Source organism: Osmerus mordax, chromosome 9 (assembly GCF_038355195.1).
Source record: "Osmerus mordax isolate fOsmMor3 chromosome 9, fOsmMor3.pri, whole genome shotgun sequence".
NCBI lineage: Eukaryota > Metazoa > Chordata > Actinopteri > Osmeriformes > Osmeridae > Osmerus > Osmerus mordax.
This window is the reverse complement of record NC_090058.1, coordinates 12,471,344-12,580,574: the sequence shown is the minus strand read 5'-3', so window position 1 is coordinate 12,580,574 and position 109,231 is coordinate 12,471,344. Positions and strand designations below refer to the sequence as shown.

At 43.3% G+C, this 109,231-nt stretch overlaps 5 protein-coding genes across 7 annotated transcripts in view; 3 read left to right on the top strand and 2 right to left on the bottom strand.

Annotated features, from left to right (window-relative positions):
• The first annotated feature begins 836 nt into the window (after window positions 1-836).
• Window positions 837-2,947, top strand: lingo2b (leucine rich repeat and Ig domain containing 2b). The gene is made up of 2 exons (XM_067243561.1): window positions 837-890; window positions 1,037-2,947. The coding sequence occupies exon 2, from the start codon at window positions 1,109-1,111 to the stop codon at window positions 2,945-2,947; it is 1,839 nt and encodes a 612-aa protein (XP_067099662.1). The 5' UTR covers window positions 837-890; window positions 1,037-1,108.
• Window positions 2,948-7,515: 4,568 nt separating this feature from the next.
• Window positions 7,516-14,670, top strand: c9orf72 (C9orf72-SMCR8 complex subunit). Of its 3 annotated transcripts, none has more exons than XM_067243025.1 (10): window positions 7,516-7,608; window positions 8,027-8,573; window positions 9,166-9,261; window positions 9,480-9,544; window positions 9,797-9,869; window positions 10,760-10,876; window positions 11,611-11,846; window positions 12,151-12,208; window positions 12,526-12,635; window positions 13,420-14,670. In XM_067243025.1, the coding sequence occupies exons 2-10, from the start codon at window positions 8,127-8,129 to the stop codon at window positions 13,604-13,606; spliced, it is 1,389 nt and encodes a 462-aa protein (XP_067099126.1). In that variant the 5' UTR covers window positions 7,516-7,608; window positions 8,027-8,126; the 3' UTR covers window positions 13,607-14,670. The 3 variants fall into 3 exon arrangements, with proteins under 3 accessions (XP_067099126.1, XP_067099128.1, XP_067099127.1); XM_067243027.1 differs by having other exon boundaries at window positions 7,520-7,608; window positions 8,038-8,573; XM_067243026.1 differs by having other exon boundaries at window positions 7,527-7,608; window positions 8,012-8,573.
• Window positions 14,671-15,676: 1,006 nt separating this feature from the next.
• On the top strand, window positions 15,677-69,691 carry kiaa1109 (KIAA1109 ortholog). Its single transcript, XM_067242682.1, has 91 exons — window positions 15,677-15,755; window positions 17,758-17,815; window positions 18,668-18,797; window positions 19,573-19,689; window positions 21,284-21,362; window positions 21,501-21,565; window positions 21,783-21,957; window positions 22,106-22,187; window positions 22,649-22,842; window positions 23,411-23,490; window positions 24,130-24,277; window positions 24,423-24,579; window positions 24,900-24,978; window positions 25,289-25,380; window positions 25,552-25,669; window positions 26,261-26,416; window positions 26,748-26,845; window positions 27,064-27,248; window positions 27,354-27,460; window positions 28,118-28,344; window positions 28,626-28,844; window positions 29,084-29,221; window positions 29,785-29,961; window positions 31,667-31,795; window positions 32,283-32,402; window positions 32,524-32,867; window positions 33,549-33,802; window positions 33,926-34,172; window positions 34,358-34,849; window positions 35,140-35,413; window positions 35,776-35,913; window positions 36,065-36,135; window positions 36,319-36,489; window positions 36,694-36,814; window positions 36,970-37,119; window positions 37,548-37,675; window positions 37,882-38,084; window positions 38,400-38,597; window positions 38,791-39,002; window positions 39,347-39,498; window positions 40,195-40,345; window positions 40,431-40,583; window positions 40,888-41,128; window positions 41,337-41,485; window positions 41,670-41,895; window positions 42,428-42,589; window positions 42,765-42,949; window positions 43,561-43,736; window positions 44,251-44,833; window positions 44,978-45,176; window positions 45,709-45,972; window positions 46,265-46,358; window positions 47,669-47,875; window positions 48,082-48,317; window positions 48,589-48,833; window positions 49,963-50,068; window positions 50,473-50,570; window positions 50,774-50,956; window positions 51,132-51,300; window positions 51,520-51,731; window positions 52,250-52,333; window positions 53,147-53,345; window positions 53,537-53,596; window positions 53,782-54,008; window positions 54,193-54,381; window positions 55,246-55,376; window positions 55,638-55,761; window positions 55,864-55,979; window positions 56,269-56,359; window positions 57,021-57,080; window positions 59,141-59,418; window positions 59,610-59,825; window positions 60,009-60,186; window positions 60,344-60,524; window positions 60,708-60,869; window positions 60,989-61,128; window positions 61,352-61,550; window positions 61,884-62,087; window positions 62,528-62,704; window positions 62,861-62,998; window positions 63,494-63,730; window positions 63,961-64,114; window positions 64,345-64,502; window positions 64,813-65,002; window positions 65,230-65,447; window positions 65,651-65,902; window positions 66,171-66,374; window positions 66,581-66,775; window positions 67,054-67,188; window positions 67,888-68,053; window positions 68,833-69,691. The coding sequence occupies exons 3-91, from the start codon at window positions 18,698-18,700 to the stop codon at window positions 69,047-69,049; spliced, it is 15,516 nt and encodes a 5,171-aa protein (XP_067098783.1). The 5' UTR covers window positions 15,677-15,755; window positions 17,758-17,815; window positions 18,668-18,697; the 3' UTR covers window positions 69,050-69,691.
• A 10,493-nt stretch (window positions 69,692-80,184) lies between these two features.
• ism2a (isthmin 2a) lies at window positions 80,185-100,695 on the bottom strand. The gene is made up of 6 exons (XM_067243752.1): window positions 100,576-100,695; window positions 92,356-92,604; window positions 88,049-88,340; window positions 83,312-83,449; window positions 82,034-82,102; window positions 80,185-80,702 (listed from the first exon to the last, which is right to left on the bottom strand). The coding sequence occupies exons 1-6, from the start codon at window positions 100,693-100,695 to the stop codon at window positions 80,185-80,187; spliced, it is 1,386 nt and encodes a 461-aa protein (XP_067099853.1).
• A 5,272-nt stretch (window positions 100,696-105,967) lies between these two features.
• Window positions 105,968-109,231, bottom strand: part of sptlc2a (serine palmitoyltransferase, long chain base subunit 2a) — a 19,520-nt gene continuing 16,256 nt past the window's right edge. The window contains exons 11-12 of the mRNA XM_067243749.1: window positions 109,182-109,231; window positions 105,968-108,508 (exon numbers count right to left, since the gene is read on the bottom strand). The exon at window positions 109,182-109,231 is cut by the window's right edge and continues 80 nt beyond it. Of these exons, the coding sequence (XP_067099850.1) occupies window positions 108,407-108,508; window positions 109,182-109,231 (152 nt within the window). The 3' untranslated portion in view covers window positions 105,968-108,406. The remainder of the gene's footprint in view (window positions 108,509-109,181) is intronic.

Here is a 109,231-nt window from a genome sequence, read left to right as displayed (position 1 = left end):
GGAGAAGATGCGCAGAGTAAAGCTCGGGAGTCTCTCAGACTCAGTGGGGTGAGTGCTTTGTGTGTGTGTGTGTGTGTATGAGCATGCGTGTGCATTTGCGTGTCTGTTGGCTGCATCTATTTAGGAAATGTATCACTCACCTTAGCAGCGGAGTAAGGCGTATATCTGTATCCGTGTACAAATCATCTGCTTAAATTGGCAGGATTTTGCAGTTATTTGAATGGATAACAGTCTATTACTACCAGTCCACCAGTTGCTGCAGCTAGTGCTCGGCAGCCACCCAATAACATGCAAATTTAGCATCAACAATGTTTTTTCTTAGGTATGTTTCAAGTTAAGTGTAAGATGTAGTGGCATGATTCAAATAATGTATAGATGTTTAAGTGACTAGCCTATCAAGGACTATGTTTTATCTACTCATTTGAATAATCCAAGCCAATTAACGACCTGTTGCCTGTAGGGGTACTTGATCGTCATCCATTCTGTGTGCAAGGCGTGGCTTTCAGGGTATTAGGATCCCTTGGTTCAATAATCATCCTCTTCCTTCCCTGTCTACCTAGTCACTCCCCCTGTTTACTGACTTTGTTTTACATATCCAGAGGGAATACAACCTTCATTTCTTTTCACCTTGCTGGAATTAGGGTCCATCCTTCTGGCACGGAACCTCTTTTTCGATTAACCTCAAAACACCCCATTGCTCTTCAATCTTTGTACAGATGATAATGATGAGTTTTCATATTTCATAGCTTCTGAAATCAGGCTATTCTATTACATAATGTAATTTAATTCTATTTACATTTCCAGGCATTCTCCAGTCATTGCAGAAGAAGACTATTGAAAGTTTGAAAAAATGGAGGATTGACTAAGGGGGGAAATCAGAGGATGAATAGGTGAATAATTAGGAATAATAAGTTTGAGAAGCATCGAGGGAATGAGTATTTTTTATATCCAAGCTACATAGAACAAATTGTGCTAATTGAACAGGCAATATGTGCTTTTTCACAAATCTCTCTTGGTTTGTCTTATCTCTTTTTAGTGCTCTACCGTGATGGATCTCTGGACAAGTAAGAAGTTGTGTTGTGACGGAGGTCATCGTGGGTAAAAAGTCATGCAACGCTTAGCCCTGTACTGCTGCCATCTTCTTCTGGGTGGGGCTCTGGCCCTTCTGCTGGCCCGCTCCGCCCTGGGTTGCCCTGCCCGCTGTGACTGCTCCCCACAGACTAAGTCTGTCAGCTGCCACCGCAAGCGCCTGCCCACCATCCCTGAAGGCATCCCTATTGAAACCCGTGTCCTGGACTTAAGCAAGAATAAGCTGCGGATCATAACACCAGACAACTTCTCGTCTTTCCTTCACCTGGAGGAACTGAACCTTAGTGACAATCTCATCAGTGTGGTGGAGCCCGGTTCTTTCCGCTGGCAGACGTGTCTGCGCTCACTTACCCTCCGCAGCAACCTCCTGACACTCGTCCCCCCTGGAGTGCTCTCAGGCCTGGGGAATCTCACCACTCTTGACCTCAGCCACAACCGCCTGGTGGTCCTACTGGACCACGGCTTCCAGGACCTGCGTCAGCTAACCTCCCTAGAAGTGGGCGACAACGAGCTTGTCTTTATCTCCCAGCGTGCCTTCAATGGTCTGCTGGGACTGCGAAGCCTGACGCTGGAGCGTTCCAACTTAACCGTGGTGCCCACTGACGCTCTCACGCACCTTCACAACCTGGTGGAGCTCCGCATGTGCCATCTCAGCATTGGTGTCTTCAAACCGTACTCCTTCAAGAGGCTTGTGCGGCTACGCCACCTGGAGATCAGCCACTGGCAATGGTTGGATGCCATTCCGCCTCTCACGCTGCATGGCCTCAACCTCACCACTTTGTTCATCACCAACACCAACCTGTCTGCCTTCCCTGGTCCCGCGCTGCGCAACCTACCCTACCTCACACACCTCAACCTATCATACTGTCGCATCCAATACATTCAGTACGGGGAACTTGGCCAGCTTCCACGATTGCAGGAATTGTATCTGCGGGGAGCCCAGCTGGCCTACATCGATCCCATGGCCTTTCTGGGTCTCAGTGCTCTGCGGGTACTAGACATGTCGCAAAACCAGCTGGATTCTTTTGAGAAGAGTGTATTGGGTTCGCCCGAAAATCTGCGGATGCTAAATCTGGGGAGCAACCCGCTAGTGTGCGACTGCCGTCTCCTGTGGTTACTGAACGAACAAAAGCCACCCTTGCTGCAGCTTGGGGGTGTCCAGCCCGAATGCAGTGCTCCTGAACACCTACGTGGGAAACCCCTGAGGGATCTTAAGGAGCCTCTAATTTCACAATATGTTACCTGCACAAAGCCCAGGATTGGGCCCAACACCACTCAGCTTCTGCTTGCTGACGAGGGGCAGCCCGTCCATCTAACCTGCTTCTCTGAGGGGGCACCACAGCCCTCTGTGGCCTGGGTGACCCCCCACAGACGTTTTGTAACTGCCAGGAACACCGGCAGAGTGATGGTTCTGGCGGACGGAACCCTGGAAATCAAAATGGCGGAGCTGCACGACAGTGGCGTTTATCTATGCATTGCCAGCAATGCGGCGGGCAATGCCACTCTGTCAGCCTCACTGGCAGTGAAAAGCCTGGGTATTAGTGACAGGTCGCTCTACACGAATCGGAGCTCCAACTATCTCACAGACTCCAACAGTACTTGGAGTAACGGAACTGTCTTGTATAATATGACGGTCCCCATAGACCTGAAGACCATCATTATATCTACAGCGATGGGCTGCCTTTCTTTCTTGGGTGTGGTCATCTTCTGCTTCCTGCTCCTGTTTGCCTGGAGCCGTGGTAAAGGTCGGCACAAGAGCAACTTTGACATTGAGTACGTTCCCCGCAAATCAAACGGAGCAGCTGCTGAGGCGACCGAAACGAGTGGACCAAGGAGGGTAAACATGAAAATGATTTGACTTCACATCATGGGGTCAATTCATATGGCAGTGATAGAAGATCCCAGTGCACATATCAATAGAATTAATTTCACAGTATGACACAGTGGATTTGTGAAACTGAAAGTGATGTACCGATATAGTGGATAATGGTGGTGGTGTTTTGACACAGTGGACATGTGAATATAACGTGATCTATGATACTGTGGATGTGTTTATATAAATGATGTTATCATACAAACTGGATATAGTACTATAACCAACTGACATATCAATATGAGAATGCTATGCGGGGCATGTGTTACAGTTGATGATGTTAAGTGACTATGCTGCTGACTTACCTTTGCATCAAGGTGAAGCAGGAGGTCTCGGGAAATGACAGGTAGAAGCTAAGGTGACAGTGGAGCAATCGTCACTACGCCATGCCAGAACTCAGTTGTGTCGAATACCCATCTGAGCAGCAGAATGGAAAGTGTGTGTGTGTTGCCTTTGTTGTAGGAAAGGGCAATCATAAACGATAATAGGGACTAGTCATTTTACAGGTCTTTGTATTTGTGGAAGTCATTGTAACAACAGTATTGTCTGTTGAGTAAAATGGAGTATTATATATGTTTGTAAGCAAATGCAAATCTCTTATAACAGTGTTGAAGAGACCTTCTGTATAACTTTTCTTTCCCTCAACTAGGTTATCACTACCCTTTGAATGATCCTAAGATTAAATAGTATAGGGACTCTTAACCAACTCAAGGAACGTTTACATAGCGAAGGTAAAAACACCAGAAAGCAAGGTTTCCCAGAAACACAAGGCTATCCTCTTGCTGAAGAAACAGTCGCATCCAAAATGTTGGCATTAATTTGGAAAAGCTTGAGAAGATAAAGGATTTATGTTCAACCCATTTTTGATGACATTATCAATCATGGGAAGATTTTCCTGCCAGAAAATCCCTTGATGTAACATAAAAGTATTTTGTCAGTGGCTAGACACAATGGTAAAGATTTACTAGCCAATGTCCTCCTTGGAACAAGAGAAATATAAGCTTATGTGTTGAGTTATGTGTAGGCTTTCTCCCCTCTGTCATATTTCTTTGAACTTAGCATCTCAAGCTGGTATGTCCAGATGCTCACCCAAGACACCAAGGGATTCGGGATATTTAAAGGGATGCTTTGGAACATTGTGTTGAATACTTTTCATTGTTAAAGAAAAAAAAATAAGGGATCAAATTAAGGCAATTATTTGTAGTGCAGAGAAGTGGATGTCAACGTGTGATAAAGTTGTGATACAAAATTACAGGTTGTATACATGTTTTCTTAAAATAAATCTATGGGTATATTTTCAAAAAGACAATAAATTGTAAGTATACAGTATAATGTGCTCATCAACACTGTCAATATTGTTAACATATTGCAAGTTTAAAAAATGGTCTGTGTGTTGTTACTTGGTTATACATTCTGTGATCATAATTTCTTACCTCACCAATATACAAAATGAAACCAACAATTCCGATTGTTACAGCAAAACTGGGATTATAATAATTATCATCATATAATGATGATTATCTGTTAAATTATCATACAGAAACTACAATATATTATTACAAAAGTAAACATATATTTTCAACCCTTCATTAACTTTAATCCTTTGCAATTTCACACAAATGCAGAAACAAAATGTGTACATTGCCCCTGTGATGCTGCCCATCAAAACATCTACAGAAACAAGATGTTTTCCTACACTAATTCTAAAACGTTCACCACACCTATTTTATTGACCTTTTCTTACACTCCAGAAATAGGTTTGAAATCCCTGCATTGAAGCAACTGCAGTAGCGTGGTATAAGTGCATACATTGACAAGGCAGGTAGCGTCGAATGTAAATCTAAACTAAAGAAGGATGGATAGGAAATGGTGGACGGTGGAAACCACCTGGATGTCACAAGGCTTCACAGAGGCCCCCAGATCAGTACTGACAACCAACCTAAATCGTCACAGAAGCCAAGGAACAACTCCCTAAGAATCTCGGAAGAATATAAGAAATATGAAGGAGGGATCCCCTCCTTCAGAGACAGTAATAAAGAACAAAAGCAAACCATGGTTGGAGAAAACGTATCCAAAAGATTAAATAAAATTGCACTAGTAAAAAGCCAGTCAAGCCACACAGTTTTGCGTTGCATAGCATTCGACATTTGGGGAGGATACAGGCAGACTGTATGGAGGAGCTGGGATTGGCGAGAATGGAATCAATAGCACAATATACAGGTACATGGCAACTCGTGATGAGCATGTGTGTCCATGAAAGCGTGTAGCATCTTTTGTCTGACCTTAGGAAACCTGTGCTTAGTGATCTGGAGAGGAAAACGTCGGTAAATAGTTTCATTTAACGCCTGTAATTAAATTGGATGTTCTGGGAAGATCTGTGCTGACAGAATAATTAAATATAATTACAACATAAGAGGAAAGATTCAGAACCTTGTCTTTGGAAGGTTTTAAGGCACTTCCACACAGAAGAAGATGAACAATATCACTGTCGCCATCACTAATGATGTACGCTATAACACAGTATGATGTCCATAGCTCGACATGTAATGAGCCCTCTGAGCTTACCCTGAGCTGCATACGTGTTCATGCACTCCTATAAACTCCCACCCTTCATCTTAGTTCAACTACCACCATTAAAACACGGCTTGTGGCAAGTGTCAGCAAGATGCACACTGTGAAAGATGAAAGCAATAACAATGAAAAAAACATTGTATATCACATTGCCAGTCAGCGCTGTGGTTGATGAGAATGAGGATTAACACACAAGCTCAAAAAGCACTAGAGGCATAGAGGACTAGTGTGACGTCATTACAAAAACGTCTAAACTCTCTTCTTGTGCATGTTAAAAGCAAGATTCTTTTTCTAATTACCTTGGGCTGTGAGACTGTAAGAACCCCTCAGTGTTACATGTAGAGAGAGACAGCAGAGGTAGCCCGAGGCAAGGGGTGTGATATTCACTGGGCTGCAGAGAACTACAATCACATTCAGGATGTCCTCTGGGCTTTGAAACAAACATACCCCAGTAGTGTGTGAATATTAGAGCCCTTAGGCAGCTGAACAATGTGTCTCTATTTAGCTCAACATCACAGTGCAAGTATCTTAAATACTGGAAAATGTATATTTAATTCTTAAGGACAAAGGGTAAGAGAGATGGAGATGAAGATAGAATTAACATAGTGATGATAATGAATTACATTCTATATTGCTGCACTGCAGTTAGTCTCAGAGTGATATGAATGACTATGAATCATTAATTAATGAGTCATTACTTCCTGCAACGTCCTTTTCTGCAGATATTTAATTAAGGGAGAGAAAAAGCTAAACTAAGGTTTGTTTAAGCCTTAAAATGTTTTGAGTATGAGTAAACAGTAATGTATTTGGATGTGACAAAAAAATTATTTTAATAATTTTTCCTGCTTGTTTATGCTTTTTAGATTAGGCAAAACACAGGCACCTTTGTTCATCTTCAAATTCTTCCATGTAAGTACTGAAGACAACATTTTGGGAATGGAAACCTCTACTTTCTAAACACAAACAAGAATACTGCCCTTCCTCTTCTATTTAGTAAAGCTTGCATGCCAGACAACAGTCAAAGAAATGAGACACAAAGCTTGCCCTTTAGCAGATGAAGATGTTATCTTAGCACTTAGTGTGTCTAGAGTGCTAATTAAAGGTAATGAAAGACGACCCTGGAGCCAAACACAATTACAGGCAGAAATAAAAAGTAGCACAATATGATCTATTATTTTAACATTAACCCTAGATTTGCTTTAAGTTTAAAGGAAACACTAGCCAATGTTGTTCTTTTTTCTCGACTTGTGCCCCATTTGAAATCATGCAGAGGACTTTTGGTTATTGTTGAGACCAGTAGGCCTACACATGGTTTATATCTCTTTGAAATTAGTCAGTTGAGCCCTCTTGAGGTACCAAGGCATAATCGACCATCATCACTTGAAGGAAAGGATGTGATTGGTGAGCCTCACCATATGCCCTCTGTCTGTCTAGATTAATCAAGGATTCTAGTATTTCAAGGTACAGCAGTTTTATGTACTCCAATCTTAGAAATCTGGTGCATGTGATGATGGGTGTGTTATGGCATTTTTATAAGGAGAAAAGGAACTAAGAAGGGGTCATGTATAAGAAAGAAAAGTGGGATTAATTTAGCCACAACTCCATGGTCAGTTTAGCATTTTCTTCAGCTGGAAAAGGGCCAGTTAGCTCATAACTTCTCATGATCCATATTAACAACAGTAAAAAACAGGGTGAGTAATGTTTCGTCTTTAGAGAAGAGACTAGATGTGATAGCGTCAACATTTGAACAACACAGAAGGGACAGTTATGTTTCAAACTTGCTTTGAATTCCAAATCTGAGTGCACTGCAATCTTAGTACACGGTTACTTAACTTAAGGCAGATTTTTGAATCAGTCACCATCAACACAGTTTTTTATTTTATTTTGGAGAATAATGACATCATCCTTCAAATGTAGACGTACACTAGAGGGCACTCGTTTAAACATCGGAAGACGACGATGACGTAATGACTAATCAGGAAATGACGGTGGTGCTTTGGAAGAAATGCTAGAGCTAGCTAGCGCTTCAAGATTCACCGTCTTAACAAAAGACAAACAAATATGACAATATTTCAGTAAGTCACTATCAGTCTTGCTTTCCATGTGTATATATGTACATGTGTAGTCAAAAACAACAATTGTTTTAGCCGGCTACGTTGAAATGCAACTTTCTAGAAGGGCTAGCATTATCTTGCTAACTTGTAAGGACAGTCAATAGATTGGCTCATCATAACAAAAGCTTAACGTTACTAGTGTTTGCCACCATTGCTAGACTAATTCAGTGTTCAAACATACCCAGCATATCTGTATTTGGCCAGCTAGCATTAGCTAGTTATATAATATTTTTATTTTGAGAGTCACTGTTACATGTACCCATGTTTAAAATGGTTTACTTGTTATGAGGTCGGATGTATCAACATTATGGAAACATGCCAACAGTGTGGCCTATTGGCAAAAATGACATTTGCCATCTGACAGTTTGCTCTCTGCCAGCTCCAATACAGGTTGAAGAACACCATACATCTGGACATACTACACTCACTTTGACATCCCACTTGTGAAGTATTCCCTTTAGCTCCTCTCCCAAGCAGTCATGTCCTCTGGTTGCCCACCCCAGTCACCAGCTGTGGCCAAAACAGACGTCACCGTAGAGGGTGAATGCCCTCTCCTTGCTGCCACATTTGCCTACTGGGACAACATCCTCGGCCCACGCGTCCGTCACATTTGGGTACCCAGATGTGAGCAATCGCTGTTCTTAAGCGATGGCGAGGTGACCTTCTTAGCCAATCACACGCTGAACGGGGAGATCCTACGCAGCGCGGAGTGCGGGGCCGTTGACGTCAAGTTCTTTGTGCTGGCAGAGAAAGGCGTCATCATCGTGTCACTTATTTTCGATGGTGAACTGAAAGGTGACAAGAACACGTGTGCCTTGTCAATCATCTTGCCACAAGCAGAGTTGGGCTTCTACCTGCCTCTGCACACCGTCTGTGTGGAGAGGCTCAAACACATCATCCGGAAGGGACGCATCTGGATGCAAAAGGTAGATGGCTTAAATAATTCACTTCTGACGGGTTCGTTCAGTTGGGCCAAAATCTCAGTGTGCTGAAACCATATCTAGAATCAAATCTATTGACCAGCAGTGGATGTACTATGATCTGAAGTACTCCAAACTTTATGTTACACTTGGTGAGTCTATTAAGGAGCACTAGTATATATCGGAGTCTAGTGAATCTTTGAAAGTTTCCCTTTTTTTATAATTTGGAACTATAATCCTGGGAACTATGTTGTCGGACTGTTAATCAGTGCTCAACAAGTGAATACATGTAAAAATTATTTAAAAAATTGTCGAGTCCTTTTTCAGGATGCAGGAAGTAAACCTGTTGAGTCCAGCCACAATTATTTATACAGAACTGGCCATGCTAGTGTACCGTCTAACCAACAACTAGTTCAGTGTACGGATTAAAAGGAAATCTGTAACTTCAAGGTAATAGTGTTGTTACCTAACTAGCAGGAAGAAATTGTGCATCAGTGTATTATGATGAATTATGATATTACTCCAAGTTATATTAGTAACATCAAAATGATCAAAGGCTATGTACAGTGAATACAACCAAAATGTCTTCACCGTGTAGGGCTACAACATCATCTCAGTGCTGTCATCAGAGATTGTCCCCATTATGGAGCTACTGTCCTCAATGAAGACACACAGCGTTACTGAGGACATAGATGTAAGCATGCTCTGCAAACCTCATGTCATTCTTTGTAGAACACTTCTTCTTGATATGAACTGCTATTGTTTTGTCTTGAATGAGTCCTTGGACTCATCCCAAGAGATTTAATTAATTGTCAGTGAAACTCTAGCACACTATGTCAGTCGATAGAAGTGTCGACCCAGACTTTTCTGTTGAGAAATTTCAGACATTACTTTTTCTTCTTGTTATGTTAGATTAAAGACACTGTCCTAAATGATGACGACATTGGGGACAGTTGCCATGAGGATTTCCTGCACAAGTAAGCTTTCTGGTTAGCCTGGCATCACCAGACCAATTATCAAATGCGTAGTAGTCTGCAACTTCTCATTGGCAGTGACATGTCATGACATGAAAGCTACTTCTCACAAAGTAGCTCAGCATCCGGCTCTGGTAGATTAGTTTTTGCTGTTGCTGAATTGCTTGATTTATATTAAATCCCAATAAGGTGACCTATGGTGCCTTGGACTGTTATCTGTTGCAAACTGAGTCTGTATGTGCTTGTTGGTTTCAGAGCCATTAGCTCTCACCTCCAAACCTGTGGCTGCTCAATGGTGGTTGGAAGCAACCCGGACAAAGTGAACAAGGTACTGACATAAACACAATGTTATTTGTGATACAAGATTTCATCATAATTTCTTTCACTGTGAGTTGCGCCTAAAGGATACTTGGACGCTGCGTGCTGTGACAAATACCTGCGTAACCAATAGAAATTAGGCCCAAAGGCAAATTGGAGGAAAAGTTGGTGTTGTTTGTGTTTGAAGGCCCTGCATTGTATGACACAAGTTTATGTTTGTACTGAGACTTCAGGAGGAAAGCCTTACGTTTGAACCAAGTAGGTTTATTCTAACAGTCACGTAGCTTTTAGGTAGGCAGTATGTGTAGTAGGGATGCAACAATACAGTCTGCCCACGGTTCAGTAAATACCTTGGTTTTATCCAAGGTTTTCGGTTTGGTTCGGTTCTGCTGGCTTGGCAAATCAGATTTTTGTTTATTGCATACTCTTTCTTTATTTTACTTAAAAGCACACAAAAAAATCTTTAGTACATAGTGACTTGCAGGGGAGACGTTTCCTCTTCTCAGCGGGCAGAGAGAAATAAAACGCACTGAATTATTTAAACGCAAAAAAGCGAAAAATAAACGTAATTCACAAGTGTGTTTTTAACCGTGGATGTCAGAACGGTTCAGTATGATATTGAGAATTGTGGCATCCCTAATGTGTAGTGTTGCCTAAACATTGAGTGTCTCTCAATAGCTCTACACACCTATTAACGCTTCTTAATTGAGAATATATGCACATCGGCAACAACAAGATTGCCTAGTACATGTAGTGACATAGCCCCTGAAGAAAACTGCTATTTTTGTGCTGTCCGCCACGACTTCCCCAAACACGAGTCAGATGTGCGCTGAACCAAGCGGCAAGCGCAGTGCATGTTCTGTCGAAAAACGCCCGAACACGTTCTTGTTTTCTGCCTAGATTGTGCGTACGCTGTGTCTCTTCCTCACCCCTTCTGAGAGGAAGTGTTCCCGTCTGTGCAAGGCTGACTCATCTTTCAAATACGACACTGGGCTGTTTGTCCAGGGCCTCCTCAAGGTACCCACAGTCACCCACATGGATTATTTAGCCTGCAATAGTTCATGAATATGAAATGAAATATTTCTTTGTTCAGTTTTCTTTGTAGGATACAAACGAGTTATTTTTGATCCCTCTCATTTGGGGAATTAAAAGATCAGACGGCGTCAATGGATAAACATGTTATTTGTACCCATATTCATAGGGTGGGGATATTCTTTTCATAAATGAATTATTAGTAATATTATATTTCATTTGTTCTGCTATATCAACTGGACCACTATGAAGGTCCTTATGTGATTGATGTGATCCTTTTGTCCTTTTGGAGTTGACAGTGACATGTGGATTCCATTCAGATAGGTATTGTCTAGATAAGATATTGGTGACAACAAGGACTTTGGTACCGCTAGGACAGCCATGGCCAATCAGGAGTTACTCGTGGCTAATTCTGCTGGTACATAGATTCTAGGATCAGATGGAAATGTGTTGTTGTGACATTGATTGAAATGGTTTAATAATGTTTAAAGTGTTCTTCATATCTTTGTGTAAAATAAAGTGTTTTGTGTGTTCAGTGTTATTAGACTATATAATATTAGACATTAGCAGTTCTTTGTATTACTAACAAATATCGTGCAAAAAAGGATTTACATTTCATTTCTCTATGCCACAGGGTGACAATGAGCTCAATAGGGTATTGTAATAACAAGCTGCTAATGTATGATGATGGTTCCCTCCCTGTTCATTCCGTTCCCCAGGATTCCACCGGCAGCTTTGTTCTCCCCTTCCGCCAGGTGCTGTACTCTCCCTACCCGACAACGCACATCGACGTGGACATCAACACCGTGAAGCAGATGCCCCCATGCCATGAGCACATGTACAACCAGCGCCGCTACATCCGCTCTGAGCTCAGTGCCCTCTGGCGTGCCGTCAGCGAAGAGGAGATCACGCCCGAGGCCTTCATCCACACTGCTGAGACCTTCACCCCGGATCTGTATGCCCTTCTTCTACTCTGAGCAGCTATCGTAGGCAATTCACTAGATACATAGGGGCGATAGACTAATGCGTTCTGCAGAGAAGAGACTGGCGTTGGTCACGTTTTGAGTGAATGAAAGGGAGAAAACAGGACAGAGTAACACGGCGGATATCAATATAGTTTTTTGACGACGTAGTTAAGGCGGCAGGCCTGTGTTACTTAGGCGGCCGCCTTAGCTGCAAAGTACTGCGGGAGACTCTGTATATAAATGTAACGATGTCAATGTAATCAGTCACTTACACTGTGATATTCTCTCTTCTAGAAACATCTTTCAGGATGTCATGCACAAAGACACCCTCGTTAAGTCTTTTATAGATGAGGTAAGAACGTAAGGCCTAAACATAAAGTTGGAGTAGGGAGTCAGATGGCTGAGTGGTGAGGGAGTCGGGCTAGTAATCTGAAGGTTGCCAGTTCGATTCCCGGCCGTGCCAAATGACGTTGTGTCCTTGGGCAAGGCACTTCACCCCACTTGCTTCGAGGGGAATGTCCCTGTACTTACTGTAAGTCGCTCTGGATAAGAGCGTCTGCTAAATGACTAAATGTAAATGTAAATAAAGTTGATATTTTGGTTTAATCACCCCAAAAGATTATCCAGCATGTGTGAGCTTTCCAAGCTAACCAATCTCCTGTTCCCCAGGTGTTCATGCTGAAGCCCGGCCTCTCCCTGCGGAGCACATACTTGGCCCAGTTCTTGCTCCTGCTCCACAGGAAGGCGCTCACGCTGCTTAAATACATCGAGGACGAGACGTGAGTACAGACCCCGCCACTGCTCCTCTCAAGATGAGCTCAGCTAGCTCCGTTTTCAAATACAACGATACGATATAACCATGTGCTGTGGTGATGGCAAGGTTATGTCGAAATGTATTTTGATACATTGATTGCGTAGATGTATGAATGACGGAAGTAGTATGACGGAGTTCTTTAAAAACATATATGCTGCATGGCCAAAGGTATTGGGACGCCTCTTCAAGTTAGTGCTGAATCACTAAACTAAACACAAAGCAAGAAATCTCTGGAGCTTTATGGAATGGGTTTCCATGTTCTATTCCATGTTCCATGGTCAATGTTTCTTGTTCCATGCACAATGCCAAGCTTTGACTGGAAGGATGTATGGATTGCCCATTGGACTGCAAAACAGAGGAAAAGCATTCTCTGTAGTGATAATCATGCACCATCTAGCAGTGGATTTGACAAATGCAAGGAGAAGTCTACATACGAAAAAGCAGTGGGACTGTTTTGTGTCTAAACCTCTTAGTTCCACCGAAATACATTTTTATGCGAAATAAAACATACAAAGTGAGGTCTTGATACAGAACTAATTTGTGCGAGTTTGGTGTGGAAAAACCTGACCGCTTGCACAAAACCCTGACCTCAACCCCAAAACCCTGACCTAAATGTTTTTGCCAAAAAATGTCTTGCATATAAACTGCAGAACCGAGACTGAAGTCATACTGTTTATAGAGACTAACCTTTTTTACTTCTGCAGTGCCCAATATTTCGTTGTTAACCATGACACTGTATGTTCTCACAGGCAAAAGGGAAAGAAGCCATTCCGCTCCTTGCGCAACTTGAAGACAGATCTGGACCTAATGGTAGAGGGTGACCTAAATATCATCATGGCCTTTGCTGAGAAGTTGAGGGCAGGACTGCACTCTTTTGTTTTTGGAAAACCCTTCTACACCAGCGTTCAAGAGCGGGACGCACTCATGAGCTTTTGAACGTTATGGACTTAAGTCTCTTCCTTGCAGAGGTGCATCAAAATTTGAGACAATTGTTGGGTTGTCAACGGTTTCCAAATCCGTTGTTACAAAATGATCAAAGTTGTTCCTACCTTCCCAATGCTTCTCCAGTGTATGTGCTCGACAAGGGATTTAATCAGACACATCTAATACTTTGACAGACACAATATTGTCAAATTTGATTGCTTGCAGTTAAACCTTTTAAGGAGTTTGGGATTGAGAATGAAGTAGAACTTGAATAGAGCTAACAGTAGCCATTGTTTCCCTTTATATGAACAAATGTTTTGGTTATGCTGCAGGTCACGTAGGGACTGTAGTTGATTAGCGATTTCAAATAGGCTTTAAAGACATTAAAACCGACAAACTGTCTGAAAATGTTGCCTTATTTGATTATAGTTTTGAAGAGCCTTTCATACAGCATTCAGCTTACAGAAAAGTTGTTAAGATGCACTGTTGTGGGTTTGATGTGCCACTTTACAAATTGTATTTGAAATAATTTTCTTTCAAAGCACGAGTGTCTTATAATGTGTTTGTCACTTTCTTATGTAATATGTGTATATTTTATGACTGTGCTGTACTGGTCTTTGAGAAAAAAAATACAAAAATAATATTGTGATAGAATTATTGATTCAATAGTTGGAATATTTTACAGGATGTTCACATCCGTGTACAGGCAGTTACTGGCCATCTTCCTGTATTTAATAATAATTTGCTAGTGGTAACTTAATTAACCAAACCAAAAACGGGTCTCACCAGTGTGTCTCCATCAAAGGGGGATGCAAATATTTATGTAGTGTTAAGGGTGTCAGGCACTAGCCCTTGACTGAGAATATGTTCAAGGACAAACTGGACTTGCTGTAGTCTTGAGTTTGAGCATGACTATGTACTGAATGTTATTGTTTTGGTATGTAAATATAATTAAATACTAATTTAACTTATTGGATGTATAGGCATCATGTAATATGCCCTCTCTTGTCTTGCTGTCATTGTCAAAAGAAAATGAAATATGTTGTCATAAAGGATATTCATAAAGCCAATGATTTAAACAAAAAGTAGTTTTCTTTGTGCCAAACAATACATGTGCATTGACACAAGTTTATAGCTAATTTAAGTTTGTGTGTCCGATTACAAAGTTTGCTATAACGTGCTATCATGTTGGAAGTCAAAAGATAAACCTACATTATACTTCACCCATTGTGTTTTGATACTGCTCACAAGTTATATAACACCTTTATTCCATTTAAGGTATCAATGTACTTACAAATTAAAGCATGGAACAAGTAAAAAATGTGATAGAAAAAGGAATAATGGTTAAATGTAAATTTGTTATACTCAGAATAGCCACCTTTTGCTAATATAACAGACAAACACTTGTGGCATTCTTTCTACAATCAATCTAATCAAATATTGATTCGAGACCAGACATGGGACATGCTAAATCTGTTTCAGGCATTCTAAATAGTATGGTTGTATGGGTATCGACATGCACCCTTAGTATGTCCAAGTAGTATGTCAAATGCAGTATGCCAAAAAATACTAGGATGTCCTACTGAATCCTACTGCATGTTGCAGTATGCAAGGCTATGTTGGCACAAAATTATAATAATCAAAAATATTGTATTTGAAGAAAACTTTATGCTTGATTCCTTATTGGTGCACAAATATAACTGTTTCGGAATAGTTAAATAAAGTCAACAGGAGTGCAAACTTTTAATGGTTCAGAGGATGTTTTTACACAGAGGAAGTGTAAACATTGGCATAAAAAACAATCTAATCAAATATTAAAACACTGGAATTGTAAAAAAATATTTTACAGGCCTTTGTTTTGAGAAGTTTGTCTTTAGACAAACTTTGAACAAAATCTGAGACGATGCTGCAAATACTTTCCAGAATTCCGTCTGTTTTGACACAGAATTACCCGATTGGTTAATTTTTGAGCGCTGCGGCCTGCGATAGGAAGAGATGTCAACCATCCAACCAGCAGCTATGTAAATATTGCGGAGAGGAGCAGTAGTTGACAATATAGGTAGAGCTAGCTCGCAAGGCCGATGTATGAAAGAACAAAAGGATAACAACTATTGTGGAATTTGAGGAAAATGAAACCCGATGACACAAATAGTGTGAAAAGGTGTGTATTGGTTGTCATTACTTATGCTTTTACTTCCATAGTAGAAATCAGAAGTCGCTGGGTTTGGCCTCGGTTTATGCTAGTAGTGTAAGCTAGTTAGCTACTGTACAGCTATATATCGTCTGCTACAGTATAGGTCGTCTGCTATTAATCGTTATTTACTGCTTTGCTAAAGCTGTATCTGTATACCTTTTTAATGAGTCAATAGCTTGCTAGTTTTCCTTTTATACTGTAGACTAGCCTAGCTATTTTGTGATTCTTTTTGATGTTACGTCGTCAAGATGACACTGACAGTCAGATGCTGGGAAGGGTTGCACTGTCTGCAGACTGAATGATGCCCTAGTACTGCATCTCAACAATATGTACTCCACAGCTATGACTATTATTGAAAGCAATCTGATTACTACTAGCTAGTGTACGTTTTTTAGTTACTTGCCAACTCCAAGATTATCGTCAGTTGTTCCCAAGGTAAACTTACTGAGCTAGCCCTACTTAAGTAGTAGTGCTAGCTAGCAGTTAGCTCTTAGCAGAGCTGCATACTAGACTGTAATTTAGCAAGTAACTAACAAGCTAACATTATACTTTTGGTATTGGGACTGTAGCGAGATGACTTATTATAAAGATACAGTTGATGGCTAGTATTACGTTTAGTCAGCGTTTCACCATTCGTGCCATTACTTCTAGTAGACGTACCAATGTAGAACTAGCTAAGCTAATGCAGTAGTACTAGAAGTACAGTCCCTCCCAAGCACATTAACGTGTTTTGTCAGACTAGAAGAAACCTCTCCGACACGAATGGAGGCTATTTATGTGTCTTAGGTAAAATGACTTGTTGTCGTTTAACATAATCATTCTTTGAAGTTGTTTGAACAATGCTTTTCAACATAGTTGGTGGTGGTGTTACAATACATTGTAGGCTGTTTATCATTCTATGCCAAGGGGGATTCTGATGAAGACAGTTGCCATTTACTGCCAGACCTGCAGTCATATTCCAGTAGAAAATATATCAGCAGGTCAAAGCACCTTAGTGACTTTGTGTGGGAGATGTTAAGGATACTTGAAGCTCAAAGTCACACTAACTACAGTAGTATTAGGCCTACAGTTGATGTGACAAGATCAGTTTTCTTGACATAAAATCGTTTTTGGTCATCACGAGAGTGCTTTTCAGTTGCTTTGGGATGTCTTCGTTTTTATTCCACCCACTATCCTAAAACACAAGTCCGACAACTGTCTTTCGCTCTGTATTCCCGTCATATCTGGTTTTGCAGGTTTCGGCTACCATCAACTCAAACTAGTCTATCAGGAATAGCTTAGCTTTTAATCTATGCTCGGGATTTATACTTTCTATTAGTCATTACATGGAACACAAAGATTCATACAAATAGGCCTAACCCCCAAATATACAATAGAGATGGTAAAAGTAAACAGAGGCATTGGTGAAACAAGCATGTTAAAGTTACAAATGTTTTTAATTGACTGTGAAACGAACTTGTTTCTTAAAACACTGTCAGTTATTGAACCCAAAGCGGATCTTAGCCTGTCTTGAAGGATAGTAGGCTGTATGCTACATCCCTGTATTTCTCCACCCATTGTGTTTTGAGATTTGCTCATATTTTTTGTGTGTATTGAACACTTCTGGAACTTGAAAGTGTACACACACATATTGACACAGTTCCTCATCAGATATCCACAAGTTTCTCAATAAAGCTCCTGTTCGCCTAAATGCTGTTAGACAATCTTTTTGTTAGTTTTGCCGTACTGACCATAAATAAACTGTAAGCAGGGCTGCCAAGCATTCTTGTTCATGACTAGGCTTGCTGTGTGCATACTTAGGAACTACTCCTGCGTAGTGGCTTTTGTATATCCATCTTGGATGCACATGAATTATGTCAAGTAGCATATACACAGGTAGGCAATTTTATTATTGCATTTTATTATTGGCCTACACATCAAATGTTTTGGCTCAGAACTACATTTTCAACTAATCTTTTCTGGATCACAGTGTAGGCTAAGCAAGTGATATGCTGTTGGGGAGAGCTGAAATGACGAAGGAAAAAAAGGTAATCAAATCGAGCATGCAGTAGGGAAGTACATCTGTCCTTGACTGGCATTGTGTGATGACTTCCATAGATTTTATAACATGAAAAGCATACAAATATAAAGATTGAGGTTTAACAGCTGTAAACAACTGGTCCACCTGAACATTTTGACATTTGAGTCAATAGCTTAAAAATATACTGTGCAGCAGGGAGGTACACAAGTCCTATTGAGAACTTTGAGCTGCCTTACCATAAAAACCAGAGTTGTCGGAAGTCATCGCACACGAGAGAGCATTGTCAAATGAAGTTGCAACAATGTTTGTAGCTCTCTAACTAGGTGGATGAAGAGTAGACCTATCTTCCATTGACTACCATTCATTTTATAGCATGAAAAGTATAAAAGATCGAAAGGTGGGGTTTTTCACAGTAAGAAAACAATGGTGTATTTCCTTTCAACAAACACACAAGTAGAAGTAGCCTATGCAGGATTTTTGCTTTCAGCAAACACTAATAATAAGTATGCAGGATTGCATTAGGGTTGTTGCTTTCAGCAAAGACACTAATTAGCCTAACTGACAAGGCCACAACACACAATGACACATGATCAACAATTAAAATGGCTATTAATGACAAGAGTTGGGGTTTTATTACTATTGAATAATTTAGCTGTTCAGGTTGTGCATTCCCTGATATGATCAATGCCCATTGTTTTTCTCTTTCGTATTGATCTGTCATTCATGCATAAAATCTACTTGTTTAATTAAGCAACAAATAGGCCTACCTGTAAGTTCTGTTGGGCCAGTCAATTGTGGGCACTGGCCAGCCTATCTATTGTGTATCATGAATCTACTAAACTAGTGTTTTTTTCTCCAGTTTTGGGTGTCAGACTGAGCCACTGTAGCAATGGAGGGACAGAAAGCCAATGATAGCACCTTTCCTAGTCTCGATGACTTGGATGACTTCCTCACCAAGCATGATTCCAATTTTGTGTGGCTCCTTGTAGGTAAGTGTCTGCTGTTCAATGTTCCGTAGAAAAAGGTATCGTTTGAGATCTTCTGTAATGTCTTACCTGAAAGTGTTGTTTTCTGAGTGGGGACACATCTATGAGGTGAGAAATAGTGACAAAACTCTGAAAGCTTGAAAGAGAGCATTTGCAAAGCCGTTATGTTGAAATCAGAAGGGGATTTATTCGCAATGAAAGTTTGCACAGACAAGGAATTTGCTTTGGCAGGAAGGTGCATACAATAAACATATAGGGACCTAAAATTTTAATATGTGGACTATCTATACTAAGGGTACATAAACTAGCAGTACTAAGTGGGATTAGAATAGAATTAAATATACAATAAATGATTTGCAAGCTCATAGTATAATGTGGACTGCTTATAATTAAAAGAAGCAAGCTTGTAACTTGACATGTTGACGTGAACATATTTTGAAAATTTAAAAGCATCATTTGTTTACATACGTATTCCAAATTCACTTCCGAGTGTTGATATAGTATTTTTGTGTATTTGCGTAGGAACTCCATATTTCACACTAGAGTTGACTAATGAAGGCTGATTAAATGTGTTAGGCCATGTCCATTTTATCATCATAATGGTGGGCATAGGGTCATGTACACCTATAACCTTAATTAGAGAAAGTGTTATTAGTTGTTGCTGAGAAACATGTACATTTGTCACTCTTAGTCTTATGACAGCGCCATTGAATCACTGAAATATTATTTCCTGCTGTTCCAAAAATATATTGGATTATGTTCTGTCCTTATCTTCTAGCCACCATTCTGTCCTGTGGATGGATCATATATTTAACCTATTACAACTCTCGCAACATTGGCCTCATCTTAACCCTCATCATCAACAGACTGTATAAGGAAGGATACATACACATCGGTAAGTGGGCTCCATTGAACATTGAATAGGACCTGTGGCACCCAATAATATAATAATTTCCTGATGCAATAAACCTTGTACTTAACTTAAAACCCAATAATGTAATACAATTTCCTTACTGATATCGTAAATAATTACCAATAAGTTATTACATTATCAGTAAAATGTTTATAGAAATATTAGTCAAGGGCATTTTATTACATTATTGGTTAAGTGCGAGTTTGCTTACATTTTAAGGCATTTCAAAATTATTTCTGGAAATTACTACATTATTGGGTGCTACAGGACCTAACGTTGTTTCCTGGATGATAAAATGTCTAATATTTAATTCAGTTTGCCAACTCTTCCTCTGTAAGACAACATGCTTTCAGGTGGCTTGAGCCCCACTTGATGTGCTTGGGCAGTCTCAGATCCTTTTTTATTGTGATGCACTGGTGAAGTTTCGTCACTGTGTTAAACTGGTACTCAAGGCCATGCTACACTGATGCAACATTTTGAAACTCGCAGAAGTCTCCAGCTAAAGCTTCATACTGCATTTGGGTGCTCTATGAAGCTCTAGATATGCATTAGATCAGTGGTTCTCAAACCTGTCCTCAAGTACCACCTGTCCTGCATGTTTTAGATGTTTCCCTGCTCCAACACACCTGATTCAAATGCATGTTCGTTACCAGGGCAGGGAAACATCTAAAACATGCAGGACAGGTGGTACTTGAGGACAGGTTTGAGAAACCACTGCATTAGATTATTTGTTAAAATCTTGGGGACTATAGGGCTATACTGTCGGATTTGTCATTAAGCAATAAGTAACGCTTTTAATCCAGTGGACAATGCGTGTCAGGCATTATTTTTTAACATAAGTCAATTTCCTTAATCTTAATCAAAATATTAAATCATGTTTTTAGTCCCAATCGGGGAAAAAACCTTTTTGGTTTCACTAAGCAAACGCAATGCGTTGTGAAATATTAGAAAAATGTTGATGACACCTCAGATTACAAACACCTGTCACGACTGCGGGTTGTCGTGATGAACTATTGAAGGAGACTTGCTGCACCTACCAGGTAGATGGATTATTATTGAGGTCGCACAGATTATATTTTGGGAGCACATTCAATGAACGAAAGAGCATAAAATGAAATGAAAGACGTCAAACAATATATATCGCCCAGCCCTATTGTACAGAGTACTCACAGTATTTGAGGCCCTTTCCTGTTATTGGGTTAAGGTGGGCTCTCACTTGATACAAACTGCTAGGTTCACTTTGAAGCAACATGTGACCAACCATTTCAAACAGATCACTGCTCAAGTCTAATTCAAGGGAGAAACACTTCAAGGTACAATTGATCAAGCTAGTTGCAAAAGCCCCAAAGTGCAGCCAACAAAAACATGCATGGTATCAGCTTATCCTTGTCTCTGTGCCTGTGCTTACCCATTATAAGTAGTTTGTTTCTTTGTTGTTAACTGTGATGCAAGTATTACAATGGAAGTGACTTTTTGTTGAGGTACCTTTTAGCTTCTACCTTGCATTTGTTCAGAAGTGGCACCATCTGTGAAGAGATGATGAACATCTGTCTATCTGTCTTTTTTCTATGTACAGGGTCCTTTTCCTTCTCTGTTCTGTCAGGGAAGGTCATGTTCAGGGATGTGTACTTTATTAATGAAGACATGTCTATCAGGTAACTCCATCCTTCCTTCTGACATGTCAGTTTTCTATTCTACATCAAAGGCCCTGTGCTTTAAGTGCATTTACTTACTTAGCCCCAATATTTTGCATACAAAAATGTTGCCTTACTTTTATTTTGTGTTCTCTCTAGGATACAAGATGGCTTCCTTATTTTTAGCTGGTGGAAAATGTATAACCCCAAACAGAAACAACATGGTGAGTTGGTGAATAGTACAAATATTTTTAAATGTGTGTTTTCATTTTTATCTACTTAGAATGTGGTTTATTAATCGGCTATTGTCTTTTTCCTGCTCCAAACTATATACAAGGCTATATCTGCCTTTCAAAATCGAATAACAGTCGACATCGACAGTCGTCATCCTTGATCACCTCAGCTATATTTGCATGCAATGTTCCCTTCTCTTCTCATTAGATCCCAAAGCAGAAACCAGGCTTTACGTGACGGTGAACGGATTTGAGTTTCACGTCTACAACCGCACAGACCTCTATGCCAGGCTACAGGAGATCTTTGGACTTGAACCCACCCTCAAACCTCCCCAAAAAGACGAGGAAAAGGGAAGGGATGAGCGAGACAAGACCTTGGACAGGTAAAACACCTGCTCATTATTCATTCTACAATGTCAAATTAATTCCATAGCGCATTTCATGAAACGACCGTGCCTCACATTCCAGGGTTGAATATAAGCTTTTCCCCCACAATGTTCATAGAACTCGAATGTTTGCATGACTTTTTAGTATCAACATGAAAGCAGAGACTCCGGACCCGTCATCTTCATGGAGATCCCTTATACCGGTCATAAAAGTCAACATCAGCGCTGTGAGTTCTCATTTCCTACATCCATATTAGGATGCTCTGTGGCACATGCGCTTTAGTATAAGAGGAATCATTTTTGTATTTTTTTGATGCATTTGTATATACATACATACATACATACCTGGGGGGAACAGGGGGGGACAGGGGACACACAACCCCCCCCATCCTGGGAACAATATGATTTGTCCCCCCCAATAAATCACTGTAAACATAAGGACATTTCAATAGTATTAATAATATACATTTAACATATTACAATGTAGGCTATGTGTTACAGCAGTAATATTGGTGTCCCCCTCAGTATTTGCTCTTGAGAAAATGTCATAATTGTCCCCCCCAAAATGTATAACAGATTTTCGCCACTGTATACATACAAATAAATAATAATTATAATTAAATTACTCTGGAATTTGTTGGATTTTAAACACCCAACCTAAATGTTTATATTTGTGGTGATCAACCAGGGTCGGCTTGCGTTTGGGAACCACCACCTCCCCCAGACGTTGTGCATGAACTTTGAGGATGCTTTCCTGACCTATGCCACCAAGCCACCGTCCAGCCACCTCGACCAGTACATGCACATTGTCAAGGGCTCCCTGGAAAACGTCCGTGTCATGCTGGTGCCAAGCCCGCGCTACCTGGGCATGCAGAACGATGAGTGAGTGGAATTCAAAATCTAAAACCAAAGGAGAAGCAATGATCTGTCGTGTATTTGAGTTGGCCGCATAGATTACTGTGTCATCTGCATATAAACGGATATTTGAGGTTTTGCCTGATAATGGGAGTTCATTCGTAAAAATTTAAAAGAGAAAGGGTCTCAAATTAGAGCCTTGCGGAACACTTCTATTAATATCAAGAAGAACAGACTGATGCCCTTCAATAAACACGCTACTTCCCAAGACATGCTTTGAACCAGGGCAGAGCTTTCTGACCAAGTCCAATGATTTTCAACTTTTGTAATATTACATGATGATTTTTTTTACTTTTACAATTTAGTACTACTTGTGTTGTAGGGTAGTAACAATGCCATGGTTCCATGCTAGAACACGGTAAGATGTAAAAGGCAGCCTAAATGCTGTAGCAACACAAAGAAGGGGACGCTGCTAGTTAGTCAGACCTGCTCTGTTTCTTTGTGGCTTGTAAAAAGAAAAGTAAGTCGATATTTGTACATTTTGGAGGAGCTCTTCCCAAAATACCTCTCGTTTTTATTTTTCTTCTCTCCACAGACCACCAAGACTGATGGGAGAAGGGTTTGTGGTCATGCAGTCTAACGATGTGGACATTTACTATTACCAGGATGAACCAGGTAGGACCACATTATGAGCACATGGGTAAGCTCCCGGTTAAGCCTTGCAGCAAGGCTAAGCTCCCCATAGTCATGCTCTGTTTACTTTGAAAGTAATTTACTTGAGGGATTATTTGCACTTTCAGTTGTGTGTGTCGATTATGCTTGCTTTTCGATTGTTTTTGTGGTTGGATTCATTTTGATCATGGTTTATAAAACTTTTTTTTGGACACAATTATCTTCTTTAAAAAAAAAAAATGTTTACTTTCAAAAGCTGTAATGCAACCTTGACCTATATGTGTAATCATCCTTTTTTGTTGACTGAATTTGCTGACGGCCAATAGCTGTGTGTTACTGAAGGGACAGCGTACATTTCACACGCATACCTTATCCCTTGTGCTGCCTTCGGGTCACATGACCCAAAGGTCCATAACGAACCATCGTTGTGTTTACCCAATACAAAAACAAATTAAAATTATTTTCTTTTAACCTTCGCAATGTGGGGGGTCTGAGACAGCCCAACGGTTAAAAGAAAATGCTTCACTTTGTTTTTGTATGCGGTAAAGTTGTCGCAATACGACGGTGGGTCACAATGACTGATGGGTCAGAATGACCTGAAGATAACACAAGGGTTATTACTCAAACTGTAACTGTTTTCAGGCCTTGTCCCTGAGGAGCAGGAAAATGGGGACACAGAGCCATGTGGTGACGGCACCAAACTGCAGGACCTACCTCCATGCTGGGGCCTGGATATCGTCTGTGGCAAAGGAACCGACTTCAACTACGGGCCCTGGGCAGATAGACAAAGGTCTGTGTTCTCAAACTCAAGAGACACACATTCTCCCACGTGTGCACTTTTCAGTGTTTCATTGTTTGTTTAAGACGTTTACATACACAATCCCTAATATGCTATCTCATAATACTGGATTTTGACCATTCTTGTGTTTTACTAGGGATTGTCTGTGGAAGTTTTTCCTTCCAGCAGACTATCAGACAATGAAGGAAACAGAGGTTGCCCAGCCTGGCAAACCCAGACAAATCTTGGCATTCGAGCTACGCATGAACATTATCGCAGATGCCACCATTGACCTACTATTCACCAAAAACAGGGTATCGAATTTACAGCTTTTTCACCATAAACATTTTCTATTCTTTTCCTGTCTCTTAGAACTTTTATTGTCTATTATTTAGTCTGTATAAATTTATTTTCCCCAAAGAGATTATATATATATATATATATATATATATATATATATATATATATATATATATATATATATATATATATATACCGTCCTTTTCATCATGTAATATTATTCAATGCAGAAAGGTATAATATTAATAGAGCTACATACATCAATACATGTAGCTTTATAAGGAAGGCCTCTTTCTCACCTCATACCTACTGTCCTTAAATCTCTTGCATGTAGGAAACCAATGCTATCCACGTGAACGTCGGCGCAGGATCCTATCTGGAAGTCAACATCCCTATGACTGTTGGAGAGGATGGTAAGTGTGACTGTAGGGTGAGAATTAAATAAGTCCTTAAATAAAGTTGGCAAGTCCACACCTGTACTCAATACTGTAGTAACATACTGCTTGTGCACCTAATTTTACACCAGTCACAAGCACCTTTTTTTACTGTAATGGAGAATGAACAACCTACCTGCCAACCTACCATAACTGAGGAGAAAGAATATGACAGTGTTGTGTTTGATATTTTACAGTCCTTGAGGCATCTCTATGGCGCATCAAGTGAAAGCTTTGCAGAGGTTGTGTTGGTTACTGAGCAGCAGAGTTTTCCCTCTACCTTCCCCAGGATACTGTACCGCCATCAAAGGGCAGCTCCTCCATGTAGACACCACCAGTAGCATGCAGTACAGGACCCTGCTGGAGGCTGAGATGCTAGCTGTAAGTGGCAGCTGAGGCAGCTTTATAAGCCGAAATTCAGACTCTTAAAATAAAAAATGTAACATTATACTTTGAATTTTGAACAGGCGACATTCGAATGAGACCTTCATTAATTAAAGGCTATCTTATCAACTCTCTCACTCTCACTCTCTCCCCCCCCCCTCCCCCAAGTTCCATGTGATAGCCAGTTTCCCACGAGTTTGGAACATGCCTCAGTCGTGGCAGTGTGAAATTGAGGTGTACAAAGCCACCTATCACTTCATCTATGCCCAGAAGAACTTCTTTTCAGGTAACAGAAACCATAGTATCCTATACCTAGATTGTATAAAGCTCAGTCACAGTGTTTGAGCTTGTTTTGGTGGTAATTTGTATGCTGTTTCCTAATTGGTAGACTTGAATATGCAATGTGCATCGGATGTTGACAGTTCTCCTCAGGGGCTTTGGTACCTATATTTCTCAGATCACAATTGATATTCTCAAAAGTACTTGTTCAACCTCCTCATCATCATTCAAGCGCTGGGTTTAGTGTAGCATAGTGCAGCCCAACGCTATACAGTGCCAGCTCAACATGACTCAGAGTTCCATCGCAAATCTGACGGCAGATCATATTTAGGGATCTCACCCAAAAAAGCCCAAAAAATGCACAATTATTTTAGTGGATGTACTCCACAAAAATAATCAAAAAAATACAAATTGTGTTGATGCTCCAAAAGATTTTTTTGTATGTTGTGATATTGTGAGTGTGAGATATGTGATTTCAAATGGACGTGTAAACTGCTGCCATGTCCTTAATTACACAGATTGGAGACAACAGGGGCTTCCTAAAGACTAATCAAATGCATGTAGACCTAATTGGTGTTGTCTAACATCCTTATCTCAGACCTGATTCAAGACTGGGCCAGTGACAGCGCTCCAGACATCTACTCCTTTGTACCCTACGCATGGAAATTTAAGATCCTCTTCCATCAGTTTGAGATGATCTGGGCAGCCAACCAACACAACTGGATTGATTGTTCCACCAAACAGCAGGAGAACGGTGAGAGAGTTTATCTAAATAACAGATGCATTTTGCAGTGAATGTACTGTAAATCAATATATGTATTTTTTTATTATATGGTAAGATATTTATTATAAGATTAAAAGTGTAAATAAAGAAAAATGTTGAAATGAAGGGGTCTGAAACCATTTCGATACCAGAACACTTGGAATTAATTGTGGCTCATCCACAGACTGAGGATTGATTTTGAAAGATCAGGGTGAACGGATAAGCATTGCTGATTTGCCGAATCCCTTTCAAAACCACTACTCTACATACAATCAATAGCGGATCCATAGTAAGTAGTAGTGTCCTTGCTCTCCCTTTCCAGTATATCTGGCTGCCTGTGGTGAGACGCTGAACATCGATTTCACGTTGCCTTTCAATGAGTTTGTCCCCACCACCTGCAATACGAGGTTCTGTCTGAGGGTGAGTCATAGCCTTCCTGCTGCTTGATCGAGCATCCGTTGCTTTGCTAATCACGTTCCGGAGCATCGGCAGTGCGTGTTGCTCTGCTACAACACCACGCGCTCTGTCATTTAATTAACCGCACGCTAGTGATCTGTCTGTGCCATCCACGGCTGTTGTGTGACTCGGTGGGTGGGTGACTGCCAATGCATGCGTGTGTATTTTTGTCTTGCCCTCAGGCTGAGGACACAGACCTGCGTCTCTCCCTGCCAGACTGCCACCCCAGCAGGTACCCGCTGCTCACGTTAGCCAAAGAGTACCAGAACAGCAAGATGCCACCTGACATGTGCATGCCCGGGGAGAGCCACGGAGCCCCCCCGCCTAAACTCAACAAGTCACGTTGGAGGAACATAACCCACGCCGAGTGAGTTGGGTCTTTTTACCGGAAGTTGTTGTAGGGGAGCGTAGGGCCGTGTGACATGCACGTGTCTTTGTGCGTGAAACATGGTTTTGTTTCTTCCGTTTCCAGATCTGGATGGATCGACTGTTGGTCTGTTCCTAACTTCCTGCTCATCATTGATTACACCTGGCATCCCATCTACCCCCAGAAGGCTGATGAACAACTGAAACAGTCAAGTAAGCACACCACCTCTAACCGGAGGCATATTATCTAGTATGAACCTAATATACACCAACTTATTTCAATTGCGTTTAGTTGTCCTGATCAGTGATAATCAGTGTAGCAACTGCTATCCATAACCAATGACAATGATCAGGTAAAAAAGGTGAAACCACACACCTGTTATAATTACCGGAAGTGATTGTAACCAAAAACACGTGCAGCTTAATGCTGGATACACACTCAAATATTTTTTTAATCTTTTAAGATTTTCAAAATGTGAGAGACCACAAACATTAGGACAAAGAAATCCTAGACGAATGGTCAGTGTTTACCAGGTATAATGGAAAATAACCACATCTCTGCTACCAGGCACAGTGCAACATTATTATCCAAACTGTACAGTAATATTGCATAGCACAGTGCAGAAACAACAACCCAATATCTGTTTGCAACATCAAACCCCCAAAATGTGCAGAGAAAGGGCAAATTGGCATGTATCACAAGAAGTAATGTAGTTTTAAGTGCAGCTTTCGGTGAAGAGTATCAATAAACTATAGACATAATGGGGCATTCATGTAAATAATTATTTCACACGTACATATTTAAACACAGAAGTATACGTTTCTTGTTTTACACGTCTGTCTGGGTTTCTGCATGCTCTCCTGCTGCAGTATCTGAGATCGAGGAGTCCATGTTGTCGGTTCTGCGCCCCCCGGAGCACGCGTCTTCCCCTCAGCCAGCCCCGTCTCCCTACACGGCTGCCTCGGCCCCCAACAGCAGAGTGCCCATGGACCCTTCGGAGCTACCTCCAGACCGGCTCCACGTGGAGATGGAGATGTCCCCGGACTCCCAGCTCGTCCTGTACGGACCCCTGCTGAGGGCTCTCGTCTCCATCAAGGTACCGTCCTTTTTAGAAAATCGATGAGGGGGGGGGGGGGGGGTCGTGAAAGGTGTGCATTCTGTGAAATGTCGGAGAATGAAAGGTTTTGCGACACCACAGAGATTACGATGGCTTTTTACCGAAATAGGAACAAAGGAGGCTAAAGGCTTGCATATTTCCTTTTGTCACGGCCGTTGTCATGGCTGCCGGGGGAGATTTCCTCAACTCGTTTTTCTCAAGCGTGGAGTTTGAATGATAACTCTAAGTATCCACCCGTCTTCCATTAATCTTCTCCCCAGGAGAACTACTTTGGGGAGGATGACATGTACACCGACTTTGAGGAGGCGGTGTCTAGCCCTGTGGTCTCCCTCTCCACTTCCTCCGGCCTGGGCTGGTCACCGCTGGGCATCGAGGACAGTGACAGGAGAGAGGCGGCTGCCATCCACCCCCTGGCCCTGCGCCCCTGGGACATCACCGTCCTCATTAACCTCTATAAAGTGCACGGGCGTCTGCCCATGGTAAGGCCCCCGTGGAAAATGACTGTTGATGGATCGCTGACATTTACCTCCACTGGAGTACGCAGGCTAGATGCAAGGGAAAAGAATTGCTCTCATAACCGCATTTTTAAAGATATAGAAATAACTATGAACGTGGCCGTTTTTCCATCTAGTTTAGGGAATCGGCAATGCCTGATCATTACCACACAGCTACTGTCTCACAGAGAACCTAATCGGAGGTTACGTTTGTGTCTGTGCAGCACTGTGGCAGCGACGGTCCTGAAGGGCCCTCAGGCTTCCTTGAAAGGCTGTGTTTCGAGATGAAGAAGGGCTACAAGGAGACCATGCTTCAGCTGGTCCTGTCACCGGCACATGTCTTCCTCAGCGACAACTACCAGGTCAGACATCGAAGCGGGCATGAGACATCTTCGCGTGTCATCTTCTTATGAAAGATCGTCAGCCAGTTACACCTTTTTCGGATGGCACGTTATATATTTGGTATGATTTTGTTAGACACACTGATGGCGATTGTACATTGATGTGATGTAGCAGGGTTCTCTTAGTCAGCAGGTTGTTTTGGAGATATGCACAAGGTTGTTGATTTGAAGCGAATGACTAAACCATTGAAGTGCATGACTAAGTAGTACCGGAACCCTGAGCTGAGCTCTGTGGTGCCCCTAGTAATCTCTAATCTCATTCCTCATGGCGAATTACACCCTTCTTTCAATAATGTATTGAGCATTGTTCTTTTCTCTCCCATGGCTGAATGTTATGAAGTAAAACGAAACTGATTAATTTGGATGAGCATGCATCCTTTTTTTGGCCGTAAAATACAATGTTTAAATCAGATTAAGCCTGTAATCCAGAGCCAAGAGACTAGTCGCATAAATCTGTCTGATTTGGAGTGAGTGTCAGTGAGTGAAACAAAGATGATTGACTGCCCTCCCACCTTTGACTTCAGCGGCCCACTGCGGACAGTGTCCTGAGGGACGGCCACCTGAGTCTGTCCGGCCTGCAGATGCGAGCCCACGCCCTGTTCTCAGCCCAGGGTCTGCCTCTGGGCAGCGACACACTGGAGTACGCCTGGCTCATCGACATGCAAGCTGGGGCGCTGACGGGCAGGGTCACCGTACCACAGGTGTGTGTGGGTGTGGGTGTAGGTGTGGGCGGGGGCTTGTGTGCATGGGAGAGGACATTGGTGTGTGTGTATTCATGATCACAAGAACGGAGACTTTATCTTCAACTCAGTATGAAAACAACAAGCCAACATGTTACATGACATCCCTATAACGTTTGCAGTCAACAAAGAGAGTAACAGGAATGCGCAATATGATATTTAATCTGAGGGCAAACATTTAATAATGCAAAATGAAGAGGCATTCAATTTAGCCAGGTGCGTAAGAGACCACCATCATATTTTATTAAGTCTATATTAATACCAATACCTACTTAATATATTAATGTATTAAATAGAAGTGTAATAGAATGTATAATATAACAGTAGCATTTAATGCAGTCGGAAAATGCACATTAATTCATTTGAGTTGATCTATCGGAATTAGAATATGCATAGACAGACTACAATGGAGCTCATTCTATGTTAAGTTTGGAATATATTACTATGTTCAATATAATTGTCCATGTTCAGTTTAACTAGAAAATGATAAAATATTAAATAGCCTACATATCTAGTTTCAAGCTACTATAGCTTGTTCAGTTTTCTTTTCTTTTTTCCTGTCATATTAAAATATTGGTTTAGCTTGATTTAGGATGTAATTTGTGGAATTTTCAAAATGTATTGTCATTCAGATAGTAAAATGCCTGCTTAATCAGACCACTATTAATTATTTATGCCTGCAAATGACGTTGAAAATACTGTATGTTCACAATTTCCTGTTATTGTTCATTCTCCAGAATTGTCAGAGAAAGATTCCACCTTCTAAAAATGACAAGAATATTTTAACATTTTCCTCCTGCCTAGCATTGAATATAGGCAGCGTGCTTCCCACGGTATCATAAATCCATGACTAAATTCACAATAACAGATTAGCTCTTTCCCTACTCTGACACCGTGTCCCAATTTAAGGTAAAAGGTTTTTACCCGTTTTGTAAGATGTGTTTCAATGCAATCTGTATGCATGAGTGTTGGAGCCTTCTAAATTGGCAAAAGACTGTCTTGCAAATCATATTAGAGATGCATTTAACCCTCATGCATCCTAGTCTACCCATCATCGTGTCCATGTGGCACTTTAAGGACAAGCAGATTGTCCACATCCTCCCTGCATGATTGCCAACAATGGGCTCTGTGAAATAAAAAGTTAATTGGGGACACACACCATTAGTTCTAAGTTACCGTTGGAACACTTGAGACCATAATGTAGGCTACTTTCAAATAAGCTCCTCAATCACAACCCCTGCATTTTACCTGCAGACTACTTATTCAGGTTTGACTTAGCTCCCAGCCTCCACAAGAGCAATTAAATCTCAGTTCACGGTGTTCGAAAAACATATGAATATTAATGAACATATATTGGGAGGATTTGTCTTATTTAGATGGGTTACAGTACTCCTGCCGTGCCTGTGTTTGTGCCAGAGGTCAGGTCTTAGTTATGTCAAAGCTGTCTCGGTGTGTGTTTACAACCACTGTGCCATAGGTGTGTGTGTGTGTGTGTGCTCTGAGTCTTAAACAGCAAACCGTGGCTGGGAAAGATACACATGGAAATTATTTCTGTCTATACTTGGCTCATTGGCATGTCCGCTGTTGTCAAGTGAATGCGTTTGAAAATATTTCAGAAATGACGTTTTTGTGTGTGCGACTCTAAATGCGTGCGTGTGTCCTTCAGCTGGCCAGCGTGATGGAGTGGGGTGAGACCTACGTCTTCCACGTGGTGTCCAGGGAGTTCCAGCTAGAACAACCCAAACCATCGGTTATCTGCCAACACGGGGTGGACCGCCGGGCGTGCGACTCAAAGGTACGCCTTGCACGGAGCACGTGGAGTTTGGTAATGACGATAAATGGGGCTGCATTCATCATGCTGCCGTCGTCCGTTGAAGCGTTCCTTCCCGCGGATCACGTTTTGGAGCAGGGAGGAATTTGTGCGGGTTTGTGCTTATGCACATCTGAATTAGCAAAACGGGTAACGTTCACTACGCCTCAGTATCTAATTAGTGTTCTGACCTTGTGTGTGTGTGTGTGTGTGTGAAGTTTATTCATGCATATACCCTGATGAGCCAAAACATGATGACCGCCGGCCTAATATGCTGTTGGTTTATCATGTGCTGCCAAAACAGTGACACGGTAGAACTGCCGGTTTGGACCAGACGGGCATAGTCGGGCAAAACATGACATGGTTACTCCTACCACAGTAATGACAGTGCATTTATCTAATTTGGGAGAGGACCGATGCTGTGTGTTGCCAGTGGAGTTCTACATGCTCAACAGTCCTCTGTCGGTTCTAGATGGCCTGTTTACCAGGCAACTGTCGGACGTCAGAGGAGCTCAAGTACACCATGACGCGCCTCGCTGTCGATGGAGCAGACCTATTTATAGTAGAGTACGGCTGTGCAGCCAACATCAAGGTAAAAGCTCAAACTTGGTATCAACAACTTTCACAGTCCAACTAACTGTCACAAAGCAAACGGACACCTGGCATATAAAAATGCCTCACCCTCCTGTTCCGCACCCCTCTTTCCTCCCAAGACGGGCGCAATCCGGCTCGCCAACTGCAACCTGCACAACCAGGCGGTCGGAGAGGGCATCAGTGCAGTGGTGCAGGACGTCCACGTCTACCAGTACATCGAACAGCAGCAGCCCCAGCAGCAGCCGCCGCCGCCCCAGCAGCAGATGGATGGAGCCCGCCTTGGCCCTGGAGGTCAGGGGTCGGGGCCGGGCCAGCCCCCCGTGCTACGCCGCTCCTACTGGCTGGAGGCAGGCTCGGTCAACTTTGCCCTCATCACGGCCGACGTGGCGCTGGCAGCCGACCACCCCGCCAAGCACGAGGTGCAGAGGAAGTTTCTGGAGCTCCACGACGCCCAATGGAAAAGGTGCATCCCTATTCAATACTGAACAGCCCGTTTTGCAAAGGGAAGGATTCAATCTTATCTCCCAGAACAATTGTATGGTTGTTGGCATAGATGGTTTAGTCCTAAATAGTGCTTACTGTGACCACATAAAGCCAATGAAATGGCGAGGTAATGTGCTCTTATGACATTTACTGCGTACTCTGGTTGGGGTTCCATTATTTTAAACTGTGATTGGCCCCAAAAGTGCTCTGTTGACGATGTAGGTAATCACAGTCCATTGCCATACAATACGTAGCTCCTAATAACTCTGTTCTTGGCATTCTGATATGAAAAGGAATTATACTAAAGAAACTACTGCACATAATTACCCAGTCTCTATCCTCTGGCACATTTATTGGCAGAGGACAAAGAACTGAAGGTGTGTCATGATTTAGTAAACTCTAGCACAGGGGTGTCAAATCCTGGACCTCAGGGGCCATCTGATTCAATTTAACGGGTTGTTATCAAGCTCTGTGGAAGCCTGATAACGACCATTCATTTGAATCAGGTGTGCTGGAGCAGGGAAACGTGACAGGACAGTGCCCCCTGAGAACCAGGATTTGACACCCCTGCGAGTCTAGCATATGCAAATGACTGGTTAACAACTCTCTAAATTCCCATTCAATTTTTGGGATGAAAACGTGTTTTTTCTGTTCGTCTCAGGCTATGGTTCCTGTGGCCTGATGATGGTGCTGCTAAGAACAAGCGCAGCAGGAATAGGTGTGGCTGTCTGGGGGGTTGTAGGTTCTTTGGAGGCACCAATGCTGGCCTGGACTTCTTCAGACTGGAGGAGATGACCCCCTCCTCCAGCTCCGCCTTCTCATCCTCCAGTACCGATACTGACATGTGCTACGGCCAATCGCTGTTGCAGCCTGGCGAGTGGATCATCACCAAGGAGTTGCCCAAACTGGGGGATGGTACGGAATTGTTGTATTTTGAAGTCTTAAGGTTTGAACGGAGTTGATTCGAGGTCAGAAAATATGATTGAACTCTTTCTTCTTAGTGTATGATTTCTCAGCTGTATTAAAACAATCCCTTAGGTAAGGGGGGAGGGTTGAAGAAGGAAAACTGCTCTCCGGTTCTCCCTGGTCCCCCACCTGAGCTGCCGGAAAGGCGAGGTCAGCACTTAAGCTTGCAAGTGCCTCTGCGCACCCAGAGTTCAGCCTCTTCCTCCGAGGAAAATAGTTCCTCCAGTGCAGTGCTGCCCCTGCTGGCTGGAGAGAGGGACAGCCCGTCCCCCAGCACTGAGGAAATCATGTTCCCTGTGAATGGCAAGAGCACTGCAGAGTGAGTCATGTTTTGGCACCCAAAGGAATTTGCTTCACCGCTTTAATATGTCACCAACTTTGACAGCCTTAACATGCATGCCGTTTTTATATCACCCATATCATCCTTTTGCACTGACAAAAATAACATTTACGCACACATACACTGTGTATTGTACACTTCATCTTTTGCAATATTTCTCTCAGCACCCTCGGAGAGGTTCCAGAAGGTTCCCCGATATCCCCCAACAGCACCCAGGAACGCTCCTCCCTCCGGTCCCCTCTCCGCTCCCCCCTCAAACGGCAGTCCTCCGTCCAGTCTGGAAGGCTGGGCAGCACCAAGAGCTTATCCGCCGCCGTTTTCACCGACAAGCCGCCCCCTGCACTCGCTGGCGGCGTCCAGTTTAGCAGCGAGGTCTCGCGTAGCGATGAGAATGTCCTGGACTCGCCGCGCCAGCGCCGAAGCTATGGCTCTTTCCCGTTCACGCCATCGGCAGACTCCAACACCTTCCACCAGTACCGCTCGGCTGACTCCAGTATGTCCGTGGCGGACAGCGAGGCCTACTTCTCCGCCGCGGAGGACTTTGAGCCAATCAGCAGTGCCGATGAAGGTCCGGGGACTTACCCAGGCCGTAAGAAGAAGAGGAGACAGCAAATGCAACAGCCCCAGCAGCAGCCCTATCACATGGAGAACTACAGGTTGGTGGTGGGCCACACTGTGGAAATGCATGACTTGTGTGACTTCATTTCCCCTTTTATCCCTCTGAGGTACACCAACTTTACTCTTTTCAAGTGTGAGTTTAGACACTGATTTGAGCAGTTTTCAAAAAGCTTTTCCGACGGCGTCAAATGAAACCCCTACCATTTTGATAGGACACCTGGCACATTCGCTCTCAGCGTTTCCTAACGTTGATCAATCGAATTCGTCCTTAACGAATGACAAAATGTCAATAAAAAAAAACTAACCGGTTTGACCTGGCGTTCCCCAGCCGCAGCTCCATCTACCACAGCGTGGAGGGACCCCTCACCTACGTGCTGAACGGCGAGCTCATCACCGAGCCGCGGCCGCTGCCCATGCCGCCCGCCCTCCCCCCGCTGCCCGCCCAGCCCATCCCCAGGCACACCTCGCAGGCGTCCTTCGTGTCGGCGCTGGCCATGGAGGAGGAGGGCTCCGTCGAGGCCGAGAAGACCGCCGAGCCGGGCCTCGTGACCCGACAGCCGCACGTCATGGCCTGCTACCAGAGCTACATGGCCCACTACCAGGTGAGGCGGCAACACGCGCTCTGTTATGGATGAGGCTTCAACAGGGGCGGTTCCCAGCGCTTGACGTAATAAGAGTGGTAATGCCTTTTTATGGATGAGGTTCTGTCCATTTGTGAGGAATGTCTCGGTCCTACAGCGTAGTGCAATAAGAAACTAAGGACAAAGAAGTGAAAGTGGGTTTTGTGGGGTGATGTCGCAGGTATCTAAAGCAAAACGAATCGAAAGCATCTTTTTTTTTATATGTTTACATTTTCGGTGATAATGAAATGTTATGATAATGCTTTTCATTCCATAACTAGACCTTTTTCAATCAAACCAGATTGGATCCGTGTTATTGAAAATGTCGATCTTCCTAAAATTAGGTGTCCAATTGGTCCGTCAAGCAGCCGACCAATAAGAGGACGTCCAAGTCCTCTCTGCACCGCCCCCTGGACCTTGACACACCTACCAGCGAGGAGAGCTCTGCCTCTTTTGATCAACTGTCCGTTCCTAGTTTTAAGGTACGTCCGACAGGTCCAAGATAAGGGGTGCCTTGCATGTTGTAGGACTTACTTTGATGCACATACAAACATATTTATTGTAGGCAGAAGCTTTCAGTGTTTCCCCGATGTGGGAATGACTATTTTACCGTTCTTTGTTATTGTTTCACAGGTAGTTAAACCAGGTCTGTCTGCTAGTTCTCTACTAGACAGAGGAGTTCAACTCATGGGAGATACAAACTGGTATTACTTTTTTTCCCCACTCATTCTCTTATCATTTGGTAGTTTAAAAGGTTCCATATGCCAACCTTATACGTGATACTGGGTCAATTCAATTAAACATATAGGCCTATGCTCGAGAAAAGTAGGGTTAGTGTAACTCCATTGAACAGCATACATTTTCATGATACACCGTGTGTGTGTCAGCCCCCCATACACCCCCCTGGATAAGAAGGCCATGGAGCACACCGATGACACCACCACGGATGACTGGACATCTGAGCAGCCACTTGCCCAGACAAGGACCACTGCTATCGTGGAGGTGAAGGGCGCCATCAACGTAGTGCTCACTCCTCTGGTGGCTGAAGCTCTGGACAGGTTTGTCTTTACTAATGATACCAGCGTACTGTAGTGGTCTATCGGGAATTTGTGTTAGCAGCGCTGTTTGACATCCGTAGAAAAAGTGCCAAAATGGCTTACAATCTACCAGCTTGTTCCACATTCTTTTTATTTTTTTACGACATTATTGTCAAGTATTTTAATTTGCTCAGTAACATTTCCAGCCTTTTCCCTTCTCCCCAGGTACATTGAGTCCATGGTCCACTATGCCAGTATCCGCCACCCTGCTTCCATTTTGGATGACCTGCACGGAAAGGTCCTGAATGAAGCCTACCAGATCAGCAAGTCGACTGTAACTGAGTCTGTAAGTTCACATCAACATTCAACACTTTTATTTTATTCTCAAACATTGTGCAAGGCACAAAAAAAAGGCAAATTTGGCATTTTAGAGCAGCTGGAAATCCAGACTGCATGCCGATGTTCTTTTTCTATTTCCTGTTCTCCCTCACAAATGCGTAGAGCACAGCCAAGCAGGAGCACAAGCTGTCCAAGTCGGAGGGCACCACCCCGGGGTTAGGCAACACTCAACAAGGCCAAACTGACCTGTCCGTCAAGCCACCAGACAACGTGAAGATCAAGGGACTCCAAGCCAATGTGTCCATCCCCAAGGTGAACGGAAGCAATGCTAGCAAACAATGAACTCTTTACACTGATTGGAGGTTTGGTAGGGTCAAAGATACCATTCCAGAATAATAGAGAGACTTGCCTGTGAATGAAGAGACTGGAAAGAGACTGGAATATTTAGAGACCCAATAGTTTGGTATTGAGTCAAGTTTCCTTTCTTTAATGTGGATTAAATACACTTTTACTGCTGACAGTTCAACTGAACTTGAGGTACCGCATTGCTTTTATGCAGAAGATATTACATTTAGAATAATTGCTGTACGTGGGGCTGCTCTGTGTGTTTAAATGTGAACTACAGTTCATTCAGCTTATCCGGTGGCGCACAATCAAAGAAAATGATGATTTGAAGAGGACCAATTTTTCCCTTTTTTATGTTAGGATCTAAAAGCTGTAACCTCTTCTTCACCCCCCAGGTGAACCTGTGTCTCCTCCAGGCCTCTGTAGAAGAGGGATCTCCCTCCAGCTCCAGTAAGAATGTCACCCACGTCTCCCTGGTGGCTCTGTGCTTCGACAGGATCGCCACCCAGTTCCGCATGAACAGGTAAGTCCGTTCTCGATACCGGGTTGAAGCACACCTTTCGTCCTTCTCGCGACTCGTTCCCAGCACCGTTTGAAACGATAGATTGATGGATGGACGGATAGTTAGAACTTGCTCAGACACACACACACACACACTCGTACTCATCCCGAACATATACCTCAGACACCCACGTCCCAAACCTCTCTTCTTTACCCCCGTGCGTGTAGGGGCATTGTAGAGGAGAATCCCAACGCCGCAGAGCAGGGTCGCCCTTCCGTCATGTTTGAGAAGTACGCCTCCGCCACCAAGATGCAGCCGCAGTCCTCCGGCTCGCTGCGCTCCAACGCGGGAATAGAGAAGGGCAAGGAGATTGCTGCCCGGCTCAACATCCACCGCATCCACAGTCAGCTCCGGGGCTTGGACTCCACTGGTAGGTTTCATTTGGCTTTAGGTTTCTCCACACGGTGTACCTGTCTTACCCTAATGCTTGGCAGTTTGACACAGTTTGCATATTTATAGCAAACACAAACAAGCAAACGACAACAAAACAAATGGCCGAATATCTGTTTTTGTGTGTATTTTCACCAGTTGCTCAGTATATGATGATGTACAAAGTTTATTTCACAAAGAATCAACACGCACCTACTAGGGATAGTGTAAATATGTCATTTGACTATTGGTAGGCTATATGCCCATTTCAAACCTCCATGCTTACATTGGGTTTTCTACCTCCCGTTTCATCTAGACATAGGCACCTGTGCCATCACCGCCATCCCTTTTGAGAAATCCAAGGTGCTGTTCAGCCTGGAGGAGATGGAGGAGTTTTCTCTGGTGGACGAGACTGAGGTGCAGGCGTCAGCGGCAGAGCTGGCCCGCACAGCCTCTCTGGAGAAGTGGGGCTGGATCATGTTTGAGTGCGGCATCGAGAACCTCACCGTCAAAGGTACTGTTAAGACGATGGTAATGCAGTCTCTAAACGGTTTGGCCTGCATCTAGCTAACGTCCAAAGGGCTTTATTCTCAAGTGAAAGTGTTCCTAGAATGGTTGACATTGTTATAGCTGGACACCCAATGAGGTGGCATTGAAGGTGGGGTTGGTGAACCGAATTCGAGCTGTCCGTTTCTGTTTGTGCGTAGGCGGCCGCCAATCTGGCGCCGTGCTCTACAGCGCGTTTGGCGTGATGGGTCGCTCGGATGCGGGCGCCAACACCGGCATGTCCAAGTCGAACGGCTCGTCGGGCTCGCAGACCGGGAGCGGCTACAGCACGGACGTGTCGGACGACAACCTGCAAAATGATGCAGCCAGCCCCGTCTCGGACGCCAACGCAAACTCGGACTCGGAAGATCAGGTACGCTTCCAGAACGTTCCAGTCGTTCAAAGTAACGCCGCGCAAAGTTAAAGGCGCGAGAGGTCGATGCTGTTTCGTGTAAAAGTATCCATTATTTGGATGTATTCCTCAGATGTTGACATGAACACCGTTGATAACAATGTGCCACGTCACGAATGTGCTCTGACCAAACAATAACATCTGTTGAATGTCCATTTCTAAATCCATTTCTAGTAACTCTCTATTCGAAGCTTCCAGCTCCATAGGCCGACGTCTAGGAATACCCTTTGTAGTACCTTTTAAGACCCCCCCCCCCCCCCCCCCCCAAATGTGCTGAGTTTGATGCTTCTCCTCTTCTCCTCTAGGACGAAGGAGTGGAGTCTGATGACCTGAAGAAGGACCTCCCCCTCATGCCCCCTCCCCCTGATTCCAGCAGTATGAAACTGACCATAAAGGAGATCTGGTTCAGTTTTGCCGCCCCGACCAATGTCCACTCTCCCTCCCAATCCATCTCCAGGTGCGTTCAGAGCATGACAAGGGTTCAGAGGTTTGGCTGTAAATGCTCTACAGAAAAAGCGCAGGAGTCGAATGTGTGCACGAGGGAGCCCGCGGGGGAGTTATCGACCATAAAAACCACACAAGGACACGGGTGACACATGTTTTGGGGCACTGTGAATTCCTGGCTCATGAGGTCCGGTGTTTATGGACAGTGTGTATGTTCTTTTCCGCAAGTTTACTTGCTTCGTCCACAGTTCACTGGACTCTCTTAAGTCTGATTTTATATTACCCCAATAACATGCCTGTTTACATCGCGGTAAGGGCTTTCGAAGTGTTAAAGACACATACAGAATGCACAACGTCTTGGTGTGGGACTTGGTGTGTCCGTAGAGGATATTTCTGTAGAAGTCCAGCCCTCGTTGATGCTGATAGGGATGCAAGTCATCTAAAGCTGTCCTGTGGTGGACCTCTGCCCACGGGCCCTGAGCCTGAGTGGGTTTTGCTGTGGCGTTGGCAGGGCTCCAGACAGGGCAACTGAGTCCATGTTTGGGCACGCCTGGTCACAAAGACCACAAATCATGTTGTGGACTTCAGAAGCATTTAAAACAGCAATGTTGTATCAGCAAGAACTGTCGATGTTTGGAGTACACTTTTAAGTACTAAGTATTTTAGTGTACATCTTTTTGAGGAAAACCTTCTCCCCCCCCGTCATTAGGCAACTAAACCTCCTGAGCACTGCTACCCCTGCTATCGGAGCCTGGCTTGTCCCCATTGACCAGCTCAAATCTTCCCTACGCAAGCTGGACATGGAGGGAACCCTACGAGTGTGTGCAGTCATGGGCTGCATCATGACAGAAGCACTGGAGGTCAGCTTTGATTTCACACATGTGAAACATAAGAGGGTATGGATGAATCCTCGATTTATTTTGGTTGTATTTCTTTCTTTTCTAGAAAAAGAGTATCCACGTTCCCATCCGAAGTAAGTACAACAGGGTGACCAAGCGAGCACGCTACCTCCACGAGAATCCGTCCTGCATGCTGTGCAACATCCTGTACCGCTACCTGCAGCAGGCCAACTACTCTGTCATAGAAGAGGCCACGATGGTGAGTCTGTTGGCGACTTAGGAGATGAAGTTCATACGTGGTATAAAAAGTATTATAAAATCTGGGCTCCTGCCCACACTCCTCCACTACTCCTGCTTGTCTAATAAGGTTGTAATTGAGAATTAATAACGTTGGATAATTCCCATCACTAATAGTTTATCAAGCAACAAGTAGGAACATTAAAATATATTAAAATGTTGTAGCCAGCACCACTGAGGTTTGAGAAGGCATTTCTTTCCCTTCAAAACTTCGGGTCATAGACTCAGCAATTCTTAACTCTGATTTACCCCCCCCCCCCCTCCAGAACGATGGCCTGCCCGCCTTGGTGACCTTAAAGAAAGGTCTGGTGGCCCTGGCCAGGCAGTGGATGAAGTTCATCGTGGTGACCCAGGGCTTCAAGGCCATTGGCCTGATGAGGCCCAACCAGCTGCCCAAGCCCAAGGAGCCTCTGCCCAGCCTGCCAGACCTGGGACAGGGCCTGGACAACGGGGCCGCCCTGCAGAGCGACACCAGTGCAGACGGGGCCGAGTTCGAGTTTGATGCGGGTATGTCCCGCTTTTGTGGCAGGAATCAAAGCAATTCACCAAGTCCAGAGTGTCTTTAATGACATTGTTGATGTAATGCCGACCCCCCCACTAGCCCCCCGCCCCCCAACCCCCATTTCAATTACTAATGTTTGGTGAGTGATAAATAAATAAAAAGCCTTGACGCAAATGTTATGTCTTTCATAAACATTTTACTACTGTTCTCTAGCCACTGTAAGTGAACACACCATGCTGCTGGATGGAGCATGCAGTAAACCACCGCCCACGGCCGAAAAATCTGGACCCGTCAGCGGTGTTGAGATAATGAGGAAGCTCTCCAAGTCTCACACGCACAATGAATCTGGACTCAAAATTAAGGTGTGTGTTTACGTGGGTGGAAACTTGAATAACGGTTGAACCTGTTTGCCTATGTTTTCTAAATAATACATTTATTGCAGCACAAGGATGTCTCCATTTTAAATCTGTATGACACTGTCTGTTTGTGTGTCTCTGTGTCCATTGGCTGATGTATCTGTGTGTGTGTGTTTGCTTTCCTCCCCAGGGCTCCCACCCCTACCAGTCTCTGAGCTACACTAGCGGGGACACAGCTGCCGACTCCCCAGCCCACGTCAGCCGAGGTGCCCTGCCGGCCAAGGACAGTCCCCGGAAGGAGAGCCTGCTCAGCTATCTGACGGGCAGCTTTCCCAGCCTCCACAACCTGCTCGAAGGGACGCCGCAGAGAAACGAGCCCACCGCCAACGCCAAGAGCAACTCTCTCACACGCACAGGTAACGCATGCTAATGGGCTACTTTGAATGCCATAAACAAAAAAGAAAAACAACACACTCGTGATACAAACTCTGAAATGCAATCAGACATTTTGGGGCCTTTTGGGCAAACAGACTTTCACACCAGCAGGAATGCCCGGTGTTCTCACAACCGAACAGTATCAAGACAGACATGTCTTGTTCGAATGCGATAAATCCCCCCCCCCCCCCCCCCCCCAGAACCGACAGAAGGCTGATACTTTTACTTTTAGACTAAATCCTGGCCTTTTGGTATCCTTTGGGTTCAGGTTCATTGTAAAGCCAACAGGAGCTTGACGATCATAGCCCTGTCTCTGCCCACAGAAGTTTTAAATTGCTCAGATATTGGAGGAAAATCGCTAAAAGTAGTGGGTTACTTGAAAGAGTGAACGATGCGAGGGCAGTGCGCCCCAAAAGAGACCTCCAAGTGTGTCTGTTTCCCACAGATTGATCCGACGGAGTGAAACATCCACTTGAACTTTATCGACCTTTTCTCTCTTGCTCACCACTGTAGGAAACAGTCTAGGTACTGATATGCTGACAGAACACCCCCTGTTGTCTGAACCGTCCTCCGTGAGTTTCTACAACTGGATGTCCAATGCCGTAGGCAACCGGGGGGTGGGCGTTACCCAGGAGTCCCCTGTCAACAGGTCCCAGCACAACAGCTTGCACACAGGTAAAGGCAGCGCTGTGTCAACATTACATGGACGCTGCTTGATTTCAACAAGAGCACCGTTCGATACGATTCGTCACGAAATGCAAAACAGACAATTATTTCAGTGTTTGCTTCTTTCATGTACAGGACATTCCAAGTTCTTTTTAAGGACCCTTCTTCTCTCGTCACCCCTCAGGTGGCACCTGTAACCTGCCCACCATCCCCTCTGCGTCGGACTTCAACACCGTGTTGTCCAGCGACCAGAACACGCTGGACGGCACCCACTCCCAGCACTCCCAGCACAGCACCAGCCAGGACGACCTGGCCGACGTGGAGGAGGGGAATCAGTGTCCCGCAGCCGTCCAGCTGGCAGACGCACAGGTACACTGAAGGAGAGCTGCAGGGACCCGCGTGTAGCTCTCGCTTTTATTGCCTGCGCATTCGATTTGCTCTGTGGAGTGGACCGCCGACATTTAAATCGATGGTCGGATTTTTCGGGGACAGAACAGCTGCCCAGGAGTATAATGGCAACATAATAGCCACTTCTGTTTTCATTGATTAAATTCTGGACTGCGGTTGGAACTATTATAAAGTTGAATGTTTGAATGTTTGTTGGAGAAACAAAATGTCCCTGTAGGACAAAGGAAGTTTTATTAATGGTTGTCAGTCTGAGTTTTTCCTGCTTTTTTCTTTTCCGTTTATTATGTCTAGTCTAGTATGATAGTGTATAGGTTTGAGTTGTTACTTTCAATAAGGCATTGGCTTAAGTTGTTCTTGTGTTTCCATTCATCACCAGAATTAACTATGTGAACAACCCATACTTTGGGACCTTTATTCTATCCGACTGCCTGTTTATGAGGGTGTCAATTAAATATATCTTTAAAACACATGATAAATGTAAGGCTGTCTTTCCTCTTCTTGATCCTCTGTTTCTCTTCCCCTTCCTTTCTCACCCACACCTTCTCTCCATTCTTCGTCTTTGGCGCTGCCAGGTGGTGTTCAAGCCTCTTCTGAGTCACACAGGGATCCAGGCCCAGGACACGACTCCCCTCAGCTACAAGATGTACTTTGGAGAGCACCTCTCCTTCTCCGGCACTCTGGAGTGTCTCCGGGCAGACATCGTTGACTCAGACACATCCAAGGAGCGAAAAAACAAGCGCTTGAAAAGGTAACGGTTATTGGGAATAGTTTATGACTGAAGGAACCCATTAGTATTCCTTGAGAGACAATGGGCCCTTTGTTTTAAAACAGTTGAGTTTAAAGGCAGGGTGAGTTTTACGAAAGTAGCGATTTTAGTTTGAGTTTGGAAATATCCCACCCCTCCCTTCAAACCCCCTCCCTCTGAACACATGAACATGTCTGTCTTCTGTCAGGAGGGAGGAAGACAAGCAAGTAGCCCGTCCCGTCATTGCATTTGGTCAGAATTCTTTTGTCTGTTATTCTATGAAGAAATCTGTCATTTTTGCTTGAAAATAGTCCGTTTGTAGATAGTTAATGGAGGTACTGTCGATAGTGAAGTCATAAGCAGACAGGAATCGGAAATCATGTGGAGTGGGAGATCTGCAGTGTCATTCTGCGAAATACATTTAATGTACCAAGATATGTCGGCGAAACCCCTTTCTAGGCTCACTGCTGTATCATTCCTCCGTTTCTCTCGTTCTCCCACCCCATCATGTCTGCAGGAAAGGCATGGTAAACCTCCCTCCGTTGGAGTTCAAGCCCGCCCTACTCATCGAGACGTTCAGCCTGAACGCCGTCGTCATGGAGAACTCCACCAGCGCCCCGCCGGGCTCCGCGGCCGCCGCGCCCCTCTCCTTCCACGACCTCAACCGCCGCCATTACAACACGTTCCACTGCGACTTCACCATGGCGTGCCAGGCCATCAGCCAGCGCGTGGACATGGCCCTGGTGCGCCTCATCCACCAGTTCAGCACCATGATCGACGACATCAAGGCCACGCAGACCGACATCAAGCTCAGCCGCTACACCGCCGGCTCGGCCTCGCCCACGCCCACCTTCAAGGCGCGCCCTTATCGGCACTTCAGGTCGTCGGACTTCAGCCGGAGTTCCAGGGGGAGCCTGAACGGGGCGGGGCGGAGCGGGGCTACCCAGAAGAGCAAGAGGGGGATGGGGGGCGGGGAAGGAGGCAGAGGGGCGGGCGGAGGTTTGCCATCGAACGGCCCCCCGTCGGGGGCGGACACACAAGGGAGGAGGGAGCCGAGAGGAAGGACCTCTCTGGGACGCTCGGAGCGACGCACATCCAAGGTACGTTCGAAGGAATGGCACCCGTGCACAGAAACGAAGCGAGGAGAGTTTGTCAAATGAACGATTTGTATTTATTGTGTGAAAGGTCATTGCTTTTCTGTGGTTCGGTCCTTTTTAATGTATTCGCCTCATCACTCCTCTCAGGTCTCGAGGAAGGGCTCCCGGGATGTCGCGGACCACATGACCATCCAGATGGACGACTCGGACTCCATCACGGTGTCGGAACAGAGCGAGCCGTCGGCCGAGTGCTGGCAGAATATGTACAAGCTGCTCAATTTCTACTCCCTCATCTCCGATCCCACCGGCATCTTGGAGAAGAGTTCCCCTGAGAACTGCCTCTCAGGTGCGGACGTCTCTGGTTTCCTTTCCTCCCTCTTCACGTCCGTCCTATTTACCGCTCGTCTCTCTTTGCCAGCTCACTGTGTGCTGGGAGTGCTCTGTGGGTCGTCCAGCTATTTCAATGTCAAATGATGGCCGATTTAAAGAAGCAGAATATAGGTCTTCTATATTTCTTCTCTCGTCAGAGACGAATTAAGCCTATTGTGCCTGCCATGCACTGACTCACACAATTATCTTTTAATATCCACCCAATCTGGGATTTCAACTTTTACCATGAATTTCTCATTCCAGTGCTAAGACATTCATGTCTCTTACAATTAGTCATTTAGCAGACGCTCTTATCCAGAGCGACTTGCAGTAAACACAGGGACGTTCCCCCCGGGGAAAGTAGGGTGAAGTGCCTTGCCCAAGGACACAACGTCATTCCGCCAGGCTGGGAATCGAACAGGCAACCTTCTGATTAATAGCCCAATTCCCTAACCGCTCAGCCATCTGACCCCCAGATGTCTCTTCCTCCCCTGTGCGTGTCCTGACAGATGGTGGTCGCAGCCCGTCAGAGCCTCTGTGTCGCGTGATCTATGAGAACGAGCAGCAGGATCCCACCACTCCCAACAAGCCCTCCGGGGCCGGGGGGCGTCGGCGCAGCCTGGTGAGCTCCGAGCCACAGCACGTGACCCTGATCGTGTTTGGGATCGGCATGGTCAACCGCACCCACCTGGAGGCCGACATCGGGGGCCTCACCATGGAGGCGGAGCTGAAGAAGATCCACGGCAGTTTCACTCTCAAGGAGAAAATGAAAGGTGAGTCAGTTCTAGGCCCCATTCAGTTCTAGGCCCTCTTTGATGACTCCAATGAAATATTTTCAACATTCAATCCCAAAAACATTTCTCTCTTTGAGATAACGGTGATTTGAGAAAATTACAGAATTCGAAACAAGGAGCCGCGGGCGTATATGAAGCGAATATTCCTCTTATATTCTGACGATTTGTGGACATTCAAGTTTTTCAACATATTCATCACGGTTGCATTGGAATATTGCATTGTATGGTGTTTACAAATCTCCCACTGCAACACCGAGTCCTGTTTCTCCAGACATTCTGCACCAGAAGATGACAGAGACGTGTGCGTCGGCTCACATTGGAGGCGTTAACATCGTGTTGCTGGAGGGAATCACACCTGACATCCAGTAAGTACCTGAAGTCAAGTGGATGATTTGATCCTCATTGGATAGATGGTTAAAGCCCTGCCAAGCGACGACAGAATATTGATATTTTTTCCTTAAATCTTTGCAGGTTAGATACTTTTTCCTCTAACGGTTGATAGTGATAGTGAACACTGGCCTTTTCCATTTCTTTTGTATGTCAGTCTGTTCTTTTAACTGAATAATCAAGTTGCATCCTGTTACGCCAGGTATCTGATAATAATAGCATGGCATCTAAAAAGCAGCTTGTATGTTTCCTTAACGCCGCAATTTCATTGAGTGCAGTTGATCAGCCAATTGTTCAAGACATTTTTCTGTGTGACTTCTCACTTCTCGTTTGCTCTCTTGTTTTACCTTTCCCTGCCTTTCCTCTTTCACCTACTTGCAAAGACTGGAGGATTTCCCTACATCTCCTACCAGCACAGCCAAACAAGAATTTCTGTATGTTCTGCTATTACACATTTCAGGGTTTGCATCTGACCTAGTCTATTTAGCATTGTAAAGGAATTACCTTGTGTGGTCATTGTGTCGGAATGTAGACCAAAACAAGAAGAACAGCAAGAACACTGCTTCAATGTGTGCCCTGTTTGGGGCAGCTGTAATCTCTAGATTAGTCTTACAGGCATGGTAAGCACGTTTTGCAATATTAGCTTGAGTTTAAAAGGATTCAAACCAAAATAACCCACCCCCTCCCTTCAAAGCCACTCCCCCAAAACACATGAACGTTGGCAACACTGACTACTACCGGGAGACAGACAGACAGACAGACAGACAAGTAGCCCATACAATCATTGCATTTGATCCGAATACCATCCAGTCATTGGTTGCTATCAGGATGTTTATTTCAAAAAGTGCTTCTCAACAACCTTGCTTACCCTGCCTTTAATTCCTATTTTGGGCTAGCTTACTGTTAAACTATCCTTTTCTCACTTTTCTGCTTTCCTCTCTGTGCATACTAATAAAATGCTGATAACAGCACTAGTTTTTCATATCCAATCAGAGAAGTCTAAGAAAGGACATTAAATTAATCCAATCAGTTTTTTCAAATGAACATTTTGAAATTATGGTACAGCCAGTTGAGATCATATTTTGATTAATTGAACTTAAAATGTAGTAAAACATTGTATTACATAGGCTGTGATTGTGCAACATGTTAAATTCTTGTCAAGCCACAACTCTACCAACTGTGCACAAAGGTTTGGGTAAAATCCGTTTATATGCAGATTTTCTCTGCCACTGCATGTCCATCTACGTGATCGATCCCCTGAGCCCTGACAGCCCTCCCTCCGTTTCAGAACCGTGGTTAAGTGCAACATCGCTAAGTCGCAGGCCCTCTACAGTGCCCAGCGCGGCCTGAGGACCAACAACGCTGCCGTGTTCAACGTGGGAGCCGTCATGATCAACATCCCCCAGCACCCGGCCACGCTGCACAGCATGATGGTCCGCAGCTCCCACCAGCTCTCCAAACAGATCTCCGACCTCATCCGCCAGCCAGCTAACATGTGAGTCACTACAGAATCGTAGGATAGCCACCCCTGGAATTTTTGTACCCCCCACGCTGTTGTCAATCATCCAATTATTTCCGAGGGAAATGGTCGACTTGAAGTGCTACGGTCCAAAATCGTAATTCTCAACCTGTAATTCATTCATTGTTTTAGCATGGGTGTCTTCAAGACAAATACAAATGTGTATCCTTTTTTGGTTTTAGTCCACCACCTACCAGAGAGGACACCCCCACCCCCCAGCCGTCAGACAAAAGCTCCAGCATCAACCAGACCCCAGTGGAGGCCAACGAGTTCCCCCAGCTGCCCGAGGGCCTGGAGAAGAAACCCATCGTGCTCAAGTTCAGCGCCATGATGGACGGCATCACCATCGGAGCCGCGCTGCTTCCCTCCCTCAAAGCCGAGTACAAGATGGGTCGCATGAAGAGTCACGGCATGACAGGTGGGCCTATATCGGGCACTGGAAAAACCTGCTTTTGATTTAGGTTTCATTACCATGCACATTTACCAGTCTTACCAAGTTTATGTTGTTGCAATAGATGCGACCACAATTGGCAGATGTTGTATTGTTCCACTTCAGTGGCTGTATTTGGCTTGTTATTTAGGAGACGGACACAACGCACAAACAGAAATCCTCTCGCCTTTCATGTTATCCCACTGTTAATCCCACAGCCCTCTTAATTTGTTTTTTGGAAATTGTATCACCCATCCAGGAGCCCAAACCCGGTTTACCTTTGAACTGCCCAACCACAAGCTGTGCTTCCAGTCCAAGGTGTCTCCTGTGGACATGTCCACCATGCCCCCATCAGCCAGCCTCAACCTGCCCCCAGTCACCATGTCAGGAGAGTACATCATGGAGGAACATGAGAGTCACTCGGACCAGGGCTGGGCCCATGATGACTTTCCCCCCAAGCAGGGCAACTACCTCCAGGGCAACTACCTTAGCTGCGAGGCCGAGGTAACATAGTTAGGAACACCACTTTGTGCTCAAGGTTCGTCTTACTCATGCGGTGACAATGACACTAGCTTGGTTTTGGTAGAATTAGAATGAGCAAAACTCTCATAGTCAACGCCTGACCGAAGGAGCATGCTCCTCAACTTAAGGAAAGTAAAATCTTCTGGAGTGTTTGCGGACAGATTTGATTGTGGCTTTACAAGCAGAGGTGATACAGGAAGTCTGTCACAGCCATGTCTTGTCCGTTTTAACGACAGAAACCTGTTGCAGAATGTGCAAAAATAATTAGCAGAATTATATATTAATCGAACATTGCGTGATAGACAGATCCAATTATCACAGCGAGACAGTGTAGCCTACTATACTTTTTGAGAGAGGGTGTCATTTACATCATTAATTTGTTGGAACCACATTAAATTATTATATGACATAAACTAAATCAAGTAAAGTAATTATGGAAATAAGAAAATACAAAAACAAATAGGCCTAGCCTACTGTAATAAGCGATAAAACATCTAACGTGGTCACTACATTTAATTTGTCTGATACTTTTTGCCAGCCCTCCTGGATTTTGCAGACTTTGAGGTGTTCCCTGCCGTTTTGATTAAATCTTCCAATTTGGAGGACCTTCGAGCAAGCTCTTGCTCTGTTTGGCTCTGTTGCGGAAAACACGGGGCGCTCTTTTTGGCCATGGTGAGCAGCCATAGACTTATGTGTGCAGCCAATAGCAGTGTTGCTGATCAAGGTTTCTACTATCGATACATACCCCCTTTTAGACCAACGCATAACTCAATCCAGCTATACTAATCATAAACAACAAGGGTGTTGGAAGAACCGAATTAGCCAGATCCTGATTAGCACGATGATGTCGTCTTGGATGTGTACTTTGATCTCGGATGTAATAAGCGACGTACGGAGTACGGGCCCCTGGTCTGGCCTATTCAGGCAGAATCAAACATTCTTCAGATGAGTCTTGTAAGGGTGCAATTCCCCATACCTGTTTCAGTAAGTGAACTGACTGAAAACTATCAAAGTGTTTATATCTAGTTTTGTCATGTTTGAATCATGTATGATGTAAAAAAAAGATTAACTAACTCTTTACAAATGCTTGTTGGTTGTCTTACCTCTACAGATTGGCTCATTTGAGCACAACCTGACCACGGATCTCCTAAACCACTTGGTGTTTCTACAGAAGGTCTTCATGAAAGAGGTCAATGAGGTCATCCAGAAAGTCTCAGGTCTGTAGCATTCACTAGCACCTGCATTCAGATGCTGCAAAGATGTCTGCCTCCTTATGGTTGAGGATGTAGAGTCTGAGAATCCATGGGACAGTGAATTAGGTACCCTAATGGAAGATTATAAAAATAAAAGAGTTGAGCTGGTATCATAAATAAGCAGCATAATTCAGCCCTACATCATCAGGGCGGAATAATTGAATATTTTGGGAAAAGGGGCGTTGTTCTCCAGCCAATCACGATTCAGCTCATTTAAGAAGCCTGGCATGTTGGTGTACTTTACAAAGGCTACGCAAAACACATCCAAGGTGACATGAAAAATATCCAAATGTGACATGAGGGCTACTTTCTTGTCTGTTGCTGCGGTAGAATTATGTCAAGTCATTGGGTTCTTTTTGTGTATGCAGGTGGAGAGCAGCCCATCCCTCTTTGGAATGAGCATGATATCTCAACCGATGCTGATAAGCCTAAGATTCTTCTCTATTCACTCAATCTCAAGTTTAAGGTATTGTGGCCTATTGTTACACTGTCTAGCTTTTTAAACAGTTGTTTGTTTGTTTTTTGCACACAAGCTTCAAACCAGTTATATGCAGATTTGTACAGTGCATTATATTCTGGTTTCCTCACCACCTGTAATGTGCAGTTTAACACAAAATGTATGCAGACGCCATTTTGTTTGAGTGTTCACAATGGATGTGCTTTGTATAGGGTGTTCAGATGACCGCTACCACGCCATCAATGAGGGCAGTTCGCTTCGAGACAGGCCTTATAGAGCTGGAACTGTCCAATAGGATCCAGTGCAAGGCCGGTGGCAGCAGCAGCTATCTTAAGCTGTTTGGCAAATGCCAAGTGGACTTGAATCTGGCTTTGGGGCAGATTGTGAAACACCAGGTAGGATAAGTTATTCTACGGTTTTGCAATGGCTTACATCCAAACTGTGAACATGTTTTCTATGTGGTTTTATCCTTGAACTTGCAGTCTTAAAGTTCTTAATGGGCACACTCCCAAGTTAGCAAAGTACCTTGTAGCCAAGTATATATATATATATACTTTGTTTTCCTTCCAGGTATATGAGGAGGCAGGTTCCGACTTCCATCAGGTAGCCTACTTCCGCACTCGAATTGGCTTGAGGAATGCCTTTCAGGAGGAGATCAGTGGCTCCTCAGACAAGGAGGCCGTCCTCATCACACTTAACCGACCAATCGTGTTTGCTCAACCCGTGGCCTTTGACAGAGGTCAGGATTGATGATTTGAGGAAAATTTCCCGTTTCCACACATAACTTACTATCTTTAGTGATATCTATAATCTTGAATTGCCACGTAGAGGGTATATTATGCCCACGAAACAAATGTACCCTTTTAATTTAATAAGCTATTTTAACCAGGATGATCCACCAAGTAACATTTGCGTCAACACACACACACACACTAACTGTCCCGAGTTCTCATTGCAGCCGTGTTGTTCTGGCTGAACTACAAAGCAGCCTACGACAACTGGAATGAGCAGCGTCTGGCCCTCAACAAAGACATCCACATGGCCACCAAGGAGGTGGTGGACAAGCTGCCGGGCATCCAGCAGACTTCAGCCCAAGCCTTCAGCACCCTCTTCCTGCAGCTCACTGTCAATGATCTGGGCATCTGCCTGCCTATCACCAACACTTCACAGGTACCCTACCGGCACACTGTCTTATCAGACACTCCAGCCACCATGTTGTCAGTTCATATTAATTCAATGGTAGTCATGGTGGAGACGAATGTTGTTTAAATGTATTGAAACCCTCAGAATTGAATGCAGGATTAATGCTCTGATACGCAGTAGGATAATTAACTTGATTTTCTGGTGCATTAAATCAATGATTAGTATTCACATATTATTTATCAGTATTCACATCATTATCAAATTTTTATTATGAGCTTTGTAAAATTACAGTTGTTTTAATGAAATAGGTAAAAACTTAAAGTGAAATCATTAGTTTTTATCTAAGGATTTATACTAAATAATTTTTGCATAACTTAGTAAATGCTTAATTGTACTCAACCACAGTTCAAGGGGAAACTAAAGGTAAAGAATAGTTTAAAAGCAATCAAACCAAAGTTCATTCTTAGACCTGTCGCATACAATACAGCATCAGTAGTGAATCATAGAATTAAATGAGGTTATAATTGTATCCCTTATCTCCATAGAAAGGACATGTACCACTTATCGAAGGCATCCGCTGTGAAGCCGGGGCCAGCAGTTCTGTAGGCCAGAAAAAATATGCAAGAAAAGTAACCTGCAATCTATTTAATCTCTTGTGAACTCTTGTTGGTGTCATGGTGTCATGAAACAATCACCTGTGATAGCCTGTCATATGAAAAGTTTAATCATCTTCATAGTCTAAATAATGCTGACATAACCGGTCATAAAAATGTTACATATATATATGGGAAAATGTGTCAAAACTTTTGACTGGTACTGTATATGTGTGTGTGTGTGTGTGTATATATATATATATATGTGTGTGTGTTCTATATATATATATGTTACATTTTCTCACCTATATGTAACCAGTCACATTGAATGAGAACACGTGTCTTTTGACTGGTATTGTATACACACACACAAGTGTTAAGTCAGTTATCATTTGTATTTTGGCAATTTTTCAAAACTCAATTGACATTGTTGTCATTGCAAGTGACATGACAGTAATGCAAAAAAATTAAATATGACAAGCTGCATGCAATTTTAATTTCCAAGAGGAAAATAATTTGTGAATTGTATGAAGGGACACATTTTCTCAACTAAATAACATGGTAGCTCTTCATTTAAAGGTACAAACTGCTCTGAAACCATTATAAATAGTAACAGATTAATGCAACTATTACAGTAACAGATGAATGTAACTATTGTTAATTGAGGAAAAACAAGGTATACCTTGAGACAAAGTCCTTCACATGAAGTGCTACTAACCTGATTTACCTATTTCCAACACTACACACTCCAACACACTTCCATACTGATATCATGTAAGTTGTTCCTCTGTTTTCCCTGTCCTCACTATACCCCTTCCAACCCCCATTTCTACCTCCGTCCCCCAATAGGCCAACCACAGCATTGACTTTGACACAGGCTCCGCCCTCGTGCTGACCATCGAGAGCACGCTGATCACTGCTTGCTCCTCAGAGTCGCTCGTCAGCAAGGGCCATTTCAAGAACTTCTGCATTCGCTTTGCGGAAGGCTTCGAGACATCCTGGGACGACTGGAAACCTGAGCTCCGTGGAGACATGGTCATGAATGCATGTGAGCTGCTAACTGTCAAGTGTTGTTTGTTGTTTTGGTTCTATGTTATAACTCTTATAACTCTTTGGATTTGACTGCGTCTCGCTGCTGCATGTCTGAATGCCACATACGAGCATTTCAACTACCCCATAAACTATTATTAATGATAAAATCTCCCTCCTAAAGTTTTAACCAACATTTTATTTTTATAGGTGTTGTCCCAGATGGTACTTATGAAGTATGCTCCAGAACCACAGGCCAACCGTCTGCAGGCAAGCTTTGAAAAACGTTCCCTTCCTATTTAAGTGTATTCCCCACCCAATCAGTGTGGCAGTCAAGCAGGATAATGTATACCTCAATACAACTTCCTATGTTTCTTTGTCTCCTTATCTTTTTCCTTTTTGTTCTCTCCCCCCCCCCCCCCCATCTTTCTGTTCCTTTCTTTGTCCCGTCACAGAAAGCAGCAGCGCTGGTACCTGGACGCTAAATGTGCTCTGGAAAATGTGTGGTATAGACGTCCACATGGACCCCAATATTGGCAAACGGCTAAATGCCCTGGGCAACACTTTGACCTCCTTGACTGGCGAGGAGGATGCGGATGACATCGCCGACCTCAACTCCATCAACATGGCCGACTTGTCGGACGAAGACGAGGCCGATAGAATGTCACCCACCATGCACATGGTCAGTCATCACCACCAGCGCCTTAAGCTCAATAACGGTGTTGCCACCTGCACTTTGAAAACGTCATTATGCTTTGAGTGTCCTGAATTCCACTGCACATAATTGAAACGGAGAGCACGCGGGGAGCTCTTGCATACCTGAATTCAATCTGGCTTTGGTCCCTCCGTCAATCCGTTGTTTCCAGAGTCCAGAGGGAGACTTCAACCCACGTCTTACGTTAAGGAAGCGCCTGGTAAATCACATCCTAGGTCTGAGCCCTAGACCTCAGAGTGTCTCGAGCCCAGCAGACTACCTTAATGTCACGTCAACCCTACCTCACCTCAGAAGACACAGGGGCGAGTCAGGGGCCCCCAGACCCCTCTCCTGGGGATGTGTATGTAGCCCATCATCATCCTCCTCCTCTTCCTCCTGCTGGGTACCCAATCACATTCCGACTCATTGTCCCCGATGCACAGTGGTGAATAGTGGATTTCAATGGCTCTGTGATGCCCTCTCATGCCAGGTTAAAGTGAGTGCCTGGCGAGGGCTTATTTAAGAGTTTTGTGAAAAGAGCTTTCGGTAACTAATCTGGTGGGACTTGGCACTTGATTCTGCCACTGGTTGTGCTTTCCATCGTATTCCAACATACTGGAGAAAAAAATAAATAATATATATATATACACACAGTGCCTATACATAGTGCCATGGGCTTTTTCATGTTTTATTGTTTTACAATATTGAATCACATAATAAGGCTTTTTTGACACTGATCATCTTTAATGTCAAATTGAAAATAAATCTTTACAAATCTCTATAAATGTACTAGACATTTTTAATCCATTAAATCCAATGTGATTCAGTGTAAAACAATACAACACGGAAAAGTTAATGGGGGGTGAATACTTTTTATAGGCATTGTAGCAATCTGAAACAATCAATACAGTTGTAGTTATCCCTAATACTCCCTTTCGTTGAGAAATGTATCTCTAATTGAGGCTGAAGTCCTTCATGTTGTTCTTCAAGAAGGTGGTGTTGGGGACTTGTGTTGTGCTTTTCCCTCCAGTGTATGATATCATGTGGGGTGTCAGATCATACAGGGTTTTGGTGAACTGTTGACAAATGTGGGTGCAGTGGATCATATTTGTTGGATCAAATTAATCATTGATCAGGCATGGTTTGAGGTGTGTGATATTTCAGATTTTTCGGTACAGTCAGTCAAGGGGTGTACTTACTGGATAAACTGGTATTTGTCCCACAGGAGCCCTTAGATCCCAGAAGGCAGATGTTGGTGGGCAACCAGGTTGTGGATGCTCGAGGTCGGAAGTTCACAAAGAGGCTGGTGGACATCCGAGAGCTGAACGAGCAAGCCAAAGTGATCGATGACCTCAAGTAGGAGCTCTCCTCAAGTGCCATTCATGATACCTCCTACTAATTCATATATTATCTTTTCATGTGCTTAAATATGGTTTGGGGTGTTTCCTGTAAATTCCCAATTTAAATTAGCATTTTTTTCAACTGAATTATGATTTATCTCTTACATAGCTACTAATTGTACATAGCATTAAATGGAATTGAGATGAATCAACCCCAGCTAGTAACATGTTGATGGCTCTGGAATTTCTCTTACCACATCCCCTTTCTGCTTCTTAGGAAACTGGGAGCTAGTGAGGGTACCATCAACCAGGAGATCCAGCGCTACCAGCAGCTGGAGTCAGTGGCTGTCAATGACATCAGAAGGGATGTGCGCAAGAAACTACGACGCTCCAGCATGAGGGTGAGACGCGGATTCTTTCTTTTTCTTTCTTTTTCTTTTTTTTTCTCGTCGCCGGTAGATGTTGTCGGGCCGGGGGTTTGTAACTTTGTTTCTTGTCACCAGGCGGCGTCTTTAAAGGACAAGTGGGGCTTGGGCTACAAGCCCAGTTACAACCGCTCCAAGAGCATCTCCACAGCTGCTGCAGGCAGGCCTCCGCTGAAACGCATGGAGCGCCAAAGGTACTGGACAGAAGTGCGCTAGCTAAACCTAGCAGGCTGTTTGCTCTTACCATGCTTTTACGGTTTAGACTAGGACCCTAGCATTTTAGCATCCGAAACATGTCAACTAGTTTACAGCTCACCGTCTACATTGACAGGAGTCAAATACTACTGAATCACAATTGCTTTTGGACGTTTCTGCTGTACATGTACTAGTACGCAAAGAGTGAATTGAGAAACGATCAATTCAATGATTGAATTGAGAGAGAGCCTTAAATTGTTGGTCATCTAGAAATGTCTTCTCCCTTAGTTCCAGAATAGGAGACGTGGACGATTTGCCCGACATCAGAGTGGACGCGTCCTCCCCTGGTCCCAGAGTCACTTTCAACATCCAGGACACGGTACTCAAACATATAATTCTGCAATATAACTTCAATTCATAGGAGTGCTGAAGACATTCTTAGAATGAGAGACAGTTGTTGTGGTATCTTGGTTGATGTTCCGATAATCTGTCAGGCCTTAATCTGAGCACCGTCGAGCATTGGTTCAACATTCCATCCAAACTCATTTAGTGCTTCACCAGGCTGTATTTATCATATATTATGATGAATATTGATTCAACATTTTGTCATTTCATCTTCCATTTCTATGTGTATTTGTCACCATGATGGTTCTTCTCACCTTATACAGTTTTGGTTCCAAACAGTGAGATAGATTGTGTCAAATGAACATGGGAAGGTGTCCGTTTATTTTGCAAGCCTATATTTATCTTTAGGTTAACATAAACCAAAGTAATTTTTCCCGTCATAAATGACTGCATGTGTTACAACATGTGATGTATTTATGTTTATGATAACATTGCTTATACAAGATTTATGCTACATACTAGATTATACATTTTAGGTGCTGTTCATATTGGTGTTCCATAGAATTGTTGCCATAGAAACCAACTAGATGTTTTTAACCTCTAGAGCACCACAGATCCACCTCACTTTTCCCGTAGTGTTGTAATGCTTTTATTTTTGGGATGAGTTCCATTGATTTATTTTTGTTTAATTGAAGATAAATAATCCGGCCTTGGATCCCACAAACCCACCTGTCAGTCCAGGAGAGGTGTTCAAGGTATTTGTAAAGAGCAGTTACAAATGAACCTTCCGAAAATGAGTCTCCGATTCCCCCTTCGCTCTACCTTTTAATCAACAGAAACTGATTTGTCCAAAAACATGCAAATTCAAAACAGGATGTTGAAAAAGTAGTGTCAGAGTAATATTCAATATAAGTGTGGTAACACAGGAATTTGGTTCCAGCTGTTGGTGACTCTCAAGCAATACATACAATAAACAGACAATGTACATATTAATTACAGACAATACACAAATTATTGTGGTATCTCACTAATACTAAAATGGTTGCTTCTGGCAACATGTTATTTTGATTCATTCAACTGCACATTAGATAGCAGTGTACAGTATTATTGGCTTGGAGACTTAGATGAAATCAATTGAAACTGATAAATGATCAGAAAGATTAACATCCTTTTATGAAATTGCATGGTGCACCAAATCAACAACTTTTCAAACACAAATGTGTTTTTCTATTTGGAGCAGCTATGCATGGCCAACACTAAAGCCTATAAAACCTGAAACACTGATTGATTCTGTATGTCAGTCACCCTTCGACTCTGAATCGCGACGCAAATTCATTGTACAGATGTCCCCATGACAGTCACTGAATACAAAGTCCATAAGGACCTTCGATACTGTGTGTCTAACGACTAGTTATGACCTGCAATTCACCCACACATTCCTCCTAATCCTAAAAGTGTCTCGTCATAACACAAAAAGAACTCAGAAGTACTGCTGCTTCAAAGCTGTGTGGACAAATTTATATTTTATTTCGTATTTTCTCTTTTCTTCCTCTCTAACATTCTATCATCGTGAAATATTTAAGCCCCTATCTTTTTTTTTTATTACATTCTTATTTAGGCATGGGGGAACTTGGCATGGTGCGCTATAAATACCAGCTTTTAGTTGCAAATCGTGTTAACAAGTATTGTCTCCCTGCCAGGTTGTGGTTGTGTGGTAACCATGTGGGGTTCTTATGATATTATACATGACTGCATTTGCCTAAAAGAGTTAAGGCATACCGTATGTCTACAGCCACTGGTAATGGAAGTAAGGAATGTTTATGCAGTGCTCTTGAAGTTATCACTAACTTACAAATTAATGTATGATATCTGTCACACGCTGTATCGCTACCATGGTGTTGCCAGGGTGATTCTGCTATTGTAGGGGCTACAGGCTAACAGTTGATCTTGTGCATCCTGAATTTTCCGTTTGGGCTTTTTAACACAACAGTTTTGGCCATGATTCCACACTGGAGTCTTTTGCCAAACAGGTGTCTTCATCTTAACATCTTCCTTTTCCTCATCACTCACTCCGTCTCTCTGTTCACAGACCAACCTGGGATCTATGACAGTGGTTCTCTACCCTGGTCCTCAAGTACCCCCCGTCCTGCATGTTTTAGATGTTTCCCTGTTCCAACACACCTGATTCAAATGAATGGTCGTTAGCAGGCTTCTGCCTAACTAGATAACGACCCATTCATTTGAATCAGGTGTGTTGGAGCAGGGAAACATTTAAAACATGCAGGACGGGGCACTTGAGGACCAGGGTTGAGAACCACTGATCTATGAGATACCTGACCATTAAGCAGATATCATCCAGCATCAAACAACTTTCAGCCAATATTACAACGTTGAACCTATATCACAACTATTCAGTGTAAATAATTCAACACCAAAAAGTGTGTGTGTGTGTTTTGGGCCAGTTAAATGTAAAATAAAAATGTGTGGAAAGCTGGATCATCATATAAAGCCAAATATGGTCACAATTAAAAATGTATTTTACAGAATGCTAATTGATTGCTGAGTTTAGAAAAAACGGCAACACACTGTAACCTGCTTATCAACAACAATACCATTCCAAAGAATGAGCATGTCTTGTTGTAATAACTGAATTTAGCAGCGTTGCTCTTGATATCTGCCAGCAAGACATGGGCCCACTGTGTATGACATCACCTTCAAGGTGGTGCCTTATGCGCAATTTGGAAACCTTCTAACTCCCCCCCCCCCCCCCCCCCCCCATGTCTGAATCTCCCTGTTTGTTACACCCACTATGAAGTTTCCGGAGGAGACAGAGATGGATTTGTTGTCCATCACTACTGACGAGCCACTCCATCCTCATCATACTCACCATCATCATCATCACTTCCCATCCGTTAGTGAGGGGCAGTACCCCGTGTTCAGTGCCCCCGCCAGCCCTGCTGTCTTCTCACCCGCCATTCCCTTCCAGCACGAGGACATGAGACGCGACGAGCTCTCGTCGTCGTCATCGGACGACTCGGAAAAGGAGGAAGAGTTTGATCGAGAGAAGCCAGCCAGCTACTTCCGAAGGCCCGTGTGAGTTGTATTTGGCTTTTTCTTTCATGTAAAGTAGTCGTCGGAATCCTAGTTTGAGACTTGGACTTGTTTGTTTCAATTAATCTTTTGTATTATTGCTATTTTAGCTTGGTAATGTGTGGTTGGTAATGTGTGGTTGGTTATGTGTAGTTTGGTTGGTGTCCTTAAAATCCAGTTCAATTTCCTCACAGACAAGCGCCACACAGGAAAGCGACAGGCTTTGCGGCCGTCAGCCAGTTGTTCAGCGAGCGCTGGCCCGGGACCCCCACCAACCGCAGCTTAATGGGTCCGCCCACAGAGAGGAACATCGACTTTGAGTTGGACGTGCGTGTGGAGATTGATAGTGGCAAGTGTGTGCTGCACCCCACTACCCAGCAGCCCGAGCACGAAGACATCACCTTTAAAAGGTACAGCATTGAATCCCAATATGCCATACTGAAACGCTGGCAAATCATACATATGTTTTTTTTTCTCACCAATCCACAAATTGATTGATTTATCAAACCGATGCCATGTTCATGAAAGTCAATGAAAGGTTTTTGAAGTTGTTTTTCTGTGGTTGTTGGAACCTTGATTCTACTTCTTCGTAGGAGTTGTGACCGCAGCCTTAGGAGTCTGGAACAAGAGTCTCCACCTAAAAAGAAAAAGCTGCAGCCCAACAGCTCCACCACTCACCTTTTGGCAGGCAAAAAGGTGCCCTCCTCCCTGCAAACCAAATCCAGTGACCAGGAAACCACTGTTTTTTACATTCCTGGAGTAGACGTTAAGGTCAGTCGGTTACATCCCATTGGTATTTCGTTGCTCTCCTGTAGTTCATCGTGATTTGTGTATGGGTCAAATCAATTTGACAACAATTCACCAGTCTGTATTTTTGACTAATGTCTTTTGGAGGACTGAACTGGCCGTATTTCTCTTCACTATCCAGCTACACTACAACTCTAAAACACTCAAAACGGAGTCACCCAACGCCTCGCGAGGATCTTCCCTGCCCCGCACCCTTTCCAAAGAATCCAAGCTGTATGGTATGAAAGATAGCTGCCCTCCCAATGCTGCCCAAAGCAAGACTAACTCTCTCCTACCTCCCCCACCCCCACCTCTACCATCAGGTACTGAGAGATCTCATCATACCTGCATGCCCTTTGACTTGTCGTGATTACCCACACACTTGAGTGCATACTCACACATCAGCCATGAACGTGATCATTAGGAATCAATGTTTTAAACATAACAACAAAAAAAGGAGAGAAAATGTGTGTCTGTAATGATTCTCTCCCATGTCTCCCCTGCAGCCAAAGGCAAGAGTAGCGGTGGGGTGAAGACAGCCAAGCTTTATGCTTGGGTGGCTCTCCAGACCCTACCAGAGGAAATGGTTATCAGCCCCTGTCTGTTGGACTTTTTGGAAAAAGCTTTGGAAACCATCCCCATCACCCCTGTGGATAGGAATTATACAGGTGTGTGTGTGCCTTGGGATAGGGACTTATTACATGTGGTTTTTGTGCATTTCTTGCCAGGCTGATCAACTCTTGAATAACTTTAAAGGATATTGTACTAATAAGTGAGTGTTTCTCAGCTATGAACAACCAGGAAGAGGACATGGGTCAGTTTGACCCTGTGGATCCACTAGAGGAGTCCACGACCTCCCTGGTGTCCTCCTCCACCTCTGCCTACTCCTCCTTCCCGGTGGATGTTGTGGTCTATGTCAGAGTACAGGTACTTCATTTGTTGCTTATTGTACCTCATTTTACAAGGGACTCTGTCATATTGTTGGCAATATTGACAGTGTATACAACCTGGAAATCGATTGGCGTTTCTACTATTGTAATTATATTATTGTGCATTACTATACAATATGCAGTATTGAAACAAAATAATTTGTAGGTTCTGCCATATGGTTTTACCATCAAGTATTTGCCTCTGTCTATGATCCCTACAGCCCTCTCAGATTCGCTTCAGCTGCCTGCCCATGTCCAGGGTGGAGTGTATGCTGAAACTGCCTTCTCTAGACCTGGTTTTTTCCTCCAACCGAGGAGAACTCGAGACAACCTCAAGCTCTCACCCCGCCGACGGGCCTCACCCACCCTCCTCGACACCCCCTGGCCCCCCACACATTCTCAAACCACCTCCAAACAAGGGTAATCCTCTAAATGCCACTTCTTGCAAAAAAAACTGTAAGTGCATAAACATTTAGTAGGTTCCCTTACATCTGCATGCTGCATAGTTTGAAAAGATGCTGGCACTTCCTTTCTAATAATTAAAATGTGTGAAATATATTGTTTTGTGGTCCACTGTAACCATACAGTATAGATTATGTATGTTGTCAGAATATATTTGTTTCTGAATTATACCTTTGTTCAACCATGACATCACAGACAGGCCTCAAAGGCCCATACTATACTCTAATATTACTAACGCATCTGTCTTGTTGTCACCTTTTCATATTCCTGTCACATCCCTCTTCCCTCCAGGGGCTTCTCCATTGCTGGGCAGCCCCTTAGGAAGGAGCCGACACAGTAGCAGCCAATCAGACCTCACCGGCCCCCCTACCAACTCGTCGGGTCTTAGCTTCACCGCCTGCATGTCAGATTTCTCCCTCTACGTCTTCCATCCCTACGGTGCTGGGAAGCAGAAGTCTGCTGTTACGGGGCTGCCCCCAGGTCCGGGACCCCTAGGTATGTGAACATGTAGGCTTGAAATCAGTCCCCAGTCCTTGTAACATGTTGACTTGTGTAAGACTGAAGTGTTTTACTGCAAGTAGCTACTGGCTACTTCCCCCCCCTAGACTCTTGCAGCAGAGTAGTAAACTTTAAACTTGTTACTTTAACAGAGGGACCTCAGAAACATTCATAACAAGTTCATAAAACTATTCCTTACACCTTTATTTAATAATAATTATAATTCATACCTATGTATAGTAATATAAAATGTATTTATGAATGTGAAAATAGGAAATATATATCTTTGAACTGAAGTACAATCTGATATTTTGTATTAATGAACGTATTCATTATAATAGAATCTGACATTTTCTGTCCTGGTGCTCTGCAGCAAAAACACAAGGATCTTTAATCTTACCCTACACTAACAGTGGTCTGTTTTTTTTGTTTTGAAGGCACAGTTGATGAAGAGCCTTCATCTGTTACTGGGAGGAAGGACTCTCTGAGCATCAACCTGGAGTTTGTCAAAGTCAGCCTGTCCAGAATGAGACGCACTGGGGGGCCCACCTTCATTGAAAGCTTCATCCCTGGAAAAGGAGGCAAAATGGACACCACCCTTATCAACATCTCTGGTACTTCACTGACGATGTCGGGTCAAGGATGTTTTGGAGTCAAATATAAGATTGATATAGCCTAAAACATTGTAAACACCTGGAAAAGTTCCAACCTTTCTTATCTCTAACTTTCTTATTTCTCCCACACTCTATCTCTCTCTCTTCCCTTGTCAGCGGTGTGTGACATTGGTTCCGCCTCCTTTAAGTACGACATGAGGCGTTTGAGCGAGATTCTGGCCTTCCCCAGAGCCTGGTACCGCAGAAGCATTGCCCGGCGCCTGTTCTTGGGTGATCAAACCATCAACCTGGCAGGTGACGCATCGTCTCAAGGTCTTTACAAACTACGTGTCTTAGCTTTTATTCTGCTTCGAGATGCATTTATGAGAAACAGGATGAGGGGGTGTGGAAGCTTGAGAGAGAGGGTAATTCACTGGTGAATATGGCTACGAGAATAGAGGTTTCAAATGATATTTTATATAATATAATTATTATATTATATAAAATATTAACAACTAGAGAGGGGTATTGTGAAGTGTGCTTCTACAAAACAACAGCAATACAATAGACAGAGATGCACATTTTGATGTGACGTTCCTTGTGGGAGGAGTCTTGATGGATGTAATAATAATAATAATATATATGTGAGATATCAGTAATATCTGGTATCAAGCATACTAATTATTTGTTGTTGAAAACTGCCTTCTCTCCGAGATCATAACTGGCAATTTATTTAGAGTTTATTTAAAACGGTAAACTGTACTTGAAAACTTTCCGGAATCTTTGTAGAAAACGTTTGACTTTTCCCAGCCTCAGGTCCAGCCACCCCAGAGTCTATGGAGAACATGACCCAGCACCTGTCCCCCGAATCAAGCCGCAAAGCCTACTGGAGGACCTGGGATGGCAGCACAGGAGGGCAGCACATACCCCAGTCCCCGAACGTGTTTTCGGACCACACCACGGGGAGCTCTGGGGGTCTGGCACACCTCAAATCCCCGGCCCCTGCACGCACACGAAGCGTGTCCGACTCCTCGGCCCCAAGAAGAGGTGGGGGGGTCATCTCTGTGGAAGCTGGATACCATACATGTATACATGACATCAAACGTCTATTTCTTTGTCAAGAGTAATACTGTCTCAATCATCTCTGTTTGTGTCAGCTGTTCTTTATCCCACCAGTCATATTGACTGTTCCTAAAGAACATTCAGCTGAATGTATAGTAACACCAATGGAAACTGAACTTGCAAACGTTACACACAACATTCCTTTTTTTCTGTAGACTCTGTCACTAAGACCTCCACGCCATCGTTCAATAAAAATGGCAAAACAGCCGGCCAGCAGGGGACACCGTGGGAAACGCTGGTGGTGTTCGCCATCAACCTGAAACAGCTCAACGTCCAGATGAATATGAGTAACGTCATGGGCAACAACAAGTACGATTCCTCTCCCTCCTTTTAACTAAACCATTTACACTTCATTAACTTTCCCATATTTGAAGCAACGTTCTAAAGTTCTTCAAACACGAACACACCCAACACAAACCCCAAACTGTTAACATTTCACCAACAATGAATTGCAATTGATGGACTTTTTTACATTGACACCCAAAATGTTATTATTCATGAGACTGACTGTTTCCTTCCTGGCACTCCCCAACATCCAGTTGGACAACGAGTGGACTGAAGAGCCAGGGCCGCCTTTCAGTGGGCAGTAACAGAGACAGAGAGATTAGCATGTCCGTGGGACTTGGCCGCTCCAAACTCGACTCCAAAGGCGGCGTGGTGGGCGGCAACATAGACGTGAACACTCTGGAGATGGTCTGTAAGTACTGAGCAGGGAAGCCTTCCAGGTTTTCAAGGGTTGTGAAGTTACCCATCATATTTGAATCCGGTGTTTGAATGTTGGTGCAGCTGCTTAATCCAAAATGATTTCCATTAAGAATAGCACGTTAAGGGCAGCTACATTTTACTAAAGGAGTGGCAATTTGGTTTTGGTTTTTAAGCCTCTGTTTTTAACGATGCATCATTTTATGTTTTTGAGTCTCACTTTTGTCAGACACCAAACGTGTTGCATAGAATATGCAAATATGTAATTTCTCAGTCATTGCTGAAAAACACGGTGTTTGTCCCAGCTCACATTTCAGAGCACCCAAACCAGCAGCCCAGCCACAAGATTCAGATCACCATGGGCTCGACAGAGGCCCGTGTGGACTACATGGGCTCCAGCATCCTAATGGGTGTCTTTAGCAATGCTGACCTGAAACTTCAAGATGAGTGGAAGGTTAATCTCTCCACAGTGGAGACCAGCCTATCAGAGAAAAGGTACAGTGGTGACACTGTGGAGGATAGCCAATCAGAAAAAAGGTACAGTTGTACTGTGGAATCTATACAGTTGGCCTCTTTCTTTCTTTGTGCATCTTTCGCAAACATTAACTGGTTGAAGAATTCATCCAAAGTAACATTTTTTTCAACCTTCACAAAGTAAAGTTCTGGCAAATCTGCTTTCCCGTTGTGTGGTCTTATCCTTCCCTTTTTATTCCCATCTCTAGTGAGATCTTTGTCCATGGGGACCTTCAGTGGGACATCTTCCAGGTGATCATCTCACGCTCCACCACTCCGGACCTCATCAAGATCGGAATGAAACTCCAGGAGTTCTTCACCCAGCAGTTTGACACCAGTAAGAGGGCTTTGTCCACATGGGGGCCAGTCCCTTACCTGCCACCCAAGGCCCCCATCATCAACATTGAGAAAGGAGCAGCTGAATTATGTAAGCATATACATTTGTTGGATTTTGAAACCCATCATTCTTAACTAGTATTGTCAATTTTTCATGTGGATTTAGAAGAAAAAAGAATCATTTACACCATTAGTGAGATCTTATTATTATGATTATTTTTATAAATATACATATTTATTATTTACTTCTCTTACACTCAAATCTCTTTTTCATGATTTTTCCTTGCATTTTAGACATGGATGCCGCCCACCACCGCCACTGGCCTGGGGTGTTGAAGGTCATCGCCGGCTGCCACATCTCCCTTTTCCAGATGCCCCTCCCAGAGGACGCTGTGCAACTTGGGGGCTCAATGAGTCTTCATGGCAACCACATGACCCTGGCCTGCTTCCATGGCCCTAACTTCCGCTCCAAGTCGTGGGCACTATTCCACTTGGAGGAGCCCAATATTGCCTTCTGGACTGAGGCACAGAAGATATGGGAGGATGGTAAGGCCCTTTATCAGTTGATCTCTTGTGGGGTTTGAATTATGGCTTCAATTCAAGGCCATGTCAAGGCAATATCAATAGACTACAGATTGTATTTATTTTTTATATTATATGTATTTAGATATTTTATTTTCAAACTTGTTTTCTCTCCACATATATATATCTATATATATTTTAAGCATTTTCATAATTCTTTTTTTTTTTTTTTTTTTTTACATTATTCTTTTTTATAAAAATGTTTGCAACACGTTTTTCTCTTTGTATCAAGGCTCCAATGATGACTCTACCTACATTGTGCAAACACTGGATTTCCATCTCGGTCACAACACCATGGTGACTAAACCCTGTGGCGCCCTGGAGAGCCCTATGGCTACCATCACCAAAATCACTCGCCGCCGCCACGAGAACCCTCCGCACGGAGTAGCTACAGTCAAAGAGTGGTTCAACTATGTCACGGCTATGAGAAATGAAGGTAAGGGAAGCTAAACCGTTGTGTCGTATGTAGTCAAATAATGTGACATCAACATCTCATTTACATGTATTATTGAATTTTAAAACATTTTATGTAACAGTATAGTTGGCAAGATGGGTCCGCCATTACCGTGCTGGAAACAAATTCATTTTGTTTAATCCTATCCTGAAAACAAATTGATTGTGTTTAATCCTATAAACCTCTAGAGCTGAACCTGCTCCGAAACGTGGATGCCAACAATCAGGAGAGCGGAGCAGCGGCCAAGAGCTCCAGCCTGCTCAGCAGCTTCAGAGGCTCCTCCAGCTACAACCACGAGACAGAGACCATCTTCGCCCTCCCCAGGATGCAACTGGACTTCAAGTCTATTCACGGACAGGACCCAGAAGAGCCCTCGCTAACTGGTGAGAATGTGGTTACGATAACTGGTCCAGTCTGTTTGTTGCAACTCGACACATTGATTGAAGCAATATGTTAAACCAATGAGCGCTATTGCTATTAAACAAATTAAGTCCTCAGAAATTCACATCAACTTAGTGGGCAAAATTTACAAAATTATTTGTCTGCAAAGTTTACATTTTGGGCTAAATAATTTGGATACAAAACTTGACGTTAAACCACTTGCGACTCGTTAGGATATAATAATATATATAACATGTTTATGAACCTTTGCTTTTTTTAGATTCCAACAGCAAGCCCAAGGTGGAGTGCAGTGTGGTAACTGAGTTCACCGACCACATCTGTGTCACCATGGATGCTGAGCTGATCATGTTCCTCCATGACTTAGTATCTGCATACCTTAAAGAGAAAGAGAAAGGTGAGCACACGGACGAATACATTCTCTCTTTTTGTTGTTCTTCTAGCGCTCTCCCTAACTTGACATAAAACATCAAATCCTCATTTCACTTCAAGCAAATCCTTAACACAAGTGTTAAAATGAAAGGTCTTGAAATATATTGGGTTGAAAGTAACAAAGTGAATTTATAGTGGTAACAAATGGATTGTTTTGCATAGAATTGGATGGTCAACAAATGGAAAGCAAACACTGTTATACTTTGTATATAATTGTCACTTGCAGGCACAAGAGCTAGCAAACCAACCATGCCTGAGTTGGCATAAAAGGAAAATCATTTAGGAATGTATTCATATTAAAATATAAAAATATAACACATACCTAGTGAAACTAGCAAAAATATATGGTCTCAAGTGATGGTTTCAACAAGATGACAGCTCTGCACTTAACAACCAATTTACATAAAATAAAATAAAATATGATTGACTGCTCATAGCCAATGCTGTTACTAGCTACCCTTAGCTTCCAGAACATTCTTGTCAGCTCAAGCTAGCATGACAACATATGATAATAAAAAAAACTCAAACTGATCAGAGATTTAACCCATTTTAACCATTTCAAATGAGCATTTAGGTTTTTCTGTACCAAAATAACAGTAATACAGTAATAAGTTCACACTACATTCTTTCCCCCCCCCCCCCCCCCCCCCCCCCTCACCTGCAGCACTTTTTGCCCCGCGCATCTTTGCGGCTCGGCCGGGACAGAAGAGCCCCACAGCCGTCCATGATGAAGATTCAACTGACAAGGACAATGAAGACGGCATCAACTACACAACAGTGGACTGGAGAGAGTTCAAGTGCAACACATGGCATCTAGAGCCAACCCTCAGGTCAGAGCCTCCCAATCAGAACATTCTAATTCCTTAAGTTAGAAATCCAACTTCAAAAGAAGTGTATTTTTATTTTATTTTTATGCTGAGTTCTTCTTAACATATATAGTCTATTTTGGTGCATTGGTATTGAACTAACAAAATGTCAAATCACAGTATCTACTAAAGGTGAAAAAATATATCTTAAATTAATAAATTCTGACATTCTTATTCATAATGAAAAAACTATTTTCTTTCTTGCTAGCCAATGGACAACAAACCATTAACATGACTTTACTAGCTACGGTAGCCGATTGTCCAACACAGTAATGTTCCAGCATCTTGCTAGTGTTGCCTGCACAATTTAACCATGATGATAATTAGCTTGTAATCTCACTGTTTTGTTGCAAACCCTAATCTTGAGGGAGGTCCGTTATCAAGCAATATACTCTTTGGAGTTCCAAGACAATTTAGCCAAGGCCGTAGCCATGGAGTCAACATTGGAGGGGACAAATGAAATTTGTTATGATAATTTCAGACAGCGTGCGTGGTTGACCAATATAAATTATGATTATGGCCTTGAATTTAGCTCACTATGACAGACAAAATGTTGCTGTTTGATTGAAAACACAATAGAAGTATCCTAACAACATACAATTACCACATTAAGGACTTAACAGATCTGCACAGGAAATGCTATAGCCCGGTTTTCTACCATGTACTAGTACACTCACAAAACAACAGGACATTAATATATGGATAGATTTTCTGAAATGTCCGATGTTGATGCTTTTCTTCAGGCTAATCTCCTGGACAGGAAGGAAGATTGACCCCGTTGGTGTGGATTACATCTTACAAAAACTGGGCTTCCACCATGCAAGGACTACAATTCCAAAATGGTTGCAGAGGGGAGTGATGGACCCCTTGGACAAGGTCCTCTCTGTCCTTATCAAGAAGCTTGGCACTGCGCTGCAGGATGAGAAGGAAAAGAAAGGAAGAGACAAAGAGGAACATTAAACTCAAGCATACAAGTGTTTTATAAATGACCCCTTTAACACTTAATAATACCTGGAACCATGGGATAAATTCTTCGTTACTGTACATTACCCCTGTCATACCGGTTTATTGCAAAGCCGAGCTGAGTATAGATGTTTATTGTGGTGCATGCCACTATGAGTTTTGACTGAAACATTTTGCACCCTTGTTGCTTTGTGTATTTTAAAGAAAATGGCAAATTAAGTTTCATATGGCTGCTCTCATGTGATAACCCCCTGCCGAAACCAACTTAGTTTCATCTCATACATGCTGTACATGTTATCAGAACAAAGTAGCTGGAGTTGTGAAATTACGTGTACAATGAATAGACAAATTATAAATTTGCCGTGCACAATTTTGCCATTTTGTGTAATATTTTAGATGCATTTTAGAGGGATGTAATAGAAAATGATTTGCATCGAACATTTTGTGTGTCAGCTACTGAATTGTAAAGATGCAATACAATTTTATTTTATTTATTTATTGGTTTAATCTTTAACCTGTGACCTGGGTGTTTCAGTATTTTATTTTTAATATGTGCAATAGACCAGTGTATATAAAATAACTGTGAATTTCTTCAATGTGATTTTCTTAACCTAATAAAATCATTGCCATCCAATTTTACATCTTATTCTGCGTTTTATCTGGTTATTTATCCATAGTTACATTTGGCTGTCAAGAAAGAATATTTTTTAAATAATGGTGTGACAGAATTATGCTTTTGAAATTAGCTCATCAACTAATGCTGACATGTAATTAGTGTGCTTGCTATCAGCAAGGCACACTACACTATTCAGAGGCAGACTCAAATCACATACTGCACGACATGCAGCATACCAGCGTAACAATGGCGATATGTATTTCAGTTTGCTTTATTGTGAGTTTGTCTTTAACTTTATTAAGGCTGGCATAAAAAGGTAGTGCGTTTGTGTGTTCACACCCATTGTCGTGCTGTTTACGTGGGTTTGGGGGGCGGCAGGGCTCATTTGGCAAACGGAAAACGGGAATATCCTTGGTTTTTCCCTTTCCCGTTTTTCTGAAAAACGTAAAAAACGGAAAACCCCCAAAACGGTTTTCGGTTTTAAAACCAGAATGCCTGGGGAGATGAAGGATTATTTTCTTTACTGATACATAATACAGCACAATTTTAACAAATTGTGTGTACAATAACATTAAAGGCTAAAAAGAAATGAAATAGAAGGTATGTAGTTGCAAGTTTATAATCTTACCAGCAGATGGCAGTCTCAGTCAAGTAAGGTCTCTAGTGATGGTTTAAACCTAAAAAGTGTAATGATGTGCATTGCAGAGCAATGCTGTACATTTTTGCAGGCCTTTACAACAATATAGTTATGCATTTTTTATTGAATAGTGTTTGAGAATGTGCTGTGTGTGTGTGTTTGTGGTGAAGGGGTGCAGTGAGTTGTAGACCTTTGAAGTGTCTGTTTTTGACAGGTGTCATAGGAGTGTTTTCAGTGATTCATAAAGCAGACTATATCACAGACTGAAATGCGACAGCCAACTGTCACCCTGTCAAGAATTCAATTCGCGGTTTGAGGGGTGACTTGCAATGACTGGCCCATCCTAAAACTTGATCGTTAAAGTAAAAAACGAGTTAAAATTCTCTACATTTCTTCACTTTTACGGAGTAAAAAAAATCTTCTAGTCTTACACAGTGTACCATCTGTGGTTGTGTGCTTTGTGGTCTAGAACTTTGATTCGCCCGACCAGTATGCCCTTAAAAAAGGGGGCCCAAAAGCAGAAGATCACAATCTTAAAATCTTGAAACCTGTATTAACAAAGTGTCCTGCCTCATTTTAGAACAACGTCTACCAATGGCTTCCACATGATTAATAGGAAGAAGAGGGGTTTAGGTTGTGATAGACACAAAAGGGTCTGTTGGTGGACCAGGGGTCTGCAACTGTCTCTACCCAGACCCCCTCATCAGATGAACCCTCATGCAGCTGTGTACTCACAGCTTGAGGTCCTTGGACGGCACCCCTTAGAAAACTAAACCCCTTTTCCCTGTCTAACACTCATTTCCCTACACTATAGGCATAGGTTTGCACTCATTGGATAGTCACACACTCATTTATGTTCACAGAACTAATACATAGCCTTGACCTTAATAAAAAAAAAAAAAAAAAAAAACCTCAAGATGATCCTTTCCTGAAATGGTTTCAAACAGAGGACCACAAAGCTTTGGCTCGAATGTGAAAGTATATATATATTTTTGAGTAGACAGGTATTTTAGGATCTAATTATTTTTAATATCTTTTTATGCAGGATGTGAAAAAATCCCCATCTCTTTTTAACAATATTTCCTAGCTTGTGTTGGATACTTTTGTATCGAGATATTGATTTAGCCTCTATCTACAGAATGTTTCTACATTGTAGTAAGAGCTGTGGAACACTAGAAACTGATTCATTTCAGCAGTTAAGAGAATATTTTTTTATATGTATGCTCAAGCGTGACACATAAATTAGATGGAAGTGTTGAAGATTAAAACTACTCCAAAGAGACAAACATTCTTTCTTGAGTCCATATTGTGTCCTCTTTATAATCTATTGTCACACAAAATTGGTGCTCAGTGCTATCTTAACAGGCAAGGCCTCACCTCAACAATCCTGGGGAAAGCAAACATTTGTCTTTCATTCAGCGGCCTGCTTTTTTTCCGGCCTCGTGCTCCCTCTCCTTCCTTTTTTCTTTTAAGGAAACTCTGAATTCACATGCACTGCGACTCATCATTGCATTATTTATCCAGGAATGTGGGTCAGTGTTGACCTTTTAACACAAGTAAAAGCCTGACAAATAATGAAGATCCACATTTCCCGGGACAGTGCATGTTTGTGTGCGTGTGTCTGGGAGACACCGTGAGAAAGGACCAGAGTGTCAACGTTTGAACACTCACCTCCCCCTCAAGAACAATGACGTTGTGAGAGGTCGAAGTGGACTGACCTGGGCAGGCAGACTTTCATCAACCACGCCAGGTGAGAAAATGAGTGCCTTATTAGGGAGCAAAAAGCACTATGGTTGTGCTTAGACAGATGTCTTGGTCATTTCTAACTAAGGACATAGGTTTGTTTTCAAATGTGGCTGGGACAGCGTTTTTTTATATATATAACTGGGATGCGGCCATTAAATGTAATTGTCTTAAAAAGGGGGGGGGGGGGCAGATTAGAGTTTTTCAAAGTAAGTGGGTATAATGAAATGCCCCTGTCTCTTAATACAAGCATGTGGAGCATTTTACATAGCATGTTGCTATGCAACACATGTTGCTCTCAAATACACACCTATAGTCATCATAATCGTATAGGTTATTATTTCCTGGCCCGGCCCACCATTGGGGGGGGGGGGGGGGGGAGAGAGAGAGAGGTAATGCATGTCCTGCTTGAGGAAATCTGCTGGAAATGAAAACATGATGGTGGACCCACTTTTCCCAGGAATAGTAAGGAATGGTTGAAGTGTGACATCATTGTGTGTCTTTCTCTACATCTCTCTCTCTGTTTCTCAATCGCTCACATGCACTTGTGCTTACAGGCGCAAACACACACGTATACTCCATCCCTGTCTTCCATGAGCAAACGCATATTCCCTCCCTCCCACATACAAACACACACACACACACACACTGGGTTATATAATTATAAATATGTGGAACTGCGATTAGCACATGAACACAATTACTTCCCAATCCCATTATTAATGCCCCACAGCTGGACCTGTGGCTGGGGTTGAAACGATGTACTTTGGGTTCACCCTGAGGACGTCTCCATTAGCCTCGTCACAGTAAAGGGCCACAGCCTTTGTGCCACTCCCAGGCACACGCAACAACAGGGGTACTCCAAAGTTGTTATTAAAGGGTCTATGAGGGACAAAACTGTTGCACCAGGTTAAGGGTTTATTTCCCCAAAACATGAGCATACATGGGAGCAGAGCAGAACAGAGACACATGACAACTTTAAGACACATGAAGCATTTTTACCTTCATTTAACAAATACTTTAGTACAACCTAATTTCCATGTAGTATAATAATAAAAAAAACAAGCTGACACTAAACAAACAAACCAAATGACTTAGTCTACAACTTAACAGACGGGCTCAACAATCACCCCTGCTCCTCTTCGTGTGTTTATGTCTTGGGGTGCTTGTAGTCTGGCCCGTTCAGTTTACTTGTCCTTTGACCGACACCAGGAAGTGTGTGTCACGCTCCAGAGCAACAAACAAACATGTCAGACAAAGAAAACAATAGAGGTACAATTTGAGGTGTGTTTGCGGCCACTGCACCTGGGGCTGAGTGTTGGATCCTGGCTTATGGCAAAATAAATATTCGACCTAGTGTGTTTGGCACGGCTGGTAATACATGATAGCGGTTCTGGGAAGTGCCCGGGGGGTAAACAGAGGTTTCTAATGGTAAGGGCTGTTTCACACCCGACTAACTAACTGGGGCTGATGTAAGGGACCCTCTGTGACTGCTAACCATGATGGCGGGTGACAAGAAGCCAATGAGAGGTCCAGGGGACACACACACAGCGTGTTTCTAGACTAGTACTGTAAGAGGTTTACAGTGTGACTTTGATGACCATTAATTAGATGGGGTGTTAAGTGTGGTGTTTTCCCTCAAGGGACCCCGTTGAGGCATAAATGCATCAGTATTATCTGAACGGTAGACGGGGCAGAAGTGAGCGAAGGGGCAGCTGTCTCACCTTCTCATCCTCTTGTGCATGATTCACCAGCTAAGGGAAGTGGAAAGTTACTCCTGCAATAGATCTGTGGTGCCTGTGTGTCAGAGAGAGAGAGAGAGAGAGAGAGAGAGAGAGAGAGAGAGAGAGAGAGAGAGAGAGAGAGAGAGAGAGAGAGGAGCGTGAACGTATGTGCAACCGAATATTTGAGGCAGAGAGAGGGAGTACGTGTGCAAGTGTGTCATACAGGGAAAGAATGTGAGTTTAGACCCATGTCCCTTTGTGCGTTGGTGTTGGTCTGGCTCTTTGATCTGGTCTCTCAGCCCTCTGTTCTGCTCATCCCACCAGCGCTAGTCCGAGTCCCTGGCCTGACTGCTTCAACAGGACCATCTGGAGCCTCACCCCCCCACACACACACACCCCCTCTCCCCCACACTCCTTCACAGCAGGTCTGCCTTGGATCTCACTCTCCTATATTTACAGCTCCTTCAAGGTCTATAAAAACATGATGTTGTGTGCATGTGTGTGTGTGTGTGAGAGAGAGAGAGAGAGAGAGAGAGAGAGAGAGACGAGAGAGAGAGAGAGAGAGAGAGAGAGAGAGAGAGAGAGAGAGAGAGAGAGAGAGAGAGAGAGAGAGAGAGAGAGAGAGAGAGAGAGAGAGAAAATCTATTTGTCCCTAGCACTCATTTTCCTCGCCTTCTCTTCCTCCCCCCCCCCCATTCACAACAATTTACAAGACATCTAACAACAGCTAAATTGAGTAGTTGAGTACTCTGCTGGGGAGAGAGAATTTTTACATTTCCAAAGAAAATCATAGCAACTGATACCACAGTACAAACTTCACTATCGATGTTGGCAGTGACATTGACATTGACGGTAGTATCAACAGTTATTCCATCCATTTCTACATGTCCTTTTATCTTCCTCCCGCTCTCCTTTTATCCTATCTTCAACTCTTCCCCCCTTTCCCTCTCTTCCATTCCCAAGTGCCATTCCCAGCAAATTCCCTCACAGCCAGCAGTGACATTCCTAAATGCCATTCCGTCTCTCCAGACGACAGAATTCCCAGACACAGTACTCAATGTCATCGTCGGCAGTAAATCCCAGTCATACGGCGACAGCAGAAGTGTTTGGTGCTAAGCTTCAGCTAAGACAATAGACTCAAATTACCATTGAATGCCTCTAATTATATTTTTGTTCCTGTTACTATAAAACTTCAGGATATGAAAGTCTATGAGTCTTTGGGAAACAGAGCCCAACGGATCATGAAAGCAGTAAAGTAAAGGAAATGTGACCGTAGCACTCACATTTCAAAGCATCTCAAAACGCATGTACAAATATCAGCAATAGTGAATTTTTTGGCACTAAATAAACCGTCTTTTCAATGTCAATATCCCTTCAGGAGAGGCACAAAATTTTTAAAATATATCATACTTCCACAGGAAAGTAGTACCATGAACACTATTTTGGCTCTAGCAAAATGGAAAAAGGCTTACTTATTAAGTGACTACGCAGAATGATGGAGGGAGAAAAAGGATAAAAGCTTTACTTTTGCAAGTTCAGCTGTGTTACATATCCCAAGGTGACCTTAAACCATCTTAGTAGCTGTTACACACGTGACACACAAAGGCAAAAAAATACTGTACATAAAAAGTTAACACAGAACACAAACATGTGCAGCTGCCAAACACACTTGGTTATGCTGTTTTGTGTGATCCCTACTTATTGTGTTTGAAACGGCGTCTTGACCTCCATGGTTTATTTTGATTTCCTCTCCTGGCAGGAAGCAAACGTCTCCCTCGATGCTGCCGCTGTTTCCCAGAAGGCCCTGTTTTCAGTCCAAACAGGGGCCTGTACAGGTAACGTTATTATGACCTGACCTTCCTCAGGAACTACCTTTGGGGGGTTGCCAGACTTAGAGGTCAGCGTGAGGGCCCATAAACCTCAGACACGTGATAAATAACCCCCTCTGTGAGTGTCACTTCTGCTTGTTATTGGCAATCCATAGGAAAACAGCATTATGGGTGGTGGAGTTTTTTAAGTGGAGGTGGCATGACTTCAAAGGCAGGCCTAGGAACAAGGTTGTGCTTTCTTACCCGAAGGAACAATATTGTTCTTCACATAAAAACGTGACAAATGTCTTAGACAGCCTTCAAGTGTTAATCAAGGAGCAGTCTTTCAGTATTGGGCTATTATTATTTATTGTCTTGGGCCACACCTTCCATTAAAAGATCGCACACACATACAGTATGTTCTCCATTCATTAAATCTATCCAACATTCATTCTATTAATTTACTACAACCTGTGGAAATGTAACCACATTATATTTCTATGAATTCATATACGAGGTGAGTGCTAGGACTAAAACAATGTGTTTTTTGTAAACTATGTATCATGTCTGCAGACATGGAGGACACCCTTACTACCAAGCTCTAGGTGTGTCTCTGAAAGTAATCACGGTTTCAAAACGGTTTTGGTGCTTATTCAGCAATAATAAGCTTATAACACCCAGAGTTGTTCAAACAAAACTAGCACTCAGGACACGGGCATTCCAATTTTTCCCATTCCCCCGACGGGGAAAAGCTGCCTTTATGTGCATCCCCACAGGTGTGCTCCATCGTGCTGACGAACCTCCAGGCTCCGCCCACAAACCTCCAGGCTCCGCCCACGAACCTCCAGCAACATGCAAAGACCAACCAGCACGAGCAGCCAGCCGGGAGGGCCGTCACAGTATCCACCATGGTCTTCTCATTCATTTCGATGTTTCTTTCTTTCTTCTCACCCTTTTTAACAGACATCTCAAAGATAGATAACAAGTTTGGAAAGTAGTTATGGCAAAGTTTCATTTATTATATTTAGTTAATGAGTGTGTATAAGTCACATACTGTAGAAGTACCATGTGTGTGGATACAAACAGGTACCTTAAGAGAGACTGCACCTTTTCGAATGCCCTTCTGATTTAATACTGCATCTTCTGTATATAAATTCATGATTTATTTTAATAAATACTATACAGAAACATACTTAAGATCATTACAAAATATGGCACATGCGGAAAAAAGCATTACATACAGTACTTCATGTACAAAACTACATAAATGCAGCATACTTACCAATTTGTCCCTTTACAATAACACAACAAAAATGTTTATATACTGCGTTGTATATTACATTAATATATTTCTATGTAGTTGTATATACATGTATATTCACGTATGTTAAAAAAATAAATAAAGTGCCTCTCTTAAAAATAAAAAAAAAAGTACCTTTACCTTTCAGTAAAAAAAGTCCTGATAAAGTGTGACGTAAACTTAAAATGTAAAAACTTAAGACTAGACAGCTCGGACCGCAACAATTATTTCCATGACAACGCAACAAAGAATGTTTCTAATTGAGAAAAACAGCAATGGAGTTGGCCAATGATAAATTGACAATAAAACGGTTGCCAAACAATGTCCCAGAACCTTTCCCCATAAACTGGTGAACTTAACAGATTGAATTTCATCATCATCCTACACCTTACAAACACACTATTGGCGCATTATTGGCCTTATTGGTTCGCTCAGGTGAAACAGCACAAGAAACATGGCAGGTTATGGCATCGCTATGAAAAGCTTAGTCTGAACAGAATCATGAAGACATTTTAAGGCTTTCCCTTCTGTATCAGGGTATTACTGTGTAGAAAGAGAGCAAGAGGGCCTGCTTTCAACCCCATTTTATTGAGAATCTGTCCAAAATCAATAATGACTAAGACATATTTAAGAGTACCAGCCAGCTGGCTTGCTTGCTTGCCTCTCTTGAAAGTACACAAATCCTGATCCTTAGCCCTCCCTTCTCAAAACGCACACACACACACAAATACACACACACACACACACACATTCCCAGCCACATATACAACGGGTAGAGACTGATATTCTGTTAGGTGTATAATGACTGAAATCCGAAGCTAGGCTAAGATTGGCTAAGCTAACAAAGCTAGACGAGGCTAAGCCAGTAGCCCTGCACTGTGGGTCTGTGTCACTACTGTGAAGAGATCCAAGCATTTGCACAGCTGGGTCCGATGGAAGATGACCCGAGTCTGACGCTCCCAGCTGTATCCCCTTCCGAATAGACTCAATTAAAAGAGGCCTGTTAGTTCTTAGCAGCTAATATCCTGACGTAACTCAAAAGGATTATATTACACTTAGTGGTGAAGGTATTTTTCTTCCGGCCAAACTACCTACCCCCTAACCACTATCTCTACCCTTGTTCATTTCAACAGAAGGAATGTATTGGCAAACACTCCTTCAGAAAGTACATGAATAAATGTTGTCTGACACAGTAAACAACTTGAATTCAGATCAACGTCGGTTCTCAAATGTTCCTTTTGTCAGCCTGTGGCCAAATGCTACATCTAGACGTGTAGTTATTGTGATTGGCACTCGGATGTTTTGGGAACTTTCAAAGGTTTCCGAACTCTGTCAACTTAGATAGATGGCGTAAAATACTGGAGGGATGTTGAGGGAATACTGGGGCCATGTTGGATCCTGTGTGTGTTTTCGTCTTTGCTTCTGTAATTAATACATACCCTTTTGTAGAAACAGTATCTTCTATAGCAATACGGCTATAGCTGAGAGACAGGGAGAGCACAAACAACAGAGTCTGTCTGTTGCTCTCACGGCTCAGCGTGGAGAGACAGAGTTCTCTGTCAACACAAGCCTCTTGAACCTCCGTCAATGACATCAGCTCTGATAACCGGGCACGAGACTGTCAACGTTGAAACAATATCCTATCAATGTCCTAACCCACCCTTCACATAACCATATAGAGGGAGAGGGTTATAAGGGAGGCACGGGGCGAGGGAGATAAGGAAGAGTGGGAAGGAGGAGAGAGGACCATGAAGGAGAGCGGAAGAGGGAGAACACTGGGTTCCTCTGTGTGTGGAGATGTGCTCTCTCTCCGTCAATCACCCCAGACAGATGACATACTCTGTCTCTCTCTTGCTGAAAACCACCTTCATGTGAATTACCTCTTTCTCACCCCTGTTGCTCTTTTTCCTTCCCCCTATTTCTCCACTGTCACCCATGTAGCCAACTTCCCCCAAATATCCCTCGACCCACGCCTCAACAAATTTCCCAAATCAACCCAATCCAAAAACAAGAGAGTGGTGGTTCGGAACAAACCATCACTTCAGGTGCTCTATTAGAGTAAAGACAACAAGGGGCAAAACAATTGTTGGGTTTAACAGTCTCATCCTTCATCAACAAGCTATGTCCTTGTGTTACCCTATCTAGGGGAGCATAGGAAAAAAATCATTGATAGAGACAAATATTGTGTCCCAGGATATCGGATATGACCAAAACCACGGATGATATCTGTTCTGAAGAATGTGGCCTGAGAGAAAACAAAGAGATAGTAAGAAAAGCAGGATGCATTGATGGGGCTTTTGTTTGAACTGTCTGGGTTTGGAATTGATTGGAGTTGGGCCAAAGAAGGGGAGAGGGGACAGAGAAAGGGAGTGAGAGAGAGAGAGAGAGAGAGAGAGAGAGAGAGAGAGAGAGAGAGAGAGAGAGAGAGAGAGAGAGAGAGAGAGAGAGAGAGAGAGAGAGAGAGAGAGAGAGAGAGAGAGAGAGAGAGAGAGAGAGAGAAAGAGAGCGCAAAGAGTGAAAAGACAAACAATAAGGCAACATTCCATTTGAACTTGTCCTGTTTTTAGCAGCTTGACAGGAATTTCTTTCATGAGGCATCAGTGTTTTTTTAAATTCCTGCAAATACAATTCAGGCCCCATATGAGTCTAATAAATACACATTCTCCATGCTCCACACTCCAGGATCTTGGAGTCACCGTTGCAACCACTTGTCGCATGCCGCAAATCCCTCCCCTCAGTTCCAAGTACCTCATCTCGAACACATAGCATCGGTGCATTTGACTCTTGAGGGCAGGTAAGAGAAATTGGTGAGTAAGTCTAAAAGAATTCATGTAATTTTTGTTCCCCCAACATTTGTCCAAAGTTGATTCACCAGTGTTCTTTTGAGCGCTGGCTAGTGCTGTGCGCTAATAGCCTATGACTGTCAGTTCAGACTGTTCATTATATCAATTTGCCATGTCAGCAAATAAAAGACAATATAGTAGCTGCACCATTGGCGTGTCTTCCGAAAAACACAATCCGTGGAAAATAAATACATTGGGGAAACCATTTATGTAATTTGCCAAGTTTGCACATGCTGATGTGTATACTGTACTGTATATATACTTTATATCTGTATATATGTATATGAGATTATACAACCAAAGGATTTGTATCCGAAAGTCTTTGAAAGTGAACACATTCAGCCACTCATTCATTCACCCACAGCCACGGTCTTTATGTTCCAACCAGCTGGTCTCTCCCCTCTCATCCTCCGTTCCCACTACTCTCCCTTATCTGGATAGTGGGGGGGTGAGGGGTCTCCTTAGTACTCCCTTGCTTCCTCCAGCTCGGCTTGGAACACCTCTTCAGGGGGGTTGTCCGAGCAAGCCAAAGCGTTGTTAGGGGGCCGCACTGAATGGAAGCGACTCCAGTCCCCCTTGCACAGGATCCAGGGGAGCACATCCACCTTGTAATGCAGCTCGGGCGAAAACTCTGTGCTGATCAGATTCGGAGCCCCGGCCCCTTTGCCTCGCGTGATCAGCTTCATGTGGTCGTCGTAGCAACAGTGCTGCGCCGCCAGCGTAGTGCTCTCGTAGGACAGCATGGAGCGGATGCAGAAGCGGGCGGACGGCTTGTAGATGTCCAGGCGCTCTTTGGGCCCGCTGGCGTCGCGCCACCGATACGTCTTGCGGTGCTTCTGGTCCGGGATGTTGACGGCGCTGTAGACGGCCTCGGAGGGGTAGCTGCACGGGCAGCTGGGTAGTTCCGTCAAAACCTGGTGAAGGTACTTCTGGAGGAAGTCGTTCTTGCAGCTCAGCCACTTTTCACAGCTGTCGACGTCTGTGGGGATTCAAACAGATACATTTTATTGAGCGGCTTCTGAACGCATATAAAAAGCATAGGGGCTTGGCAATTGGACGATGATTATGCAGCTATGTGGTCATCCATCTTTCTAGGTAACACATGAATTGGACAGCTGATCCAAAGATTTCCTAAACTGGCTTTCAACATATATGCAGTTTATTATTTGTTGCATATCACTTTTGTTGCATATTATTTTTAATAAACTTTTTGGACCGATCTTGATCTATTTTTGGTGAATCTACTTAGACCTCTTCAAATAAAGTTTCACCAACATCCACGGTAAGGGTTTGGCATCTATAAATGGCAATCCAAAATTGGAAGTCAAGCAATTGGTCACATCAACATTTGATCACATTCATCTACATAATAGTTTTGACACCAATATGGAAAGGTTTATTACAGTATCAAACTATTTTGCCAATATCCAGCGCACTTCTCGACATAGAAAATAAACATAGATGAAATCATTTTCTATGGTTGACAGTACCTCCGTTATGAACATACTGCATAAAAGTGACAGTGATTTAATCAAGCTAATCAACTTTGGTCATTCAATCACCAGGTTTCAATTGCAATAAAAATATAACTATTCAAACAGATTATAAAATAAAACAGCACTGATTACACAATGGAAACCAGAAAGACTGCTTCCAAGCTTTCAAAGTGACTTCGGTGTGTAATCTTTTTACATGTCAAAACAGCAAACTCTGAAAAGCCTTAAATAAATAAGGGAAACAGGAAAAACTAAGCTTTAGTCAACCAATCGCCCCCCCAAATTTTTTGAATCAGAGGCTGTGGTCAAATTAGAACTTATTTATGACAAATAGTTATGTTCCGTAGACTCTCTGAGAGACAAATAAGAAAAACTTCAGCCACTTGATCTTGTTGTGTTTTTCTAGCGCACACTTTGTTATGATTGTGGAGTGAGCTATCACGTTCACTGGTCAGTGCCAAGCACTAGGAGAGCAATAAAGTCCAAACTAAAAACCAATTCAAACATTTCTTGGTGGAATGTTTTTCTACTCCATGGAGCGAAGACTGAAGAAGGGGGGTGGAGGGGCAGGGGAGGACTCCCAGTATCTCTGTCTGTGATAGATGTCCCAAACCTTCTTGCCCCCCACCCTCAAAACAGAACAGACCACTAGCCAACCCTGAACCAACCCTGACCCCCTTCCCCACACACACACACACTCACTAAGTGGAATAGGCCATTTTAGGCAACTACCAAAACATTGAATGTACATGTACTGTACACACACCACGAGCACTGGAGCAAGCAGAGATACACAGACAGTCACGTGACCTACTTGTATCCAGTGAGTCAGTGCCATTAGTGGTTTGTATCAGCATCAATTCAGTCACTGCATCAAGGTCATCTGAAGACAAAGAAAAATGGTTTAGATTGCTGAGGAACACCTCACCTCATCTCAAATGAAAATTTCAAAAGATCAAACATAGCACAACAAGTACCCTGACAGAGAGTTTGGAGGCAGGACCAACATCTCATGACTGAGAGGGTTAATGCCAGCTTGTGTGAAATGTAACGTCAACCGGGGTGTTTTTACAGCGCTGTCTATTCGTAAATGGAGTCTGTTTGGAGACTATGTGTAGAGGCACCGCCCCATGCCCACCCCAAACACATAGATACTGAACGCATACACTTCCACCCATCACGACGCCATCCCTGTACCATCTCAACACACACAGCTCACTGGACCTACCCTGAAACACGACCCCCCGATCCACACATGCACCGCTCAACCCAAACACGCACACCTCAATACAGACACACAACTCAACCAACAACCCACCCACCCCTACAAACCCCCCCCCCCCCCCCCCCCCCCGCCCCATTCGCACACACAGATCTCGACCCCCTACAGTTCCAGAAGTACAGTACCTCATTGATCCGTGGTAAACACCTCGAGAGATGTGTACACAGCCGGGCTCTGCATGGAGCCAAACGCCTAACATACCTAGCATGCTCCCAACAACATCAGCTCTGTTCCACATCCTGGCAGTGTCCACCCTCTTCAACATGGATGGCTTTTCAGGGTGGCCTAGCATAGACTAACAAAACCAATCACCATTTACTGTATGATTCCAGTTCCTCAGTCACAATTCCGTGGTGCGACATGCGTATGAAAGGACTTAAGTTTGGACTTCATATGAATTAATGTGCCGTACTATAGTGAAAAAGTTAGGCTGAGACTCAATTCACTGCTAAGATATGGAAGGAGTTGGCTTCAAACATGTATCTTAGACTAATACTTTGCATTTGTATCAAGGGGAGATTTTTCCTACTCAAAAGGTCTTGGGGCGAGACCATGCTCCCACTGCTGTCTGAGCCTTATTCTCACTTGGCTTGTTTTTCTGGCTATTCTGACCTACTACTCTTCTCACAACGGAAGGGTGCGCAATAACTCCAGCAGGCACACACAGTAACTGTCTGCAACAATATACATGATGTAAGGGAAGCTAGGTACTGTGCCTGCTAGAAGTATGCAGTTTGGAATGTATAGCCGCAGACTAGGACACATCAGATACACAGGCAAGGAGTGATGATGTCACACAGATGCTCTTACCTGGACACCGCTCCAAGTCACATGTCCTGGACTCGGTCGCTGTGCAGGCATAACCGCAGGAACGAATGCGTTTCTGGTTGCCATGGCCACATGTAACGCTACAAGGTGACCAGACGCTCCACTCCTCCTCCTCGTACTCTGTAGGATGAAAGGCAGCAGGAAGGCATAGGGAGGACGGGGAAATAAAGCAAAAGAGGTATGTTAGCTGTCTGGCATGTCTTTGAAGTGAGCCCTAGCAAATTCCTCACCCAGGTGGTCTGTGTGTTATGTAATAAAAACAGTACTGCAAATTAGTTTTGAACTTCAAAAGTAGCTTTCTGTTGGATGTTTAGGGCCTTGCTTGAGTGGGAACATTTTGCTTCTAAAGATTTAAGGAGGGTTCAGTTGGGAGTGAAGGTTTCCTTTGCTGGGTAACAGTTAAAGCTGGTTGTCAACCTTTCTAAAACGGGAATTGTTATTCTGAAACCTGTCTCAACTAGAAACGTCACTAGTACCCTATTCAAATCAGCTTCTCAAGCCTGGAGTACGCTCTGCTGTGATTTTCCTTCGCCAGCACACAACTGCATAGAGTTTAGCACTCTCCGCCACAGAGCAGCATAGTCCTACATGCATCAAAGTACCTGAACCTCTACAGGAAGTAGAATGGCATTGGCCCTGTCGTTTCCTATCCTCCACTCCCAGGTACTTGTATGATGTGGCCGCCTCAACATTAACTCCCATAATCCTCTATTCCGGTCTGTAAATTACTGTTTGCAACCCTGAATGTGTTTTGGGGTTCTTTTGCCACAGATGGTTATATATATAGATAGGACTTTTTTTGAGCATATATTTGTATTTGATGTAAGAAAGATAAGTAGCAAAAGTAGACTGTTTCTCAGTCAGCTGCAACCAATGATAAAAGAACAGACCTTGAAGAAGGTGGCCAACTAATTTTCAGACTGACCAGGTGTTGATACCTGTCACCTGATCTAGAATCAGGCATTCCTTACCTGACCTGTATAAGCCCCCAGACTCTACCTGTTGCAATTGATGGTAGACCTGCTAGTAAAGGCCCCAAGAAAACATCCCTGCCTGGAAAATCATTATGGAAGTTAATGACCCACGACTAAATTAATATTGCATATTATACAGGGAAAGCATAATCTCACTAATGATCAGGATATAGTGCCAGCTGGCAAGGTGTGTTTGTGTATGGGAACAGGGGGAGGCAGGGTTGTGTGTGTGTGTGTGTGTGTTTGTATCTGCCAGTTTGTGAGAGTGTTAATGCAAGAAATTGTGTGCGTCTGTCTCTTGGGTGGAATAAATATTTAAATGGCAAGGTGGCTGCAGCCTGCAGCCAGAAGCAGTGCCAACACAAACAATGTCTTAGGACAGCTAAACTCTAAAAGGTTTTCTGGTTAATGAACAGTTTGTTTTTGCCCTCCATCCAGCCCGTTCCTCTCCATAGCTCGATCTTTCTCAGTCCCTCTGTCACCCTCTCCAGTCTCCCAAGTTTAAAACATTACCCTTTGGGAAGTTTGTGGGAAAGGGGGCGTATGAGAGAGGTGCACACGATAGACCAACGAAAAATGGTGGGAAGAGCCCCGAGCAAGTGCACGAGGAAGGGTTCAAAGCAAAACACGAATAAGAGCGAAAGCGGTGAGCAGAACAAAGAGAGGGAGAGAGCGTCAGATACTCCTTGCCATCTCGCTAGCCAGTAATGAATGCATTTTGGGCATGTTTCGTTTCCACAAGTTTGCAATGCCCTGCCACTAGAGAGCAGTGGGCTGTTGTGGTGAGGGAGGAGAAGTTCCCCGCCCCCTGATGACTTGCAGAGAACAACAAAGGGAAGGTGAGGATGCTGCACTCCTCCACTCACTAGGGCCTGGTTCTGGAATGCTTACTGCAGCGGCAGCCCCTGAAAAACCAACTTTCTTCATTCTCTCCTCCTCATTCACTCCCTTTGCTCACTCAATCCGCTTTCCTCTTTTTCTCACTATCCCAGCATTTCCCTCTTCCCTCTCTTCCTTCTTCCTTTCTCCTCTCTAACAACGTTTGTATATTTTCCTCTCTTTCTTCAAGAAACTTCTATTGTTTTACAGACACTTTTATCCAAAGAAACGTACAAATTATGCATACAGAAAGTTCAGCAGAAGATCAGGGATCAGAAGTGCGTAGTTCTACTACAGTATCATGTCATGGTCATAGTCAAGGAAAGGTCTGTGTCACATTGCAAAGTAACTACATTTCAGCTACCAGGGACGGTGAACCAAAAAGAAACAATAACATCTAAATGATTTCAACACAGTGTAACAATCACATCTCGATTACAGCAGCTAGCTAATTAATGTATGGTGAACTAAAATTACACCACGGAGCAATGATAACAACTCAATTCCTTAACTAGTATTACAATAACATCTCACTCACAGTAGTGCATATACAGTGCAGCAAAAACAATCTAATTGCCAATTGGTGTGACAGCAGGATCTCGAAATGTGCAAAGAAGGGACAAATTCACCGGTATCACAAGAAATAATGGATCGTTAAGTGATGCTTTTGGTATGCTATGCGTTGGTGTTTTGCTCCACTGTTATCTACAGAATGATCAAAACCATGTCCTCAGTAAGCAAGCAATCAAGTAAGCTGGTAAGAAATGGAGTGCATCCCTGCTACAGAGTGCACCACTGCTACAGAGTGCATCCCTGCTACAGAGTGCACCACTGCTACAGAGTGCACCACTGCTACAGAGTGCATCCCTGCTACAGAGTGCATCCCTGCTACAGAGTGCATCCCTGCTACAGAGTGCATCCCTGCTACAGAGTGCATCCCTGCTATAAGCCTCTACAGACATGCTGACTCCCAAGTGCCTGCTCCTTGCCTGGAGGCCTGGAAGGCCTTTATGTTGAAGTCAGGCAGCTACAAATGGCTCAGCGTCAACTTCATAGGACACAAACACATGCACACACACACACAGACGGCAGGCTTCAAATGCCACTCGTCACTAGTGCTAAGGTATATCTCTGCCTCTCTCTCGCTCTCTCTCTCTCTCATTGTTCTCCCCTCCACCTTCCGTTATCTTGACATCCCCCCCATCCAGCCCCTGACCTGTAATCTCCTTTCTCTGGGCCAATTGTACTTGTTTCTCCTTCTTAAATGTCTTTGAAGTTTGACCCATTCCCCTACCCTTTCTAACCCATGTTTAATCATTGTTTTCACACTCTCCATCTTTTTCCCTTGTCTCTGTCTCTGTCTCTCTCTCATCCAAAACCACTCTTCAGTCTGTTCTGCAATCAGTTTTTAACCATCTGGCATGACAAGGAGCTGGCACGTGATTACATTATTTATTTCCATAATGATTTCCATTAGATACGCAATTTTATATTGTATCTAAACCAATTTGCCCTTTGAAATGACCAAATACATATTCACTGTTCTAGCCACATACAATTAAATCCTTTTTTTGTTGTGATAATAATACATTCTTGGCACAAGACAAGTCACAAAGCTAAGGCAGCTTTATCCAGGTATTGTCGCACATTGAGGTGAGGTAATGTCGGTGGGGTTAGAACATTTTTTGTGCTGTTCAATGGATTGCTGGTAACTGTTCTTGAACAACACCAAGAGAACTACGATTCAGAGTAAACGAACACAGCATGAAAATGCTATTTCAGGACAGCTTAATGAGAGAGATTTAGAAAGGATTTCCTCTGTGGGAGTTCAGCATTTAGTTGGAAATTACAACCATCAGATGTGAATCAAAGACATTGTTTGAACCATGTTTTTGATTCTTTCAGGCTTGCTCTCTTCAAAATAGGTCAAATTTGGTCCATTTTTGACCAAAATTGTTTTTTAAAAGATCCACGTAAGACAATTGATGGCAAACGTTGACAATATTTCATTAAAATAATCTTATCTCCCCTCTATTTTCTGTATAGCCACCCGGGTGGCTAATCTTTACGAGACATGTCTTGTTTCTGTTTCAAATTGTTATTTTCCTGATCTCAATCACTTTCACATAAGGAGCGACTGTGAAACACAACATTCACAAGCCATCTCCCTCTTCTTCCCTGCATGTGTACAGCTGGAATCAGAGATAAGTCTGTAACCCTAACCCGCAGGTTGTTTGTGTGTGTGAGTTTCATGTTTATGTAGCAGACCTTGAGAACACACCTCCATCCTAAACTATGTTAGGGAACAGAGAGAGAATGCGTGTGTGTTTGTGTGGGGAACGTACCTCGTAACCCTACAAAAGGGGAAGCCTCTAGCAAAACACATCTTCCGACATAGACTGAGGACATGCCCTGACCTTAAGACCTTATGTCCCCCCGTGCATTCACACACACACACACACACACACCTCCTTGATAAGGGACACCAAACAAACACAATCTCTCCATTATCCAAGATAAAGGCTGCAGTGCATTCTCTGTGAAACTGAATAGAGCTATTGTCTTGAGAAACGGCCACGCTTCCGTTCCTCTTTGAGAGCAAGGGACGCCTCCGAGAAGCGCTAGCATTCATCACCAGAAGCCAGCAACACGTTCTACTTTGTCTCCCTCTCAACAGCATACGACATGTCCGTTTTTAGCGCGAGACAGAAACCGAGAGGGACTGTTTGTTGTCTATGTTTAGCATCGGATTCAATTCATTGTACTTCTCATCTCTCATCTCTCATCTCACCTCAGTCTTTCAACCCAGGCCTCAGCTAAAGGGTAACATCAACATAACAGCACCATCTCCAACGTGACGGCTCACCATAGTTCTCCTTGGAGGAATCCCATCCCTTGTTCCAGCGATTTCCCCATCCTCCCCCGACCCCACTCAGCACTGGATCCTCGGTGTCGTAGTTATAGTCCTCGGTGGGCTCTTCCAGGCTGGCCCGGCCCGGCCCGCTCCCGGCCTGGTCAGGGTACTCCCAGAACAGCGGCCAGAACAACTTCTTGTGACCCAGCCACTCCTCCTCGGAAAGGGACCAGTCGTTACGTCCCTCCTTGGCCAAATCCATCTCCACCTCTGTCTGGGGGTCATTCACAACCTCGATGGTCACCTTTGGGGGGCAGATATAGATGCAGTTCAGGGAGTAAAGTGGACTCTTGGTCATGGTTAAAGTATACAATTCCTGCTGCAGGTTTATAATCTTTTTTTTGTGCTCTTCATAAAGCAATTTCTAATTGATATATGAGTGAGTGTGAAAGGCCATGTGCATTGGAAATGTTATCAATAATAGGTTCATGCACCCGTTTCCCCATTTGTTTCAAATCCAACATATTATGTTTGTGAGCAAGTGAACAACAATGCAACAATATGTTATCAAGATTCAAGTGGGGGAATTTGGGGGTGTATTTTCACTCTTGACAATTATCCTCAGCAAATTACAAAGGAATCTGTTCTATGAGGACCAGCCCAGATTGCCAAGGGTAACATTGTGCACAGTTGCTGCTACAACCTCATCAACATCACAGACTTGTAATGTTCTTTAATACCGGCAATTACACAACACACAATGCGTTCACACACAAGTGGAAAACCACCATGACCACAGACGGGCATTGATAACATTCCCAGCCCACAGAATAGCTTCTGTATGGAGCAGTATAGAGCAGCGGTCTCTGCTGCACATGGGCCGTCCTCAGCCACGCAACGCCATGGAAACATAGTGAAGCAAGAATATGGGCAAGTGATGGGATAACGGCTCCTAACAGTTTCACTGGGTGGATGTCTATTTTTATCTATTTTATATCGGTTGATTGTGGTGTCTGTCTGATAACACATCTGAAACTTGTTATTCCAGGAAAAGCTAGCTGGGGTAGGCCTACTGGTAGTGAGGGTGAATGTGCATTTGTATGAGGGTGAACGTGCATGTGTGTGTCCTCTGCGTTTCGTGTCTCCAGGATGGTTGTACAGGCACGTCTAGACATCCGTAGGACACAGAAGTGAGCGTGTGTAAGAATAGTGTGTGTGTGTATTTGGGGACAACTAGGGGGATTAAGTGGTGGAAAGAGAAAGAGCAAGCCCAGCAAAAATGTTGAAAGAATGAAGTGACAGAAAGTGAGGTGGATGGAGGAGGAATGTCAGCGACAGGAGGAGAATGAAAGAGAAATAGGGACAGACACTGACAGCTGACGGAGGTACAGAGGAAAGGAGGCTGAAGGAAGTATGTGCATAGACAAAATGTGGAATGAGATGGAAAATGAAGAGGGCAAAGGGAGAGAGGCAGAATGAATGGAGGATAGATAGATATGTGATAGACTGACAACCAGCCGCCACCTCTCCCGCCTTCCCTGCCAGCGACCCTCACATCTAGACAAAAGCAGGCTTGTCTATGATTTTGCCAGTTACCATCTGATGGCTGCTATAACTGTTTATAAAGACAAACCTGCATCTAAAACGGGAGATTATGCCATCTTCTCGTTCTGGAAAGTTCTAAGGGTATGAAAACCTTCCCTTTTTTTCTCTCTCTTTCTCTCTCTCTCTCTCTCTCTCTTTTACCCTCTCCCCCTCCTCACCGTGTCTCCATTTTTCTTTCATGCACAGCGTCCTGTGCAAGTGCACACACAACCACGCACAAACACAGCCTTTGCAGTACTGCCAGTATACATCCACCAGCAACACCTCATCACTACAGCTAAGCATTGTTGCACCTTGACTCGGACCCTGGCAGCCCTGTGTGCGCATACAACACAGAGAGGACCAATTCAATATTGAAGCTGAGCTCCATTTCCTCCCCGTCCGTCTGTGCTTTAAGTAGAGGAAGCGTATTAGGACTAACTACAGCCCATTAGGCCCTCTGAGTCATACCTAGGTTTCTAACAGAGTGGCACTTCTTGTTGAGGGCCAAAGTCTCCATTGGGAAGTGCTCCTGGCAATTGTAAAAAAAAAAATAGGGGCACTAGGGTTGTGCGGAAGTCATCTGGTTGAAGTAAGACTGCCTATGTCTTGAGAAGTAGACAACATTTTGCGTTTACGAAATGTAATTTCAGTTGCTGCAGTTTCTACTTGAAACTGTGCCCTCCTATTCTTTCCTTGTTTCCTGTATCCTCCTCTCCATTTCATGCAGCGTTGTTTAAGTCCACTATGGTTCACTCAGTCACGCTTTGACCCTCCACAGTCAAAATCAAATTAATTCCTGCCAGCATGATAACAAGGTAAAAAATAAAAACGAACTTTGCTGAGGATATTGGACGCTGGCCGCCTAAAGAAAGACAAATAAAATTGAAACAGCTTTGTCTGGCTTGTACAGACTAAAGAAGAACAGCAGCCTAGTCCCACTTGGACAAGAAATTCAGTTTCCTCTCAGAAATAGATCAGAAGTTTTTAGGATTGAAATTTCTGGATCCCTGGGCTCCTTCTCATGTCATATTTTCCCCCATAGTCAAACTTAATTTCCTTTTGAATCCACTTGTGCACATAAACCTCCCTCATAATACAGAATAAACTAAAAGGTGTTTTTTTTCTTTCTGGTACCTTTGTTTAAAAAGGCACTTTGTGGGCAATGCAGATCGGCACTCCGAGAGCACATTAAAAAGGGCTTGTTAAAATAATAAACCGACCTTTGACATTTAGGGATTTGGATGTTTTTGTTTCATTTTTTTTCTTTTCCGCTCCCCCCTCCCCCCTCCCCCCTCCTACCCCCTCCCCATCTCCCTCCTCCCCCCTCCCCCCTCCCGTGCAGATGTTTCGGCATCATGGCCTACTTGACGCACCCCACTGTAAAAGGTCTCGCATGGGGTAATTTAAGAGGCCGCGCCGACTCAAAACAGCTGTGAAGAAAGACTGAGGGAACAGAGGGAGGGAGAAGGAAGGGCAAAGAGAACAGCTCCCTCCTTCATCCCACTCTCTTTTATAACAAGGATTATAGCAGGGGTGTTCAATCCCGGTCTTCAGGGTCCGCTGTTCTGTATGTTTTAGATGTTTCCCTGCTCCAGCAGACCTGATTCAAATGAATGGTCGTTATCAGGCTTCCACAGAGCTTGACAACAATCCATTCATTTCAATCAGGTGTGTTCTTCTGATTGGCTGGTTTTTGACTCTGTATAACTCGAGACCACTATCCCTCAGTATGCCTGCGCCTCGTCCATTAATTGTATACAGCGGGACAAGTTATCTCTTACTTCTCAGCATGAGAAATTGTTCAAAAGCTTGAGAAATACAAGGTGTTGTGTGAGAGCGTGAGAAATGGTTGAAATGCGTGAGTCTCACGGCGAATGCGTGAGACTTGAGAGCCCTGGCTAGGAATAGGTGAGTACAAGTGTTTTTTCATAGGGATTTGGGGTATCTGATGGGCTGTGCTCCTGTTTAACAAGTTGTTAACTTTTTGAAGTCAGGTTGCCGCCGAGCACACGTGTCCTTGTGTAGGCCTGTAAGCCTGTGCGTTTACCAGATGTAGGTGAAGCCAGTGTGTGGCTGCACTAATACAGAGTTTATTTTCTAATGTAGGATATGCGTCAAAAGTAAGGTTCATTGTTGTGCAGTAGAATCATCTAATGGGGATCATGCAGACTGTAGCTGGACAGTTTTGGGACTTTATGCTTGTTTTCATGATTGAACACTGATTGTCTGTTGACGTTAACGCAGTGTCAGTGCCCTATCCATGGTTCTGATAGCTTTTTCTTTTACGGTTCTACTAAAACAATATCTTAAGTAACTCATTCGACTGTAAAATCCAATACATTGTGGTAAAATATAGCTTAATGATTTATGTGCCTCATATCCAGTTACTATAGCGCACTAGGGTCCAACATAAAATCATGCACTAGGGCGCATTGTAACTACCTTACGCCACTGAACACAGACCATAGCAGCGATTGCAACATAGACCTGTAGACAGACCGTATCACATGACTCATCCGATCCATTTATAGTGCGATCAAGAACATTAGCAATAGATTGACACACAAGATTGTCCACCATGTTGATACCAGGGTTTGTGACTGTGGAACTCATGTCAAAGACTTTGCAAGGTCACAGATCAAGAAGCAACATTTCACATTTCAAATTAAAAAACACCTTCACCATTATTTTGTGAAGGTAAACTACAGACATAATTGTGTGTCCCTACCTACCTGTATATTAGGATTCTGGGGGGCTAGCTCTGCATTGGCCAGGTCTGGGAATTTCCTAAGGTCCAGTATGAAGGGTTGTGGGTCCTCTTCTGGTTCTGGTTTGGGTAAAATCCCCTCCCCGCGACGTTGGGACCATTGATGTCTGGAGTTGTGAGTGGACAGGGTGGGAGGGAGGGTCTGGAGCTGGTTCTGCTGCTGGAGGTCCTCCAGGGTCAAGAGAGCGTCGCCTAAGCTGTCCTCAGGTACTGCCTAAAGACAACAACAGAACCGAAAAAATGATAAAGATCACATTTTGTAATTGTATTAAGAACAACAAACAATAATCAAAGCTGTATCATTTTGTGTGGAATTCCGAATATTAGGACGAGGTTCGTTCACAGATTTGATGTCTACATTCAAAGATGAGACAGAGACTCCGACTCCATATTTTCAGTCGACTAGTCAGCCAGTAAGTCAGTCTGTCAGTTGGACAATAAGTCCTTCAGTCAGCAAGCTAGTCTGCCTCTTACTGCACATCTGGTAAGTATTAGTGTTTGAAATCCACAGTGACACAATAGACCTTGTCCTGGAGGCTGACTCGGGATGTTACACTCAGGTAAATCATCACACATACATTTTATGTCTCTCTCTTTATCTCTGCACACACACCCCCTCCCCCAAACACACACAACAACACACATACATTCATATTGCTATCCTTGTGGGGAATCACAATTCAATCCCACCTTTCCCCGAACTTTCCTTAACCTTGAGCCAAAAACCTATTCTGAACCCTAACCCCGTCATAGCTCCTAACCCTAAAAGTATCCCTTTCTCTTACCCCAACCCTTAATGTAACTCTAACCCTAACTCCCCCCTAAAAAAAAACTAGAAATAGATAGAATACATAGATAGAATAAAGAACAGTCCTCTCAGTGACAGCAAGTCTGCATACAACATAAAACCCAGAAGATTCATCTGACACTAAATGTACCTCTCCTACCCATCTATCACTTATCTGATGAATGTCCAGCGTCTCTCTCGGGTCTGATCATCAAAGGACCAGCATCCCACCCCCGAGATATCAACACTCAGTTTACGATATATGGGGTATATCATGTATCATGTTGGTATGGTATGTAGCTTGTAATCATATGTTCAGAGTGTGATGCTGCTGGATTGAGGACAGGATGATAGTATGTTATGCTGACATTTCTCCCTCAACCTTGTCTGTCTACCCCCTTGTCATGCTTGTGTATTAGAAACTGCAAGTGGCAGCTCGGATCTAAGACGGATTCGAGAGACCGCAGATAGAGTGCGGCTAGTTTGTTATATGTTTTAGATCAACACTTGTATTATTGTTTTTGTTGATTTTATGTAAAGCACTTTGAGCTGCAAGTCTTGTATGAAAAGTGCTATATAAATAAAGTCTTACTTACTTACTTACTTACTAGTAAGAGGTGAAGAGAGGTGAGGGTTGGGGGTGAAAGAGTGAGGCGAGGAGAAGGACGAGCGCTCGGAGGGTAACAGGAAGCAGGATGAAGGGACAACGGATGGACGCGGGTCGGAAGTAAAGTGGGTAAGAGGAGTAGTGTTTACATGGTGTCGGGGGAGGACAGCCAGGAAGAGGAGGATGAAAGTAAAAGGAGATAGTGAGGGAAAAGAGAGGGGTGTCGAAGGTTGAATGAAAAAGGGAGTGGGAGGAGTGGGGAAGGTGGGCAGTGCAGTGGCAGGGGCGATGGGGGAGGGTCGGGTCGGATCAAAGCTCTCCGTCCACCCATCGTGTGTGTCACGTCTTGACTTGCGTCTCGTGCTGTGTCTGCAGCACACTTCAAACAGATGTTTCTTCCATTCCCTCGTTCGCTCTCACACACATCTCCTGTCTCTCCCTCTCTCACACAGCCTACTTTCTCATCGTCTCTCACACACACACACACACATCTCCCCAACCAATACATTTCCTCACCAGCACTCTATTGAATTTCAGCCGTGACCAGAAAACCTGCAGCTACGCAAAACACGTCGTCCACTGAACAGATTTAGCCTACCCAATGCTTCTTTCAAAGGAAGCTGGGGAAATTCATATACATCTGTTCCAGTAGTCATAACAGAACAGTTTGCTTTCTGAATGAGTCAATCGCGAATCGGACAACTAGGAAATGAGCATCTGAATTAAAAAACAATCAGGGGGTCGGGAACTAAATGAGTGGGTCTGGATTTGCCAGGCACACGATGCAATGAAAGCAAAGTGATTTTCAGTCTTAAGCTGTGGAGCAGAGGAGGAGAAGATAAGACTGGGAGAGGTGAGGAAAGGAGAGACGTGCTAGGGTTTCAAACTGTCTCGCAAACAAATGGCATTGGGTGTCTGCCTAATGAATGCAATATGAATGTAGGTGTGCATGAGTGATGAGCAGTAAACCTGTGCGAAGCAGAAAGTTCCCCTTTCTCCCCCTCTCGAACTCTTCAAGAAAAGTGCACTGTCACCACTGAGCTGATTATAGTATGGCCGACATACTGCCAAGTGGGGAACCAGAGGGCCTCATCTATTCAACTATGAGACTCCAGTGAACCTCACCTAATCTATATACAGTGCATGTCATTGTTTTATTCTGCATGTTTCGAAAAGGGAACTGCTGCTGCAACCATGCGTAAACTTTTGAAAGGAATAAATTGAGGAGTGGAATCTGGGTTATTGTACTTCTAAACTGTGCTATTCTATACTATGCAACACCATACACTGCACTAGTCCATAAGAAAATGTATGGATAGGATTGTGTGCCATGGTGCACATAGACTAGAGCCATCTATACTATAATTCCAGGGGTCTCTGTCTGTGTGTGGAAGTTTGATAGTGGGATTTCTGTCAAACAGTTAGCTTAAGAACCGGGCACTAAGCACATTTGTAATTTTGCAGGTGTCCGTCTCAGCACCCAAGGATTTGCGGTGCGGTGTTTGACGTTTGGATGAGCGCTTCGCATTTCCGAAAGAAAAAAACCCGCATACTAACTTGTTGATGTTAGCGCGGACTTGTGTAAAGCGTGTTATGTTGACATAACAAACTTAATTGCTCTCTAAGGTATCCACTTTGGATTGTCTTGCTGTTAGTAAACATGCCAGATTTTCATCCACCGAGCTGGCACAATGAATATGGTTTCAGCTGTGGAGCTAGCACTGAGTTGCGCTACAGTAAGCGTGACATGGAATGGGCATGCGACATGAAAACTCTCGTGACATGAATTTAACCTCCTCAGTCGATTGTCGGTGTCAAAACAATTCATACAAACAATACCATACGATGGATTACCTACAAGAAAACCCATAACTTGCTCAAAATATTTAGTTAATCTCTCAAAGATATATGTATATAAATAAACATGGCAGTGCCTTCAAATGTTTTTGTTCACAAACAAGATAGTCGAAATGCTAACCATGTTGTCAATGGGCTATAACATAGGACTCTGTATAGGAGTAGGAGTAATGTCTGATGTCAAATAGGCAACATTCATTTGCATGAATGTACAAAAGCTTGGCAACTTCTTCATAATAATGAGTAATTGATTTTATAATATGCATGAATGACTAGAGGATGTGGAGGTTGAACAAATAGTGTTGAGAATTTCAATTATGCTCTAAGAATTGTAGGTACGAAGCAACTGAGAAACACTGTAGCTGCATCACTATAATATTAAGATGTATTCCATTGAAGTGGGAATCTTGATTAATCATACATGTGTACACAACATAAAGAACCCCCCCCAACCACACACGTGCTCTGGTGTCCACCGGATTCAATTCACCCTCTGCATTTTCCCCTCCTGTAGTCCTTTCCTCCGAGGGCAGGCAGTAGCAGTGGGCGACCATATCAATGGCGCCCAGGGGCCAAGTCCAAGTGCTCCCTCGTCCTGGCCAGGGACATGGGCAGGAGAGTGTCTGACATGGGCAGGAGAGTGTCTGACATGGGCAGGAGAGTGTCTGACATGGGCAGGAGAGTGTCTGACATGGGCAGGAGAGTGTCTGACATGGGCAAGAGAGCATCTGACATGGGCAGGAGAGTGTCTGACATGGGCAGGAGAGCGTCTGACATAGGCAGGAGAGTGTCTGACATGGGCCGGAGAGCGTCTGACATGGGCAGGGGAGAACATGCAAGTCGCAGGCGCTAACATCACGAGCACTGCACTATCTATAATTCCAGGAATCTTTGTGTTTATGTGTCACTGATATCTTCATTATCGACTGCATCACAGGCACTGTGCACTAGTCTATTCAATTAGTCAATTTATTGACGGGCTCTTTGAAACCACTGGAAAATGATTTCTGTACTTTGTCCCTCATACAAGTTGTAAAGAAATCTATGATCAAACTATGGCCATAAGGAAACAGTCCAATTCCAATTCAATATTTTTGATACTGTAATTTGGATTAAGTCTTTTACACATTCTTTTTATTTTTAATATGAAAGGTTTGAAAAAAACATCTTTCATTCAGTTGTCTATGAGTAATTGAGTTTCTAATGAGGGAAAAAGAGTTTGGCCCAGAGGAATACTGGGCAAGTGGACTTCCATATTCCACACAAACTTCCACAGGAGACTGAAGTTCCACAAATCCACATGAGATTGAGAGAGAGAGAGAGAGAGAGAGAGAGAGAGGAGAGAAACATGCTCAAGGGCCAAAATAAATATCACATGGAAAATTAGGAAGAACCAGTGAAGGTCTCTTACCAGAACATGTACACCCCATGTATGGGATGCATGCCCAGAAACTGGCAAAGAAATTACTCAAATATCTTGCAAAAATATGTCCCATTCAAATATCCCATTCATTCCTTCTTTCTACCACCCTGCTTCTGCACAACCATCTGATTGGCTTGCCATGTAGAGATAGCATCAGAGTTTAAGCATCTGAACTCGTTGGATGCCATCTTTCTATAGAAGCAGCCATTGTGTGTTCTCATGGCAGTTACGGCTACTTTGCAGCAGCTAGCTTGGCAAAACCACAATGGAGTTAACATCGTTGGTTCCTAATCAAAACCAACACTTACCAAAAGTAGTGTGTTAACAATGTGTCCTTGGTGAGCAAGTAATGAGTATTAAAGTATTGTGGTCCCATTGCACCACACAAGCACACACATTATACAGACTTCCCATTTTTGACGCCTTACCTCCCTGCAAGCAGAAAGAGTGGGGAAAAAAGTATGAGGAAATAAGGAAAAGAAAGGAGAAAAATGGATTGATCAAATTGATTGATTTGATTATTTCCTGAGGAAAAAGGAAGAAGCACTTTTCTCATATGTGTATTAATAGCTCTGACAGCTCGCTTTATTCTGAGACCTGGCAGTTATGCCATTAAACACCTCGCTGTGCCGCACAGAATGTGAAACCCAAGGCTGGGACGTCAGGATGGATATTAGCTCCTCTGGTATTGGGGTGCATGTGTGGTGTGAGACAGTATGGCTTTTAAATGTGTGTATGTGCGTGCAGACATAGCAGTGACAGTTCAGTTTAGATATTTTCACCACCCCCCCCCCCTCCCCTCCACCCCCCCATCCTCTATGCCACCCACTTCCCAACTGAAGACAATCTACTTGAAGGGAAATTCACTCTGACACTGTGACTGCTTAAATAAATGTGTTCCCATACAGAGCCGCCCAAATGGTATTTCACAACGTTGGTGTCTATAAGTAGAAGTTACAGAGGCTTATGACGCCAAGCCATCGAGACTTTGAAAGTTAGTTTGTGCAATATCTGTGTGTGCGTGTGTGTATGTACAGTATGTACTTATGGGTCAGTCAGTGAATGGAGAAATGTAATTATACATGTGGTTTATAAATCCATATCTAAGACGATGCATGTGTTTATGTGTGTGTACTTGCACAAACATGTCATCCTATCTGTGTGTGTTCTTTTGCCTAATGTGGAGCCAAATGTGGCTCCAGTGGTAAAACATGAGCTTACGTTTCTTCCGCCCCCCAAAAAAATCTTGCCTTTCAGTACCCACGCTCCACAAGTTTATGCAGAGCATTCACTTTCTTACATAGATTATGGTATACGGTTTCATTTTAACCTCAATTAGGGTGCCGGATATTTGAGAGCTTTCCACCCCACACAGTTCTACCCGCAGCGTGAAACGGAATAGCAACTTGAACTTGTGAACAGGCTCAAGAATTTGGCGCCCTCTGTAAAATGTGCCATAGGTTTCGGCTCACTTCTAGGAAAGGAGAGATTGGAGGGGGACTGCTGTTCGATTTTTGTCCAAGATTATTTGGTTTAACAATGATCAAAGATCCTTTATCTGGCGCCCACTTCTTTCAATCTCGTGACTTCTCCGGGACTCACATCCAATATCGCTGGCATGCATTCCAGTCTTAAAGTTTGGAGAAGCACCTGTTTGTGTGTTCAATTCTGAATTAATGTTGGGTGGCTGGCCCCTGCTTTCCAGCTAGCGAGAATGTAATTAAAATACACATCCCAGAGAGGAGTAGAAAGAGATGGGAAGGTGGGATCGGGTAGGAGGAAGTGAGTTGGGAAGAGAGAGAAAGAGAAGGAGAGAAAGAGAAGGTGGTGAAAGCTATTAGGATAAGAGAAAGAATAGGATGGACGGAGGAAGTGAGGAAAAGATGTATTTTGAAGATAAAGTGGAAAGTGGAGAAAGACAATGGAAGAGAGGGGGGGGGGGGGGGTGAGCAGGCAGAGATCAAACGAATGCATGTCTCCCCATCATCCCTGCATTGCTGAACTGGAAACTTGCACTCTCCTGTTTGTCAAATTATCACATTTTGCAGAACATTAATTGGCCTCGTCAGCCAATGGAAACTTGCACTCTCGCCTAGACCCTGTTGTGCTGTGTATGAATAGAATCCATCCGTACATCCATCCATGCACCTCATTGTTTGTCAATGCCAGTGGCAGTTAAATGCATCTTTTGGATACTAGTTATTTCATCGCACATTTTTATCTGTGAACAATACGAGCCACAAAATGAGTTGTGGCAGAGAAAGGTGGTCTTTTTCCACAAGGTTATGCAACTGTCGGTCTGCAAGGACAACAACACATTTGGGGCTGGTAAGATCAACAAGAACGTTATTTTAGATTTAGCATTTGGCATTTACTCTTGTTCTCTTGCATGAGTTTCTATAAAACCTCCTTTACGTGACTTCAAAGTTTAACCGCCGACCCAATATGCAAGTGTATTCATATCTGATTAGATTGGATGGAATTTGATGAGTGTAGAAAGATAAAAGGAAATACTTCATCTAAGATGTAAATTCCCTTCACTGGACAATGGTAGATAGTTACACCAACAATAAAGTGAACTAAAGTTATGAAAATAGAGCACAGGCATCAACATCTTGGTAACACATCGTAAATTTGGCTGAATAAATAAGATGAAAGGAAAAATAGAGACCTTGATCAAGTGAACTTCAAATTCATCAGCTCACTCCATAGTAGTACAATTGATCCCTATTGTACTGTACGTCTTGGTGGCTTGGGGATGAGAACATTGAAGAGGAGAAAGAGAGCATGATACTGAATACCCTTCAGAAAAAGCGAAAGCTTGTGCATCCATGTATGCCATTGCTTTTCAAACAGGCAGGTGAGGACAAAAGACAGAATCTTTCGTATCATAATTTATCAAATTTTAGCCTGGGACTTCGTTGGATTAACCTGTGTACTTTGGACTCAAATATATATAGGCTTTCATTAAAACCTGTCATGATGACCTAAGTTTACAATATTATGGATCCTCTGATGTCACTTAGCAGGTTCCCAATGTATGGTTCCAATTAACACATACGGGTTAACGTTTTAGGCATAGGCTTCCATACTGTGCAAGCAGTGAGTCTAAAAAACCTACGTGAATGCATGTCTCTTAAATGGATTGACACGAGGAGAGTGTTTTTCCATCTTCCAAAAAGCGATAAGCGTCAGACATGACTCTCATACAGTATCTAGCTGTATTAAAAAAAGCAGTTGAAACAAAACAGACCGGTGAAACAACGAAATGTGCGCGTCTCTTTTCCCTACACTACTCTGCGTCGTGTGCGTTCAGCTATCATATCCAAGTATCCAAAGTGCCAACACAGTATACAGAATTATGAAGACAGCCAAATGCATATATTTTGTTATAGAATACATCTATAATCTACATTGAGCTGTAGATTATAGCATGAGATGTCGCTATAAAATGCGCAGCAAAGAAAAAACAGTAGATCGGTCATTCTCAGAACTTCGAGAAGTCATTTACCTCCACCAATGCGCTGCTCATCTCTTTGGAATTTTGCTGATTCTTGGCCGGGAATCCCTGGACGGGCACCTGGTATGCAGTCTGTATGAATACGCACAGAAGTAAAACTCGCCTTGTCATCTTGATGAAAGTTGATGAAACCTGCAATAACTATTTGGATTTATTTGATGCAACGCTTTCAAATGCAACTAAAGGCTGTTTCAGAAGATCCACAACATAGCCATAGTAGGATGTCCAAAACGGATAATTGACAAAAAAAATTATAAGCATATGCAGCTAATAATGATCCAAAACTCTTCAATTCCAATTTTCGGTGTATTATGGTGCGCCTATTGGCCGCTCTTGCTCTCCACGGTACTGATTTTATATCCAACTTCAAATGTCTACAATTACGCGGTGGTAATAAAGGTTAACATTAGGGTTCTCACTGATACGCATATGCGATATCTGTATGAAATTTAGTTTTTGACTCCACACCTCGGTGCAGCAACACAATTCATTTCCAAATGTGGTGTCGCCTCTATAGCCTGTAGTTCCAATAGTTCTCTGGACAGTGGTTGTTTCACTTTCCAATGCAATCTGCGTGACTGCTTCACTTCCTTGTAGAGAATCTCCTTTGCATGTGCTGAGATCTAAACCTCGTCTCCTTTAGTCCACCGATTTGACACGCTGTCCTGTCACCGTTTGACTATGCAGTCCGCACATTGTAGAATCTTCATTGGCTAAGGTCGACTCGCATCCCCAGATGACGTTAGGAGGGAGGGGCATCTGGAACGCACAAAAAGAAATAAAAATATAGCTGCAAGCAGCAATGGAGGGGCCAAGCAGTCCAGAGCAGGACATGACCTCCATGGCACTTTTGCAACAAGAAGGTCACAACGAGCTATTGCACTCATGTGACACACCCAGTTCGTTTGAAATATCTGTTTCTGCTCAGAAAAAGTTATCATGAATAAAAAAATAAAAAAATAAGTGGCTGTGACCTGTAGCACCACCTACGGTCGAATATGGGTCCTTTGTGGTGTGGGAGTTACACTTGGCCTGTACTTATAATGTGCAGTAACTTTATTCGCTTCTTGGCTTTGGTCAAATATATTGTTCGATACACCAAGGTGATTCCAAATTAGATTTGCTGTAACTGACAAACAATTAAAAAAATCTATCAGATAACTTTTGTGAGACCAAAATGTATTTATATAACAAACACAAAACAAAAAAATCTTACTGTAGTCTTGATGTATACATTGTTGATTTGATAAACAAGTCAATTCAAGAAGTGGTGAGTGGAACATGTTCTTTCATGGCAGCAGTGGTTGAGAATCTACAATTAGCAAAGTTACATAGTGTATCATTTTGGCCATCATGCAACAGCTGTATAGTAGCTTATATGATCTGTTTCTTTGTACTGCGCTGTTCCCAGGTCTTGATTAGGATATCGTCAACACAAAGCTGTGTAGTTGTAATCTTTCATGTAGAGCTTAGGCAATGATGTGATCTCCTGTTCTGAAGTAATGGATAAATCATTGAGACATCAAATGTATATTCAGTATATTTGTTGCTAATACATATTATGTTTAACCCTTGTGCTGCCTTCGGGTCACATGACCCAAAGGTTCATAACGAACCATCGTTGTGTTTACCCAATTTTACCCAATACAAAAACAAGTTTGTATTGGGTAAAACTTACTGTGTTTACTCATACTAGTGCCCTCAGTGTACAGTAAGAATCATTTAATGCTGGGATATACAGAACAGACAATAGAGGGGGGTGCATTTCACGACAGGCTTGTTGTATTCCTTCTTGCCATGAAATGCACCCCCTGCTAACTTTGACTAGGAAGGTGTCACTTGCCTGAAACTTACTGTGGTTACTCATACTAGTGCCCTTAGTGTACAGTAAGAATCATTTGATGCTGGGATATACAGAACAGACAAGAGGGGGGGGGTGCATTTCACGACAGGCTTAATTCACCCCTGCTAACCCTGACTAGGAAGGTGTCACTTGCCTGAAACTTACTGTGGTTACTCATACTAGTGCCCTTAGTGTACAGTAAGAATCATTTGATGCTGGGATATACAGAACAGACAATAGAGGGGGGTGCATTTCACGACAGGCTTGTTGTATTCCTTCTTGCCATGAAATGCACCCCCTGCTAACTTTGACTGGGAAAGTGTTACATGCCTGAAACTTACTGTGGTTACTCATACTAGTGCCCTTAGTGTACAGTAAGAATCATTTGATGCTGGGATATACAGAACAGACAAGAGGGGGGGGGGGTGCATTTCACGACAGGCTTAATTCACCCCTGCTAACCCTGACTAGGAAGGTGTCACTTGCCTGAAACTTACTGTGGTTACTCATACTAGTGCCCTTAGTGTACAGTAAGAATCATTTGATGCTGGGATATACAGAACAGACAATAGAGGGGGGTGCATTTCACGACAGGCTTGTTGTTTTCCTTCTTGCAATGAAATGCACCCCCTGCTAACTCTGACTAGGAAAGTGTCACATGTCTGAAACTTACTCTGTTTACTCATACTAGTGCCCTCAGTGTACAGTAAGAATCATTTGATGCTGGGATATACAGAACAGACAATAGAGGGGGGTGCATTTCACGACAGGCTTGTTGTATTCCTTCTTGTTGAGACACTGGCATGACACTTGGTGACAAGAGCCACTGTACTGTCCCCAACCACTGTGCCAAATTTCAAAACTTTCCCACAAGCGGTTCTATGGGCTGCCATAGACTCCCATGGCAGAATAAGTATAATAATAATACTAACAAATACAATAGGTGCCTCGCAGCTTCACTGCTTGGCCCTTAATGAATGAAAAATCTGTATGAATGGACGTCGGTGGAAGGGGTGATATAGGCCATGCAATAATACAAATAATTAATTAGCCACAGCAAAGCAAATTATTTACATACATCTATTGTATGGTCTTGATCTGCTTTTACTTGACAACCATACACTTTGTGATGTGCTATTGCGTGTACATGTGTGTTTTGTGCGTTATATGTTGTTAACTAGTGTTTTTACTCCTGCTGTTTGTTATTGTACTGTTTTTGGGGTTTTGACCTGCCAAGGGACTACAAATCAAATCAAATCAAATTTATTTGTATAGCCCTTTTTACACGCAAGCATGTCACAGAGGGCTTCACATATGCCCATAGAACTGCCCCTACAGATGCAAATTTATAAAGATATAATCTAGGAGGCTACGATGCATCAAATGGTGATATTTAAAATTGTACATGGTGGTGCCTTAAATATAATGAAATAAATAAAACACAGGCCTATCTGCATAGTCCATGACTGAAAAGCTAAATAAACAGCAAATTATATCCTATTCAACATTTTCACTAACAACAAGGGAGTCAGGTGGCTGAGCGGTTAGGGAATCGGGCTGGTAATCTGAAGGTTGCCAGTTCGATTCCAGGCTTTGTCAAATGATGTTGTGTCCTTGGGCAAGGCACTTCACCCTACTTGCCTCGGGGGGAATGTCCCTGTACTTACTGTAAATTGCTCTGGATAAGAGCTTCTGCTAAATGACTAAATGTAACACATAGGCTACATTGACGTTGAAAATGGACACATGTGAAGGATCACAGTGTTTAAAGAGAAATATAGGCTTGTATCACACTTTCAAATAGACAAGCTCAGGGATTACACAGTGACATCATACTTTAATCAGGCCTCGTCTTGCAAAGGAAGATACAAGTGATGATTGTTTTACGATTGGGTGATGAGGAAATGTTACTTGGCTTTAGGGGAGAAAATGTGGAAATACTCCGGATAGGATAGATGCAAGTGTCAACGCCTCCTCGCACCCCCCCTGGCCGACACACTGCTGGTGTACCTCCACCCCCCCAGAACGACACACTGCTGGTGTACCTCCACCCCCCCAGAACGACACACTGCTGGTGTACCTCCACCCCCCCGGAACGACACACTGCTGGTGTACCTCCACCCCCCCGGAACGACACACTGCTGGTGTACCTCCACCCCCCCGGAACGACACACTGCTGGTGTACCTCCACCCCCCCAGAACGACACACTGCTGGTGTACCTCCACCCCCCCAGAATGACACACTGCTGGTGTACCTCCACCCCCCCAGAACGACACACTGCTGGTGTACCTCCACCCCCCCAGAACGACACACTGCTGGTGTACCTCCACCCCCCCGGAATGACACACTGCTGGTGTACCTCCACCCCCCCGGAACGACACACTGCTGGTGTACCTCCACCCCCCCAGAACGACACACTGCTGGTGTACCTCCACCCCCCCAGAACGACACACTGCTGGTGTACCTCCACCCCCCCAGACCGACACACTTCTGGTGTACCTTCACCCCCCCAGGCCGACACACTCTGCATCCACACAGAAACAGAGCCTCCCCAGTGTTTTCAGCAGGGACTGTGGCCCAAGCTGCCTCATGGCCAGGTCGTGGTCGGCAACGTTAACCCTTTCCAGCCGGACCATTCAAATTTGGGAACAATTTTGTTCTCAATCCTATGTCTCACACATACACATGCACATCACTGACCAACACACCAAAAACAATAGTTTGAAGATAAAACATTTGAATGAATTGCTTTACTTTTAATGACAATTGGATGATTTACTGAATCTGGCCCACAGTCACATTAGTTTGGACTAAAATTCTAATATTGCATTTGGATTATGTAAGTATTTTGGGTAATGTAAGTAAACCAACCTAATTTCAAGGTTTGTTAAAACAAAGAACATGAAGCGAGACTATCTTGCTCTTCCCTTCGCCCCCCCCACCGACATCTGGGGTTTGGTCTCTGCCCGGGTCATGACCAAGGATGTCTCCTTGCCAACACAATCTGCATAGGGAGAATCGGACTGATTGTGGCCTAGGTCGAGGGCGCCAACCCAGACCTACTCACACATTAACTTTCACCTACTACAGATATCACCACCCCCCCACCCCCATCCAACGCCTTCGCTTGCTTGTTCCCCCAGGGTGGCTGGCGGGTCTGTGTCCAGCGCCTACCATGGCTGCAGGTCCAGATGCTGCTTGTCTACCCCCCCCCCCCCCCACCCCGTTGCAAGTCACGTGTTTTTGTAAATGTTGTTGGGCTTATGTGCTGAGGTTTGTGCCTGTTCCCACACTGTACTCCTCTAGGAGCATTGTCTGGGGGTTGCCTTTTTCTCTCCTCCCCTCTCCTCATGTTATGCTGTAACTTTCTAGTTGGCGCCGAAAATGGCTGCCTAGGTAGGCTCTCCTGCCAAAGTAAATTCCTTGTCTGTGCAAACTTTCATGGCGAATAAACACCAATTCTGATTCTGATGAAATATTGACTAAGTGAAATGAAATAAGTGCCCCAAAAAGTACACTACACCACCACAGTTGAGTTACATTGTTTTAATGACATTTTGATGTCTGTAACATGAGTGAAACAATTACAAAATTGGTGATTCACCAACATCTGGCCATCAGTGCATTTTCTTTGATCCAAAAGAGGATGACTTCCGTATGCACTGGTTGGTTGAACATCCAAGTTATGTTAGAACACATACATGAATTCTTCCTTAAAGCTGGTCGCTTAATGGTCACTCACAACTGTTCTACAGAACAGTAACATTCAGTTTAAGACAGTGTTGAACACCTCAACAATTGATAAGACATTTAATTAAAGTATGACCATGGATATTCCCTGTGTGCAAACAAGAAACATATACATTTACAAAGACTTTTCTACACAAGTCCAGTGCAGATTAATTTGAATTTTTGCCTTTGAGGAAAATAGCTAGCTAAATGACTTGAATAATTTGTCATTTTGGGACGCATTTTTGTGTACAGTAACAAAACTATTTTTTATTTCTTAAATATTTGTATATTCAATATTTCTTTAGCATAATTTTCCCATCCCCCACCGTTGCAGGTCACTTGTATATCATCATATCGGTAATTTGTAATAACGGATAAAGAAAATAATTTGACACATAACAGACCCCATCATAAGTTATTTCTCAGTCAGCTGATTGGAGGTGTTCCATAAAGCACAGTGCTAAAAGAAAACGCAAACTTTAGATTTCTCTTCACTAAAACTAAAGTATGGTTTCCCTTAAGAAAGCCTCTAATATATTAAACTCAACAATACAATTATTTTTGTTAGCTTCATTGTGAAAAACAAAACGGTTCTAGCTGAGTAGCTAGCTAGCAAGCTAAGTCATCATTCCTGCTTTATGGAACAATTGGCAGTTGGAAGACAAGCCACATGTGAGCCAAGTAACAGGAGTGTAACCATGAACACAGTTCAGCACCTTGTCATCTGGTTGATTAGCAGCTTCATCGACTACGTCATACTGTGTACATGCATTGGTAGCATAAGTCACAAGCGATTCAAAAATACTCGTCAGTAGTATGCATTTCTATTTTTCTGCAGCTGCCGTTGGTAAGATATTTTCTGAGTTGAGGAAAGATATATGAAATGGTTCAAAGAACAAATAAGTGTTTTTAAGCCTACGAATATCATACATACACACACGCACAAACACATACAACCAGAATGATCTTTGGAGAGGTTGTAAGACAAAATTAAAATGACAAAAAGTATACATTTTACACAATGTGTCCTAAAACATTTGGACATTATCTTGAAACATGTCCAGTGACAGCCAATTGCAATCATCAGTATCACAAAGAACAGAGATGTATGTTTAACTCAAGCACTATAAGACAGCTTTTACTACACTTAGTTGAATCGTATTCCACATTGAGTATCCTTTTCTAGTTATGGTATTATTCAAGTGCATCATTCCTAGCTGGGTGACTTGTATATAAGCAAAGACGATTTACATAACTATCGCCATGCTAATCAACCAGTTTAAAGCCATGTAAGATATACAGCAATACAAAAGCCAAGTCGGGGCAAGAGATTTGCTAAGGCCTGACGAACAAGGTTCCGCTCCTCAAAAAGGCAACTCTATTGTTTCCTAAATTTCGACGACTCTGACAAAAGGTGTCCATTGGTTCATTTCTCTGTTGAAAAGTTAAAACAAACAAAACAATAAACACTTTGGTAAAGCGAAAGGACATTATAGTGAAGAGATTCAAGTAAGACACTGGTTTTCAAACCTTTTAAAGGCTGAGGTGTAGAGGGACAGAGTAAGGGCGATAGTCAAACTTCTATGGTCCTCATCCATATGTAAATTATGGGATGACTAAGGTAAATAACTATTCCTGTCCACCTCTTACTCACTTAGCCATCTCACTGATTAGAAATTTGGAGGAGGAAGGCAAGTTCTAAGAAAATACTAAAGTGTGGAGCTTGCTAGACGACATTATTGTTGTGCCATAATATTCAGTGATATTTGCTGCATGCAACAATACAATGCAACAATGCCAGTTTGGTGTGGTTTGGAGAAAACCTGAGGACGCTTCCGTTCTGTTCAAATCAAACAGTCTGTTTGGCCGTTGGCCTGTCATATCTGGACACACAACTGCACTAAACACACGTGCACTCTATGCCAAACTACTAACATTTCAGAGCAAAAGAAACAAGGAATTGAGAGCGAAAAAGCGACCCGATAAATTAAGACGCATCCTTTCCTTTCTTTAAAGACTAATAAGAAGTGAGCATAGGGTGATCACTGTACGTTTAGCCTGCATTGGCTGGATTACTTTGCTGTGCTCAAAGAAAGCTGGTAGAACTTAGTTTGGTGATGGGTTAATTGTTTTTGTGATGACACAAGAGCTGAGCACGAGAGAGAGAGCTCAGGGAAAGAGGAGAAGTGCAGGTTTTGATTGTGGTTCGGGGAGCCAGGGTGGAAGACCGGTGGCTCACTAGTGGTTCAATCGTCCTCTTCGAGAGTCGTCTCGTCAAAGGACTGTTTCCTTTTTCTGGAGTACTTCAACTGGAGAAGATCTCCCACCTCACTGATCACACTCAGTGCCTGTGGATAGACAGAAGGGCATGCACGCACGCACGCACACACACACATACACACGAACAGAAAAACAGTTTCTGATCAAACACAGACAACACTAAGTGCAAACACGGAAATGAGGGATTAAGATTGACAGAGAATGGAAGGACGGACAACACTTTGAAGAGAAAAAGGGAGTAGGACTGAGAAAGACAGAGCTGCACCTTCACTGAATATTCAAACTAAAGACTTTGACACTAGAGAGGATGACATTGACTGGAGACATCAATCTCCCAAATACGTGGGCAACTTCTTCTGAGACCTCTTAAAATGCAGACATCAAAGGTTTTCTCTTCTCGGGTACTAGGGGAGGAGGAAGTCTTTATGTGAAAAGGAGACGTAGAGGGGATGATGGGAGGAGGAGAGCAAGGTGAATCATTATATGACCATTTTGGAGAGTTGAAAAGACAATATGAACATTTTCGTCGGGTGATCTTACATGTTTGCTGGTGCTCCTAACGTGTTTTTTTTTATAATTGGGAGCACCATTTCTTTTCTGGCGCAAAAAAGGCAGCATATGTTAACACCAGGGGGGTGTCTAACACCACTTTATGGAAGCATGAACGTGATCTGAACTTTCATAAAGCAACTTTGTTATTCAAGCAAGAAATAGTCGGCGATGGCAGCAGGGAACAGTTACCGTGTCGAGCATGTCTTTGGTGTGGGAGGCGGAGATGCAGAAACGCGCTC

Coding starts and splice junctions, on each gene's coding strand:
- lingo2b (XM_067243561.1), top strand. CDS start 1,109: ATGCAACGCTTAGCCCTGTACTGCTGCCATCTTCTTCTGGGTGGGGCT.
- ism2a (XM_067243752.1), bottom strand. CDS start 100,695: ATGACAAGGCGAGTTTTACTTCTGTGCGTATTCATACAGACTGCATAC. Junction 92,605..100,575: donor TGAGCAGCGCATTGGTGGAG/GTAAATGACTTC, acceptor TGTTGTCTTTAG/GCAGTACCTGAGGACAGCTT. Junction 83,450..88,048: donor TTCCTCCAAGGAGAACTATG/GTGAGCCGTCAC, acceptor TTCATCCTACAG/AGTACGAGGAGGAGGAGTGG.
- kiaa1109 (XM_067242682.1), top strand. CDS start 18,698: ATGGAGGGACAGAAAGCCAATGATAGCACCTTTCCTAGTCTCGATGAC. Junction 42,950..43,560: donor TCCAGCTGGCAGACGCACAG/GTACACTGAAGG, acceptor TGGCGCTGCCAG/GTGGTGTTCAAGCCTCTTCT. Junction 45,177..45,708: donor CCCTGAGAACTGCCTCTCAG/GTGCGGACGTCT, acceptor GTGTCCTGACAG/ATGGTGGTCGCAGCCCGTCA.
- c9orf72 (XM_067243025.1), top strand. CDS start 8,127: ATGTCCTCTGGTTGCCCACCCCAGTCACCAGCTGTGGCCAAAACAGAC. Junction 9,262..9,479: donor GCGTTACTGAGGACATAGAT/GTAAGCATGCTC, acceptor TTGTTATGTTAG/ATTAAAGACACTGTCCTAAA. Junction 10,877..11,610: donor TTGTCCAGGGCCTCCTCAAG/GTACCCACAGTC, acceptor TCCGTTCCCCAG/GATTCCACCGGCAGCTTTGT.